Genomic DNA, 144,179 nt, shown 5'->3' with positions numbered 1-144,179 from the left:
AAAAAACACCTTTCTCAGGGAGGATTAGTGGGGTTGGGGGAGGGAGAACATGGGTGAAAATCCTGGAAATTTTGCTTTGGGAAAGACAGGGGGGTAGTGGCCCTTCAGATGGTGTCTGCTTCCTCAGAGGCGAGGAAAGGGGACCAGTGACGTGGACTGAGAGATTCCAAGATGGATTTTCCAGCCAAATGGCAGGTCCAGGAAGACGCTGTGGGAACATAAGGGCCACGAGTGGGGGGTGGCGGAGAAGGGTCCGTGGGGACCTGGCAGGCGTCCCCTGCAGCTGGGTAATGTGGCCCTGTGAATGCAAGACCTGAGAAGAGTGAACTGCTTTTTTGTGGTTGGTAAAGAGAAGCTTCTGTTCCTCTTACCCTTCCATTTCCAGCGCCCCTCGGGCTGGGAGGCCCCGGCCGCAGCAGGTGCCCGCCAAGGTGTCTGGGCCGTGAAATGGCAGGAGCGGCCCGATGTGCCAATGAGCGTTGTGCCCCCGCGTGGCCCAGTCACCGGTGGAGAAAACGGGTTTGGGGAGCGGGCGGAGGGGGGCACCTGTGAGCCGCCCCAGGTCCCTTGGCTGCGGGTGTGGGTGCCCACCGGCCTCCCCCGTCACCCCCAAATGATCCCAGAGGGCTCCTCTCGCCCAGGGCACATGGAGATTCGTCACTTTGCCCTCTCTGCGTCCCTCCTCGTCTCCAGCTGGTCCACGAGCACAGCCACCAGCCGCGGGAGGACGATCCCGACGATCCCCGATGACACCTGTCACACAGGCGATGCCTGACAAGTACAGGGGATCTGGGGCTGGCCTCGATCCGGGCCTCCTGGAGCTCGGCCACCCCAGCTCTGTGATTGCTCTTCCTCGGAGGCTGTGGCTGCTGCCCCGGGCTGGATCTTTTTGCCCTAAGATTTTCCCTTTTGATTTTTTTTTTTTTTTTTGGTTCACTTTTCATTTCTGCCCTCCAATTCCACACCGGTCTGTTCTCTTTAGCCTCCTCACTACTCCCCAAACTCCACCGCCACTTCACTTCTCCTCTTTTTCCTTTTTATTTATTTTTATTTTTAAATTTTTAAAAAGATTTTATTTATTTATTCATGAGAGATGCTGAGAGAGGCAGAGACACAGGCAGAGGGAGAAGCAGGCTCCCTGTGGGGAGCCCGATGAGGGACTCGATCCCAGGACCCCGGGATCACGCCCCTGAGTCGAAGGCAGATGCTCAACCACTGAGCCACCCAGGTGTTCCTCTCTTCTTCTCTTTGAAGGCTGAAGACCTCTTCCCCGCCTGGAATCTGTCTTTACCCTCTTTGGCTTCTGGCTGAAACCTCTGTCTTGAAACCCATGACCTCACAAGGTGGGTCTTGCGCTCTTCTAACATGACAATTCATGAATCTCATTTTTAGTAATGGGTGTTCTCACTCTTACTCATTTTCCCTGTGTTGGATCACACATTTCCAAGACCAGTTGCGGGGTGTTATCTTCCTCATTGAATTTCCTGGGTGGTCCCCAGTGACACTCTTCCAGCAACTGCTTGCTTCCCGTAGCACCTTCTCTGGATAAGATCTCTGGTTGTCTTTCCAGCTCCTGAACTCACACTTCCGCCCCCAGCTCTCTCTACCCTTCGAAACTTCTCTCGGGGCCACCAGCTTCTCTGGACTATCTGGAGGCTGCATTTTAGAATTTATATGTCTTGGAATCTCCCCCTTCCTCTCCCCCCCCCCCCGCCCAAATTCTATTTCTTTGGCTGAAAAGCCAAATGACACACAGATGACGGCACCAGAAAGTGACAATTTCAAACACAGGGTATTGAACAGTGTAGGAGAATGACTCTGGATTTGAGACCAAAGAGTCTGGTAGTTTTATTATGGAGATTAGTAACTTTCCTTTCGGGAGGTGGGGGTTCATTTCTCCAGCTACATGACTTTCTCTGTGGGGTTTCTTTCTGCCCCTCCTACCGTCCCAAGGTGGCTGGAGCGGAATGATTCAGAGTTGGTGAAGCCGTGACGTCTCTGTGGTGCTGCTGGCCTTGGGGACGTGTGGCCCTCGGTGAAAATCAGCCTGCTGGGCGGGCGAAACCACTGCCATGGAAGCCAGGTGCAGTGTTAGAGACGTAGTGTTGAAAGGTCATCCACTGCCGGCTCCCGGGCCGACTCAGAAACCACATCCCTCTCGGTATGATACATAGTGTAGATCAAGTAACCACTGTGCTCCATGGCCCCAAGTCAGACGGAGCGGGGTGGTGGCCGCTGCCAGCTGGAGGAGGCCACTGTGTGACCCCAGCCCTTCAAGTCTGCCAACACAGCCAGCCACGTCTGTATTAGTCAGCTCTGGCTGCCGTAACAAAATACTGCAGACCGGGTGGTCTGTTTATCTATAAACAGACTTTTATTTTTGGACAGTCCTGGCGACTGCAAGGCCAAGATCAAGATGCTGGCTGCTTTGGTTTCTCCAGAAGCCGATCTCCTTGACCTGCAGATGGCCCCCTTCCCACCGTGTCCTCATGTTCTCACGTGGCTTTTCCTCGGCATGCACCCATTCCTGATGTCTCTCTCCTAATGGTCACATTTAGTCATATTGGGTTGGGGCCCAGCCACATGACATCATTTAATCTTAATTACCCCTTTCAAGGTCCTCTTTCCAAATACTGTCACATTCCAAGGTGTCCTGGGGGTAGGATTTCAACCTATGAATTGTGGGGGGGCAAAGTTTAACCAGAATACCATCCTTTTTTTTTTTTTTAAGGTTTTATTTATTTATTTATTCATGAGAGACAGAGAGAGAGAGAGAGAGAGGCAGAGACACAGGCAGAGGGGGAAGCAGGCTCCAAGCAGGAGCCCGATGTGGGACTCGATCCCGGAACTCTAGGATCACGTCCTGAGCCAAAGGCAGATGCTCAACCACTGAGCCACCCGGGTGCCTCAACCAGAATGCCATCTATTAGCAGAATCAAGAAGATGGACATACGTAGCAGAGTGGCACAGTGGGGGTAAAAGGCGAACCCAGGGGTTAAGAGATTGAAACCACCCTCTGCTATGGTTCCGCTTTACCTTGAGGACTGGAAGCTGAGTGAAACAAACCAGTCATGAAAGGACAAAAACTATATGATCCCACTTATATGAGGGACCTAGAAGTGTCAGTTGCATAGAGATAGAAATTAGAACAGTGGTTGCTGGGCACAGGGAAGGTGAACAGGAAGTTATTATCTAATGGGTACAGAGTCTGGAGGTAAAATAATTCCGGGAGATGGATGGTGGTGATGGTGGTACAATAGCATGAAAGTACTTAATACCACTGAACTGTATACCCGAAAGAAGCTCAAATGGGAAATTTTACTTTATGCATATTTTATCACAATAACAAGAAAAACAGCGTGAGCCGAGGCGACCAGGATTTCAGCACCTGTAGCCTCTGCCCCACTCCTGCCCCGACCATTATTTTACTGTATCAAGCTGCAATTTATGTATTTATTTATTTTTAAAGATTTTTATTTATTTATTTATTCATGAGAGACACAGAGAGGCAGAGACACAGGCAGAGAGAAAGCAGACTCCCTGTGGGGAGCCCGATGTGGGCCTTGATCCCAGGACCCCAGGATCATGCCCATCTGTCTGAGGCAGACAGATGCTCAACCACTGAGCTGCCCAGGTGTCCCCAAGCTATAGTTTTTTGACCTACAAAAGCAGGATAATATTTCCTACTGTCTGATAAGGGAGATAAGGTAAGGGGTTAGTAAAGCCTTTGTCACATAATGAGCAGTCAGCAGGTGACAGCTAATAATAGTTACAATAATAGAAGAATAGAAAATTCGATGTTCCAGGGTATGGCGGCATTTCCTTTTGAGTGATTTGCTTCAAGATGGGGTCAGTGAGCAAGCACCACGTGGGCTCAGAGACTAAAGCCTCTAGGCCTGGAAGGCCCTCCAGAGAGTTTCAAGGGAGTCATATTTTCAGCATTCTCGATATTTCTTCATGCGTGCAGTCAAGTTAAGCAGATGCAGGAAGAACATGCTAGAATCACAAAAACACTGTCAGTCCTTGTCTTGTTTCTCAGCTTCTGGCTACTATCACAGCTTGGGGTAGATCCTTGAAAGCCCTGGCCCTGCTGCTGGCTGCTAGGCCAGTCTGGAGGCTGGTCATACATGGAACCTCGGCCTCAGGCCGGGCATCCTGCCAGCAAACGGGGCCTTTGGAGCACCTCATCAGCCCAGACCTGGGCCTGGCTCTCCTGCTCCCCCACCCTGGGGTAGCGCACAACTTGAACCCTGAGCTGTTTTGTTATCCCAGGCCTAAGCTGATGCCTGTTACTGTCACCTCATCCAGAGTTCCCTAAAAGCTGGCCCAGGGCCTGGACACAATTCCCTCTTAGACATTTATTGGGATATAATAATATTTAATTGCTCATAGTAAGAATGCAGCCCAGAGCTTCCCCTTGGTGCTAGAGGAGTGATTTCTAAACACGAGTTTAGAAATCTGTAGATTTCTGTACCAAAGAGCATCTGTACCAAAGCTTGAGGATTTAAATTCTTTTGGCCACCCATATGTTTAAATTTTAAAAGGGGGGGGGGGAAGGAAAATAGAAAAAGAGCAATAAGACGTTTAAAAGTGAAAAATAAAGTTTGAGGATTGTTATTCCAGAGGCCGACCATCCTGGGGGAAGACGAATGGGGGCCGGGTTGCAGAGTCAGGCTTTTCTGAGATCTGTCTCACTGTTTGTCTTCATAAGAGTTGGCACCGCTGTGGGGAACCTAGGTAAGCACTGGCCGCTGGTTCCTCCCTGCAGTGCTCGGGTCCATCCAAATTTCCAGCTTCCATTCAGGGCATGCTGAGCCCAGCTCTGCTCACTGGTCGCAGATTGGCTGGTCCAGGGGAATCTCCAGGTTTCTCGGCCCTGCTTACCCTGCCTTCTCTCATCTGTCCACTGCTTTAGGCTTGTTGATGCCTCTGGCTTCACACTTCATTCACATTTTCCTTATTAACGTTTTTGGACCAGGTAACCTGGCTGGGACTATAAGGACAATTGCTTTAGTAGAGACTCTAGGAGGCTGCATTTGGGACTGAACCCCAAATACCACACCTAACAGAGACCCTGACAGCATCTGCACAGCATGACTGGGCAGGTCTTGCAGGCCTTCCAGCCTCCTGTCCTCCTTGGGTCAGGAGTGGCTTCAGTACCTCAGGGTAAGAGGCCTTTCCCAGGTCCATTGACTTCCACTGCCAGGGATGAGGAGGGGACCCATGTGTTTGGAGTAAGACCATCTCTTCCCCTGCCTCCACGCCTCTTGGCCTGGCTCCCAGCTTTCCCATCTCCCTAGTTCAAGGCCTCACCTCCATCCACTGCCTTGAGACCCCAAGTCTCAGCCTCTCACGCTTTCACCCCGACCTGAGTCAGTTGCTGGAATACCACATACCCCAGATCTCCCTGTTTCCCACAGTCTGTTACCCATGCTTCCCCAAACCCCATGAATCTTCAATTCTGTTGCTTTCTCTTGCCCCTCCTTAACCCTTGAAGACCTTTCCTGGTTTCTCTGGAACTCATCTTCATCTCTGTTAAAGAAAAAAATGATTGAATGTCACTTGTTCAAGATGGTAAGGCAGACTTAATTCAGGACCGTCTGCAGTGGGGGAGTAGATGGCGTTCAGCCTCTAACACAGCAAGGGTAAGTGGGGCCTTAGAGCCAGGGAGTAGGGTAGAGGTCAGTGGGTGGAAAATTATTAAGAGGAAATTTCAGGATCCAGGGGGGTTCTGGCTAATCTTGTTGAAGGCAGGCCTAAGGGGGCTCAGTCAGCATTCTGGGAAGAGTGCAGGGTGGCCAACCTGGATAGATTTTGAGGTGGTCAGATATTGAAGGCAGGGGGTTTCTTGTTAAATTGAGAAAGCTGGGTTCTTGCTAAAACTGGATTTCACAGGGCAGTGTACACACGGGCCCAGGAGAAGATTCTGTGACTAGAGTTGGATGCAGCAAAGAGACTTTCTCATGCTCAATGATGTACCCTGGCTCAGAAGCTCCTCTGTGATCTCACTAACCAGCCAGAAGATGCAAATCAAAACCATGTTGAGCTATCACCTCACTCCTACTGTGATGACCACTACCCAAAACAACAACAACAAAAAAATGATGTGTGTTGGCATAAATTGGAACCCCATGCCTATTGGTGGGAATGTGAGATGGTATAAGGCCACTGTGGAAAATGGAATGAAAGTTCCAGAATTAAAAATAGTTTCAAGCCTTAGGTCAAGTCAATAGGCTGATAAACTCCTCTAAATTTATATTTCTGGCCTGGACTTCTCCCCTGAGATCCAAACTGTCTACTCAACATTGCCACTTGGATATTTATTTATTTTTAAAGATTTTATTTATTTATTCATGACAGACATACAGAGAGAGGCAGAGATATAGGCAAAGGGCAAAGCAGGCTCCTTGTGGGGAGCCCAAAGTGTGAGCCTGGGATCACACCCTGAGCCAAAGGCAGATGCTCAACCACTGAGCCACCCAGGTGTCTCACCACTTGATATTTAATTAATACTTCAGACTTAACATATTTAGAACAGCCCCTCTCCAAATCTCCCCTCCCTACAGCCCTTCTTACCTCCTTGGAGGCTGTTCCATCTTTTCAAGTGCTCAGGCTAAGAGTGTAGGGTCTCCCTTCCCTTCTTTCTTGCCCTCACACTCAGACCCAATCCAATGGCATATCTTGTTGGTTTACTTTCACGTTCTATCTGGAATGGAACCACTTCTTGTGATCCCCACCACATCACCCAGATCCCAGTCTGCCATCTAGATGACTACAGTCCCCGCTGCTGGTCCTGCTTCCACTCTTGACCCCTCCCTAAGCTATGAGCCAAAGTAGCAATTTTAATACCTGGTTGAGATGTTATTTATTTATTTATTTATTTATTTATTTATTTATTTATTTGCTGGTTGAGATTTTAGATAACACTCCTCAAGCCTCTAAAGGCTTGCCGTCCCAACCGTAAAAGCTAAATGAAGTCCTTAGGGTAGCCAGCAAGACCTCCCATTGTGCTTCGGTCAGCTTGTGATACACTTCCTGCTTTTCTCTTCCTCCCTGCCCCCCTTCCTTTCTGCTCCAGCCTCACTGGACTCCTCCCTGTGGCTTGAACATTCTGAGTCCCTTAGCATCAAGGCTTTTGCATATGCTGTTCCTCCTGCCTGGAGTGCTATTCACCCCGTTATCCTTGTGGTTTACTTCCTTATTTTCTCTGGTCTCCCTCAAATGTCATCTTCTCAGTGGGGTCTCCTCTGGCTCTTGTATCTAAAATGAATCATCTTCCCCTAGGTTCAACACACACACACACACACACACACACACACACACACACTCCCTATTTCTTTTTCACTGCTTTTTTTTAAATTTATTTTTTATTGGTGTTCAATTTACTAACATACAGAATAACCCCCAGTGCCCGTCACCCATTCACTCCCACCCCCCGCCCTCCTCCCCTTCTACCACCCCTAGTTCGTTTCCCAGAGTTAGCAGTCTTTACGTTCTGTCTCCCTTTCTGATATTTCCCACACATTTCTTCTCCCTTCCCTTATATTCCCTTTCACTATTATTTATATTCCCCAAATGAATGAGAACATATAATGTTTGTCCTTCTCCGACTGACTTACTTCACTCAGCATAATACCCTCCAGTTCCATCCACGTTGAAGCAAATGGTGGGTATTTGTCATTTCTAATAGCTGAGTAATATTCCATTGTATACATAAACCACATCTTCTTTATCCATTCATCTTTCGTTGGACACCGAGGCTCCTTTCACAGTTTGGCTATCGTGGCCATTGCTGCTATAAACATTGGGGTGCAGGTGTCCCGGCATTTCACTGCATCTGTATCTTTGGGGTAAATCCCCAACAGTGCAATTGCTGGGTCGTAGGGTAGGTATATTTTTAACTCTTTGAGGAACCTCCACACAGTTTTCCAGAGTGGCTGCACCAGTTCACATTCCCACCAACAGTGTAAGAGGGTTCCCTTTTCTCCGCATCCCCTCCAACATTTGTTGTTTCCTGCCTTTTTAATTTGCCCCATTCTCACCGGTGTGAGGTGGTATCTCATTGTGGTTTTGATTTGTATTTCCCTGATGGCAAGTGATGCAGAGCATTTTCTCATATGCATGTTGGCCATGTCTATGTCTTCCTCTGTGAGATTTCTCTTCATATCTTTTGCCCATTTCATGATTGGATTGTTTGTTTCTTTGGTGTTGAGTTTAAGAAGTTCTTTATAGATCTTGGAAACTAGCCCTTTATCTGATATGTCATTTGCAAATATCTTCTCCCATTCTGTAGGTTGTCTTTGAGTTTTGTTGACTGTATCCTTTGCTGTGCAAAAGCTTCTTATCTTGATGAAGTCCCAATAGTTCATTTTTGCTTTTGTTTCTTTTGCCTTCGTGGATGTATCTTGCAAGAAGTTACTGTGGCCGAGTTCAAAAAGGGTGTTGCCTGTGTTCTTCTCTAGGATTTTGATGGAATCTTGTCTCACATTTAGATCTTTCATCCATTTTGAGTTTATCTTTGTGTATGGTGAAAGAGAGTGGTCTAGTTTCATTCTTCTGCATGTGGATGTCCAATTTTCCCAGCACCATTTATTGAAGAGACTGTCTTTCTTCCAATGGATAGTCTTTCCTCCTTTATCGAATATTAGTTGACCATAAAGTTGAGGGTCCACTTCTGGGTTCTCTATTCTGTTCCATTGATCTATGTGTCTGTTTTTGTGCCAGTACCACATTGTCTTGATGACCACAGCTTTGTAGTACAACCTGAAATCTGGCATTGTGATGCCCCCAGATATGGTTTTCTTTTTTAAAATTCCCCTGGCTATTTGGGGTCTTTTCTGATTTCACACAAATCTTAAAATAATTTGTTCTAACTCTCTGAAGAAAGTCCATGGTATTTTGATAGGGATTGCATTAAACGTGTATATTGCCCTGGGTAACATTGACATTTTCACAATATTAATTCTGCCAATCCATGAGCATGGAATGAGAATGAAGATACAACCGTTCAAAATCTTTGGGATGCAGCAAAAGCAGTCCTAAGGGGGAAATACATCGCAATACAAGCATCCATTCAAAAACTGGAAAGAACTCAAATACAAAAGCTAACCTTACACATAAAGGAGCTAGAGAAAAAACAGCAAATAGATCCTACACCCAAGAGAAGAAGGGAGTTAATAAAGATTCGAGCAGAACTCAACGAAATCGAGACCAGAAGAATTGTGGAACAGATCAACAGAACCAGGAGTTGGTTCTTTGAAAGAATTAATAAGATAGATAAACCATTAGCCAGCCTTATTAAAAAGAAGAGAGAGAAGACTCAAATTAATAAAATCATGAATGAGAAAGGAGAGATCATTACCAACACCAAGGAAATACAAACGATTTTAAAAACATATTATGAACAGCTATACGCCAATAAATTAGGCAATCTAGAAGAAGTGGACGCATTCCTGGAAAGCCACAAACTACCAAAACTGGAACAGGAAGAAATAGAAAACCTGAACAGACCAATAGCCAGAGAGGAAATTGAAGCAGTCATCAAAAACCTCCCAAGACACAAGAGTCCAGGGCCAGATGGCTTCCCAGGGGAATTTTATCAAACGTTTAAAGAAGAAACCATACCTATTCTCCTAAAGCTGTTTGGAAAGATAGAAAGAGATGGAGTACTTCCAAATTCGTTCTATGAGGCCAGCATCACCTTAATTCCAAAACCAGACAAAGACCCCACCAAAAAGGAGAATTACAGACCAATATCCCTGATGAACATGGATGCAAAAATTCTCAACAAGATACTGGCCAATAGGATCCAACAGTACATTAAGAAAATTATTCACCATGACCAAGTAGGATTTATCCCTGGGACACAAGGCTGGTTCAACACCCGTAAAACAATCAATGTGATTCATCATATCAGCAAGAGAAAAACCAAGAACCATATGATCCTCTCATTGGATGCAGAGAAAGCATTTGACAAAATACAGCATCCATTTCTGATCAAAACTCTTCAGAGTGTAGGGATAGAGGGAACATTCCTCGACATCTTAAAAGCCATCTATGAAAAGCCCACAGCAAATATCATTCTCAATGGGGAAGCACTGGGAGCCTTTCCCCTAAGATCAGGAACAAAACAGGGATGTCCACTCTCACCACTGCTATTCAACATAGTACTGGAAGTCCTAGCCTCAGCAATCCTACAACAAAAAGACATTAAAGGCATTCAAATTGGCAAAGAAGAAGTCAAACTCTCCCTCTTCGCCGATGACATGATACTCTACATAGAAAACCCAAAAGTCTCCACCCCAAGATTGCTAGAACTCATACAGCAATTCGGTAGCGTGGCAGGATACAAAATCAATGCCCAGAAATCAGTGGCATTTCTATACACTAACAATGAGACTGAAGAAAGATAAATTAAGGAGTCAATCCCATTTACAATTGCACCCAAAAGCATAAGATACCTAGGAATAAACCTAACGAAAGATGTAAAGGATCTATACCCTCAAAACTATAGAACACTTCTGAAAGAAATTGAGGAAGACACAAAGAGATGGAAAAATATTCTTTTTCACTGCTTAATTCTCATTTCACTCCTTAGTACTCATCACTTTCCAAAATCCAATTATCTTATTTATTCATGGTTTCCACTAATCTGTGAGGGTGGAGGGGTTTGTGTCTTATTCACTAGACACACCCTAGAATGGTGCCTGGCCTTCAGTAAGTTTTGATGAATGAATAGGTAGAAAGATGGATGGATAGATGGATGGATGGATGGATGGTCATTAACTTGCTACCCATGCACCAGATCTGAACTTCATCACCAGCTTTTTGTTTGGACACTTGAACAAAGGTTAAGGATGCTACCTGCACCATGATTAGTGGAATGCTACTAATTAAGTATCAAAACAGAAATTTCTTTAGGCTGGAATCACAGGCAGAGTCCTGAAAATAGTTATTGCCTCTTTGCCCCTCATCCAAGTCCTTCACAAACCAAGATTCACATACCTCTGAGTCACCTGCTACTTCCTTATTTTACCTCCCTGCTCACTTTTTCTCCCACTGCTACCCCCTTCCCCAGGCCAGCCCTTTTCACTGTGAGCTCTGGATCTCTGTCCAGAGAATGACTCATTCATTCATTCATCCCACACATTATCTATTGAGCTCCTATTGTGTGGGGTTACAATAATGAAGATATGACATACAGTTCCTAGCCTCTTGGAGCTCTCAGTCTAGAAAAAACAGATTTTGAACAAATTACGCATTTGAAGGGTGATGGAATAGGGAAAATATCCCAAGCTATACAGAAAAGGAAATAGTCTGAGTCTTGATTCCTCTGGAAATCATTTAAGCTGAATGCTAAGGATCCGAGGAAGGACCTAGTTGTGAGGTGCTGGAGGAATGGGAGAGAGGACAGAAAGAGTGGTTACTGTTCCACTGTTGATACACTGCCTTCACCCCTGAATTCTTCAGAGAACATTATTTATAGTTCTTGGACTTAGCTTATACCTTATAGCTTATACCTATACTTATTTCCTCTGAATACACCCTGTCTCTTGTGGGGGCTTCTTCATCTTCCCCTTTTCATGTCTCTAAGAGGAGAAGATGGTGGTCTTTTGTATTCAAATGGCAATTGCTGTTTGCAAGCAACCAACCACAAGTCAAACTGAGCATTCTCACTTCTCCTAGCATTTCTTTCCAGCCCGCAGTGTGCTGCCCATGCCATCCTCAACACCTCTGAAATCACTTTCAATAATGTCATTAGTGACTACAGTGGTGGCTGATGGAAACCTCCCCATCCTTCTCCATCTTTCCCTCCCTGTGTAAGTGCCATTCCCCCTCTTGCCCACCAGGAAGGAGTTCAAGCTCCCCAGGGCTCTGTCTTTGCCTTTGCATTCTTGCTCTGTGCTCTCTTCCTGAGTGACCCCAATCATCCCCATGACTTGACTACAATTTGTATTTCAAGAAAATCCAAGTTCAGAGATCTAGCCCATAATTTCACTGATTTATATTTCTAACATCTCCATGTCAAGACAGCACCTCAAAATTAGCACGTCCAAAGGTGAAACTACCATTCCTTTCCACTAACTGGTCTTCTTCCAATATTTGGTATCTCTGTGAATAGTTCTCCACCATTCCACCTTGCTTGAGGGGTATCCCCCAAACTCCTCCCCTCTTTTCCTTCCAATGCAAAATAAATAAATAAACCTAATTGATTCTGCTCTTAAACGTTCTCCTCCTTCTTACTCCATTCTAAAACTCATTTTATACATTTGAGCCTTTTCTACTACTTGGTGGGAGTGATTGTAGGAGCCTTCTAACTGGTATCTCTCCTTCTCATTGGTCACCTCTGATCCTTTATGCTGTTAACCATAAAAAATTAGAACCTAAACTGACACTTGTATTTAATTACAATGAAGATTGGTTTCTTAGCACTATGGATGAAGTGAGAACTCTTCCCTATTTCTCTTTTCTTTATCTACATTTATTCCCTCTGCACACTTCTTTCTTTCTTTTTATTTCTTAAATAAAAGAGACGGGAAGAGAGAGACGGGAAATGAGAGATGGGAAGAGAGAGAGAGAGAGAGGCAGAGACACAGGCAGAGGGAGAAGCAGGCTCCATTCAGGGAGCCCACCCAATGAGGGACTTGATCCCAGGACTCCAGGATCACACCCTGAGCCAAGGACAGACATTCAACTGTCCCTGCACACCTCTTTCTCTTCAACTATAATCCCTTGGGTCACTGTTATTCCTTGAATATTCTACTGAGTAGAATAAACACAGAAATAAATAATGCAATAGATATGTACCCTCTGTAAAACATTTAAAATCAAATTAAAAGGAAAAAGCTTAAATTCTGTTTATGTATTTCTCTTAGAAAACCTATGTTTAGGGCACCTGGGTGGCTCAGTCAGTTAAGTATCTGCCTTCAGCTTAGGTCATGATCCCAGGATCCTGAGATTGAGTCCTGTGTCAGGATCCCCACTAAGTGGGGAGTCTGCTTCTCCCTCAACCCCTCTCCCCTGCTCATTCTCTCTCTGTCTCATGTTCACCATCTTTCTTTTAAATAAAATTTTAAAAATCTTTAAAAAAATTAGTCTTTAGATAACCTACTTTTAAAGAATTGGGAGCCATTCCTGAACATGCTAGAATTTTATCTGAGGATGCTATCAGGTAAGAGCGCTTAAATTGCTACCTGCCTCATTCCCAATATACTATTTTCTTCTTGTATCTTTTTATGTTGTATTCTTTGTCACATACTTTCTATATTTAGTTGTGATGTTTTGTTATTTTAACAAAAGATGACAATTCAACTAAGTTTTAAATTTTGTTTTAAAAAACAGTAAATTAATTTTTCAACATTTCTTTCAGTAATTAATTCATCTGTAACATCTTCTTTGCTTTGTACTTTATTCTAAGCATGTAAAATATCTCCTTACAGCATTGGGTCAATGTATTATTATTTTCAAGCATTTTGTGTTGAAGAAAATTCAGAAAATGCTGACCTACAGAACTCTGAGACCCTCTGTCATTTCCAGAAACATGTTAACTTTTTGCTTCCAAAAGCATTTCTTGAATAGTCTATTCTGTGGGGTACATATTTATACTTCTCTAAGCATAGGTGTTTTTCTTCAGACATCTTATCTGTCTCTGCAAATGCTGTCAATACATCTGTCTTGGCACAGAAAGTTCTAGAGAGCAGGAAACTTGCATGTGGTGTATTTTCATAACATGTCTAGATCGGTGATCTACTCAGGGTTACTGGGCATCAGTTACAAACATAAGGCCAACATGGTGCAGATAATGTTACTGATTAGACAATCAATACCCTATTTCCTTATTCTATAACCAAAGGCACTTACTTAAAAGACAGGTGAGAAGTAGACAGTAAACACAAAGATTTGGGAGACAGTGTCAATCACAAGAGCAGAATTTGGAGTCCAGATGATTGAGCTTTGGCTCAATCCTTGCTTTTCTACTTAATGATGTGACTGCTACCTCTAAGTGCCTCAGTTTCCTACACCAGAATGGTGTTAATCTCTGTTTCTTAATCTCAGAATTGTCTTTAGCATACAAATGTGCTAATATATTATAAAGACTTAGCTCAGGGCCTGGAACATAGAAAGTTTTCAAAAAAATGGCAGCCACTCTCAGGCAACTGTTAACATCCTCTTTCTCCATTGATTTCTTTTGTAAGAAGCTGCAGAATTCTCTTTGTGTTTAACTAGCATATGTAGAAATATCAAGTGCATTGATTTCAACAGCTACGGTGTGATCACAGTGAAAATGTTAATTCCTCCCTTGGGGCTCTGTTGAATACTCAGGTGTAGCTTAAGAGCCAACATATCTGGTTCTATAGGAGATGCTCCCAATGGCTGTGGATCTTCTCAACTTTCCCTGGAAGGCACATGTCATGGTGATCAATGTGCTGATGGCACCGCATATCAGCTAAACTCTTGTCTTCATATCATAGGCTTTCTGACTCTAAAGAAGGTAGCAGGAAGTCACTCGTTCAATTCCCTAGTTCTTGGAAAGACTACTTCCATAGGTGTGGAGATTGGAAAGTAGACATGAGAGACATCTATACTCCTCAGACTTCTCTTCTTTGCAAGTTCTCAGATAAGATGGAATCCGTTGAAAGATTGACCTAGTAGTAAATCTCTAAAACTGACTCCTCTAGTTGAACATGAGGTGCTCTGTTGGAAATTAAGAAATGAGGGCAGCCTTTTTGTCCATTTAAATCTTTTTTAAAAGTTTCAATCATATTATTCTGTGAAGACAGTGACTGCCAACTCATCTAGGTTTCATACCTCAGAGTACACTCAAGTGACCTCACTCAAGAAAAAAAAAAGTCTGTTCCAAGATAACTACTCATTTTCTGGAGGAAGTGGGGCTGGAAACATCTTGGGAATTAAAAAAGTAAGAAAGAAAGAAAGAAAGAAAGAAGAAAGAAAGAAAGAAAGAAAGAAAGAAAGAAAGAAAGAAAGAAAGAAAGAGAAAGAAAGCCATATACTATTACATATAAAAGAGTAGTTACTATTTGTGGTACTTTTATTATGGGCCAAGCATTTTATATTTATATTTTCTCATGCAATATTACAATAACCTTAGGAAATTGTAATAGTTACCTCCATCTTACAGATAAGGAAACTGAGGTTTTGAGATGTTAAATATCTGAGGTTTGGAGATGCTAAATAACTTGCCCAAGATTATATTGCTGGTAAGCAGTAGGGGAGTTTCATGTACGGGTTGTCTGGCCTCAAAAGTCTGTTCCTAACCGCTGTGCTTATCTGGTTTCTGGGTCCTTATGTGGTCATCTGAGGCCTTGAGTTCCTTAAGACATTTCCTGTTAGATTTTGCAGGGTATGCTCTCCCTCGAGGTAACAAATCGGTTGGGCAGTTTGCTGATATGATGTGATCAGGGGATGTGATATAATGTAATTTGCATAGATGGTGGGGACATTTAAAAAAATCCGAAAAGGGAAAAAAAAAGCCAAAAAAAAATAAGCTCTAAAAGAAGTTTTAACTGTATTAGTAAAACAGCTTGGAATTGTCTTGGAATTTCTTGTTTGGTAAACATAACAGAAGCATCATTACCAGCTCACATAGCTGGCACTACATCTAGTGCCTTGGCCTTGCAAGAGGACACATTCGTGTAAGAGGGCTTTGTGTCCATTCTTAAGTTCAGTGACAGAGTTTAAATCACTATTAGATGAGATCAATTCCTAAAAGCCCTCTTCTTTACTAGGAAAGGAAAGATATAGATATCCATATATCTATCTATCTATCTATCTATCTATCTATCTATCTATATTTATTTATTTACACATACAGAAAGAGAGAGAGAGAGAGAGAGTCAAATAGCCCCAGTGGGGTTTAAAGTTCTTGTTTTGGAGCACCTGGGTGGCTCCGTGGTCAAGCATCTGCCTTTGGCTCAGGGTGTAATCCCAGGGTCCTGGGATTGAGTCCTGCATCGGGGTCCCTGCGGGGAGCCTGCTTCTCCCTCTGCCTACATCTCTGCCTCTCTCTCTGTCTCTCATGAATAAAGAAATAAAATCCTAAAAAAAAACACCTCTATAAATTCTTGTTTTATTTTTGGAGTGCATGCATCATGGAATTCTTGTATTTGAAGGGGCTGATGGTGTAATCTAGGGAGTTTCTTCTTCTTCACGCAAGTACATATTGTGCTAAAACAGACTAACCTTCCTGGAGTTACTTTGTAGATGGACGCTCTCCAGGGCAGCAGTATCATCTGTGTGGCGTGCTGGGACCTCTTGGGGATTCATTTCCTCATCCCTGGATCTTTCTTTGAAGACGTCATCCCACTATCCTCTTGGCATGCTTACCAGGAGGACATTCCACGACTGTTTCTGTGTTCTCTGGTACCATGAAACCCTTCAAAAAAATTTAAAATATTCTCTGACCCCCAGATCTGTCTACATGTGTGTAAACCATGTTGTCTGTATCTAGGTGAGGATTTCCCAGATGTGACGTGGTCCCCATCTTGAGTTTAAGAGAGCACTTCCTGGCAGTTCTGAACTCTGGGATCCCTCCCAGGTGGCCATCCTAGTCTACTCCTGGATCCTGCATTTCTCCCCTTCATAGTTGTCTCTGGGTCAAGGGCATGTCCTGGTCTTCAGGAATAGTTAGATCCAGTGCATCTCCCTTCCCTTTTATAAAGGTCTATCCTCTCCTTTAAGGTCATTACTTCCTAGCAAAATTCCTCTCTTCTCCAGCTTGATATTCATATGTCCTCCTTCATCTAAAAAAAAAACGTTTGAACACTACCCTTATGACTTACAGAACCAACACTTGTTTTTTTTGTTTGTTTGTTTTGTTTGTTTATTTCAAGACAAACAAATGGTGTTTGTTCAAGAAACAAACACCATTCTTCTTCAGTGCCACGTCAACAGCAAATCTTTTGAGATGTCCTTTAGGTTCTTGTGAAAGTTTTGTTTGTCTGTTTGTTTTAATCTCAATTCAAAAAGGTGGCTGACTTACTATGTGATAAGATCACCCATCCTTTTTATGAAAATTTTCTGATAAAAACCAGCCACCGCTAGTGGTTGAGCCTATGGCCTGGGTCCCACAAACTTCATCAGACTCTGTGCAACTGTGGATCCAGAATGAACATAAAGCTTTGAAGCAGAGGGTCTTTATGCTTCAGGGCTCGTGCGCAGGCCTCTCGAACCTGAAGGTAGCCCGGTCATCAGAAAGTTCTGCATGTATTTTATAAAAAGGAACAGAACGTGGGTAGCAAATCTAGTACTCCCACTGCCCACCCCCTGCCCTGTCCTAGTAATGATCCCAGAACAAAAAGTCTCAGGCACATGTGCCCTGGAACGTTTTCAATTTATACTTCTAGATTTGAAACAGAATGAAGGGGAGGAAAATAGATGGGTTTCTGCCTAAAGTCCCACACACTTGAGATCTCCTAGTCATGGCCTTCCAGTCTCTAGGGGCCCTAGTCTTTAAGGCACCCATCCATCACACTGTTTTTGGAGCCTGCAGATTCACCTGAAGTTGAGAGGTGAGGTCTTGCTAAAGGATCAGATTTCCAGGAATCCACCTATCCAGAGCACCCGGAATCCACTCAGCTGAATGCTGAAGCCAAGTGGCTGCCGCCAGAAGTCTGGGGGTTTGGTTTCTTGGTGTTGGACTTTGCCTCTCAGATGTCACTACTGCTGCTAGCCTGGTAGTTTCCTGAAAAACACAGTATGTGCTGGACATTTGGGAATGTTATCCCACAGGCCTCCTCCTAGGTAGGTTCTATGTGGTGGATAACAAGACGCCAACGACCCAAAGCTCTCTCGGCGAGAAGGCTGGGTTCAGAGGAGGGTATCTTTTCCTCCAGGACATGGTGAGCACAGTGCCAGTTACCATTTAGAGGAAAGCTTCCAATCACATGTGAGGACCGAGGATGCTGAGAAAGAGTCACAGACTAGTAGGCCTCTTGGTGAGGCTAACAAAAGATTTTCTCCTTTTCTTCGCATTTCCTTATCTATGTTTCTTCCTCCAGGCCAATTAGCTATCTTCTGGGGTCTTTGCAAGGTGACGTGACATTGGTCTATAATGTACCATGAGAGCTGAGCTCTGAGAACATGCACTTCATCCTCCTTATTCACTGATCCTGGATTTGTGTTTTTTCCCTATTCGCTAAACTTTATTTGCAACCCTGAACCCAATACTCCTGGTGCTGTAGCAGAATTCGTGGACATGCACAGAGCAGCACAAATCTGATTCATCCAATGTGCATGTTCCCACTTGACGTGGAACAAGGCAATGCTCTGCCTTCTTTCAACTCTTATTGCACACAAGGGTCCTTTTGGCGGTCTAGGGTAGTGCCAAGATTTTTTACATTTTTGTGCTTTTTGTTGGTGATTTCATGGCTTAAATTGACCTCTAAGCCTGATGTTGAAGTTGTCTAGTGTCCTGGCACAAGAAGTGTTTGCAAACCAGTGCTTGCAGTGACTTGATAGAACATAATTACTGGGAATAATGAAAATCATTTGTATTTGATTGGGATATGAGTTGTAGTGGCTGAGATTTGTTTTTTAAATTTTATGAGTATCAGTGGGGTTGGTGATGTAAAAATGCTATATGGCCTAAGTGCATTTTGGGAAAATAGAATGCATAAAGGATACCACTGGATGAAATAAATTGTGTGTATGTGTATGTGTGTGTGTGTGTGTGTGGGAGTATCAGATAGGAAAGAACCAAATGCATACTATAGGAATCCAGGGCTCCCTGGCTAAGTATCAGGATAAAAAAAAAGTAAGTAAAAAATGATTTGGATTTTTGGTCTTTAATTCAGGGTAAATTGACCTGAAGGTCAATTTCTTCTTGAGATCGTAATAATGGAAACCAGTATAAATTGGGAACTTTTTTGGTTGTTGGAGTTAGGATATTGTTGTATTATCATTCTGACTTACTGAGTATTTCTTCTGATCTATATGGATCTTGTATTTGGCCTAACATAAGGCTAGAAGGAGATTAAGTTACGCCATGAGTTTTTGTCCTCGGTTGAGAAATGTATTTGATGTATTGTGCCGACCCCTATCCTATTTGAGTGCCCAAACCGATCTTCTTTCTCCTAAGAACAGAGTGTACTGAACAGTCTCAAAACAGGAAGCAACACTTCCCTGATCAACCACATATCTCTTCTTCCCAAGAAGATATCAAAAGTGTAAGTCACGTGCTTGCTTGCTAAGTCTGAGGAGTTAAGAGAAACTCATAACCAGGGAAGGTTGGAAATTCTCTATCCTCCCTTCTTCATGTTCCCCTTAAGGGGCTTCTGTTACTGATGAGACTGGAGTCTGACTTTCACGCAGCCCCTTACTGAGAGGATGGACCTGTGGCCCTGAAATTCTATCAGGTGGGATTACTCTTTATCTCCCATCTGTTCCCTCCTTCTTATCCTTAATTCTTTCCATCTTTTTAGATAGCAGACACAGGCTTTCCTTGCTCACAGAGTCAGGAGGGTAAATCAGAGTCTTATGGTTCCAAGACTTGTGTTAAGGAAGGAGGTAAGAGGTTCTATTTTTTTTCTCTAATCCAGATTTACTGTTAAGGATGGCTATATATCGTGGTCCATAGCAGATGTCTTGTATGTATTCATCAATGACTAGAACCCAGAGAGGATTAGTATCCTGGAAACCTCATCAAGAAGGAGCATAGGGTTGAGTCCGAACTGTGATGTCAGGCAATGACTCCAAAGGTGGTCTGAGGGAGTTCCTGGGTGGCTCAGTTGGTTAAGCATCAGACTCTTGGTTTTGGCTCTGGTCATGATCTGGGGGGCATGAGACCGAGCCTCAAGTTGGGCTCCACACTCAGTGGGGAGTCTGCTTGAGATTCTCTCTCTCCCTCTGCCCTTCCCCCCTGCTCATGTGTATACACACACACACACTCTCTCTCAAATAAATAAGCACATCTTAAAAACAAAAATCCAAAAATGGTCTGAGGAGTCTAATATCACTGGTCAAAGGTGTAGAGGGCATTCAAGTTCAATCTGTATGTGATTTAATTCACAAAGAATCTGACCAGCAGAAGAGGTGGATCAGTTTCAGAACTCGTACTGCTGCTTTGTTTTCTCCAAGTGGGCATCTGGTTTAGTGATTCATAGACATCTGACAACTAAGAAACAACATAGAAGAAGGGGCTCGACAACAAAGTGAGGCTCAGACTCCTTGGCCATTGGTGCAGTTGAGGATACATCTGAAGAGGAGATCTGAGGAGGTGAGGTTTCCCTCCATCCTGCCGGTGCGGTGAGGGGTGTGATCCTGCAGGAGTTCAAACTCACATGTGCAAAGATGTGCAAAGAGCTGCTCCCCTTGGCAGACTCACTGTACACAGGGACAGAGGAGATTTTCAGATCCTCCTTGTTAGGGAAGAGAAATAGAAAAAACAATAGTAATTGAATTAAAAATGGCCAGAGGAGCAGAACAGATTTTTTTTTCCTAAAGAAGACATATGAATGGTCAATAGTACATGAAAACATGCTCAATATCACTAATCATCAAGGAAATGCAAATCAAAACCACCTCACACCTGGAAGAGTAACTATTATTAAAGAGACAAGAGAGAACAAGTGTTGCTGAGGATGTGGAGAAGAGGGAGCCCTCAAGCACTGTTGGTGGGAGTGTAAATTGGTGCATCCACTGTGGAAAATAGTATGGAGCTTCTTCAAAAAGTTAAAAATGGAATAACCATATGATCCCACAATCCCACATCTGGGTAGATATTTAAAGGAAATGAAATCACTACCTTTAAAAGATTCCTGCACCCTCATCTTCATTGCAGCATTATTTACAATAGCCAAGGTGTGGAAACAACCTAAGCATCCATGTATCTGGATGAACAGATAAAAAAAATATGTGGTATATGTATCACACATACAGCCACAGAAAGAAGGTGATGCTGCCATTTGTAACAACATGGTTGGACCTTGAGGCATTTTGCTTAGTGAAACAAGTCAAACAGAGAAAAATAAATACTGTACGATATCATTCGTATGTAGAATCTAAAAATGTTGAATTCATAGAAATGGATTAGAATGGTAGTTTCCAGAGCCTGAGGGAAATGAGGAGACATTGGTCAGAGTACAAACTTCCAGATATAAAATTAAGAAATTCTGGGGGTCTAATAATATACCACATGGTGACTATAGTTAAAAATACCACATTGTAGGGGCTCAATCCACTGAGTGTCCAACTCTTGGTTTCGGCTCAGGTCATGATCTCAGGGTTGTGGGATCAAGCCCCACACTGGGCTCTGTGCTCAATGTAGAGTCTGCTGGAGATTCTTTCTCCTTCTGCCCCTCCCTCTTCTCATTCTCTCTCTCTCTTTCTCATAAATATATATATATATATATATATATATATATATAACCTTTTATATATATAACCTTTTTAAAAATACTGTAGTGTATAATTGAAAGTGGGCAAGAAAGTAAATTTCAATTGTTCTCACTATATACACACAAAAGAAGAAGGTAATTATGTGAGGTGATGGATGTGCTCTTGTAGTAACCTTGTGGTAATCACTGAGCAGTAGATATGTGTACAAATCAGCATGTTGTACACCCTAAATGTACATAATATTACATGTTAATTATATCTCAGTAAGCCTGGAAAAAATCTTCTAGAACATTCTGGAAGCCTCTTGTTCACTACTATCCATAAGCTATCCCTTTGTTCCTGTCATGTCTGGCTATGGCTGCTTTTTACATACATTTCAGCCCTTTTCAATCAAAGGGAATGCAATTCTGAAGGTGTCTCTTTACTTTCTTACCTAAGCATCTGCCTCTACTGTGTCATCCTCACCCTTTGGTTTCAGTCTGATTCTACTCACCATCAGCACTTAACTGAGACAATCTGTGCAAGTCATTGGATACATGTGACTGTTTTGAAGTGGTGCATTTAAATGAAGCTTGGGAGCAGGCTGCCCGGGATCATGTCCCAGCTCTAGTTTTTACTAGCCTGCTAGAGATTCTTTCCTTTTTCTTTCTGTGACTTTGGGGAAATTCTTTAACTTCTGTTTCAGATTCCTCATCCTATGAAGTGCTTGTAGTGCCTACCTCCTACGGCTGCTTTGAAAAGAAATGTATAATAGCTATAAAGTGCTCAGCAAAGTGTCTGCCCCATAGCAACTGCTCCTACGTGTAGCTCTTATTAGTATGTTTAAGCAGAACAGGTAACTCTTCTTGACATCTTCTCATCAGAGGAAAGCAACTGATGAATGGTTCTATCTTCAGTAAATGACAAAGGTTTTTTTTTTTGAAAAAGCATGCTTGTTTTTTGCACAACTATTTTGGGCATCTACTATGTGCCAGACAATATGTGCTTGATATAGTCTTCATATAATACTTTGGAAAATCTGTTGAAAGTTTCCATAGGTAAATTATTCCAATAACTCCAATGGCTGGTGGGTCAAACCAAGAGGTCAATATATGGTTTCATTAATGGCACATGTTTTTTTCCCCCCAAAGTAGCCATTGCTTCACTGGCAATGGCAGTTGAGTTAATCCTTATACAATGAGCAAATGCACAGTAGGACCATTCACCTTAATTTTAAATCTTTAAAAATTTATGTGGAATGTTTTTATAGCCAAATTTGAGTTTATAATATCACCATGCAGTAGCGTCCGTGTTGCATTCACAATGATACTGCAAATATGACAATCACCAGAAACAACTTTCTCAGAATGTCTAATGGTGGTACATCCTGGTCTTGCCCATTTTGTGCATGAACATGATCACCTCTGAAAGTGTTAGGAGCTATATAAAGCTATATAGAGAAAACAAGGTTGTGTTTTCCCAAGGTGGGCCTTCTTTTGACAGATGCTACATCTCCATATTGTTTAATGCACAGGCAAAGTGGCAGGGCTATGTGTCACAACCTGAGGAGGTGTTGGTGGGTCTTAATTGATCCATACATTAAAATGTTCTGGGTCAGGCATTCCTTTTGAGAGCTCTTTGTAACAAATAGGTCTCTAAGAGATAACTACCTACATGAAACTAATAATGTAAAAGATGCAAAGGAGCAAAAGTTGGACCATATCACCTTCTAACATACATTATTAGTAAGTCATATTTTGTAGAAATTTTGGAATTTGTATGGAATATCCTAATGATTTCACTGAGATTAAATTATAGGCCTACTTACATTTCATCCAATGTTCTTACCAAGATTCGACCTGCAATTAGGGCTGCTAATTCTATCCTGTAACAAAGAGCAAAACAAATGACAAAATAGCAAATAGCACCAATCAACCTCTGAATTCCTGCAAGAATCCGGATGGAGATTCAGAATTCTTCTTAACACAGCAGTCTAGGGAACCACCAAAGGATCAGATTTGATAACAAGTTGGAATCTATTAGTCATTCTTAATTTTCTAGAGTCTTCCCCTTTCTATTTTAATCAGCCTATCACATTGCAGGATAGTAACACATCAAGAAGATGACTTCGGGGAACTATTATCAGGGAGCCTGATGTGTGGGTCCTAGATCCACACAGGTGTATCCTTGGATCTGGGTTATTGCTGTGAAAATGGAGATTCATGCTATCCAGGTGAATGCAGGAGACTGCCTTGGAAGCGTGTGCCCATGAGAAGCAAAAAGGCAGAGATAAGTGCAGGAAGCCAGAAGATAGCAAAAAAGCAGAAGGTGACGTCAGAATTTGAGATATAGGGAACTAGAAATAGAGAAGAGCCGGTGGCAAGAAGAGTATATAGGACAAATTTAATTTAACTTTGGGTATGGGACATTGTTTGCTTCAGCAACAAGCTCATCTGCATTTGGCCTTGGAAACAGCCAGAAATCCTTGGGCACAGGAAGAAACACCTGGGATGGAGATGTGCATGTAGGCCGCCATCCTACGGGCAGGTGTGCAATCTCGAGGTAAGCGAGGCTGTGAGGGAGACAGAGGGCCCAGACTGAGTCAGGAGGATGCCCGCAGGTGGGTGGTGGGTGGAGGAAGACCGTTAAATTAAGCACAGAAGAGGGTTTTCTGAGAGGTATATGTTTGCTGAGAAACATAAAATGTAAACAAAGAGGTGCCTCTCTTTAGTAAGAGAAATTATAGAGGCAGAGTGATTAAAAGTGCCAGTAGTGGCACTCACTCACTGGCTTTGAACACACTGAGGTCATCGGTGACTGCAGAATGAAAGTCTCGGGTCTCTTTCCACCTCCATTTCAGACAGGCTTTTTCCCACAATGCACCCATGACTATGGAAAAAAAGATCTCATGATCGACAATAATCACCTCCCTGCACTAGATCCTCAGACCTCTTCTCATCTAGTCTGTCATCAGCATCTGACACTGTTGACCACTCACCTTTCCTAACTCCTCTCTTTTCTGCGATTTTGCTGTGCAAGCTACTCTTTGTTTTCTATTAACTCCGGAACTGCTCTCCTGTCTCCTCTTCACGCTGCTAACGCTAAAGTTGCTCAAAGATTTATGCTTGTCGCTCTTTCCTTTTCACTGGATAGTCCCTCTCTGATCCCACCTGCATCTATGATTTCAGTGACCACTGAAATGGTAACAACTCGCATAGCCAGTCCCAGTATCTCTGTTGAGTCCATGCATTTAGCTGCTTACTTGACTTTCATATGAATGTCTCAAAGTCCCTCCCAACCCAGCATTTCCAAAACCAGATTCAAGTTCTCTACCCCACAAACCAGATTATGGATGTCCCAGTCCTTTTCCTGTGTTCCACAGCTTAGTAAGTGGCACCACCATCTGTTCTGCTGCACAATCTAGAAGCCTCTACTTTTTCTTCATATCCATTCAATCACCAGGTTCTGCTAATGTAACCTCTTTAGTACTTTTCTCTACCTCAGCTACCACCACATCAGTTTAAGCTACCCTCATCTGCCACTATCTCTACTGAAATGGTGTTATTTTTGATTTCACTATTTTAAACATTTCCTCTACCTGAAGCTCTTCGATATATCTCCTATTGACAAGTGAAGTCTATGTTCTGTGCCGTTGAAATTGGCTGCACTAGGGACTGCCCTGACCAATAAAGTCTCATTAAAATAGCACTGTGTTACATCAGAGTCGAGTCCTAAAAGGCAGTGCAACTTTATCTTGCTTGCTAGAATGCTCATGTTAGAGCCGTGAGATGCTCAGATCCCCATGCTTTTAGGAAATCAAGCCATATGTAGGCATTTTGGTTGGCAGTTCTAATTTCTGTGCTATCTCAGCTAAAGCCTAGACAAGTGAGCAATCAAGTCATTTAGATGGTTCTAGACCCTGGCCATCAATTCACTCCCAGTTTTCAGTCTTTCCAGCAAAAATCCTAGGCCACATAGAATAGTGGCAAGTCATGCCTGTCCTTCCTTTGCCTTCTACCCTCTCCACCTTCCACCTCACCCCTATCTGTCCAAGTTGTAGAAGCACTAAGTCAATCAGCATAATAAAAAGATTGTTCTAAGGCATGAAAGGGACAACATAGGGAATATAGTCAATGGCATCATAATCACATTATTGGTAAGAGATGTCGGGAGTGTAGCCTCATGTACAGACTTATCAAATCACCATGTTGTTCACCTAAAACTAATGTTATGTGTCAATTATATTTTGATTAAAAAAAGCTGAGAAATTTGGGGGTACTTTGTTGAGCAGCAATAGTAACTGAAACACTGAGATATCCCATCTGTGCCTGCACTTTGCTACTTTGCTCTTGGCATTGCAGAACCACACTGGTCTCCTTACTTAAAACTGCTGTGTCTCACTGCTCTTAGGCTAAAGATGGAAATTCTTCTTTGGCTTTTAAGATTTATTTATTTATTTTAGAGAAAGAGAGGAGCAAGAGTGTGTGAACCAGTGATGGGGAGGGAGAGGGAGGGAGAGAGTCTGCAGGTAGTCTCCCTGCTAAGCACAACGCCTGATGTGGGGCTCGATCCCAGGACTCTGAGATCATGACCTGAACCAGAATCAGGAGTCACCTGGTTCACTGGTGGAATCACCTGGCCACTCCTAAAGATGGAAACTCTTAATGTGACCTCAAGGACGGAACCCGGCATCTCCACCCTCATCTTGTGGCGCACACACAGCCTCTGTCTTCTGTTTTCGGTTCTCTATGTTCCCCACCCTCCTTCCTGCCATGGTGCCTCTGTTCAGTTTCCTTTGCCTGCTCTATTCTTCCTCCCTCTCTTCACCAGAAAAGGGCAATTCATGCTGTCTGTCACATAGCAGTCATGCTTCCTCAAGGAGACCTCCCTTGGCTGCACAACTCTAGGTCACATTTCCTCATTGCATGCTTTCACTGATCCCACGCACCTCTCGGCAGGACAGTTACCACTGTCAGAGAGTTTGCACTTTCTTTGGAAGGCAGTAGGAAGCCACTGAATGATTTTAAGCAATTGGCAATGAGATGTAAAATATATTTAAGTGAAGCATGGATACATTTTTCATATTTTGTTGTGGTTGTTTGTTTTTGTTTTTGGTAAATATTTCATTGGTGTCTGTTTCTTGCATTAGACTGTCAGCTTGACTGGGGCAGAGACCATGTCTGTTTTTGCTTGCAGTGGTATTCTTGCTGCTTTGTATGGATCTTTGGTCTTTAATTTATATAGCACTGAGTAGATGCTTGCAAAATGAATGAATAAACCTTGGGGGTTTAGTTACAAGGTCAATGTTTTTAACCATTATGGTTTATGGCACAGCTTTAAGTTATGGGAAGAGTAAAGAGATGAAGTAGTTATAAGTCTGTTCTTCAGGAAGTTACAGTTTACTTGGGGAGAGATGCATTACAAGGATATGTACATCAACACCTCTGATGGTTGAGCTTTTATTATAAGACAGACACTATGCTGGTTACTTTATATAAATCCTGGTATTTATTCTTCACCACTCCTATGGGGTACATATGGTTCTTATCCTTATTTTACAGATCAGAGAACCAAAGCTCAGGCAGGATTTGAACCAAAGGCTCTGATCCTAAAAACTAGGTTGAAAGTATGAGATTTTTCTTGGTAGAAAATATTTTAAGAACAGAGGTGGGAAATAAAGTAAATTGAATCAGATTTTCAGGCTAAGGCATTTTGAGTTTATTCTGTAAATAGTGGTGATCTACCAAAAGATGTGCAGGAGACTGCTGTAATCAAAATTGGTTTTTCAGTATCATGACAGAGTGGTGTTGGACTAGCTTTCTTACCACAAATAATTAGAGAACTAGACAATACCTATGAAAAAAAATCATCCAAACTTTGGACAGCAGGCACTGTATAACTTTAAAGAAGGAAAGCTATTTAGGGAATTCTCTTATTATCTGAGATTTCTGCTTGCAGGCACTTTCTGAACTATGGTGCAAGGTAGAGAACACAAGCATTACTGTGGTCATACTTAGTGATCTGAGTTTGGAGATGTCTAGATGGGAAAAGAATACAAAAGGAAAGGAAACTATATAGAGAAGCATCAGGAATCTGCAAGGGAGTCCTTTGGGGATTTGGCTAAATACTAAGCTACATAAATACAGAACGAGCAAAGAACATCTACTAGGAAGCTATGAGCTAAAAATGAGGTCCAAATCTCTCTAAGAGGTAGGAGATATTTTACTCCTACTTGGAGATACTTTATTGTATCTCCAAGTCAAAGTGGAGAGATCTTGTTGAAACTCTGAGAAGTAGGTAGAGCTAATCCACCAAGAGTAAAGGCTATGCTAGACAACCCCCATCCCCCAAGTAAAGCTTTATAATCAAGCAGATCCACAAGTAAATTACTTCTTCCTAGAATGAGATTCACATTGTTTGAAATAATCTAAGGAAAATAATAAAATACAGACACACAACAGCATAGCATCCCAAATATCCAACATACAATAAAAAAATTACAAGACATGCAGAAAAGCAGGAAAATGTGACCCCCAGATCAAGAGAAATAGAAACAGATATGAGAGAGATGATTGAATTAGATGACAAAGGGCTTTTAAATAGCTATTTTAATTCCTTTCAAAACTTTAAAGAAAATAGGACCACAGTAAAGGACCAAATAGGACATCTAAATAAGGAAATGGCAATAAAAAAGAAAAAAATGGAAATCCTATAACTAAAAAACATACAATATCTGCATTGGCAAAGTCTCTCGGTAGGCTTAACAATAGATTTAACTGTGCAGAAGAAAAAAATAAAGGGACTTGAAAACAGGGTAATAGAAACAGACTATAGCATAGAAAGAGGGAGAAAAGGTGGAAAAAAGAAAGAAAAGAGATTCAGAGACTTGTAGGATAAGAGTCTTAGAAGGAAGAAATAAATTTGTATACAAAAAATATTTAATGAAATAATCATGAGAAAATTTCAAAATTTGATGAAAAAAATAAATACACAATTCTAAGAAGCTCAACGACCACAAATAGAATAAATACAAAGCAATGGCATGCATAATCAAATTGTTGAAAACCAGCAATAAATAGGTCAAATATTTTCGACCTGAAAGCCAGGTCAAAAATAATGAAACAACATCTGTAAAATGCTGACAGAAAAAAAAAAACCCCAGTTAACCTAGAGTTTTATATTCATGGATACCTTTTATACAGGAAAGTGAAATAAAAAAATTTGTATGCAAAGCAAAGCTGAGAAAATGTATTACCAGCAGACTTCCATGAAAAAGGCAAGTTAAAGGCAGTTCTTCAGGGTAAATAAATGTGATGCCAGGTAGAAACAAACTTAATGAAGGAATGAGGAGTGTAGAAAAATGGTAATTATGTGGGGAAATACAAAATAATTTCTTTGTTTGATAGTGGGTTTAAGACATAATTTACTGGTTAAAGTAAAAAATGACTAACCATGTATTTAAGGCTTTAATTCATGTACAAGTAATATGTATCACAGCAATAGCCTAAAGGAAGAGAAAATATATTGCTTTAATGTTCTTTCATTTTATTGATATGGTATAAACTACTGGAAGGTAGACTATGAAAAGTTAAAAGGCATATTGTAAACCCTAGAAACCAGTAGCAACAATAAAAATAAAACAAAGACTTTGAGGTAAGGAGCCAAAAGGGAAAAAGATGCAGTATTGGGACACCTGGGTAGCTCAGTGGTTGAGCATCTGCCTTCAGCTCAGATTGTGATCCTGGGGTCTTAGGATTGAATCCTGCATTGGGCTTCTCACAGGGAGCCTGCTTCTCCCTCTGCCTGTGTCTCTGCCTTTCTCTGTGTGTCTCTCATGAATAAATAAATAACATCTTTAAAAAATGCAACATTAAAATAATCCAAAAGATGCCAGAAAATGATGGATTAAGAGTAATAAATAAATAGCAAACAAGTAGCAAGATGGTAGACACAAAACCAATATTAGTATTTACATTAAAATATTTAATTCTCTAAAGACAGAAATTGTTAGACTGGGTAATAAATAATAAATAATACCAATACCAATAATATCAATTTCTGGTGTCATTCAGATAATATTTGGCTACTTACCAAGTAAGTCAAATCATGGTGGCACTTATCATCTTGTACAGTGCTTCTCTTGAATAAGAAAATCTCTGTGCTAATAATGCTTTTGATTTCTTCTACTGCAAATAGGAACTTGCAAATTCAAAACCAATCTTGTGTAATTCAATTCTGCAAATATTTGAAAAAAATTAGAAATGTCTATAATTCCATGTAGCTATCACATCTGTTTTGAAATAATGTTTCAGAGTAATGAGAATATATAAAACAAAGCATTTGGCTATAGAAACATTGGGAAAACAAACAAATTTAAGAGATGTAAATTATAGATCTTTATCTGATAAAGGTAATCATTTTGAGTACAACCTGAATAAACATTCTTAGTTGACTCAATAATGTGGAGCTAGTTTCTGGAAAAAGAAAAGCTTATGGTAATGGGAGGAAACTAATGGGAATTCAGTTCACTGTGTGCATGAAGCAAATACAACATCGACTTGTGAGAGTCTAAGATATTCTTAACATTACCAATGAGTGGGATCCAGATCTACTCAAGATAAAGTAAATTATACTACAGAATCATAGAATTTTAGAGCAGTTAAAAAAAAAGAAAGTAAATGGACTAAATGCCCCAATTTAAGACAGAAAGCATCAGTCGGGATTATTAAAGCAAAGCCCAAGTATATGCTGTTTACAAGGCACACATTCAGTGAAAAGACACAAGTATATCATGTACTCTATCAGAATGCTGAAGTGGCTCTATTAATATCAGGCAACGTAGGTTTTAAGACCAGGAGTACTGCCAAGAAAGACATTTCATAATAGTTTTTAAAAAAGGCAATTCATCAAAGAAAGTAATTATAAAAGTATATGCACCCAACAACTGAGTTTCAGAACACAGTAAATAAAAATTGCCAGAGCTGAAGTGAGAAATCACCAAATCCACACACATAGTTGGAAATTGCTTTGATTTTCTTTTAGTAATGTACTCTTAGCTGTAAAACAGACCCAAAACACCCCAGCCTCTTTATGATATAAAAAGCTTGATAAACACAAGTGATTCACTCAAACTACCTGTCATTAACAAACATTTCACCCAATAACCACAGAATCAATATTCTTTTCAAGTACATATGGACCATTCACCATGATAGACTATATTTTACATCCTAAAGCAAATCTCAATGGTTTAAAAGTATTAAAATCATACAGAGTGAATTATCTGACCAAGAGAGGATTAAATTGGAATTCAATAACAAAAAGTAATATGAAAAATTCCTAAATTGTATGGATATTAAATAATGCATTTTTATATGATCAATGGATCAAAGAAAAAGTTACATGAGAAATTAGACCATACAGGGAATAGAATGTGTTCAGGTGTGTGTGTTTATTTTTTTTATTTTTTATTTTTTTAATTTTTATTTATTTATGATAGTCACAGAGAGAGAGAGAGGCAGAGACACAGGCAGAGGGAGAAGCAGGCTCCATGCACCGGGAGCCCTATGTGGGATTCGATTCCGGGTCTCCAGGATCGCACCCTGGGCCAAAGGTAGGCGCCAAACCGCTGCGCCACCCAGGGATCCCTGTGTTTATATGTATATATTTGTGTGACAAAATTAAAGCGCCCTTAAGAGATATACATAGCTCTGATTTATAGTACTCATGAGTTATAGTAGAAGATAAGGAAGGATTAAAATCACTGAATGAACATCTATCTTAAGGAAGATAGAAAAAGAACAATACAAATTTGAACTGCCTGGGTTCATTTATACATGCTTTCTTGTAATAAAAACATAGAACTCTAAATATATTGTCTCTAACTCCTGCATTGTTCAAAGGTCAACTGTAATCAAACACAAACTTTAAACCTAAAGGCAAAAAGCTGAATATTTTCTCCTTAAGAACAACCAAGATATCTGCTTTTCCCATTCCTATTCAATATTATACTAGAGGCCTTAGCCTGTATAATAAGATAAGAGATAAAAGACATAAATATTGGAAAGGAAAAATAAAATTATCTCTGTTTCTCAAAGAAATAAGTCTGTATGCAAAAAATCACTCAAAGGAATCTAAAACATAAAAGCTTCTAGCACTAATAAGTGAATTCATAAGGTTGTAAGATATAAGATCAATATATGGAAATCATTGTTCTCCTATACTATCATATATGAATAGTTAGAAAATAAAAAATTATGGTATGTGTAAAACCTTTCTTTACATTTCAAACTACAAAACACTGCTGAGAGAAATTAAAGTAGGTATAAATAAAAGAAGAGATATAGAACATGTTTGAGTTGAAAGTCTAAATAATTATAAAATGTTAATTCCCTTCAAACTGATCTACTGATTCAATGTAATTCCAATCAAAATTCTGGAAGATGTTTTTCCTTTGCAGAAATTGCCAACCTGATTCTATAACTTATATAAAACATAAAGAACATAGAATAAGCCAAAATAATTTTGAAGAAGGAAAAGTTGGGAGACTCATAAACACCTGATTTTAGTACTCGCTATAAAGCTATGGTAATCAAGACTGTGTAATACCAACATAAAGATAGGCAAACAAATGAATGATGAAATAGAGTCCAGAAATAAACCCACATGTATATAGTTTTGATTAAGACACCAAAATACTTTATTGAGAAAAAGATTGTTTTAAGAAATAGGAATATAAGAGCTACAAGTCTCTATAAAAAAACTACCTACATTCATATATTACATTGCATAAAAACTTTACAATGGATTAGAGATTAAAGGTAAAAATTAAAAATACAATACTTCTGTAAGAAAACAGGAAAAAAATTCACTCTACAATCTTGGAGTAAGCAAAGATTTCTTTAAAAGGACCCCAAAAGCATTAACTTAGAGAGAAAAAAATATGTTAGACTTCTTCAAAATGAAAAACTTCTGCCCATGAATATTCACTCAGCATCATTGTTTATAATAGCCCAAAGTGGAAACAACCCAAAGGCCCATCACCTGGTGAATGGTAACAAAATGTGGTCTAACCCTAAAATGGAATACCACTCAGCAGTAAGAAAAGGTGAGGTTCTGATACACAGTAAACATGAAAAAGCTTCCCAAACATCCTACTGAGTGAAAGAAGTCAGGCACAAAGACCACAGAGTGCTTCCAGTTGCATGAAATATTATAGCAGACAAATCTACAGAGACAGAAAGCAGATGTGGTTGCTGGCACCAAGAGTGGGAAGAGTGGTTCACTCTGTAAATGGGCCTCAACTGTCTTGTTGGAGTGATGAGAATATCCTAAAACTGGATTATGATGAGGGTGGCACAACTTGCTAACTTCACTGAAAATCATTTGATTATACACTTAAAATAAGTGAATTTTGTGGAATTAAATTATTCCTCAATGCAATTGTTAAAAATCCTTCAAAACTGTATAAACAGTGAGTTAGAAGAAAGAAATGAAAAGATAGAACAAAAGATATAAATGGAAGCACTCCTTAAAATGTTTACAGTTGGCATTGTATAACCTATTTAAAAATTAAACATATTTTTTAAAAAAAAACAATGACTTTGGGGGTAAACAAAAAAGATGTTATTGATAACAATGAAATATAAATACACATCGAATGCTTGAACAAGAGGTCTGAGAGACTTCTGTGATTAAAATCTCTAAATCTATAAAACCTTTCTTAAAAAGCACAAAAGAGGACAATGCGTGGAATGGCATGTCAAGTATTTGGAAAAGGACTCTCATCATTGTAAAGATAGCCCTTCTCACTAAGTCAATCCATAAACCACATCAAAATACTAAAGACTTTATTTATTTTATTTTTAAATACTAAAGACTTTAAAAAATGAAACCTAGGGACTTGACTCTAAAATTTATCTTTCCTATTAAATACACCTATGTATTAAACAGAAAGTTACTGCTGTAGTAACGGACAAATACAATGGGACAAAAACACCACTTTCCATAAGAGGATTCAAGTCTGGAAACAGGTTCAAATATTGGAACAAATGAGGAAAAGGGCTCCTCACTGAATTTGATTTTACTGCCAACTCAATAAAAGCAAATTTAAAGTATAGACTCAAGGTTAAGTATACAGGGAAGAGGATTTGGTGTACTCCTCATCCTCATCACTGTTTTCATGTCACATTGGGGTGACCCTGAGTATGGCGACATCTCTGTCAGCCTTGTCCAGGTGTCCCGCATGAGGTATCCATGCTAAGGGCTCAAATGTGAGCTGGGGAGCACCTGGGGTGAAATGGGTGGGCTGTGTTGAGAGCCTTTACCTGCCTGCAAAGTCTCTAGGAGGTATTTGGATCTCTGGGTCTTTCTCAGGAATGGTAGAGCCCTAGCCAAATGAGCCTGGGATTAGGAAGGTGCTGCCAAAATACCTTCATCCCTTATTGGGGCAGCCGACTTGGCCTCTCCTGTACCCTTTAAGATCCAGTTCATAGATCTGGACCCACAGACCTATCTAGCTTAGTTGTGCCCATTCTTAGAGAACCATTTGGATCCAGCAGATAATAGACAAACAAACAAACAAACAAACAAACTTCTGCTCAAACAGGAAGACAGCATTAAGAAAATGGATAGGCAGGGTGCCTGGGTGGCTCCATCAGTTAAGCAACTGCCTTCGGCTCAGGTCATGATCTTGGGGTCCTGGGATCAAGCCCCGCATCTCGCTCCCTGCTCAGCAGGGAGTCTGCTTCTCCCTCTCCCTCCCTCTCCCTTCCTCTGCTGTTCCCCTCTGCTTGTGCACTCACTTACTTTCTCTCTTTTTGTCAAATAAATAAATTTAAAAATATATTTTTTAAAAAGAAAGTGGATAGGCAAACTACAGAACAGGAAAAATATTCACCAAAATTTATATTTGACAAAGTTCTTTTATCCAGAAAAAAATGTATATCCAAAATACATATGTTCCCTATGACCCCATAGTTCCATTTCTAGGTGTGTACTCAAATGAGAGCATATATTCACAAATAAACTTGTACAAGAATATTTTTAGGTGCCTTTTTCATAGTGGCCCTAAATTAGAAACAATTCAAACTTTATCAACAGGGGAACAAAGGAACAAACTGATGGAAATCCATAAAATGAACTATTACTCAGCAATAAATATGAATGAACTACTTGAAATCCATAACAACATGGAGACACCTCAGGAAGGTTATGCTAAGTAAAAGAAAGCATGCAAAAAAGAGTACTGGATATTTGTTTTTTGTTTATATGAAGTCCTAGAATAGGCAAGTTGAATCTATGGTGAAAGAAATCTGAGCCATGATTTCCATCTTAGGGCGAGGGGGTGAGAGTGGTGGAGATTGACTGAGGTGGTATGGTAACCAGCCTCCAAGATGGCACTGGATGATTTCTTCCCCTGATGTTCGCAATGTTGTATAATTCCCTCCCTCATCATACCAGGCTTGGCCTGGGTGACCAATAGAATAAGGCAAAAGTGAAGGCATGGTACGCTTCTTCTGAGATTAGGTTACAGACATTGTAGCTTCAGCCTTATGTTCATTCTCTCTCTCTCTCTCTCTCTCTCTCTCTCTCTCTCTCTTTCTCCCTCCATCTCCCTCTCTCTCGTTCTCTCCACTACTCTGGATCATGTCATGAACATCCCTAAGGAGAGGCCCACATGGTAAGAAACTAACTTCTTGCCAATAACTAAGTGAGCTTGGAAGTGAATCCTTCAGCACCAGTCAAGTTCCCCAGAGCCTGTGGTCCTGTCCCCAGCTTGACTGAAGCTTCACGATAAAGCTGAGTCAGAACCACCCAGCCAAGCCACACCCAGACTCCTGACCCTCAGCAACCATGTGAGACAATAAAACAGAAAGCTTGTTGTTTTACATTGCTAAGTTTTAGGGGGTAGCTTGTTATTGAGCAAGACGAGACGTGACTAGTACAGGTGGGCATAGGGGAGCTTTTAGGGGGAACGGACATGTTCTATACCTTCACTGAGGCATTGGTTATACAGGTTAATATATATGTGGAAAAAACTCATAGCATCATATGATTAACATCTGTGAATGTATATAAATTGTGACTCAATACAATATATTCTGTATATAAAAATATTTAGGCTTAGGAAGTTTCTTTCAGTCAAAGAGTACACGAAGAGGTGAAATTGGCTTCTTAGAGATGAATTTGTATAAAGTCTGGTGTATTTGAGAAATGTTCCAGAATAGTATGTGAATGATTTCTCAAAATATGTAGTTGAGGTGTTTTTATGTAAGTATCCAACACTCGGGCAGGGTCCTGGGGAGATGAGGACTGTTTGGCAGACACCAGGGACACTTGAGTAGTAGATCCTGTTGTTTCTCATGGCTTCTGTCGTACTTTGTAATATCTGAACAGACTTTTTAGTTCTCTTCCATGGCTGGCAGTTTGGGTGGTGAGAATGCTTTTGAAAGTAGGTGCCCAATATGAAAGTGTAATTGTCAGATTGCAAAAGTCTTAATTCTTGTATAAGTAGGTATATCTGTCAAATTTTAATTAACGGGGGAAACAACAGAACATCGGGATTAATTCCTTGAGGTTATGAGAAGCTGGAATGTTGAGATAATATTGGTGAGCTGGATACAAAATTGCTTAAATTTTTTTATTACGTTATCTTACATACCAGATAGGAACAAACACTCATCCTACTTATCATTTTTCTGCAAAGTAATCTCTTACTTTAGAGAGTTGCAAAATAGCTGGGCTCTAACCAATTTGAAGTCAAAATTACATTTTTTGAAAGAATATGATGATTTCCAGACTGGCTTGTTAGAAAATGTCCTACTATTTTTTTTTTACATTATTTTCAATATATCTTAAACATCAGTCAACCTTATGTTGATTTCAGATTGGGGATCTCCAACTCAGCTTTGTCTTTTGTCTTTGGTGCTCCCTAGAATGATTGTGTTGGGGAAACTAGTCAGCTGAGCAGAGGGTATACAGGAAACAAGAGAAGGCCCCAGAGATGGCCCAGGTGATGGACGACCAGTGCCTGAGGAGATGTTGGTGGTGGAAAGTGAAAGGACATATGAGAAAGATACTGTGTTGTTAGAATCGATAAGGTTTGGCACCTGGTTGAACATGGAGAGTGAGGGAGAGAGTTCCAACGTGCTGAGCCAGTGGGCCCATTAATGAAAACAGAAACCTTCTGCACGTACGGGCAGGGAAAGAGAGTGAGACCAGGAAGGAGGGATCAGTGGAGGGAGTAAGAGAGCCAGGAAAAGGCAGCAACTTGACTTGGGGTGCCCTTGTCTGATGGTCTGGAGCATAGCACTGGACTCCTATAGGTTAGGGTTTACCTTTTGGCTCCCTGTGTATGCCTTGACAAGTCACATCATCTCTCCATGCCTGTTCCCTCTCTAATAAGATGGGGAAGTAATAGCTCCTGCCCTGGATCATCATGAGGATTAAAAAAGACTGTAAATGTTCAGGGCAGTGCCTGCCACATAATAGCAATACAGGGGTCACTCAGCAGCCGACATTATTCTCGAAGAGTCATGGGCGCCTCTACATGCAAGGGAAGCTCCAAAGGATGACGTGGCAAGGACAGATTCAGGAGCATGGAGACTGGGAAGAGTCCCCTGGATTTTGTACTTAGGGCGTTGCAACCTTCAATGAGAACAGTCTTAAGAGACAAGCAGGTGGGGGTAATCTATTTCAGGGTTAAACAGCGAGTGGGGTCTTGAAAAGTTCAAGGGATCAGGGAGTGGCAAGGCTGGGGAACATTCTTCTTCGTGCTGGCTTTTCTAGAGCAGGGAAGACTGAGATAAGCTTGTAGACCGAGAGGAAGAGCCTAATAGAGGCAAGAGGGGGTGAGAGCTGGCATAAGATTTCAAAGAGATGAAAACATAGTGGGTGGAGGGAAACTTCTTTTCCACAGCAGAAGGAGGGAAGAAGGAGACAAATGGAAGAAGATAAAGGGAGTTTGAGTTGAAGAAAAGTGCAGTGAACTATATATCTCTGTCTATCAGAGTCACGGGGGTGATAAGCTGGTCTGCAGAGACTGTGGGAGTGGGGTGTGCCCTCTAGGGAGCTGGGAGCTGCATGGTGTGGATGCAAGTGGGGAGAATCTGATAAGGAGACCATGCAAGAGCTGGGAAGCGGGTGTAGGGCTGAGTGGGAAGGAAGGAGAGGTGACATGGCCTGTGTAACCAGGAACCGGGCTGAGGAAGGGAAGGGCCAAGGTCAGGTCAATGGCAGCTTTGGGAAGAGTAAGGCATGTGGCAGATTGGCAGGGGTCTAAAATCAAGGGTTTTTTTTTTTTTTAACAATTTTATTTATTCATGAGAGACACAGAGAGAGAAGCAGAGACACAGGCAGAGGGAGAAGCAGGCTCCCTGCAGGGATCCTGATGCAGGACTCTATCCTGGGACCCCAGGATCACACTCTGAGCCAAAGGCAGATGCTCAACCACTGAGCCCCACCGGCATCCCTAAGATCAAGTTTTAAGTCCAAGGATGATCAGTCAAGATCAGTTCCAAGGTATGTCTCTGCCTCAGCCACATTGGAGGTGAACTTGGGTCAATCTGTAGGAACTTCCAGGTGGGAAGTAAAGGCAGAGAAACAGAAGCAAGAGAAGTGAGTCAGCAAGTCCCTGGGCCCAGTACTCACCCATAGCATGGGGGTGTCCAGACCGGAGTCACCTTGTGAGAGTCCTGTCAAGGGTCAAGGTGGGCATCACTAACAAACGGCGGTTCTGCAGCCAGTTCCTGAAACCCAGAGCATCTGAAGGCCTGTTGGGGACAGGGAACCTTTGGCTGGAGTCAGGGAAGGAGCCTCCATTCTCTTGTGATTCAGCTTCTCTCAGGGAGAACTCTCTGGGCAGTGGTTGGGGCAGGGGGAGTGTCTGGGATATAAAGTTGCTTTTCCAGCTGACATTTACCAGAAATAGAAGTCTGTTGTGTCTACAGCACCCATAAACCCCAAACCCCACATAACCCCCATACTCCAGTGGGGGAAAATGACTGTGCTTCCCAATTAAGCAGCATGGGCAGAAAGGCTGGAAATTTCTGAAGAGAGGAAGTTGATTTGGCCTCAGAGCTTCTTGTTTGTTTATTCAAATTAATGTTTCATTTGGAAAGTCTTAAACCTCCTAGGGTTATGATTTCTATTTGTTTCTGATGGGACTGTTTTCACCCTGGAAATAGAAGTATGGGACTGGCTTGAGGCAAGGTTGCAAAGCAGAAGTTTTCCAGGAATCTCTTTTTTACAGATAGTCCAGGAAATTCTAGTTAATTATATGTGGGAATCACAATTGAGAAATACTGCTGTAAGCACACATTCCAGCTAAAACCCCTCTCACCTATGTATCAGGCAGGGAAAGGAAACTGTACTGATTCATACTAGAATGTGAGTGGCTAATAAGAAATTATTGTGTTCAGCCTCCTGTATCTCAGGATGCAGTTACGTCTTAGCAGGGACACACATTTAACTCACAGGAATGGCAGTGGTGACGGGGTGTCTTCCCACGTTCTGTGAATTCACATCATATGGCAGAGGACTATAAGGAAACATGTCCTCATAACGAATGGAATGTGTTCTATAAATGATGAATGAGTAAATGTTCTCTTGACTCTAAAGAGTTTATCTGTGTGAAGGCTTTTCTACTACACATTCCTTAAAAAAGAAAAAGCAACATTCTTTGTGGATTTACAAGTCTTTTAATGAGCATCGAGCCACATAATAGATCCCTGAGACAGAAACCACATTTTAGGACTGCATAGCTCTGTAATTTCAAAGTGTTCACACTAAATCCTCCAACAATTCTATTAGTACCATGATTATTCGCAAGACCGTTTGCTCTAAGTGGTAAAGTTAGAACCCAAACTCCTGTCTTCTCATTTTAGCCTCAAATCTGTCTGGTGTCTCACAGTGACCCCTGACATCACAGCTGACCCCCGCAAAGCCTTCTTCAGACCAGTCCTCCATCAGAGTGCTCCCCAGGCCACCACTTAACCTGTCAGATATCTTCTGTTCCACAGGAGAGCGTCATATTCCCAGGGTTTGTAAACATCTAGCTAAATTTGTTGCAGTTGTCTGGGTTCATGTTGAGAAAGAACACGTTTGTTTCTATTAGGAAAATATGCCCGTGGTTTTCCTCATTAAAGAGGGTGAGACTTGAACTTGAATGAGAGGAGCCAAGTAGCACAGCTGGCAGGTCTGGGAGTGGAGAGAAGGAGTTCTAAAGATGTCAGAGGGAGGAAAAGATCACAGTAGGAGGAGTGTGGGAAGGAGGAGAAAGAAAAAGAAGGGAGGGAGCCAGGAAAGAGGAGTGATTTCTTCCAGGAGGGGGCCAGGAGGTGTACCTGCCCGATGGCAGGTGGAGGGTTTCTAAGTGGATGACCCTAACGGTTTAACTGCCTCTTGGGACAAGTAGTTACATGAGGGTGGGGTGTGATATGGGAAATGTGAGGTGCTGCGCCTTTGCAGCTGTGATGGATGCCATCAGCAGGAGGCACTTCTCGTCCAAAAAGACTTCAGGACCCTCTTTGTAGTATTCCTTGCAGAATGTGTCATCAAAGCAGGTCCCTGCAGTCTGAACAGAAATAGTATCTACTTAGAAGTACGGTGTACACAGACTTCCACCAGAGTCAACAGTGAAAGATTCCTCACTGAGACTAGTAGCAATGCTTTATTTTTATTTTTTAAGTTTTATTTAAATTCCACTAGTTAACACGCAGTGCAATATTAGTCTCGACTGTACAATTTGAGTGGCTCCACACTGCTGTACAATGCTGTGGTGGACTCATCGCAAGTGCCCTCCTTAATCCTCATCACCCATTTGCCCCTTCTCCTTCCCCCCCACTAGCCTCCTCTCTGGGAACCATCCATTTGTTCTCTATGGTTAAGAAGGAACAAAGGGGCATTGCTGAGTTGTCAGCACTGGCAAAGCAGCCCCACTGGTAAATACTGGTGACTTAGGTTGATCTTCGTATTCTTAGTGATGGGAAGTGCGTCCTTTACAACTCTGTCAGATGTGCTTTTCCAAGTGCCTTTGAGGGCAGGTGGTTTTGGGCATAAAGTCTATTGGGAAGTTGCTTTTGGTTTTAAAACTAATATTCAATTTGTCAAAGTTAGAAATTTTTTAAAAATCTACTTTATTATGGGTGGAGTTCAGCTTAAAAATCACATAATGCCATTTATGAGCCTAGCACATTTTAATAAACATTAACACCAGGTTAATCCATTTACAAATTTAGTAAACTAAATATCTTCAAATATTTTCAAACTGCATTTATAAATTTAATGTATTTGATTTTCTTGCTTTCTTTTCTCTGACTAAAATCTTTCTAAATATTTCTTTTATTTATTTATTTATTTATTTATTTATTTTTTTAGAGTGATATGGAAATTTTTATTTTTTTATAAATTTATTTTTTATTGGTGTTCAATTTGCCAACATATAGAATAACACCCAGTGCTCATCCCATCAAGTGCCCCCCTCAGTGCCCGTCACCCAATCACCCCCATCCCCCGCCCACCTCCCCTTCCACTACCCCTAGTTCGTTTCCCAGAGTTAGGAGTCTTGCAATTTTAAGTAGAATCCTTACTAAACTTATTTATACATAACATTTAAGTTTATATATAGTATTGGAAGCCGTGAGAGAGAAATTAAGAAATATTTCTTAATTAAGAGAATAGAATCCTTACTAAACTTATTTATACATAACATTTAAGTTTATATGTAGTATTAGAAGCCGTGAGAGAGAAATTAAGAAATATTTCTTAATTAATTCTTCTATGTTTAAGTTCTCTCAGGGCTTCCAGTACTACATATAAACTTAAATGTTATGTATAAATAAGTTTAGTAAGGATTCTACCTAAAATTGCTAGTCTAAATCATTGCTCAATTATGCCTTTTTCTCTTCTCTCCTTTTCTTGTCTTTTCTCTTCTTTTTCTTTTTTCTTCAGTAAACTCTATGCCCAACATGAAATTTAAATCAGGACCCAGAGATCAAGAGGTATGAGCTCTGCCAACTGAGCCAGCCAGGTGCCCCTCAATTATATCTTTTAAAATGGAGTTATAGGGTCATCATTCCAATAGGTTGATTTTTTAGGATTAAAAGTACATAATCTCAAGCATGCGGATTCCTTACCACACAAACTATATATGTATGATTCTTATTACATAGACATTGTGCGAATCTTCCTCCCCAGGTCTAAATACCGATGAACCCAACACAGAGGTGTGTTTCTAGTGCCTCAAAACTTTAATGATTATTAAAAAGCAACCTAGTTATTTACGCTACGCTTTATGGATGTGCCTTGATACATGGTCCCACATTCTATTGACAAATTGTATAAAAAATACACAAAATATATGGCATATACTTGTCATTTCTGCATGTGTGTTCAGATTTTGTTAATGAATCTATTTGAATTCTATGCAAGGTCTTGACCTAGAGAAGCCATGATGGCTACATAGTGACACTTAGTACTGCCACAATGGTATTCACATCTTAAGGTCACCATGCTCAATGCCCAGAGCAAGCAAAATGAGGCAAGCAGTCTCCCTTGCAAAGTGATGTCTAGAGTGTTACAAGCTCCCCTCTCTAATAAAAAAGAATTCAGATTTTTATGGTAAGGTTTAAATGAAATAATCTCTAAAGGCATCTGAGATTCTGGTAAGTAACAGGTGTTCAAAAAGCTTGTTGCAAAAGAACAGACTGAACAGGAATTGAACTAGAAAAGGAGAAAAAATGAGTGGGAAATATCAGAAAGGGAGACAGAACATGAGAAACTCCTAACTCTGGGAAACGAACAAGGAGTGGTAGAAAGGGAGGTGGGTGGGGGATGGGGGTGACTGGGTGACAGGCACTGAGGGGGGGCACTTGATGGGATGAGCACTGGGTGTTATGCTATATGTTGGCAAATTGAACACCAATAAAAAATAAATTAAAAAAAAAAAGAAAATTAGAGATTTTAAAAGTAGTTTTAATTCTCTGTTGTGATCATCTCCTTTATCTCTCTCCTTATCTTTAGTCTGGGGGAAGAGACTGTAAACATTGCCAAGCAAGCTATGCTGCATATTGTTAGTCACAATCAACATGACTTACTCACTTTGTGTACATGATTTATTTGCATTAGTCAGAATGGAAAAATGAGCTCCCAAAATAGAGTGACTCAAACAAAACGCACATTTATTCTTATCTCACATAACTGAGTATGGGTAGCGAAGTGATCTGGGGCTTGAAGATGGATCTGCTTCAGGAAGTCGTTCAGAATCCTGGATTCTATCTAGCTGACAGCCTCGTCACTCCAGAGGGTCTAGTCCTCATCCCCATGGAGGAAACTGATTTGCCCCTGATTCTGTAGCGCATCTAAAGGAGAATATATACTGTTTCTGTTCAACTTGTGATATGGATAACAGATGTTTGTCATACAGAAGTTAGCCAAGAACCTTGGTATTTACTTTATAGATAATATGACCTGTCTTTCTATAGAAATATCTCACTTAAAATTTTATTCTGCTACTGTTTAAGCATCAGGATGGAAGCTTAGCTTGTAGAAACAGGAATTATCCTATATTGAGGCAAAGCATGTATCTATCTGTGTGTCATAATTGGAGAGGACACCAAGAAGTGGTTTCTTCCTTAAAATAGCCCCTCCATATGAATTTCCACCATTAACTGTGTGTTCAATTCTCTCCATTATCACTCCAATGGTGTGAGTGCATGTAATTACTAACGTATAATCTCTGCTCCAAAGTGGTTAGTCTACAGTCACTTGGGAATAAAGTCTTTAGGGTTGGAAAGGAAACTTACAGTTAAGTTTCTACTATTGCCAGACACTGCTAGCTTTTTCCACGTTATCTTATTTACACCATCCAACAACTTGGTACCATATTCTTTTTATAGATGCGCATTTGTGACTTATATTGGAATTTAGATGACTTCCTCCAGAATAGATGGTTAGAAGCTTCCTGGGTGGAGCAGTGGTCCTAAGGAGAAAGGGAAAGTCAAAGACATGTGTCAACTACTTTGAGTAAAGAGCTCAGGCTCAGTGGCATTGTTGGGTCTGTCTTTGAACTGGCCACAAAGTAGTTGTATATGGTCTTGGACACATCCTATCACATCATCAGGCTTCATTATAAAAGAGAGAGTTGGGTGTAGATATTCTTTGAATTATCTTCTGTTCAAGATTTCTACTCCATTTTCTCACCTTTGACTTCTACTGAGTATTTTGAGCAAATGCTAACTGATACAATCCATTTTACCAAGAAGGTTATCTGATGACACTTTAGCTGAGTTTCTGAAAGTGCAATGTTTTCTTTTTGGCAGCTTTTTTTGAACAGTGTTCAGAACCTCCTGTTTCGTTTTTACAGTTGTCCTTTCGATGTGAAGTGTAAAAGGAGGCTGTTGAAAAACTCAGAAGGTCTCTTCCCTAATGTCACTTGGCTGATGGGGGCTTTGGTGAAGGAAATACTGGGCTTCCTCTCTGATTTGGCCCTCTAACCAACTTATGGGTCCTGGAGAGCTAAGGACTTTACTCTTAAGCCGAACATTTAAAAAAATGTCTGACCTTTATCAATTTGGTAGTAAAATGTTCTGGTAGTGATCAAGATTCTGTATCCAATACCACTATATGTGTGTGTAGGGGGGTGGGGGGGTAGTTCCCACACCAACAAAAAATTCTTAGATAGTGGCAGATCACACAGCCCAGTCCCACAAGGCTGCCCTCACCCCTACCCACCAGCCCCTCAAGCACCAGTTGCAAATCCAGGTAGGTGTCCCTTGTGCTTCTGACCAACTGGCTATAGATTAGAGGTTCTAATGATCCCCTCTTTGGGTTTGATTAATTAGCTAGAGTGGCTCACAGAAGCATTTTACTTACTAGGTTATAGGTTCATCACAAAAAGATATACAAGGACAGTCAGATGGAAGCGATGCATGGGGACAGGGCTAGGAGCTTCTATGCTCTCTGAGTGCACCACTGACCCTGAAACTCCATGTAGTCACCAACCTAGAAGCTCTCTGAACCACCTATTAGTAGGATTTTATGGAGGCTCCATTTCCAGCCCCTGTCCCTTCTCTAAAGGATGTGGGGAGAGGGTGAGACTGAAGATTCGAAACTTCTGATCATGGCTTGATCTTTCTGATGACCAGTCCCCGTCCTGGAGCCCACTCAGAGCCACCTCAACAGAACAGAAGATGCTCCTACTGTTCTTTTCACTTAGGAAATTATGAGGGTTTTAGGAACTCTGTGCCAGAAACCAGGGGCAGAGACCAAAATATATATTTTCTGTTATCTCACAGGTAGATAAAAAAATGCAGTAATTATTTAAATTATATTTTTCATATGATGCCTCAAGACATTTATATGCACTTATTGGTCATGGTAACATCTCTTACTAAGGACAGTAAAGACTGACATAGAAAATTAATCTTTTTTGGAGCACCTGGGTGGCTCAGTCGGTTAAGCATCTGCCTTCAGCTCAAGTCATGATCCCAGGGTCCTGGGATTTAGCCCAACATCAGGAGCCTGACTCCCTCTGCCCCTACTACCAGCCTCACTGCTGGTGTTCTCTCTCTCACTCACTCTCTCCCTCAAATAAATAAATAAAATATTTTAAAAAGGGAAAATGAATCTTTTTATCTTCCAGTTTTTCATTTGCCTTTTATGTGTTTCAAGATTAATGTATTTATTTAAATTGCAGATGACAAAGAGTTAACATTTTCATCCCAGAAAGCCTGAAATTTGGGGAGATATCACTATTCCTAAGGTTTTATTGACATATACAATTTAAAAATTTTATGATTATAGCTATATCTGTTCCCTGATGCTTTCTTGTGCATTTTATATGGTTACTAGTCTAGATATGTCTCCATGAAGATAGCAAATGCCTGTTATACCATCTTATTCTTTTCATACCTAATAATGACCTAAAATATATAGAACACGCATAGTAAAAGTTGGTCTAGTAAATAAATAGAAGGTGCATGAGAAACAATTGTCCTATTTGCATATGGTCTCCTGAGTCACTTTAGCAGTGATTGAATAATTAGGATCCATGTTCATCCTTGTATTGACCAAAGTGGGCTTGGACCACCAGGAATAGAGGTGGTTGACCACTGGCCATCAGGTTTAAATTATACGTGCAGACTGGAGAACAGAGTTTGTAAACTGATTTAAAATGATGACAGAAGGTTACCGGAGGAATTTCCCAGAGACAGATAATAAACCCCATCTGCCATTACTGAGGTATCTGTTATGCCATAATTTCCTCATCTTGAGTCTTTATAATAAGGAGATTTGTTGTCTGAATTTAGTCTAGGTATCATTTTGCCTGGATTTAGAAGAAGGATTGAATATCCTCTTATGTTTATCTGGAACATGCCCTCCTGTGGACCTTCCACATCTCGGAGCCAAAATTCAGAAATTTGCCAATGCCCCTTCATTGAGAATATCATAAAAATGTGTGTGTGTATGTGAAACAGGAGCCCCCTGATGTAAATAGGGATATCTAGGGTTATCTTTTGCTTTAGAGTATATGATCTTGAATCACCTTTTAACTCATGTAATATCCTTGATCCACAGCTATATCTTTGACTTTTGAACAGCACAAACTTTTGGATTTGTGTATACGCTAGGGTCTGCTTTTGCAGGCATCGAAGTGTATTTTCCTAGAGTGGAGACTACAGTTCTTCGTCATCACTCTTATGTAGACATAATATATAGAAATGTAATTTAAAAATTCACAAGTTAAAGTCAGAAACACATTTGCTATAATATAGTTCACAAATAATACATTTCACTGTAGGAAAGTAGAAATTCAGAGAGGAAGAGAGGAAAACAAAAATCATTTACCCTCCTACTCATGCAGATAATCATTGCCAAGAGTGTAAGTTATTGTCTCATGGAGCTTTGTCTCTCTGTGTGTGTGTGTGTGTGTGTGTGCGCGCTTATATACGTGCATGTACGTGTGCATCTGTACTTGCAAATGCGCATGTTATTAAAAATTGAGGTCATAACTTACATTCCGTTTGAAACCTTTTTTAGAGCTTTATTGAGATATAATCAACATATAGTAAATTTCTCATATTGAAATTGTACAATCTGATAAGTTTTGACGTATGGATAAACCTTTGAAACCATTACTGCAATCAGAAGAATTAACATATTCTCTACCTCTAGAAGTTTCCACATGCCCTTTGAAGTCCCTTTCTGCTGCCTCTCTCACTTCATCCCCAGGTATCCACTGATTGTTCGGTCCCCATCAATTAGTTCGCATTTTCTAGAATATTATATGAATTGAATCATCTTGGCTTCTTTCATTCAGCATAATGATTCTGAAATTCATCTATGTTGTTGCATGTATCAATCTGTCATTTATTATTCCTTTAAAAAGTTATTTTATTAAAAATTTTAAATTATTTTAATTGTTCATAGTGATGTCAATGCTCTCAATAATCCTGATATTGCAATTTGTGTCTTCTTTCTTTCATTTTTTTTTTTTCACCCAGGCGGTGTGGCTAGAGATTTAGCGACTTTATTCATTTTCTCAACAAACCAGCTTTTGGTTTCATTGATTTTTGTCTTTTGTTTTTCTGTGTTCTATTTCCTTGTTTTTTTGCATTGATTTATGTTATTTCCTATTTCCTTTCTTCTGCTTAATTTGTGTTTCTTTGCTCTTTTTCGTTCCCCCCCCCACCCTCCCGCGGGGGTGTGGTAGTAGCCACGACTATTGATTGGTGGACTTTATTCTTTACTCTTTTCTGATTTAGTGCTGTAAAATTTGCCATCAGTGCCACTGAGCTCCATTTTCCCAATTTTAATATGTTGTGTTTTTGCTTCCACTCGGTCAAAATACTTTTGAATTTTCCTTTTGATTTATTTGACCCATGGGTTATTTAGAAGTGTATTATTTAGTTTTCAAATATTTGAGGATTTTCTAGATACCTCTGTTGTAGATTTCTAATTAAATTCCATTGTTGTCGGATAACATACTTTCCTTTTATGCCTTGAACCTTTGCAGATTTATTAAAACTTGTCTTTAGAGACTGGAATATGGACTTTCCTAGTGAATGACCTGTGTGACTTTGAGAAGAATAAATATTTTTCTGCTGTTGGGTGGAGAGTTCTATAGATGTCAATTAGGTCCAATCTATTGACAATATTTTTCAAGTTTCCTATATGCTCACTGATGTTCTATTTATTGTAAAAATTATTAAAATAGGGATGTTAAAATCTTGGACTCTAATTCAGGATTTCTGTATTTCTCCTTGCAAGATTATGAGTTTTTCTTTCATGTATTTTGAAGCTCTATCATTAAAAACATAAATATCTGGGGCTGTTCCTCTATTTTCTTGATGAACGGACTTTAATATCCTTATGAAGTAACCTTCCTTATTCCTGGTAATATATATATTTTTTTGCCTTAAAATTGACTTTGCCAGATATTAAGCTTACCACCCCAGTTTTGTTTTCGTGGCAATAATATGGTACAGTATTGTATATCTTTTTTCTGCCTTTTATTTTTTTGCCGATTTGTGCTGTTTTTAAAATTGGATTTGTACAGGTATTTTTTGCTGGGCTTTCATTTTTTAATCCAATCTAATAGTTGGTGTGTTTAAGATCATTTTCATTTAAGGTGGATATTGAGGTGGTTGGGTTTAAAACTCTCCTCTGGGGGTGTCTGGGTGGCTCGGTAGGTTGCGTCTGACTCTTGGTTTTGACTCAGATCATGGTCTCAGGGTCATGAGATTGAGCCCCACACTGAGCCCTGCACTGGGTTCCTTGATCAGCACCGAGTCTGCTTGAGATTTTCCCCACTCTCCCTCCACCCTGTGCTCCTTCCCTTGCTCACACATGTTCCCTCTTTCTCTCAAATAAGTAAATACATATCTTTAAAAAATAAAGCTGTCATCTTGCTACTTGTTTTCTATTTGAGCCAACTGTTTTTTTGTTCTTTTCTCCTTTCTCTTTTTTTGATAGTTGCATACTTTTTTATGAAAGCAATTTTCCTCCCCTTAAAGCTCTTCACTGTTATTCTGTTGTTATTCAAGTGGCTTTTTGAGGGTTTGTAGTATACATCTTTATTTTATTTTTTATTTTATTTATTTTTTTGAGAGAGTGCACATGTGTGCTTGAGCAGATGGAGGGAATGCAGAGGGAGAGGGAGAGAGATTTTCAAGCAGGGTCCACACCCAGCACAGAGCCCAATGAGGGGCTCCATCTCATGACCCTAAGATCATGACCAGAACTGAAATTAAAAGTCAGGCGCTTAAAGGACTGAGCACCCAGATGCCCCGTACACTACACGTCTTTAAATAGGAGTCACCTCCAGGTGATATGTTACCAGTTTACTTACAGTATGAGAGATTTACAGCAGGACACTTCCATTTCTCTAGATCTCCTGACTTTTGCGCTATTGTTTTCATATATTTCACTTCTGCATGTATTATAAACCCCACACTACATTATAGTTCTTTTTTATTTAAACAACACATTACGTTTTAGGTGATTCCAGTAGTAAGAAATAAGCTTTATATTTACCCACATGGTTAAGTTTTCTTGTCTGCATTCCTGTATATAGACTCAGATTTCTATCTGGTATCATTTCTTTCTGTGTGAAGGACTTTCTACAAAAATGTCTCATAGAACTATTCTGTTATTGATGAATTTTTTTCAGCTGTTATATGTCTGAAAAAATCTTTATTTCACATTCATTTTTGAACAATGTTTTCATAGGGTAAAGGTTTCTAAGGTGATTTTTTTCTTACAGTACTTTAAAGACTGTTCTACTGTGTTCTTTCTTGCAGGAAATCTGATATAATCTTTAGCTTTGTTACTTTGTAGTAACATATGCTTTATTTCCCCTATGACTTTTATGAGTTTTTCTTTATCATTGGTTTTGAGTGATTTGATTCTGATGTGCCTTGGGCTAGTTTTAATTGTTTTTCATGTTTGAGTTCTACTGAGTTTCTTAGACTTAGGGTTTTCTATACCTTTCATCAAATTTGGAATATCTGGGGACCATTATATCTTCAAATTGCTTCTGCTCCATCCCCTTTCTACCTCCTTTCCTTCAGAGATTCAAATTATACTTATAATACATGAGTTGAAATTTTCCCACAACTCACTGATGCTCTATTGTTTCCTGGCCTTTTTTCTTTCTGCGTTTTATTTTGTATAATCTGTATTCACATATGATGTATTTTTTTCCAAAGTATTTTCATTTTTATCTGCAGGAGTCATTTTTTAAAAATATCTATTATATCTCTTCTAAACACAATCTTTCATGTGGTTTTTGGAAACACATGGAATTCAGATACACTAGCAGTTTCCATGTCCTTTTCTACCAATTTTTACCATGTGGGTCAGTCCTGGGTAGGTTTCAACAGACTCTCTTTTCTTTTCATCAGGGATAGTATTTTCCAGCTTATTCATGTCTTGATACTTTTTGATTGGATGTCAGACCACATTAATTTTACCTTGCTGGGTACTAGATATTTTTGTGTTTCTGTAGCTGTCCATTGGTTATGCTCTGGCTCACTGTTAAATTGCACAGAAACAATTTGATCCTCTTGGGTCTTCAAGTTTTCTCATGTGTAAGCAGGGAAATATTTAGTCTAAGGTTAATTCGCGTTACTGCTGAGACAGAACTCTCTAGTAAGTTATTTGATGACTCATGAATTATCTCATTTTCCATCCTGGATAGTAGGAAAAGTTGCTATTTCTGGTTCTGTATGAGCTGTGATGATTATTCTCTCTAATTTCCTCACAAATGTGAGCTGTTTAGTACCTTGCTGAGTAATGGAAGGGCCCCTCTGTAGATGTCTCAATGCAGTGCTCCCTGAACTCATTACCTTGGTCCTCCCAAACCCCCAGCTCCGATACTTCACCTTAGAGTCACTGCTGGGCCCCATCTCTTTCCCAGTCCCATGCCACAGCCCAGAAACTGTCCAGATGATCAGCTGGGGGGTGACCGTAGGCTCCTCTGTGTGCTTCTCATCTCTCAGAGTTTTTCGCTACTTGTTGCCTGATAAGGGTATCTTGAGAGTTGTTGGCTCCTACACTTTGTCCAGTTTTGAGTTGTTTTAGGAAGAAGGATAAATCTAGTCCCTGTTATTCCATCTTGTCTGGAAGTGGAAATCACAAGACTTGTTCTTTAAATACACACACACAAACTATATAAGCTATATATAAATATATACAGTTTGAAGATTTCCCCAGGCTTTTGCTTGCCATTGTGGTATATTCAGATGTAATGAAATCAATTTGACCTTTGCCACTATGATTTCTGTCTTTATCATTGTGCCTCAGAAAGCCAAATATTACTTCTACCTCAGAACCAAGTTAATATTTCATTCTATGTGTTCAAAGCCTAAAATATCTTTTTTTCTTCCTTTCTTTTCTTTCTTTCTTTCTTTCTTTCTTTCTTTCTTTCTTTCTTTCTTTCTTTTCAACCTTTAATTCATTTGGAACTTAATTGTTTCATCAATTGAACTTTATTTTTCTACTGCTTGTATTTTATAATGCTTATATTAAAACATTTACCTTACTTAGGTAAATTTAAATGCCTTTAACACTATTTATTTAAAATCTATTCTTGTCTTCACATTTGTTAGGCTGTTTTTGGTCATGTCATGATAAGTTCTGAATGTTTAGAGCTGCTTCTAGATTTTTTATTCTATTCCATCAAGCAATTTGTCTCCTCCTATAGTTATTCCATATTATTTTAATTACTGAGACTTTATTGGACAACAGTAGGCCCATGAAAAAATATTTGAAAAGATAAATCACTCATTCTCTCAACCTTTTATTATTATTTTATTATTTTTAACATTTTCCTAGAGAATGCTATTCGTTTTCTCAAGTATTCCTGAAAAGTTGAGAAGCAGCACAGATATTGGGTAGAGTATAGGCTTCACTTTCCTGGGTTCAAATCAGCTCCCCAACTGACCCAACAAATTAATCACTTCTTCATGGCCCAGGTTCCTTATCTACAAAGTAGGGGTACTAATAGTCCTTACTCGATAAGTTTATTATGACAATGATTGGTCATATGGTGACCATAGGTATGGTGGCTGGAACCAATACCTAGTAAACATGAGAACTTCATAAAACATTAGTTTTGCTATTTTTATTTATTTTCCAATTTAATTTTAGAATTATTTTGCCAAAGTCCAACAAAATTCATTGTGATTTTTATTGTGATTTACATTGTTATTTTTTTTGGTTTTTTAAAAATTTATTTTTTAAAAGTTAATATGTGCATAAAAGGAAACTGACAAACACAAGAAGCAAAGAACAAAATCATCCATAATCACAAGCAGTTTACAGTTTGACTTCTAGGTCTCGTGTGTAAATCTATCTACAGAAGTAAGCATTTTAATGTAAGATTGTACAGTTATATATCATGCTTTTACACACCATGAATATTTATCATGTCAAAGTCCCCAAACTATGAGTATTTTGATAACCAAGAATACACTACACCAACTCCATCTGAAAAAAAAATTTTTAATCCTGCCTTTCTTGGTGACAAAAATGGCAACAGGCCTCTAGATAAAGATATTGGCAGAGTTACAATTAAAATACTGCATTCCCTTAATGTTCAATTAAAACTGAGACATAAAGTAACAGAGTACACAACATATAATGCTTCTAAAAGAATTCATCATCCAATCTATAATATTCAATTAGCAAGGAGGTTTGTTTCCATTGAATCACTTAATGTATTCCTGTAGCCAGAGACTAATACACGTTAACAGTTATCATTAAAATGTAAATATGAAAACATCTGCATACAACTCTCCCTCTATACTTCCTTCTGCCCCTCTGCTGCCAACCTAGTAAGTTCTGACATTTCTCAGAGACAGCTTAACAATCTCATGTCCAAGATGCTTCTTTCCTATCAATGATAACAAAAAGAAACCTATAAATTGGTTAATTCATGTTTTTAAAAATATATATATTTGCCAACGTACTTGCATAACACAGAACTCATAACATCTAACAGGTACTGTGGTTATGTCTAAAGCCCAAAACAACAGAGTATTAAAATCATGTATTTCTATGTTAAATGATGTTCAGAGAAGACATTTTGAGTATTTCTGAGTGTTATCCCTAATACTCAGAAAATAATTTCCAACATGTTCATATATTTCTAAGCCCTACTTCTAAGAGTGTGTATGAATATAATTGTGCAAGATATACATAATTATGTATAAATATTATGTATATATATATACATGACCAAAAGACATGAAAGAGACAAAAAAAAGGGAAAAGAGAAGTTGTTGTATTTTTAGAAGAGATAATAATAAATCATAATAACATAACAATATATATATATATTTTAAAACATGTAATCAATGAAGAAAGTTAATTTTGGGAGAATCTTTACCCACTTACCAGGAGGCAAAGGACAGGATCCTGCAGAGAAACTTTCTTGAGTGGATAAGTAAAGTGACTTCCTAAAAATGCATGTGGGTGGTCTCTGTTGAAATCCCCTTCTTTCCTTTCTTAATCTTTCAAACCTAAATTCTCTTGGGATGCTTCAAATTACCTGGACTTGTTATGAATATCGACAGGAGTGAAGAATTTCAGCAAATAAAGTCCATGCTTAAGCTTTCACGAGTCCTAGATAGAAGTTTGCTTCTGGATTTCTAGGTTTAGGACACCTAGGATCATGAAGGAAAATATTGACATTTATTTAGATGAGAGGAAAGAATGAGAAGATGACTATAGGTTGGCCTTCCTCTTATGCTCTTACAACATGAAAAGATATGAGAAGTGACTGAGACATCAAAGAGCAAGGGCCTCCACACAAGGGAAAGATGGAGGACATGACCTATAGATTGGGTTTTCCTCTTACACAATCACTGTGTGAGAAGCCAAGGCATTTGCTTGAGATTCCAGGGAGCAAAGGCTACTATAAGAGGAAGGCATCACATCATGGTAAGAACATTTCTGATCAAGACAAAGACTGTCCACGATCACAGAACCCCTTTGCAAGACCTGGCTGCGGCTCCCACCCACTGCTCTTGCCAACCCCTGCCTTTCCTATTGCAACTTATGCTGCCCCTGGCTGTGCTCTTGGTAGCCCTCATGGGTCATCTCACTTTCCTTAGAGACCTGTCCCCTGAGGCCTCTCAGATGTCTTTGCTGACCTGTACAGACATGGTATAGACCCTAGAGTTTGAGGAAATCACCATGCAATATTGCTTTCTATGATAAAACAAATTTGTTTCCTTCATGGGGCACCTGTGCAGTTGCTTAAGTGCCTGACTATTGCTTTTGGCTCAGGTCCTGGTCTCAGGGTGGTGAGATAGAGCCCCATGAGTGCCATGCTCAGCGTGGAGTCGGCTTCAGATTCTCTGTCCCTCTTTCTCTGCCTCTCCCCCACTCACATGCACTTTCTCTCTAAAATAAATACATAAAGCTTAAAAAAAGAATTTGTTTCCTTCTGGTAAGTGGGCAAAGATCTGTTTAATACATAGATGATGATGTAGTTGATCTGATAAGACTAGGAGAGAAGTGCATTCAAGAACTGTGGCACAATCTCTCAGACAGGAAGTCTGATAATGCAGAGAGCAGAAAGTCTTTAAGTAGGAGTAGGAGTTGAATTTTTGATACTTTTTAAGGGAAATACAATGCAAAAATCTATGAAGATCAAGTCATTTCATTCTAGCAGGACCCCGACTTCTATCTTCTCATTGATAGAACCAGAAGGAAAATAGTTGTAGACATGTTATTGTCAACAAATAGTTATCTACTATTGTATAATAAATTATTCTAAAATTTGGTAGCTTACACCATAAACTATTGTCATCTCGCACGTTTCCTGAGGATCCAGAATCTGAGAGTGCCTTAGCTGGGTGGTTTTACTTTAGGGTCTTTCATAAAGTTGAGGTCAACCCACCAACCAGAAGTTGTCATTTCTCTCAAGACTTGACTGGGCCTGAAAGATTTCCCTCAAACTCACTCTTGTGACTTGTTGGCAGGAGGCTTTGTGATCTTTCCATATACACCACTCCCTGGGCTGTTCACTGCACAGTTTCTCATAGAGTGAGAGATTGGACAGAGATCCCTAACCTAATCTTGAAAGTGGCAAGTGCTCACTTGTCCCATATTTTATTGGCCATGTAGACCTACCTGGTACAGTGTGGGCAAGGACTACACAAGGGAGGTAGACCTCTTCAGGGACCATCTTGGATGCTGGCTGCCACACCCACTGAGGATGCATTTTCTTGGACCCTCACAATTTCTAGCTACCTAACTTCTCATCCTTTTGTTTAAACTACTCAAGTCCAACAGGGAACACATGAACCTTGTTAAAGTGTGGAGCAATCTAAATGTATTTTATAGAAGTCATTGACTAAACATCTTTCATTTTTTTCTTTTGGAGAAGTAGGGGATGTGTGTGTGTGTGTGTGTGTGTGTGTGTGTGTAACAGAGAGAGAGAGAGAGAGAGAGAGAGAAACAGAGGCAAAGAGACAGAGAGAGAATATAAAAATCGAATCTTTCAGCTCAAGATTGTTTTTTCTTCCAGTCGAACATACGGCTTCATCATAACTCCCATTGCTCAATTCCCAAGTGAAGTACCTCTGTTAACTCAGCCAAACAGGACTTTTTAAAAACATTGGAATAGGAGTAAGGCGATAGTGGGGGCACTTGCATGCTTGGTTTTACTTTTTTAATGTGAAAGAAAGAGATAAAGAGTACTGTGACCCAAAGCTTCTGACCTACATAGATTATATAAGGATAAGTGGGAGCCAATTATTAAGGGTAATTGCTTCAATAAAATCATGAATAGCCAATTAAAGTCCTGAAGATAAGAAAATTTTTACCTACATACAAAATCATAAAAGATCTGAAAGAGGGATCCCTGGGTGGCACAGCGGTTTGGCGCCTGCCTTTGGCCCAGGGCACGATCCTGGAGACCCGGGATCGAATCCCACATCGGGCTCCCGGTGCATGGAGCCTGCTTCTCCCTCTGCCTCTTTCTCTCTCTCTGTGTGTGTGTGTGTGTGTGTGTGTGTGTGTGTGTGACTATCATTAAAAAAATAAATAAATAAAAGATCTGAAAGAACTTAGTATAGTGTTACTATGAATTAAGGTTGAGTTTTTATTTCCTCTTAAATAGGAGGAGGAGAACAGGGATACAGGGTGAATGAAGGGTGAGATAGAGACACCCAGGCTAGTTTGATCAGGAAGTAAAGTTTCAGATTATATATTTAATTTGATTTGAGTTTTCTGAGTTAAAATACTACTCCTACAGTTTTCTGGGTTTTTTTTCCCATAGATTCTGAGATTACTTTATAAGTTAGTTGGATTTTGCATTTATAAGATTTTCCTACTTTTCAAGTAATTCTCTACTCCTTGGGAGAATAAAGCAGCAAGGCTCACCAGTCAATATATTCAGTGGGTTGTAGCAAGCAGGTAAGAGGTGAGAAGGTGCGAGAAGGAAGGAAAGGGTATTCATGAGGAGGGAAAGGTAAACCAAAGGGGGATGTGACAGAGAAAATGAATTGGCAATCTATAGCTAGCTTCCGTTTCTTTCTAAAAGGGAATGCAGCCTTTTTAGCTGCCTAGCACCTTGGTGGATTTGGGGTGTGCAGAAGGGAAAGGCTTCTGAGCTCCTCTGGGAGGGAAGAGGTGGTGATGAACAGACGTGAGAGAGGAGGATGAAAAGAACCCCAGCATGGGAGGAAGCCATGGTATCTTCTTAGCTTGGTGTGCCACATTTTAGAATTGTTTGGTATAAATGGATTTCTTGGGTCCATACTGGAAAAGGAACTAGTTCTAGGCTGCTGAGCAGAACAGAGATGGGACCCATGTTAGGGACAGGGGGAACCTTGACATAATGAGCCCAGGAATTAGTGGACATCACAGGGAGGACTTGGGTTGTCATTTGGTTATGGAATTGGCAGTGGGTCTGAGCCAATTATTCCTTGGACTCCAAGGTGCAAGGAAGACCAGCTAACCTCTGGGTTTGGGCCCTTTGGTGAGATTTTGACATCTGAAAACTCATTTTGGTTTGGGTGTAGAGCAAAGATGTCCCCTCCATGTGGACAAAACCCACCCACAAACACACAAACAAGCACTGGCACACCTGTGTGCACATGCACATGTGCGCACACATGCACACCCACAAGCAACGAACACATTGCTGCTCTTCCGGCAGTGCCAATCTGTTCTGCTTTCAGAGAATGAGTTTGGCCAATTTTTATCTTTCCTTTCATGTCCTAGAGTGGCGAGTTGCCACAGATGTTGCTCTGCTTTCTCTTAGAGAAGCACTGCCTTCTGTTGGTTCTGGGGTGCTTCTGTTTAGGGCAGTTACCTCCAAGGAGTCCAGTCAGTTTTAGTGAGTGTGGCCTGTGGGAAAACCATACTTGGAGTGCACCATCTTCAGGCCGGGGAAGAGAGTCTAAAGGGGATTGGGCTCTTGCCTTTCCCAGTCTCCTAGTCTTTCCCTGTCAGTTGAGGGCATCAACAGGAATCTCCGAATGCCTCATTTTTCTGAGCCCTTGCAGCTAGATGGATGGTTAAAGAGAAGTTTTATGAAGCTGCCATGGCTGTGAGACCCCTCTATCTTCCTTCACATAAACGTGTTGCATCTTGAGAGACATTGGTCTCCTTGAACTTCAAATTGCTTAAACTGTTGATAGAAACATTGAAAATGCCATCAATCATCTTGATAATATTAAAATATGTAAGCAATGCTGAGAGATCTTTGAAAGATAAATTCCACAGCAGAGTTGGCCCAAGTTTCTTAACAAAGCTGTTTCAACACTCATGTGATGGTAAAGGATATCAAGAGATCTAGAGTTAGGGGAAGCCAGTAGCTCAACCATGCCAGAAGGATTTTTAGAATTCCACTCCTAAGGTGGCTTGCTAGTCTCTCAATAACCTACCCTATTTTTAAAATATATCCAGATTGTTGCAAATTTGTGTCCAATTTAAGCTCAGAATTTTCAGATTTGTAAAATGCTACGTTCCCCCCACCACACCTTATTTTTTCTTTCGAGAGTTTACTTCCTTAGGGTCATGAGTGAGTCTTACAGTTCTCTTACATCTTTCACAGTGCCCAACACCATGTTGAGTGTGTCAGTAAGGACTGTTTGGTTTCTTGTTTGAGCATATTTTCCCCAGGTCTCAAGCAGGGGCCAAGAAATAATAGATGACCTCATGTAAAAAGCATGTTCCATATAAAGATTATGTGGTGTGAAATTAAGTGCTGCTGTCAGTTTTCATTTTTTATGTATAGTAACCATAGGTAAGGATAAGAGGTACTCTGACTCCCTTGTTGAGACTGGGTTCTTGAAGCAAGGATGAAAAAAAGTAAACAAATTTTGAAGTGTGTGTGTGCACGAGTGCGTGTGCACACATGTGCTTAGTATACTTGTGGTGGGAATAGGTTGAGTCCATGATAGGGCAGGAAGCCATTGGTATCCATTAATATCACTGACCCTTTTTACAGATTTTTCACTTCATATTGATAACAATACCCTTTGCACAAAAGTTTTAGAGAGAGTAAGGAATTTACCCAAAATCTTACTGTTGGTAAGAGGAAACCCAGTACGTATCTAAAGCTCATGCTCTCTCTGCCATAGCAGAGAATTCCTTAGTAGATGATACATCCTGATTATCCTGATTCCCTGGTGGCACAGGGAAGAAGTTCAATGGTGGAGGCTTTGGATTCTGGGTTTTCCTTGTAGAGCCTGTTGCCTTGGGTAAAGTAATCCTCAGCCTTTCTGGCCTCTAATAACGCTGTGAGAAATGCATGGGATTGCATGTGTAAAGTGCCTGCACACAGAAACAGGCGCACACTTAAGTACCTGATATACATTAAGTTTTCTTTTTTTTTAAAGATTTTATTTATTTATTTGAGAGAGAGAGAGAGAGCATGAGCGGGGGGTGGGGGAAGGGGCAGAGGCAGAGGGAGAAGCAGATTCCTCACTGAGCAGGGAGCCCAATGTGAGGCTGGATCCCAGGATGCTGCGGTCATGACCTGAGCTGAAGGCAGACACTTAACTGGCTGAGCCATCCAGGGCTCCTGTTTTAGAGTTTTCAAGCCATTCACACCGAGGCACCAGCAGCAAAACTTGCTACAGGAACATGCACAGTTGCTTTTGGACCTGCAGCTTTCAGGAAGTTACAGCTGCCAACTCACTTTCAAGGCACTGAATGACCTGCCACCTACTTGGAGATAGGAGGTTTTGCTGAGAAAGTCACGCACAAGGGAAGCAAAGTCTACTTAAGGTGAAATGTAACCATCAACAGAGATAGTGTTAACATCAAGAGGGGAGCATCGTCAGAGATCTTTGAAAAACAGAGATGTGGTGAAAACTGTAGTGCATTTGTTAACAGCACTATTCATGAATTTTAGCTTATCAAGAACCTGGTTCCTATGTCTTCAATGATAAAGAAAATGGAGATTTTTAAAGAAAAGTGGCTATTGTGTTAAACAGAGGTCTATTAGACAAATTGTTCAGAGTTAAAGTCTGTTGGGAGAGAGTTGGGGAAAGAAAGACCTTGAGTACGACTCGTTGATGGTAAGTGCCCTTGGGTTGTTTTTTAAATACTTTCATCTCAAAGGGAATGACATTTTAAAGCAAAAATTTACGTTAAAAATAATAATTGCTATCCATTTTTTTTGTTTATAATAAAAATAGTGTTAACAATGAGGAAAACCAAGCTAGAGATCGACAGAGTCTTTGGTAGTCTTGTTTGTATAATATGGAACTTTGGCCTCATTTGTTGGAAAGTTCTGGTGGAGGGTGGGAGAGCAAAGGGAGCCTTGCAGTGTACACACAGAGTGTGCATATATCAGCTATTCTTTCTGGAGTACATGAAAATCCAGTTGTGGAATCTTGTCTGATGGTGACAGGGGAAAGAACTCAGGGAGGAAGGAGCTCTAGGGCCGTGGGGGTAAGGGAGAGACACACGGTGTGGGAGGTGAAGTCAGCCATCAGGGTGAAGGAAACACAACCTGGAAAACAAGTGGTGGTGGATACAAAGAGGAGGGCAGGGGTGAATAACTGATTTCAGTTCACGATTATCAGTGGTGCCTGTTTGGAGGACTTGCTTGGTGGCTCCATTGTCTTTCTCACTGAAGGCTGCCCAACCAAGTGTGTAGATCCAAAAATGGCAGAGCTGGCCTTTAAAGTTTTACCCACCGAGTGTCAGCTTTTCCTAATAATTTCCTCCAGGAGCAGAGAAGTGGGAGGTGGGCTTCCCCATGGCAGCGCCGGTTCTTTTACCAGCTTCGGAGGTCAAACTGTCTGTGTGTCATTGTCCCCCAAATATCAGTATGAACATTGTTATTCCATTTTTGCTATTCTATGTAGAGTATCTGAGACATAAAGCTCTGGGGTTGCACAGAATTGGATTTAATCCCTGTTCTTACACTTAATGTGATGCATGACTCTAAGCAAATCATCCAACTTGTTTTCATTTTTATAGTCCTTACCTATGAAACAATCATATTAGTACTATTGTCAGACTCTGAGGGTAGTTTCTAAAGATTAAATGGATGCAGAGTACTTAAGTTCAGTACCTAGCTGACAGTAAAAACTGGGTAAATGTCAACCCCCATCATCATCATTATTTGTTTTCCTTTTCCACTCTGGGATCTCTTATGTCTATGTCCTACAGACCAGCTGCCAGGGATGCTGATTTGGGCTTTACAGAATCCCCAGCAAGTCATCAGGTTCTTTCTGTTCTTAATAACTGGTTGTTTAGATGCGGTGATTGGTCCCAAAGTATCTTCCTAACTGCTGCCTCTATTTTGGAGACATGGGCCAATAGCTCAAGGGGACCTGGGTGTCTGGTTTTCAGACACATGCTTCTCTGGGAAAGGAGCTCTTCATCTACATCCTCCAAAATACTCATCCTATGATTGGGAGGGTCTGTCTTTTTCTGCTCACCCCTCCACCCTTCCCAGTTTTTTGTGAATGCAGAGATGGACAGCTTCAAAAGAGAGAGTCTCCAAAGTTCTAGGTGACATTGATATATAAACACAAATGCACTGCGGTGGGTAGGCAACAAGGCAGGAGTCTCCCAGCAGGGGAAAGCTGAAACTGTGTGAGTGTAGCCCGTGTGTGTATGTGTGTGCAGGTAGTCAGGTGCTTGTTCAGGGTGAAGGGGAAAAAGGCCCTCTTGTCTGGATCAAAACTCTGACAGCCACCAAGTCCAGGTTTCAGAAAGAAGAAGGGAAAGGGCCAGCTGGGCTGTCTGGATTCTAAACAGGGGCCTTTAATTCTTTTTTTTTTTTCTAATTTTATGTAGTAAAAATCTTTAATGTGAGACCCACCATTTTAATGAAGTTTTAAGTGTGCAATCCGATATTGTTGACTAAAAGCACAATATTGTTCAGTAGATCTCTAGACACTATTCATCTAGTTTAACTGAAAACTTATGCCTATTGAGTACTAACTCCGATCTTTTCCCCCTCTCCTGAGCTCCAGGAAACACCATTCCACTCTTCGAGTCTATGTATCTGACTATATACATCACTGGAATCATGTAATATCTGTTCTTCTGTGACTGGTTCATTTCACTTCTCATAAGGTTCGGGCTGAGTATTATTCCATTATTCCATTGTATGTACACACCACACTTTGATTACCCGTTCATCCCCCTATGAACTTACATTGTTTCCATACACTGGCTCTTGTGAGTAGTGCTGCAATGAACATGGGAGGGCTAATATCTCTTTGACATCCTGATAAATAATAAATACCCAGAAATGGGATTGCTGGATCACTAGTTCTGTTTTCTGTTTTTAACTTGTTCAGGAACCTTCATGTTATCCTTAGCAACCGTACCGTTTTGCCTTCCCACCAGCAGGGTACAAGGATTCCAATTTCTCCACATGCTTTCCAATCCTTATCTTTTGTTTCTTTGATAATAACCATACTGACAGGTGGGAGGTGCTATCTCATCGTAGTTTGGGTTTACACTTCCTTGATGGTTAGCGATGTTGGGCATCTTTTCATGTACCTGTTAGCCATCTGTAGGTCTTTGGATAGATGTCTATTCAAGTCATTAGCCTATGTTTTAATTGGGTTAGTCTTTCTTACTATTGAATTGGAAGAGCTCCTTATATATTTTGGGAATCAATTCCAACATTTGCAAATCAAACATATGATTTGCAAATGTTTTCCTCCATCCCATAGGTTGCCATTTCATTCTGTTGATCATTTCCTTTGCTATGCAGAAGTTTTTTTTTTTTAATTTTTTTTTAAAATTTTTATTTATTTATGATAGTCACAGAGAGAGAGAGAGAGAGAGAGAGAGAGAGAGAGAGGCAGAGACATAGTCAGAGGGAGAAGCAGGCTCCATGCACCGGGAGCCCAATGTGGGATTCGATCCCGGGTCTCCAGGATCGCGCCCTGGGCCAAAGGCAGGCGCCAAACCGCTGCGCCACCCAGGGATCCCTCTGCAGAAATTTTTAGTTCAGTGTAGTCCCTCTGTTTTTCTCTCGATTTTTGTCTATATTACTATGCTTTTGGTGTCTTATCCATGGAATCATTAGCCAAGACCAATGTCATAAAGCTTTCCCCTTGCATTTTCTTTTAGGAGCTTTCCCGAAAACTGAGTGCAGACTCTGGGGGTGGGGATTGGAGATGTGAGGTGATGAAAGGGAGCTGGGTCAGGGGGTGGGGAAGCTCCAGCTTGTCTGGGACATAGTTGTGTTTAGCACACTTGTAATAGCATAGCAGAAGCAGCAACAATAATAATATATTGAGTATTTGCTCTGTGCCAGGGCCTGAGCCAAGTGCTCTTCATGTACCATATCCTGTTGTCCTTATAATTGTTCTGTGAAGTAGGGGAGAAACCTAGCTCTGGCTGATTCAGATCCTGTGTGTTCAACTCCCATGCCCTGTGAATGATGGTGAGAGCTTGGGCTCACTGCAGCAAGACTGAATATGAGCACAAAAAGGGTTGGGTTGAGTCTGTGGGATTGGCTCTGGAGTCATGTGTGGCCCAGCCCCGGGTGAAACGGGTCAGTGCCCTGATGGAAAAACTACATAAAGTTGGTTGGTGTGCACCACAATGTAACTGAGATATAAACAAGACCTTATACCTTATTTTCTGGATGGATGGATAACTTTGAATTTCAATAACTGCAGACCCTACCCAAGACTACTTATGACAACTTCCTTAAAGTGATTCCAGTGTGGATATTAGGTGCCAGTGTGAGCCCACTGTAAGCTGGCAATCCAGACTTCCTCCCATGTTCCTCTCAGAAGCCCTGTGGTCAAGGTGTTAAAGGGACTGGACTCCTCTGTGCACTGGAGCCTCCACACTCTCAGCCCTACTCACGCAACTGAGGATCTCAGGGTGGAGGCTTATCCCCAAGGAAAGGAAATGAGGTGATGTGAATGCATCTGAGGTTGCTGGTCCCTCTCTGTGCTCCTCATGCTCTCGGCGCACTCCGGACCAACCAGCACTTTCTAAAGTCCTCTTCACACCCTGGGTCCTTAGTTGGCCAGAAGATATCAGACACTCTCTGCTGGAAGCAGAAGTCTTCAATTCACCATCAGAGCGGTAAGCTTCAATGCTAAAAAATACCAGTCTCTTGAACCCTGAGTTCAAGAGAGACAAGTTTCCTTGGATTTTACTACTCTGTAGGAATGGTAAGCAGAGAAGTAAAGACAAAGTGTTCAGTTGTGAATTCCCTCATCTTTTTTTCTCCCTTTGTGCAGGGCTCTGAGAGTTTCTGGGCTGGAATGTTCAAAAGTGCCTTATCTTTTTGCATTTTGATTTTTTTTGAGGTGGGGGGTGGGTGGCAGGAGGTAGGCATTGTTTCCTGGAAATTTAAGCATGTTACGATCAACAAGTCTCTGTTAGGTCATTGCTAACATAAATATCAACTTTTAAAGGACATCGGAGAAATTACTTTTCTAAAGATAAAACAAAAGATTAACGTTTTCCAAATGTGATCAACATTAAGCTTTATAAAACAAAGACGTTTTAAAATAAATCATGGTGGCCAAACAAATGACCTTAGAATGACTTTGCCTCCTGCCATCATTAAGGACTATTTTGAACCAATCAGAGGTTGAATTCAAACATGAATCTCTTGGCTTTTCTTTTTGCTCTGTCCTTTGGTATATGTGTGTTCCCACTTTAATTCTCCCTTCCTTCAATTTCTTAGGGTTTGTGCCATCCCTGGCCTCTGAGCCAAATGCAGAGCTAATTCACATACCTCCTATTTTTAAAAAAATATTTTATTTATTTGTTCATGAGAGACACAGAGAGAGGCAGAGACATAAGCAGAGGGAGAAGCAGGCTCCCTTTGGGGAGCCTGATACAGAACTCGATCCCAGGACCGCGGGATCACGATCTGAGCCAAAGGCAGATGTTCAACCACTGAGCCACCCAGGCATCCCCCCACTCCCTATTTCTACTTCCACCTCTATAATGAAAACATCCTTAAATATGACATCTTTACAAATAAAAGGGTTTAATTTAGTATCAATCTATTTGGAGAGGAAATTAATCTTCATGCTTACCTAACTATGTCTGTTCATTTGTTCAATCAAAAGCTATTTATTGAGTAACTACTCTGGGATATGTAAGGGAACAAAACAGAAAAAAAATATATATGTGATGTATAAGTCAAGGATATTGTGTGTGAGAAGGTCATAAAAGCCATGGAAAAAATAGAACAGAATAAGGAGACTGGGAATGTAGGATTAATGGAAGCAGAAGGTAGACCTCATTAAGGAGAAAGTGAGGGAATGAGTGGATAGATGCCTGGTTTAAGGGAATCGAAAATAGAGGAATCAGGTGGTACAAATGCTCGGAGGTGGTGGCAAGTGTGGGGTGTTCAAGGAAGAGGGAGGAGAAAGTTGTGCACGGAGTGGAATGAGGGTAGGGAACATGGAAGAACCCAAATCAGAGAAGTGTAAAGGGTGGTATACCACGGAGGGCCATTTATCCATTACAAAGAACTTGGCTTTCATTGAATGAAAGAGAAGTTTTGAGAAGTGGAGTTTTGAGAAGTGTCCATGATGGTTTCTGCTCCAAAAATAGATTTTAAGAGCCAAGGGAAGGACCAAAGAGATAAATTTGGAGGCAACTGCAAAACTGCAAGCAAGAATTGGGGATGGCCTGCACTACTGGCGAGGGCCATGACCCCCTTGTCATGGGGTCACATGCTTGGGCCCTGAAGATACCTGTAAAGTAGATTCATCAGGACTTGCTGATGGATTAGAAGGAATGTGTTGGGGAAAATAATAAAGCCCTGCCCATTCCCCACCAAATTATGCCAAGCAGAAGAAATGAAACACAGAAGAGTACATATTACACATTACACTTCTATGAAGCTCAATAGTTGGCTAAGTAACTTATGCTGGGAATCATAAACCATGTGTTTGAGACTGTAGGAATTTGATGGGAAAAGTGTGGGTAGGAACTTTCTGGGAAGAAATGCTTTCTTAAAAAAAAAAAAAAAGAAATGCTTTCTTATGGTATTGGGATGGTAATTACATGAGTGAGAATAATCATTAAATCAAATTCAACATTTAGACCTGTGGTTTTAATGGAGTGTTAGTTATTTCACAGTAAAAAAAAAAAAAGTAAAATAAAATAAAGTCATATTCTCCCACATATGTAATCCACTGGAGGCTTTGCCAGTGCTTCGTCATCAAACTTCCTAAAATAAATGATCTGTAGGGAAAATTGTTAATTTTGGGGTGGGGGGGTGGTGGAGAATGATTACCAGCATATCATCAGTGTATAGGTGATGTTTGAAAGTAGGACACTGTTCGGGAGGTCATGGAGAGAATGTGACTGCTGCTTGACAATCAAGCTGTAAGTCAAAGGCTCCTCACCTCTTCCCCTTTCCTTGGAATGTGGGTTCTGTTTGCTTTCTCTAAGGCTGCTCCAAGGGCATACACTGGAGAGAGCAAGTAGTGTTGAGACCATCTGGCTTCAGCAAGGACATGGGGGTATTCACTGACAATGACAATAGCATAATGCCTTTACCATCTCACCTATTTATTAACAAATTGAAATTTAAAGGAACAAGTAATGCAGTGTTCCCAAAATGGGTTCAGATTCTATCGAGTTGTTTACAAAACAACCAAGCAAACTAACCAAACAAGAAAAAGAAACAAAGAAATAATTCTAAGTTAAGAACTTATTAAACTTATGCTGAATTCTCAACACTTCCCCAGTGTTTTACACAGAAAGATCCAAATTTATCTTTTAGGGAAAGGTGAATAACTCTCCGCAGGGAAATCCATGGTGAAAATAAGTTGCTCTTTTTGTTCACTTATGGTTTATCTACTTGTGCTCTTGAAGATCTCCGTCTCACAGGCTTAATTTCATCTATATGCTGACAACTCCCAAATTTATATCCTTAGCCTGAAAGTGTTTCCTGAACTTCAGGAGCAAGTAACCCAGTATTGACTTGCCATCTTCAGTCGTATATCTAATAGTTGTATGTCAAGCTGAATATGTCCTATACCGAGCTAATCTTATTCCAAAATCTGTTCCACCTGCAGTCTCCCCGTCTCAATGAATAGTAACCCCTTTGTCCAGTTGCTCAGGCCACACCTTGGAGTCACCTTTGGCTGCTCTCTTTCTCTCACATCCCAGATCCTATCCATCAAGAAATCCTGTCTGCAATGGGTCAACATATATCCAAAATCCAATCTTTTCTCACCACCTACACTCCCATCTGCCTCGCATCTGGATGATCATAGAGCCTCCTGACTTGTTCTCCTCCCTCATCCCTTGTCCTCCTTAAGGGTATTTTCAGCACCCATGCCATTCCTTGACTTAAAACCCTCTAACAATTTCCCTCTCACTGAGTAAAAGTTCGAGTACTCAAGATGACTCATGGAGCTTTGCAGGATTTGGTTGCCAGACCTCTATCATTTCTTACTCCACTCAAGCCACATGGCTCCCTGCTGCCCCTCTGACACACCAGGCCTGCTGTGCTGGGGCCTCCACATTGCCTGCCCCTTCTGCCTATATATCACATGTCCCCTTTCCTGTTGTCCTTCCCAGGCCCTCTACTTAAAATTCCATTTCTCCAACTCTCTTTCCTTCCCTCCTCTGCTTTCCTTTTCTAATGGTAACACCATCTAAAATCTTTTATAATTTTTTTTTTACTATTTATATTGTCTGTCATCTTTCTTCTCTGCCAGGATGTAAATTCCATGTGGGCAGTTATTTTTGCATGTCTTTGTCTGCTGCATTTGGTATACTAGATACCCCTAGTATCTGAAGCAGTTGACAGACATCTAAGAGGCCCTCACTGGGAGGTCTGGGTTCAGCATTCTGCTCTTCCAAGCCCTGTTGATGCAGAATCGGTATACAGGACCATGCTAATTATTAAAACACTGAAATATTTTCTTACTGATGAGTCAGTAGCCCCTACCTCAGCATCCCAGTCCCCATAACACCCTCTGCTGTACTCCCTGGGGCCTCCCCATAATCTAGAAACCACAGGGTTAAGTCCAGTTCCTTTGCAGTGGCGGGTGTCCTTGCAGCTGGTCAGTGCCTATGTGATGTTGCTTCTGTCAAATATTTCAAGCATCACCTTTGCTCTCACCTAAGACATGACCAATAAGCCTAGCTGGTTGGTTAAAATCTTAGATAGAAAAATTAAAATAAATTCAGAGAGAAAATTTACCTAAAAGTGTTTTTTTTTTTTTTTTTTTTTTTTTTTTTTGAGAAAAAGACCACAGAATTTGTTCTGGACAACTTGTTCCTGGAATCATTCTCCCTCGCTCCCCTGCCCCCAAATTAACAATTTTCCGTACAGATCATTTATTTTGGGAAGTTTGATGATAAACCACTGGCATGGTATCATAGTATCCCAGAAATGAATCTCGGTCTCTTGACTTCAGTACAATGCTGCTTTTATTACTTACGTGGGAGAATATGACTTTATTATTATTATTATTTTTACTGGGAAATAACTAACGCTCAATTAAAACCACAGGGCTTAAATGTTGAATGAGATTTAATGATTATACTCACTCATGTAATCACCATCCCAAACACCCTAAGAAAGCATTTCTTCCCAGAAAGTTCCTACCCACCCTTTCCCCATCAAATTCCCACAGTCTCAAACATATCATTTATGATTCCCAGCTAAGTTACTTAGCCAACCATTGAGCTTCATAGAAGTGTAATGAATAATATGTACTCTTCTGTGTTTCATTTCTTCTTCTTGGCATAATTTGGCAGGGAATGGGCAGGGCTTTATTATTTTTTATTTTGCAGTGAACTCAAATTCACTGGATGTGACCTTGTCGAGATTCATCATGATCATGGTATAATATCAGTGATTCCTTTTTTAAATTGCTTTTTTTTAATCCATTCTCCTGCTAAGAGACATTTGAATTGTTTTCTGTTTCTGATGTATGAACACGGCATTCATAAATATTCTTTTGTAAGCTTTTAATGGACATGTGCTTTTACTTTTCTTGGGGGAAATACTAAAAGTGAAAATGTGAAGGCACAGAATAGATGTTCCTTAACTTTTGGTTTTGTTTATCAACTCACTGAGATGTACATGCAATAAAAAGAACACATTTTAAGTATAAAATTCCAGAAGGTGTGACAAATGTACACTGTAAAATACTATCATCTCAATTCAGATATCATCTCATAAATTTCTCTTATTCTCCCGTACAGTTAATTGACTCCCACAGCTGCCCTCCCATTAACTTTGCAGTTTTAGAACATTATAGAAATGGAATTGTACAGTGTATATTCTTTTACACCTGCCTTTATCACATAGCCAGTTTCTGAAATCCATTCATAGTGTGTCCTTGTGTTCTTCCTTTTTTTTTTTTTTTTTTTCCCGAGTAGCACTCTATCATGAGAGAAAAGTAGTTTATCTATTTGTGTGTTTCTGGTCATCAAGATTCTATGAACATTTTGTAGGCATAAATTTTGGTTTCCTTTGGGTAAATCCTTAGGAGAAGAATTTCTGAGTCAATGGTAAGCAGTTACCGAATGGTTTTTCAATCATTTATCATTTTGCCCTCCCACTAGGGATGTGTGGGGGTTCTAGTTGTACCACATCTTTGCCAACACTTGGTATTGTTGGTCTTTGTAAAGTCATGAAATAGAATCTCGTTGTAGTTTTGATTATTTACATTTCTCAGATAACTCATAATTTTGAGCATCTTTTTTATGTGTTTGTTGGCTATCGGTATATTTTGTGAAATTGCAGTTTGTCTTTTTCTTATTTTTTTTTCTTATTTTTAAAATCAGGCTATTTGTTTTCTCCATATTGATCTAGATGAGTCAATTATAAATTATAGATATAAGTCTTACATCAGATGTATAAATTGTATTTTGTCTGCATGCAGTTTGGCCTATTCAAATTTTAATGCTGTCCTTCATTTTGATACAGTCTACATTATTAATTTTTCTTTCATGTTTACTGATTTTTATATTTAGTCTAAGAAATATTTGTCCTAGTCCAGTAGGAAAATTATGAAGATGTAATTTTTTACAAATATGATCCATTTTATTTTTATTTCTGTGTATAATGTGAGGTAAAGATATGTCTTCCGTCCATATAGATAGCCTGTCTTTCTATCATTATTTCTTGGAAACTATGTTTTCCTTATAGACTTATGTTGATGCTTTTATCAAAAATCAATTTTCTGTATGTTTGAATCTATTTCTGGACTCTTTTTCCTGATCCTTTGATCTGTATGTTCATCCTTATGCCAATACCACACCATTTCCATTATTATAGCATTATATTAAGTCTCCAAGTCAGGTAATGTAATTTCTCCAACTCTATTCTTATTTTTAAACAACATTTTGGCTATTCTATGCACTCAGACTCTCAGGTAAAGTTTAGATTTCTCACAGAAATTATAGATGCTGATTCTAATGCTGGGAAAATAAAGGATACCCTGGCCCCAGGAGAAAGAAAGAGGTACATGAAGTAAATGAAGGATGACACTTGCAGGCTGTAGGTTATAAAACAGTCATAAAGTGTTAGTCTTGGGGGGATTTTGGTTATAATTTAGTCATTACACATATGTAAACACTTAAGACTGCTGGCTAGTTTTCATATGGCCAGCATCTCTGTTTCTCCCTTCTCTCTGTTCTCAGTCCTTCTGGCTTGAAGGAGACTCTCTCCTTGGCCTCTGAGGTTCCCATGGGATGTTCCAAGAGTGCCTGGGGCCTCACCTCACTGTGAAATAGTGAGGAACAGAAAAGCCAGAGTTTCAAGGGAGAGATGTACAAGCCCAGCACAAAGTACATTGCTCCTGTTGAGATTCATATACAAGCCTTTCCTTTCCAGATCAAACATTCATATACAAGCCTTTCCTTTCCAGATCAAACATTTCAACACCTAGTCGGTTGTACCAGGTCATTTAACAAACATTTTTAAGCATCTACTTTGTGCTGGGCACTATTCCTGGCCATGAGCTGTATCAGTGGACAAAACTCACAAAAAATACCTCCCTTTCTGGAGCTAATAATCTAATGGTGGAGAACATAATACAAGCAAGAAACATAGTTCATAAGTAGAAAATTAAAAGTTGACGGATACCCTAGTAAAAGGCCAGAGCTGGATAAGAAGATAAGGGATGGAGGAGGAAATATTGCCATTTACAGTCGATTGGTCAGATACTCAAATGAATGCTTTGACACCAATGTTCATAACTGCACTATTCACAATAGTTGAAGGTAGAAGCAATCCAAATGTTCGTGAATGAATGGATCGATAAACAAATTGTTGTATATTCATACAATGGAATATTATTCAACCACTAAAAGGGATGAAGTACTGATACATTCTTTAAGATAGATGAACACTTTGAATACACTATGCTAAATGAAGGTACTTACCTGATGATTCCATTTATGTGGAATATTCAGAAGAAGCACATTCATAGAGGCAGAAAGCAGATTGGTGGTTGCTAGGAGCTGGGAAATGAAAGGAAGGGGAAGTAATTACTAATGGGAGTGGGATCTTATTTGGAGTGATGAAAATATTTGGGAACTAGACAGAAGTGGTGGATCCACAGCATTGTGAGTATACTAACTGCTACTGAATTGTCACTTTAAACTGATTCATTTTATGTATTGTGAATTTAAGCTCAATAAGAAAAAAATTATTCAGAAGAGAAGGAAAGAAAGAAAGAAAGAAAGAAAGAAAGAAAGAAAGAAAGAAAGAGAAAGAAAGAAAAGAAAGAAAGAAAGAAAGAAAGAAAGAAAGAAAGAAAGAAAGAAAGAAAGAAAGAAGAAAGAAAATTAAGCAGTCAGGGTAAGTCTTTTTGAGAAGGCACCACAAGAACATTGACTTTGGGGAGGTGAGAGAATTAGCTTGGTAGGACACTGGAAGAAGCTGTCTAGACAGAAGGAAGAGCAAGCGTACAAACTGCACTGTTGTGTTCACAGTTGGAAAGGAGTTGGGAAAGTGATGAATAGCCTCAGATTGCATGGGCCCTCATGGGCTGTAAGAGGGTTTGCTCTTCCTCTGGATAAATTGGGAAGGTATTGGAGGCCTATACGATCTGATTGAGGTTTTAATAAAATTTCTGGAGCCTCTTTATTAGGAACAGCCTGAAGAGGAGAACTGGTGGAAGAATGGGTAACTATTATAAGCTATTGTGGAAGTCTAGGTGAGAGATTATGGTGGCTAGGGAGAGGAAGGTGGCAGGGGAAGTGGGGAAAAGTGGTTACAAATAGGATGTGTTTGAAGGCTAAACCTATAGGGTGTCCTGATAGGTTGGAGATCAGATGTGTGAGAAAACGAAGAGTCTACCACACATGGTGGGTTTTGGCTCAAGCAACTGGAGGGTTGGAGTTGCCATCACTGATATTGAGGAAGACTGTGGGAGAAGTTGCTTTTCTTAGGGGTAGGCAGGGAAAGAGCATTGAGAGCTCCTAAAGTTTGAAGTGTGGCAAAGAAGAATCAAAAGATAAATACTTTGCCCATGGTGATGCAGTGGATGGTGCTGCCCACAAAAGCCTTCTCCCAAGACCGCCTATCACCACACAGGACCTGTCCCCCCATCTGTTACAGGTTCTACAAACACCCATCAGGAGAAATGGGAAGAAAGTGACATCCAAAATACTCTCTAATGAAACGGGGCAAAGATTTACTCTGCTTATTCTTGTGTTACTGAGTTAGAACCTAACCCAATTGGATTCATGTACGTGTAACATAACAAAAATGCCCTCACTTTTGACTTGGTTTATAGTTAAGAACAGCCCATACATAGCCAGGTCTGGAGTATGATACTTACATCATGATTTAGTTATGACACCAGGCAAGACAAATGGAGAAGTCTTGCACCATATCTTGTCAGTTATGAAATATTTGAGTGCCACAGGCCAAATGCAAGTTACTAGCTGTTACTCTGAAAAATAAGGGCTTTGGGATTTTGTTTATTTTTTTAGCAGAAATGTCAGAGAATTAGATCATAAATAGGGACACACTAGATTTCAAAATTATAACCCAAAATCAGAGGACAGAACAAAATTGGGGCCAAATTAGGTGAGATTAATTTTTAAAATGAAAAGTAGTTCTGAGAAATCTTAAAAAGAAGGTACCTGCTAGAGAAACAAGCAGACACTGAAAGCTTTCTGCTTGATAGAAGTCAATGAGTGCTCAAAATCTCTGTTTTATTTATTAGTTAGAAGCCATTGCCTTTCACATTTTGTCTGACTGAGCTATTATGACTTACCATATGTTTATGTTGGATGGTGTCATAGTAGTGAGCAGCCAAAGTGGTTTTAGTTATTTATTAAAAAGAAGCTTTGGGGAAATTAGACTAGCTTATTTTGTTTAATAACCCAGCCCACAATTATAAGAAAGAAAGCTTTACGGCTCTATTTTTTTCTTTTTTAGTTGCTTTCAAGAAAAAAAAAAGAGAAAGCCTTGGCTTTGAGGTTCAATAAGTTTGGTTTCAACCCTAGCCGCAAGTGAATGAGTTTGGTGTGATGATTTAACCAGTCTCATCCATGGCTTTTATTTTAGTCTATAAAATTTGAATGGTATTGATAAAAAACACTTCAGTACTTTGAGTGGAAGGACTTAATCATTGAGTGAATTACTAGATTATTTTACAATAATCATTAGATTTTACTAAATGCTTCTGTAAGGTTTTATGATCATGTCAAAATTCTAATTGAAACCTTATTTTTAACTAAGAAATCTTATTTGAAACTAGGAAACCCATGGAAGTGTGGTCTAGTCTCACGAAGAAATGCCTACATTTAATCAAAATTTTTGAAAGATATTTTAGTATGCGAAACAAAAGTTCATCTTCAAGTATAAGAACATTTAGGTTCATATTATTTTATTTAACAAAATGCTATCTAGAGTTTAACCATGCCCTAGGCACTGTTCCAAGGTCACCTGCTCCTGATTCTGTTATCTCAGCGTGAAACTCATACGATCTTAATAATGAGAGCTTGGACAACTAAATTGAGAATAGAAATAAGCAGACCCAATCCCTCAAATTGACACCAAACGTCACATGATAAATCTCCTAACCATGACAAGACTTTGCATTTCTTCCTCTCAGAGCCTGTGACTGATGTCCAAATTATGACTGAATCCCCATGCAGATGGAGATGCCTGCTCAAGAACATTGTCAGCCACAATGCTGGGGGGAGAGAAAATCTATTAGAATCCTTTGTTAGCAGCACCTCCTCTCGCCACCTTGCTCACTCAGTGGCAGTGTGACCTCGTGGTTAGGTGTCTAGCCTTTGGAGACAGCCTGCTTGGGTTCTGTCTCTTAGCAGTATGTGACTTGCCCAAGGTACTCAACTTTTCTGGGCCTAAGTGTTCTTATCTAGAAAACGGGCATTATAACAATAGCACCTGCCTCCCTGGGTGTTGTGACAATGAAGGAGTTAACACATGTAAGTCACTTAGAACAGAATCTTGGCACAGAGTGAGTTCTAGATAAAGCTTAACTATTATCATTATATTATTGTGTGGGTCTGCAATTAGTCCCTGAATCCTTTGGGGATGTGATAAGTTTTAAAAATGAGTTGCATTTACTCATAATAGAGTCACTCCATCTATGCATAGCTGAAATCTAATTTTGCAATTAACATATGTTTTGTATGGAGTCGAAGAGTTGAAGGTATGGTCTTCCTTATAGGGCCTCCCGTGGTAACCTTCTTACTCATAGTTTCCCTCTATGCTCTCGAACTCGTTAGAAAAATTTCCCTTCTCCATCCAAACTGAAATGAGTCCCTACAGGGACTTAGAACTGAGGAGCTGAGATGCCGGGGAATCTGGCTTTGGACAAGACGATGTCACATTCTGAACCACAGAGAGCATTTACAAACTTCCGGAAAGTCCAGCTTCCTTCTTGTTGCTTGTCTCCTCCTTTGTTTTTGGAACTGTCTCCATCAAAGCTGCCAAAACTAGATGAGCTTGCTTGGCTAATGTCTGCCAAATGAAGTGTTGAGGGATATCTGGAAAGGCCAACCCAAAGCGCCAGGATTTCAGTATCATTGAGAACCCGATGAGTAATAATATTAGGACAATAAACAGCCAGTGTTATTTAGTTTGAGAAACTGATGCTAAAATAAGAGGAGGTAGTTTAATTATTTCCTCTTAAGGCATTACTCAGTGTTGTCCTTATGTTTAAATATTTATGTACCAAGGTCAAGAATTCTTGGTACATGATGCACCAGGATTTTTGAACAGTCATAAATCGTGGCTAAAAATCTAACTTCAGTGTGGGTGGAGTGATGAATTTCAGGACGTCTTTGAGTGTCTCCTCTTCAAAATATAAGAGAGAGGCCATACACCTGAGGAGTCTTCAGGGCAAGAGACTCGGGAGCTGGAAACTATTCCTTGCTCAGTCACAGACTTGGATTTTATTCCCTTCTGCCTTTCAGTTTGGGTAAGCCTCAATTACTTATCTAAAGTTTATAATAAAAACTTGTCCATATAAATAATAGGAAAAGTGCCAACAATTGATGTTTAGAGGAAATGTGCTTTCTTGAACTATATATATTAAGGTTGTTGTATCTGTCATTCTGTTTGCCAATTTCTGTATTAGTTCAATCCCTTCCATGCCTTTTTAAGAAAAAAAATCTAGTTAAATTTTTCTTTTGGTGAAAGGAAAAAGAAAAGCATGTAATATTTTTCACAGACCTTCGACAATTCTTAGAAAAACTTTGGTGAGTCTTGGGGACACGCTGAGGCAGGGACACATTTTGTGTAGTGTCTAGGGCAATCACTTGATTAACACTTTACCAATCACTTTCCTATATTTTTAGTTGCTTTGTGATGACTATTTGTATATGTGTCTGCATGTGGGTCACACATGTGTGCAGGCAAGTCCCCAGCCTATGTGCATATCTGTGGATTTATGTTAGCATTTATAACATTGTATTTTCTAGGGTCTGTTGAAATATAGTTTTAATTTGTTTCAAAAATGACAACTACTTTTCTTTCCTCCTAATTCAGCTTCTTCCAGTCCATTCTCATGATACTATGAAATAGTACAACTATTGCAAGGCCTCTGTTGTCCAAAGGTTCAGTAGGAATAAATGCAATGTTTCATATCTGAAACCCTGCTGTTATACATATTTCTACCTAATGAATACCTGTTGATTGATGAATTCTCCTAGGGGGTATTGGACAAGTAAAAATCATGGCAATTTTGCTTGTGATTCTGTGTGATTTATGTTTCAGTGGAGACACTAAAACTCTTTCTAACTGTAAATCTCAGGAGGCACCATCAACCTCCTAGGGGAGACCTTCACCATCATATGTCACGGATTCACCTTGAATAATCTCAACAAGCAAGTTGCTCAAGTAACTAACACTTGTTCTGGATTGATAAACTGACAATGAGACTTTGGGTCTTGGCACTTCTGACAATTCTTGAACATTACACAGCAGCTAAGTTTAGTAAGTACCGCTTTTCTTTCTTTCTTTCTTTCTTTCTTTCTTTCTTTCTTTCTTTCTTTCTTTCTTTCTTTCTTTTTCTTTCTTTCTTTCTTTCTTTCTTTCTTTCTTTCTTTCTTCTTTCTTTCTTTCTTTCTTCTTTCTTCTTTCTTTCTTTCTTTCTTTCTTTTAAAATTTATCTATTCATGAGAGACACACACACACACAGAGAGAGAGAGAGAGAGAGAAAGAGGCAGAGACATAGGCAGAGAAAGAAGCAGGCTCCCTGTAGGGAGCCTGATGTAGGACTCAATCCCAGGACCCTGGGATCACACCCTGAGCCAAAGGCAGACACTCTTCCACTGAGCCACCCAGATGCCCCTAAGTACTGCTTTTCAACTAAAATTGTAAAATTAATTTCAAAAACATTTCCCTTTTTTTAAAAAAAAAGATTTTATTTGAGAGAGAGCATACATAAGCTGTGGCAAAGAGCAGAGTCAGGGGGAGAAGCAGACTCCCCCTTGAGCAGGGAGCCCGATGTGGGACTCCATCCCAGGATCCTGGGATCATGATCTGAGGGGAAGGCAGACGCTTAACCAAATGAGCCACCCAGGCACCCCATCATTTACCCTATTTAAAACTGCTTGCTTCTGGTTGTTCCAGTTGAATTGAAATCTGGAAAATTCATTTATGCTCTACAGACATTCAGTACTACAAATCTATAAGGAAAAATTCTTCACAACAAATACATCATAATTTTAGCTTTACATAATTTTAAAACATCAAAATTTAACGTGCTGCCTGTGCGTAGGAGGCGCTGTAAGCATTTGTTGCCCTGCAGCATACTTCCTAGAGACGGATGTGGCTGCTTTCCCACTGGAGCAGTGTGAAGGAGGGTTAGCTCCAAGTTAACTCTATCTGTGGTACCCATCAGAACAGTTCATAAAAGACCTTCATCATTTACTATTCTTTCTCAGTGACATGTCACAAAGAGTGGTTGATTTCTAGACCTAATCGTAGAAGGATAGAATATAGCAATTATAATGTCCTTCTAGATCATTTCAGGATCAGATTTATGTGTTGTTTGTTTCTTGTATTTGCAGGCAAATCATCTTGGGGGCTGGAAAATGAGGCTTTAATTGTGAGATGTCCTAGGCAAGGAAAGTCTCGGTATCCTGTGGATTGGTATGACTCAAAAACCAACAAAAGTATAACCACCCAGAAAAGAAATCGTGTATTCGCCTCCGGGGAACGTCTTAAGTTTCTCCCAGCCAAAGTCAAGGATTCTGGAATTTACACTTGCATTATCAGAAGGTATTAACCAGGCAGCCACCATGATCTTTGCAATTGTTCCCCTTCCTTTGATAGTTGATGGCATGAGCTCTCCTCCCTTTCTTTCCCTTTCTAGACCTTTGTGGGACTGTTGATTTTATAAAGTGGTTTGAATAGAAGAGTACTTCTAGAAACACCATCAGGTTGGGGTTTGGGTGATTATGAACTATTTAGAGGGAGAACTGCAAAAATTAACTTGTAGCCAATTAGGAAATGACTTAGCTTTCCTAGTGACCAAGAGAATTGAGAGCAATATCTCACTTTGGCTGGAAGTAAGAACAAACTAGCAAAAAAGACCCAGCAATCTGGATGTCAGGCACCAAGGAGGCCTAGGGTGGGTGCCAAAGGACAGTTACCAATGCCTTAAACCTGAGAGGTAAGCTGAGGGGGGTTATGTACAATCGTGTGCCTGATTACTTACCATACATATACATCTTTAAATGTTTTGATCTTGTGCTTGGATTTGGTACGTACACTATATCAGATGAACTACATCAAAATGCAGTTAGGCACCTGGGTTCTGAGGTCAGACCAGTTTTAGTTTCAAATTTGAATTCTGTTGGCTGTGTGAAGCCAACAAGTGACTTTTCTGTCCCTCTGTTTCCTTATCTACAGAATACATATGATAATATAGCCTACTTCAAAGCATCCCTATGAGAATAAAATGATGTCATGTTAGTACCATGAATGGTCCATAGTGAACTGTCAATAAATACCAATTATCTTTATAATAGTCTGTTCTTGGCATGACAGCAGATACAGTGTATAAAGAAATGTCAAGGGAGTCATTTTCAGGGCTACCAGAGGGGTTATGTTTTATCTCAAATGCAACACAAAAAAAGTATTTAGAACTCTAGATTTTAATAACTGTTTTTAAATAAGAAAAGAACCCCAGTACATCAATTATTTGAAGAAAAAAAAAAGCAGTGTTACATAAAAGCTAGAATTGGATAAAGTCATTTCATAATGCTGAGTAACTTTTTAAATCATTTGACTTATTTTAGTAGTCCTACCACCAATAAGACTGGATATGTGAACGTCACCATATATAAAAAACAACCAGATTGCCGTATTCCAGATCATCTGATATATTCAACAACATATGGATCAGAAAAAAATTCCAAAATATATTGTCCTACAATTGACTTCTACAATTGGACAGCACCTGTTGAGTGGTTTAAGGTAACAGGAAATTTGGGGGGAAATGGATGAGAATTATACAAAACAGGTGCAAGTAAAGAGTTGGCAAAAATGGAATGGAATTTTTCATTTCAGAATTGCAAAGTTCTTCAAGGACCAAGGTTTCACATACACAGGACCTTTTTGCTGATTGACAATGCAACTAGCAAGGACACGGGTGATTATACATGCAGATTTATGCACAATGAAAATGGAATCAATTACAGCGTGACAGCAACCAGATCATTCGTTGTGCAAAGTAAGCTACTGAATTTAACAAAATAGAATATTTGAAAAAAAAAAATAATGTAAGAGGAATTGTGCCCTTCTTGTTGATTTTCCTATAGACTCCTAGGGGACACATTCCAAACACCCTACTGGATGCCTGAAACAGGGGATAGTACTGACCTTATATATACTACGTGTTTTCCCATCCATGCATACCTATGATAAGGTTTGATTGATAAATTAAGCATGGTAAGAGATTAGCAATAATAACTAATAATGAAATAGAATGATTACAATATACTATGACAAAAGTTACCATAGATTTTAGCAAACTCAGTGTATGATTATTTTTTTCCTTATTATGTCGAGAACTTTCATCTTTTCACTTAAAGCCTCTCTTTGGCTTTTCCGCGTTGCCAGCATCATGATTCTTGTGCTTTGGGGGCATACTTGAGTAAAATAAAGGTCACCTGAACACAAGCCATGTGATACCATCAGTCTGCTCATAACCAAGATAGCTACTAAGTGACTAATGGGCATGTGACAGACACAGTGTGGATGGCTGGACCAAGGTCCTATTCACGTCCTGGGTGGGACAGAGTGGCACACTGTGAGATTTTATCATTTTCTTTAGAACAGTGAGCAATTTAAAATTTATGAGTCATTTCTTTCTGGAATTTTCAATTTCATCTTTTTGGGCCAAGATTGACTGTGAAAAGTAAAACTGGGAATCGGGAGCACTACTATACTTCATGATCCTCCCTAAGATGTCCTCCAGCTTCAGCTTATCTTGCACATTCTCTACAATAGAGCAAAGAGCTTTTCTGAATGCACAATCAAGGGACATCTGGGTGGCTCAGTGAAAGAGCATCTGCCTTTGGCTCATGGCGTGATCCCAGGGTCCTGGGATCAAGTTCCACATCGGGCTCGCTGCAGGGAGTCTGCTTCTCCCTCTGCCTATGTCTCTGCCTCTCTGTGTCTCTCTCATGGGTAAATGAATAAAATCTTAAAAAAAAATGCACTATCAAGATTTAAGAAATTTTAGAGGGAGATTATGCTACTAATCTAAAGCCAGATCTGTTCTTTCCTCTATGACTTAACTTTTCAAAGATGGCATGATCTGAATGTCAACTTAATAAACTTTTTTGGATGGCAATACAAGTATTTGCAGAGCCAGATTAACTTTTCTTTTCCCAATTTGTTGTCAGAAGTTATATAGATAGAAAAAAGTCCATTTAATCTCAAATATAATTAACTGGATTAGAAATTTAGTGACAAGTTCTATAAAGGGATAGAAACATATTGTGTGGTTTTTAACTGTCAGCCTGAAGCTGTCAGGAGGCAATAAATAAGCAAATTTGAAATCAAAGAATTGCAACAAATTTGGGTAGCAACCCAAATAGTGTCCCACTAGGGAGCAAAAGTCAGGGGTTTTTAAAGCAAAAAGGGAATGCCTGTATACTTTGTTTACTAAGAATTCTGTTGGGTATTGGCAGTGAAAAGCTAATCTTTACTAATATAATTGGTGACTAAGGCTATCACTAAGTGAGTCCCTTATTGTACCAAGTTGCAGATGTTTGAGCTCAGTCTTGGAATATTTGTGGTCTGACTAGTTCAAAAATTCATAGTTCCACCAGTGAGGACATGGGACCTATCTCCTTAATGGCTTCTTGGCTCCATTCCAAAACCTTTTGGCCCAAGTGGCACCATTCTATTTCACCTTTCGCACAATCCTGGTTTGCAATAATTTCTATATTATCAAGGACCTCAAGTAGATAATTTGATTCTAAAAAGTGTTTTTTGAATATTAAAGTCCATAAGACCCTATTCAGAGGAAACACCTCACAACCACACCTATCAAATCTACAAGGAATCAGGGTTTCCTTAGCATCACTTAATCCATGGATACAGATGAAGTAGCACCAGTGAGTGTGGCAGATTTCTCAGGGTAAAGTGACCCTGGAGACAGGTTTTTGTTTGGAAGGTTTACAGAACCTACTGAAACTGCTCTACCACTGTAGAGCACTGGACCACATTTCTTTTGATGTCTCTTATTGTTTAACATTGAAACCTGCTGGGATCTTTAATCACACTGTCCTGAAATAAATGGGAATCAAGTGGTGTAGGAATCAGCAGTGCTCCAGAAGAGCTCTTTCACTGTCTCTAGGCATCGGTGCCACAGCCAATTAGAATTTCCTTACGGGATGGGCCACAATGGGGGAAATCCGTGAGTGGAAGTTATGGGCTTACGTGTTTGTCATATTCATAGGGCTTTTTTTTTTTTTCACTCAACAAGCATTTAAGTACATGCTAATGTTCCATGGGACTTTTGAAATCTTCTTTACTGTAATGCTGTGCTTATTCTGTGGAATTATGGTTTTCTAGCAATTGCCAGGTCATGCAATTTATTTGATGTGTTGGTCTAACATTTGTTTTATTTTTTTATTTTTTATTTTTTATTTTTTTAGATTTTTATTTTTATTTATTCATTCGAGACACAGAGAGAGAGAGAGACAGGCAGAGGGAGAAGCAGGCTCCATGCAGGGAGCCCGACGTGGGACTCGATCCCAGGTCTCCAGGATCAGGCCCCGGGCTGAAGGCGGCGCTAAACCGCTGAGCCACCGGGGCTGTCCTAACATTTGTTTTAATGATATAAAATAGATTAGGAAATATCAAAGAGTATCATAGGTAGTAAGATAAAGTATTACATGAATGTTTTCTTTTTCATTTGTGTGTGTATCTATTGCTGTGGGTCATTGTCAGAAAAATTTGAGGAGCATTGCCATGAAATAGGATAGAAATATGAAAATGCAAGCTTCAAACTGATGACCATCCAATGCTATCTTAATATTAATATTCTCTTTGTCTTTGATTTAAGATAAGGAAAGCCTTTCTTGGTTTCCAGTAATTCTAGCGCCTCCACAAAATGAAACAAAAGAAGTGGAAATTGGTAAGAAGACTTTAAGAATGCTATAAATGTTACCTGGAGAATCCTTCCATATGACCCTTGGTCTGAATTCCCCAGGCATGGGTCAGGCAGTTAACAGAATGGACCTTGGGGATTCAATGAAATGTCATGTAAAGAAGCATCCACCGGGGCACTTGCTAATATTAGGAATTCCCAGCATTTACATTTGTATTGTACTTGTAACTCGTGGTGCTTTCACAGTATTATCTTATTTCATTTTTACTTCTCTCCAGGAGGCAGACATTGTTCTCAATTTATACTTGTGGATACTTTGGCTCCAGTAGGATCAATAACATGCCCAAGGTTGTGGATAATCAATGATAGAAGGATAAGAACTCAAGCTTTCCGACTCCACCTATCTCTGCCTTCTCTGGTTCCCCACCAGAAATGAGATACAACTCAAAGTTCTTGGCCTAAAGACAAGTCCCTTCAAGAACTGGTTCCCACCATATCCTGGACCATCTGCAACTATTAACCCCACGTGCCCCGTGTCCCCACCACACTGGCCTCCTCACAGTTGTTACACTGATGGGCAGCATTTCCACATTCTTTCTTGCCTTTTGTCCATGTTGTTCCTCCTTCTCATCTCTCAACACTGAGCTCAAATACCATTCCTCATGCCACCTTCCTTACCTCCCTCTGGGAGCCCCATCCAGAGCCTCCATCTGATCAGGTCCAAGGAAACCATTTCCATGTAGAGCATGGCAGATCTGCTCCCTGAAATGACATCTCCCTCTGTATTCCCCTCTTCTCCCTCCTCTTCCTTCAATTCCCATTTGTCATTTGTCAATCTTTCCATAGAAGACTAGAATACCCTGTGTTTTAATAATTTGTGTGAACGGTTATCACCTTCTGAGACACTCTGCATTCCTCATCCCTCTTCAGATGCATTATTTCTTGACCCAGGAACCAAGGGCTCAGTGAGGGATGGCTGAATGCATGTTCCCAGGCAGGAGGGCAGTCCTCAAGCTTTCAGTTCAGGGTGGAGGAAGCCTCAAGCAAAAGTTGTAATGGAGAATTCTCTTTTTTTTTTTTTAATTTTTATTTGTTTTTATGATAGTCACAGAGAGAGAGAGAGAGAGGCAGAGACACAGGAGGAGGGAGAAGCAGGCTCCATGCACCAGGAGCCCGATGTGGGATTCGATCCCGGGTCTCCAGGATCGCGCCCTGGGCCAAAGGCAGGCGCCAAACCGCTGCGCCACCCAGGGATCCCCTGGAGAATTCTCTTGAACAATTAAATACTGGGATTGGAGCTCGGTCAAGTTAAACACAGTTTTACCAACATAGTGGCTTCCAGAGAGATGAAGATAATTCAATAAAAGGAGAAAGATGTGGAAGAGAGAAGTTACAAAGAAATTCTAATTTAGAGTAAAAAGAAGCCCCATCTTCTAATGTGGAATTGATGAAACCAGAGTTATTTCCCTCTTAGTTAATGCAGTAGGTGAGAGGGGAGTGGGAACAGAGCTTCCTTCAAACCGTGACCAAAGGGGATAGAGGTGAGGTGAGGGCCCAGGATATGGAGGTGCTGATGATAAGGAAGGGGAATGGGATCAGTTCCCAGCACACACAGGGGGTTCTACTATTTTTTTTTCACCCTGAATGCAATACTATTGACAGAACTGAATGTTATTGGTGAACTTCTTCACTTCTCATCTAGGAAAACCAGCAAACATCCTCTGCTCTGCTTGCTTTGGGAAAGGCTCTCAGATGATGTCTGGCGTCCGGTGGTTGGTGAACAGAACTACAGCTCAGAACTTTGGTGAAGCAAGAATTCAAGAGGAACGGGAGCCAAATCAAAGGTATTTTTATACAAAAGTGAAAATATCCCCACACAGTTTGCAGCAGCCAAGTAAGCACTAAAAGTAACACATTGCCCTTTCAGTTTTAGCAATGAGATGACGTGTCAGAGCACCATTTTAAGAATAAATGACGTGAGAGAAGAGGATTTATCACTGCGGTATGACTGTCTGGCTCAGAATTTGCATGGCAAGATACGGCACACCATAAGACTAAAGTGGAAAAGTCCAAGTAAGGAGTGCTCCCGAGACTTGGGTCACCCGAGTCAACTGCATCAACTGAGATCATTTTCTTAGGGAACAGTGTGCTGGAGTGTGGCTCCAGGGTGGGTGTTCCCCGACAATGGAAGTGTCCCATCTCATAAAATGTGCTCCTCCTCTTAAGGACACTGACCATTTGTAGCATGGGTCCCCTAGTTGCCTCTACATCTTTACTTCCCCCTACCCACCTGCCCCCCTCTGTTCTCCCTTCTGTCATCCCGCTCCTCTCCCTCCACTGCTCCCCTCTTCTCCCTCCTCTTCCTTCTATTCCTCTTCTCCTTCTTCCTCCCAACCTCTCCTCTCTCTGATCCCTCCTCCTTCTTCTCACTCCTCCCACCCTTTGCCTCCACCCCTTCTTCCTCTCCTCCCCTTCCTCCTCCTCTGCCTTCTCTCCCTCCTCCACCACTCCCTCCCTGTCCCCTCCCACCTTACCTTCTCTCATCTTAGTTCCTCTTTAACACTCAACTGCCTCCTTGGCCATCCTTCTGGTTTCATCAGCTCTCTCTGCCTCATTATATATGAAAGACAACACACTAACTGTAAACCATTGAACATGCTGTTACCTTTCATGACTTTTATGACATGTTATAAACATGTCCCCTTTTATCATTTTTTTTTTGGTCATAAAGCTTGCACATTTTGTTAGTGAGGCTGGCAAAGTGGATGAAAAGGGTAAGTACTTAACTACTGCCCATCCCAGTGCGAACTTCTTAGACACTACTTTGTAATAAGACATCATGTGCTATCGTTGCTAAATTTCAGAAAATAGCAAATTTATTTATTTATTTGTTTGTTTTTTTCTACTTGCAAGCCTAACATATTTACTGTCTGGGCCTTTCCAGAAATAGTGAGTTTCCCCCTGTAAAAAAAATTATTTGTGTGCTAACACTATATTGTCTTATTTACTGTAACTTTACAATCAACCTTAAATTTGGGTAGCATGAGTCTTCTTATTTTGCTCTTCATCAAGATTGTCTTGACTATTCTTCAGTCTTCATATTGCCACATAAAAATTATCTTCAGATGTATTTTGATTATAAACATGTTTTTCTACGAGTTACATAGAAAGTTTTGCAACTTATTTTATAATTATTTAATTTATAGTAGAAATATTTCCATGATATTAAATGTTCTACACCAGCCTTTGTAAAGGCTTCATAGTATTCAGTTATACAGATAACTGAATTTATTTCAACAAATACATTGTTTGACTACATGTCTTTCTTTTTCTGTCTTTTTAAAAATTCAATTTATTTAAGCTCAAAAAAGGAAAAAGAAAATAGTTCACTTATTTCTCCCACCTCCTCACCCCTTTCTCTGGAACTACAATCTAGATACGGGTAAAATTCACAGGAAATCTAGTAGCTCAGCTAATTTCTTTACTGTATCTGTTATTCAACATGCAATATAGGTATCTTTTATGAAGAGCCTTCCTTGGCCATTAGTTTGGAGTATATTTGTTTCTTTCAGGTGTTCCCATAGGGCCCTGTCCTATCTCTACACTCATCACACTTACAAAAATCTGTTTGGGAGTCTGCTGAACGTGACTATAAGCTCCAAGAGGGCAGGAATGACGTCTCATTCGTCTTTGTGTCCTTGGTCTATAGTGCAATGCCTGGTACCTAGCATGCACTCAACAAACATTTGTTGAATGAATAAATGAACAAACACCAAAGTTATCAAGAAAAACCATTTTTTGTACATCTCCATGGCTCTAGCTTATAAGGCTTAATTATTCAACAAAATAACAATTTACATTTATGTTTGTTAAGCTGGATAACCTTCCCAGTGACTTCAAAAGGCCAAATTACTTATAATTTCCCTGTAGGTTTATCTGAATCTAGCATGCCTTTAATGACTTCATTGTAATTTGATGCAATAAAAGATAATTATGAAAAATAGGAAGCTGATTATTCTTCAATAGATCACATTCAGACACTATATATAATCTTTTAAAATGTAACATTCTCTTTCACAAATAATCAGCAGCATATGGAAGCAAGGTGCGGAGAATGATCTGTCTTGGGTATAGGTAACGAGAGGACACATTGTCTGTAAGGATCCAAAACAGTAATAAGACCATCTGAGAGTTTTTGTGCTTTTATTTTTTTAAAGATTTTTATTTATTTATATGAGAGAGAGAGAGCACAAAAGGGGGGAGCAGCAGCAAGAGAGAGAGGAGAAGCAGACTCCTCTGCTGAGCAGAGCTCGACTCGAGGATTGATGTGGGACTCAACCCCAGGACCCAGGGTTTATGATCTGAGTCAAAGGCAGATCTTAACTAACTGAGCTATCCAGGCAGCCCAGAGTCATTGCACTTTTAATCTCACCTTTCCCATTGCTAACCAACGTCAGTAATGACACATTCCTCCTCTGGGGGGCAGAGTGCTTCTTCCTCCCACGCCTTGGTATGTCACTGCTTTGCAGTGATGTCAGCAAAAATAGTTTTACAAGCATTTCCTTCCTGAGCACCTGTCAACTTCCTCCCTTGTTTGCATTTCCAAGCAAAGACATCCTGTTTGTTAGATGAAGCACTTAATCCAGTATAAAAGGGCGAGGGGGAGAAAAATATATTTTTACACTTGTTATTCCATGCACAACTATGTGGAAATTACTTAATGTGTTTGTCACTTAGCCAAGGGAGATTAAACCCTCAGTTGATACCCCTAAGTGGAATTATAGGCTGGATTAACTTGGATAAACATACAGAGGCACAACCTGATGAAAAAAAAATGGAGATGATGGAAAAGGAGACCACCAATTTGATGAGTTTGTGATTAAGTCTCTACTTGAAGTGGTGCTTGGGATTTTTGCTTTAATTCAGACTTAAACCATCAATTTGTAAGTTTTTTTAAAAACAAAGAGAATCATGATATTGAGTGCTATCAAGTTCCATGGGTCGCCAGGTTTCACCCCAGGACATATGGACCATGTCACAATGTTCTATCTGGGCAGTCTGGTGGTGGGAGCTGGCACAGTGGATCCTTGAGGAGAGGGGAAGCCGTGCCCCCAACCCAGCACTGTTATTGCCTCAACATCCCTACAATGTAAGCCTTGCTTATGTTGTCACGTTGTGAATGTTCTCTGATTATCTGTGTATTGGAATTGTTTTCATGTTACGTGTACTTTTTTTCCTTCTAGTTTCTTTGTATGTATTACCGTCCCCCTGTTTTTCTTCAAATTAACATGGTTATGCTGTTTCGACAACTCTGGACATTAAACAAAAACTGTTGTTATGGCAGTTTGTCACAATGAATTCCTTTATTTCTCATCACAAAATAAAAGAAATCACAACATTGTCTCAAATTTCAAAAACAAAAACTTTAAAAGCTTATGTTCCCATATTATTTGACATGATTAAATAAATATTTGATACTCATAATGATAGTAGTACACATTTATTCATTGTTTCCTTTGGACTTGTCTAATTATTTTCCACTTAATTTCTTATGTATTGGAATAATATTCCATGAGGAAGAGACTGTTACTATCATCCAGTTTTGCAGATAACGAAACTGAACCCAAGGAGGTTGAATATCTTACCAAGTATTATAGTTAGAGCCAGATTCAAACTTAAGTGGTGTTTTCCTGTTTATAAACACTTTCAGAAAGTATTTAGTGTTTAGCTACCACACAGGGAATTATTTATACATGTATAAAGTCATTAACAAAAAGATATTGAACTCGAACTTTCATTCCTGTCTTGGATTAACTTCTTTCCTCCAGTGGAAGTGGCCAGCCACATGCACAGTTACTTCACCAGGATCCTCCCAAGATATGTAGGTTCCCAGAGGGCATCCAGATGGGACTTTTAGAGAGAGAGAATGAGAGAGAGAGACCTGGAGGGGAAGCCTGTTGAAATGCTTAACTTTGGGAGTATTTATCATTTAAATTGATGACTGTGCAGATAGTAAGCTCTGCCAATTTGCAACCTCCACCCCCCGCCCCTGGTTTTGAATCTCTTCACTTGGCCATTCTTGATTTCATGATGCTGGATACTCAGGATGCTGATGAGCTATGAGAGGAATCTGTGAATATGGATGAATGATTTTCTATGACAAAGCTGGGAACCCATGCTCTGAGACTTCAGATAAAAATACGGGGGGAATACTAGAATAGCCAAATCTTTGAGCTTCTTGTCACATTCATCCTTAAGTGGGACTACTTGTAAGTGGATACTTAATTTTAAAGAGAAGTAAACTTAAAACAGCCAAAAATACCATTAATGAGTACAATTCTTGTATTCAATTTGTATGTATCTGTTGCAAGTCCTTGAAATCGGAAACCATCTTGTGCATGCATTTTGTGGGGCAGTGAGTACAAGACACAGTTCCATGATGAGAAAAGGAAGAGGTGTGTTTAGAACCTAGAGCCCCAGAAATTTGACTTCCTCATCAATTATGCTTTAGAGACTTACATGACCCTGGTTTCTTCCCTACTTTTCTATGCAGTAAGACCCCAGGACCGTTTGATTCGTTCTCCTTAATGCCCTAACACCAGACATATCCGTTCCTCTGTCATTATTACACAAATCTGAACTCTCCTTATCTCTCACAAGTGTTACAAAAACTTCCCATTCATTTTTCTCTTCCCACAGAAACAAATCTTCTGCTACCTTTAGATTAATCTTGCTTGTCAACCACTTTCATTGTTAACACCCCACCCAACACTCTTCAGTGGCTCCTGGGACCTTTCCAAATAAAGGCAAAATGCCTTAATAGGAGCCCCAAGTCTGGCCAGAACCTAGCCCTGACCCACATTTCTTATTGCGTCTTCCACTAATTCCCCAAACTGGAATATCCCAGTTCCTCAGAGAACATACCCCGTCTCTGCCCTTGGGCTTACAGCAGGAGTACATTTGAGAGGAGTGCATTTTTCTTATCTTGCAGTTCTATAAATTTTAACTATTCTTCAGGGACCTCATCCTGCAAGAAGCCTTCATGGCCCAGTCTAGCATGGAGTGAGCACTCCTAAGAACCTCTACCAACTCAAATTACACTGTTACCTCCTATCTTAGTTAAGTTTACATTTGCCTCGGCACCTTTTATGCTTTGAGCATCCCCTAGGATGCCTAGCTCACTGCCTTGCACAGAGTAGGCGCTCAATAAATGTTCACTTACTGATTCTTAAAGCAGCCATGGAAATTCCAGGTAGGCATGTCTTGTATGAATCTGTTGTACTCCCAATAGACGTCAGCATCCATATATTTGTTTATTTTGCCTTGTTCTAGTAATAATAGTGATCTTTTTTGTTCTGCCTTTATCTTTTGAATAGTTGACAAGCAAAGCACCTACTACATACTTGCGGGATTTAGCGTCTTGTTAATGCTAATCAATGTCATGGTGATAATATTAAAAGTGTTCTGGATTGAGGTTATTCTGCTCTGGAGAGACATAGCTAGACCTTACAAAACTAAGAATGGTAAGTGGCAAGTTTCACATTTTTTTTTTTCAAAAGAAAAAGATCCAACAAAAAGAAAGAAAAAGAAAGAAAGAAAGAAAGAAAGAAAGAAAGAAAGAAAGAAAGAAAGAAAAGAAAAAAGAAAGAAAGAAAGAAAGAAAGAAAGAAAGAAAGAAAGAAAGAAAGAAAGAAAGAAAGAAAGAAAAAGAAAAAGATTCATAATGGTTGTGGGTTACTTGTCTGTTGATCTTTTAATAGCTATGCTACTAAACTTAGATTTTGCTCACCAACATTGTCAGCAGGCCATTCTCTATCCTCTTTTGTTGCTCCTTATGGTTCTGAGATTCATTTCAACAGTTCAAATTTCCTTCCTCTCTAAATTAATAACAGAATTGGCCCAAGCCCAGAAAAGTTTAAACAGTTTGGAAAATGTGTTATTGGTAAAACTTTATGGAACTGCAAACATTAACAGAAGTGTTGTTGTTTTCCAGATGTGAATAGCTTAGAAAGAGCCATCAGAATGTAGGTGTAGTTTACCAGAAAGCCCACTCCATAAAGAGTCCTATTTATGCACATAAATGAAAGAATACATTTATGCCTGCTAAATCAGAACACCATTCTTTCCTTTGGAGGCAGGTGTACTTTACACTTTCCATATGGTCCACTCAACTAGGACTAATTATTTGATTTCTGGGACATGCAGATCATTTAAAAATTTTTTTCCTTTCGCATTTTCACTTCCTAGGGTAAGCAACAACAGCTAAATTGAGCTCAACTCCAAACAACAGAAGATTCCTTACCAATGAAAATAAATTTTTATCAGTAAATTATTAATTAAGTTTGACCATGTGGTGTGTGCAAAACTGGACTGACTCTTGTCTACTCTCTATCATCCAGTCTGAGACAGGAAAGAAGCCAACTTTGGGATTAAGATTGATGTCCTGATGACATTTTATGGCAGTAGATTGTTGTCACCATCTCTGGATTCTAGAATATTTGGGGGGACAGGTGGGATTCATGCACCTCCAACAATAAATTCAGTGAAGAATATGTAGCAATAATCAAATGGGAATTTTACTAGCTAACTACTAAAGTTGTATTTCTTGTTCTCATTTTCAGATGGAAAGATCTACGATGCTTATGTTATCTATCCACGGAACTATAAAAATAGTCCAGAGAGGGCCAGTGCTGTAGAGTACTTTGTCCACCAGATTTTGCCTGATGTTCTTGAAAATAAATGTGGCTATAACTTATGCATTTATGGGAGAGATCTGCTACCTGGAGAAGGTAAAGCTACCAACATACTTCAAGGACAGAAATTCACATTCATCAGAAGGCCAAGAGATAGGTGAACTTATCCCTCTGTTGGAAAGGAATTACAATAACTACTCCAGGCCTAAGACCAGAGCTTTTAAATATTTCTGTAGAAGAAGGAGATACTTACTCTTTGCTCCTCCTGCCCCCATGGCCAACCTGATCATGAGGTTTTCACAAGAGTGTCAGTGCTGTGAAGCCTTGGTAAGGTGTCCTGCCTAGGTGGATTTAGCAAGGCACTGCCCCTACTTGACTTCCCATGTCCACTGCTAGGATACCTGACATATCTTAATTCTCTCTAGAAAAGCTGAAAGAAGACCCAAAAATCAAAGAATTTTGTTCTAATATCCAGAAGCATTGGCTAAAATATTTGCAAGGATTCAGGGGTCTTTATGACTTTCCTTGTATTGGAGAAACATTTGAAATGTATATTCTCGCAACAACTAGAACTGTCTTCGGTTTTGCAATATTTCTGACTTGGAATATTTCTAGTAATTCCATGCATCTTTGACAGTTTGTTACAATTCTGGCCTTTCAGTAGCTGTTCTCTGCTTCTCTCTATATTTATGTCAAGTACCCATGAGCCCTCCTTACAACCCTTCTTGAATTCCTCAGAGACCAGGAAGTATTTGGAATGTGAATGAGGCAGGAGCCTCATGAAAGTAGGCCCAGTAAAGTTAATGCTTAGTAGACTGTGAATTTAAACTGGCATTTCCACTGCAAAGAGGGATTCAAGCATCTGTAGATTTAGAGGAACACATAGCAGCTGAATCTGATTTGTCCTGGAATATTCAGGCAAAGTTAATCACCCCATAAGGCTGTGAGAGACTCATAAAATGAACAACTCAGGAAAATGTAACCCAAGTTTTCTCTAGAGCCTCTCTCCCCTTGGCTACTCATGCTGGTAGAGAGGAATGAGTCATGGTGCTCAAATGCTCTTTTCGTGTTCCACATCTGCTCAGGAAGCTGCCAGGACACCAACTGTTTGTGGTGTCACACTACATGCTATGTCTGGCTGTAAACCCTTCATCTCTTTTTTTCTCTGATCCATTGACCTCATTTCTAGTTCTGCCTCTCTCCAGCCCAACGTGAATGTCAGCTCACAGATGCTCCAGCTTGTATGGCCTGCATTGTGTTGTTTTTCACCTGGGAAATTTCCCATGACCCTTCCTCCAACTGTGTCCTCTGACTTTACTTTATTTTTTTATTTTTTATTTTTAGAGAGAGAGAGAGGCACAGATACAGGCAGAGAGAGAAGCAGGCTCCATTCCACACAGGGAGCCTGACATGGGACTTGATCCTGGGTCTCCAGGACCACACCCTGGGCTGAAGACAGCGCTAAACTGCTGAGCCACCCGGGCTGCCCCTCTGACCCCACTTCAATCAAAGTAAAATCCAATCTAGCAAAACAACTTCACTCGCCCCTTAGAAAAAGTTAGTGACTGGCTGCATTGGTGCATTTCTTGCCATGCTAGTGACCTTCCGTTTGCTCCTTCAAATCCACTCTGCACCCTGACCATCCAATGGCCCAGGGTAGTGAGTCATTATGGAATCCATGTCACCCCTGCCCTCTGTTCAATGCCAGGTTTGGCCAATGGAAGCACTGGCAGGAGTGCAGAGGCAGGCATCCTGGGAGGTTGCCAGGGTAGCTGGGCTCTTCTCTCCCAAGACATGGGCTCCCATTCGCTGCCTTTAGACTCATTAGGTTCCATGACTGCTTCCTCCCCTTCACACCTGGAGGGTGGTAATGTCTCCCTGGTTATTTCTAGTGCTGGGGTTCCAAGGCACCTCTCGTTGATTTCTCTTGGTTCTGTCCACATCTTTTATAAATTGTCCTTTTATTAAACTCTCTTAAGTTAGTCCTTTTGAGTCTGCTGAGCTTCCAGTTAGGATCCTGGTTGACACAAGGTCTCTACCTGGCACCATTCAACGTTTATTTCCCTAGGTCACGCAACTACATGATTTAGTCTTTCAGCTGCCACCCTCTGAGAATATCTTGAGTGATTTTGTCCACAGTTGTATTTCTTTGATCATGCTATTGCCTTCTTGCAGTGAGATCTGAGTATTTTACACTTAAAAACACAGCAACAAGAAATCTGACCCGTGTCCTTTATTCCTAGATGCAGCCACCGCAGTGGAAACCAACATACGAAAGAGTAGGCGCCACATTTTTATCCTGACTCCTGAGATCACACACAGCAGGGAGTTTGCCTACGAGCAGGAGATCGCCCTGCACAGTGCCCTCATCCAGAACGACGCCAAGGTGATTCTTATAGAATTGGAGGCTCTGAGCAAGCCAGGTGGACTACAGTTTGGGGAGCTTCAAGATTCCCTCAAGCACCTTGTGGAAGTGCAAGGTACCATCAAGTGGAGGGAAGACCATGTGGCCAACAAACAGTCGCTGAATTCCAAATTCTGGAAGCATGTGAGGTACCACATGCCTGTGCCCAACAGACTGCCAGGGAAGACATCCAGTTTGGCTTCCCTGAGTGCCCAGGGGCAGTAGTGCTTGCTTTGATGTGCTAATGCACCAGATTTCCGTTGACCTGAACTCTTCCTGGCTGGATTACGCCATTGGACCAGACACTAGAGCAGAGGCATGAGGAGTGGGAATGTCAAGATTGTGCAGGCTTCAGGTTTCATCCATCAACTCTACTTTCATTTTCCTGATTCTGGGTGGTTGCAAAAAGCCCAGAAATTTTTATCCTTGCTCCCCCTCTCTTCAGCTCACTTTTCCTTCCTTTTCTCCCTTTGCTGATCTTTCTCCAGGTGGCCTAGGATTTCTTCATTATGCTTTTTCCACTTTCTCTCTCTTTCCTGTTTTCCTGCTCCTTATTCCTTGTCAATATTCAGCACATTGAACTTCAAACTAGATGTGTTAGAGCTAAATTTTCATGTAACCTTGAAGAACACTTAGATTCCCACAAGCAGAACTTTAGCAGTACATCTCATTCCTCACATACCAGAATATTTTACTTTTTATTTGACCAGATGCTGAGTTTTATCATCTCAATGTTGCCAATGTTACTGGAGTGCCATCCCCAGTTGCCATTATAATCAAGTTTTTGCAGTTCTAAAATTTCTTTCGTAGATTTTTATTCTCTTTAGAAATATTTTTATCTCATTTTAAAAGTTACAGAAGAACAGAAAAACATGAAAGAAGAAAATAGCAAAAATTATCCATAAATCCATCATCCTAAGATAATGACTTTTAAACATTAAGGTAAATTTGAATTTGTACTGAAACATATCATTTATATAGCTGAGCTCACATGGTGTGTGGTTTTTTATATTTTGTTCTATTTTACTTCATGAAAAAAAATTGGACATGTCACTTAAATTTTAACGTTTTATTTATTTATTTTTTAAAGATTGTATTTATTTATTCATGAGAGACACAGACAGAGGCAGAGACATAGGCAGAGGAAGATGCAGGTTCCTTGTGGGGAGCCCGATATGGGACTCGATCCCAGGACCCCAGGATCATGACCTGAGCCAAAGGCAGATGCTCAACCACTGAACCACCCAGGTGCCCCAAATTTTAACATTTTAAATATTCACAGAGTTCTATTTCATGGCTGTGCACACCTGACATACCTCATTAGTTATTGTTGTATATTTGAGTTGTGCTGAATTTAAATGGCCATCATTATACGTAATTCAGGAATGATCATGTCAGTGTATCTTACATTTCTCAATTATGATTTTCTTTTTTAAATTTGAGAAATTGGTTTGTTGTAACATTTCCATGAAATCAGTAGGGCTTTTGGCAGAAACATTTGGCAAAAGTGAAGTTAAGGTGCACAGTCAAGGCCACTCCCATTAATTCCCTAAAGGAGTTCACCCTTTGCTGAGATGCTTTTAAAAGTATACAATTTTGCATTTAACTGCAAAAGAAAACTGCACTCCAGATCCTTGACAGGGAGTAAAATCTTGAACTGTCACTCAATGCTTTACAGAGGCTTGCTTGAAAAGAACTTGTTTATTTCTGTAAGGTTGCCTAAAGGATCTGTGGTTACCTATCCCTCTACATACCCTATAATCTGAATCTATACTCCCTGGATTAAGGTTGTCAGATAAAATACAAGACATCAGTTAAAGCTGAATTCAAAGAATGAAATATCATCTGAAATTAAAATTTCACTGGGAATTTTTATTTGCTAAATCTGCTTTTTTGTGGTGACATCTGATTTTATTGAACAACTAAAAAAATCAGCCTGTGAGAAGGATGCCCTCTAGTTGATTAGTTAACACCACATAATTTGGAATCAACAAGATATCCTCTGTTCTCCGCCAGCTGTGTGACCATAAGTAATACTGTCAGGAGTACATGTACCTTTAATCCAGCTTCCCTACCCACCTAGACTTACAGACAGGTGTTTGATTTATGGACATGGAGAATTTTGGAAATGATTTTATTTTCCTCTTTATATTAGCTACTTGAATGCCTCGAGCCAAATTTGGGCTCTTTCTATAGGATATAACAAGGAAGTTATAATATCTTTATTTTTATTTTTATTTTATTTTATTTTAAAGATTTTATTTATTTATTCATGATACACATAGAGAGAGAGGCAGAGACACAGGCAGAGGGAGAAGCAGGCTCCATGCAGGGAGCCGGACGCGGGACTCGATCCCGGGACTCCAGGATCATGCCCTGGGCCAAAGGCAGGCGCTGAACTGCTGAGCTACCCAGGGATCTCCAATCTCTTTATTTTTAAATATATTTTAACTGCCCAAATTGTAAGCTACTTTGCAAATATCCAACATTTACATTTTTCTGAACATGTGCTAAATATCTCTTTGAAAGGGGCAGAGAGAGAGGAAAGGCTGTGGAAGGATACATAGGGGAATTAGGCACATTACTTTCTTTATGAGTTTCAAAGCCACAGCAGACACCAGGAGGGGTTTCGTGAATAGAATGAATTCAGTCCAACCCAGTGAGGTGTCTATTGTATGATCCTGTTACAAAATTCTGGTGAATTATAAAAACACAAGGAATTGCCCTTACTTGAGTCAAATTTGCATACAATACAATGCAGATTTTAAGTTTGATGAGTCTTGACAATTACGCATACCTGTGTAGTTACCATCCCGAACAAGAGAGATATATTTCCATCAGGGGTGCCTGGGTGACTCAGTCAGTTAAGCATCTGACTCTTGATTTTGGTTCAGGGCATGATCTCTTGGGTCATGAGATCGAGCCCCACATTGGGTTCCCCAGTCAGTGGGAAGTCTGCTTGAGATGCTCCCCCTCTCCGCCTCCCTTAACTCGTGTGCTCTCTGTCTCTCTGTCTCTCTCTCAAAAAGAGTGATAGATTATAAATCTTAAAAAAAAAAAAAAAAGAAATATTTCCATCACCTTCCCTACTGGAGAAGTTCCATCCTGATATTTCCCAGCCAATCTCTCTCCTTCCTCAGAGGCCAATAATGTTCTGATTTCTATCTCCATTAGTTTTGATCAGATCATGAAATTTCCATCAATAAAGTCAGACAGACAGTGCTGTGACTCTGTACTTTCACACAACATAACGTTTTGGAGATGCATCCATGTTTTGTATGTGTCCATACTTTGTTTCTCTGTATTCCTGACTTGGATTCCATTGCATGGCTGTACTCAGTTTAACCTCCCCCTGGTGATGGACATATGGGTTGTTTCACATGGTACCTATAGTGAATATGGAGATTGTGAATATTCTTGTGGACATGTGTTCTTATTTCTTTTGGCTCAATACCTAAGTGTGGTCCTTTTTAGGAAACTGGCAAACTGGCAAACTAATTGTACCATTTTCATTTCCTCCGGTTATGTACAAGACTGCTCTTATTCCACCTCCTCACCAATGATTGGTATTGTTAGGTTTCTTTGAATTTTAATTATTTCAGTGGGTATTCAATGAATCTCATTATGGTTTTAATTTCCAGTTGTCTGACGATTAATGATATTGAACATTTATGTCTTATTCACCAGTAAGATTCATGTGTCTATCACTCAGTGAAAGTAAAATCTTCTACACGTTTTTAAATTGTGTTGCTTCTCTTCATGTTGTTGATGTGTGGAAATTTTTTAGATATTCTGGATACTAATTCCTTTTCAGATAGATGTTAAGGTGACAATTTTTCCAGGCTTGCCTCCTTGCCTCTTTCTTTTTTTCAACGGTATCATTGATTAGCAGATGTTTTTAATTTAGGTAACATTCAATTGGTCAGTTTTTCTTATATGGTTAGTGTTGTCTGTGTCTTTTCTAAGTTTTTTTTTTAATTATTTTTTATTTTTTTATCTCAAGGTCTGGAGATATTTTCCCATGTATCTTTATGAAATATTCATGGTTCCAACTTTTATATTTAGGTCTATGGTCCACTGTGAATTAATATTTGCATATAGAATGAGGTAAGGGTCAACCCCATTTATTTTTTTCCCATAGATATGCCCAATTGTTCCTGCAACACTTGTGAAAGGCTTATCTTTTCCTATTGAATTGACATGATGCCCTGGTAAAGATCAATAGGCTATATATGTGTGGATCTATTACTCTATATTATTTTCTATTTCTATGCTCATGCAAATATCACACTATCATGATTAGTATTGCCTTATTGTATGCCTTCAGGTCAGCATAAGTCCTCTAATTTTGTTCTTCTTTCCCAAGATTGGTCTGACTATTCTAGGTGATTTGCATTTTCATATAAATTTTAAAACCAGTTTCTCAATTTCTTTGAAAATTCCTCCTGGGATTTGGATTGTAGGAAATATTTAGACTCTATAATATATAGAGTCTAAAAATGTATGGACTCGGAATCCCTGGGTGGCCCAGCAGTTTGGCGCCTGCCTTTGGCCCAGGGCACGATCCTGGAGACCCCGGATCGAATCCCATGTCAGGCTCCCGGTGCATGGAGCCTGCTTCTCCCTCTGCCTGTGTCTCTGCCTCTCTCTCTCTCTATGTGTGTGACTATCATAAATAAATAAAAATTAAAAAAAAATAAAAATAAAAATAAAAATGTATGGACTCTATAAACTCCACAGTTTGTACAGAATAGATATCTTAACAATGCATCTTCCAATCCATAAATATGGTATATCCGTCCATTTTTTCTTTTATTTCTCTTTGCAGTATTTTGTAGATCTCATGGTAAACATCTTGTATATGTTCCAAGGGATCTATATTTTGGTATTTGATTTTTTTTATGGTATTGTAAATGGTATTTTAAACAAATTTAATTTTTCAAATTTCCATTAGAGAATATAGAATTCCGATTTATTTTTGCATATTGGCTTATTATTCCATGATTCTGCCAAACTCATTTAGGACTTCAGCAGCTCTTTTGTAAACTTCGAAGGGCGATTTACACAAAATTATGCCTTCCATCAGAACCAATAGTTTTTATCTCTTCCTTCCCAATCTATTTGCTTTCTATTTTTATTTCTTTACTTATTACAGAAGGATTGTCCCAGGTGAGAGATGACATCCTTATCTTGTTTCCCATCTTAGGAAAAAAGCAAAGTGTTTCAATATTAATGATGAAATTACCTGCAGGCTTCTTACAAATGTTCTTTATCAGATTAAGAACGTTCCTATTTTTAGTATTCCTAGTGTTATTCATGAAGAAAGCCTGTTGCATTTTGTCAGATGCTTGTTCTTATTGCCTTTATCGAGATCATTGTTTTACTTTTCTCATTTATTACACGATGAATTCTTTTGACTGAACAAAAAGAATGAAAATGACTCATTAAACCCTCTCCCTATCAGCCGTGGGTTTCATTCTTCTCTTTTGTTGGAAAGATCCTGCTACAGATCACTCTCAAAATGTACCCCGCATTCTTCCACGGGGTGAAAACTTTGAAACACACGTTCTCCTTTGGCTTCCTTTTCTTAACAGTGTAAAATCTCAGTTCAACACCTCCGCCCCCTCTCTACTATTTTCCAGGAGAGAACCCTTCGCCCACGCAGAAGGCCTCAGCACAGATCTGAGGCTTGAGGGCTTCAGCCGACGGCCTCGTCCTCACTTTAGATGACCTGGGGGAGCCGTCCTGTGTGCTCGATGCCCTTCCCGGGCCTCCGTCCCGTCTGGGGCCGCCCGGGCTCCTCCCCCTTAACCGCAGGTGGTGCCCCTCGGCGGCGGGCGCGCTCCCTCTCCCCGTGACCCCGGTGCAAACCCGTCGGCGGCCTGCAGGGCGCGCAACGAGCAGCCCCGCGCGCCCCGGCGCTCCGGGTCCCCCGCCACCGCCCAGCCCCCGGGAGCTCCCGAAACTCGCCGCGCGAGCCTGGGGCACCGGTGGCCTCGGCGCAAGGGCGACGCGCCGGACTTTCCTCGGCGCCCAGGTGGAGAGTCCGTATCCCCCGCGCGAGGGGGGGCGCCCCAGACCAGGAGCACCCCGGAGGAAAGCCGTGTGTACCCCGGGTCCACGGACACCGCAGCCTGGGAGGATTCCCGCCCCCCAGGCCCCCCCACGGGGAGAAACCCCCGACGACGAGCGTCTCTGATTGGAGCATCCCAGGCCGGGACACGCCCCCTGGCCCCGCGGCGCCCCACTTGGAGCCGCGTCCCACCCACAGCCTCCGCGCGCCGCTGCCAGGCGCCCTTTCTTCCTTCTGAGCCTCCTCTGTTCCTTCTGTTTGTTGTTTCCCTTTCCCCAGCCTTCTCGAGTTGCCTTACATCTTTGATCACACGTGGGGCGCCTCTCTTTGCGTCGGGGGCGCACAGGGCTGGGGAGACGGCGGGTCGCAGTTTCTCACCCGCCTTTGGAACGCCTGTCTCCGCTGTCGCGACCCGAGTGAGTGCAGGAGGGACGGCCGCCCCCGCCCCCGCCCCCGCCCCGACCCCGGCCGCGGGGGACTCCCCTCTGAAGGTAAGGAGCGCCCCGGCTGCCAGCCGCACCCCTCCGCGCCCCCTGCGCCGCCAGCCCCGCCGGCCGGCCCAGCCCAGCCAGGGCACGGGGGTTCTGGAAACAAGATCGTTAAGGGTGTGTGCCACTATGTGTAACAGGTCTTCCTCCGCTGATGGGGGGCGGGGGTGCCCCTGGAAAACCCAGACTAGGTTGAAAATATGCGAAGTCACTGGGAGATGCGGTTAATACGTCTAACCTCCTGAACATCAGGGCTCAGCCTACCTGAAGGTGCGCAGAACCCTTACGTTAGCCTACAGTTGGGTGAAATCCTCCAGCACGACGCCTAATTCATAATAAGCGGTCGAATATCTCATTTATTTGATGGAATAGTATACGGAAAAGGAGAAACAGCGGTCGCATGGGGGTACAGAATGGCTCTAAGTGTATCTGTTGTTCACCCTCATGATCCCCAGGCCGACTGGGAGTTGCAGCTAGTGAGGATCATAGGGCATATCACTAGGATGCGAAAGATTCAAATTCAAAGTGCAAAGTATGGTTTCCACTGAATGTGTAACTCTTTTGCACCATCATACAATCAAAAAAGCATAAATGGAGCTGTCATAAGTAGGGATTTTGTGTACATATATATGTATACATGCAGATATGCATATACATCTATATATATACTTTAAAATATTATTTATATAAGTAGATGTCCAGGTGTCTGCATATATACGCACATATATGTGCACCCGTGCACACATGAATAATTGGTGAGACAGCATCCATTTTTCCAGCTAGTATAATTTCAGACCTTAAAACTTGCCCTATAATTCTTTTTTTTTTTTTTTTCTAAAAAAGTGAGAAGAGCTAAAATAATCGGTAGCTTTTACAAATTAAGCACTTATCTGGCATGGTATAGAAAACTTTTAGATGCATTATTTTCTCTCAATCCTCCTGTAGGCTGACTGAAGTAGGCACTATCATTATGCTTAATGAAAGGAGGAGAACCAAAGCAGAGAGATGTTTAGTCATTTATCCAAAGGCATCCAGCTTACTAAGTAATAGATCACAGATTCACACCAAAATTTCCCTGATTCCAAAATCTCTACTTTTAATTTGAGGTGCTTCCAGGAGTTAGAACCCCAAGCAAGTTGCTTTGCAGGTTAGGAGACAAACTAATGACTGGGTGATCCCTGTCAGGTATAGACACCTGAGGTTATTGTATTAATTCCACCCTCTTCCCTTGTTCTATTCTTGGGAACCTCAGCAAACACTCCTTTTGGTGCTGTGCAGTGCTGGGATCTCGGGCGCACTTCTCATCCTGAGGACCTTGAGTGGCTTGGGAGGGTGTACATTTGGGAGAAACTGGGTTTATTCAGGTTCTGGGATAATGCGACTGCTAACCAACCCTTCCCCTCCCTGCCAGCACAAAAACACATACAAAGGCTGTGAGCAAGAGGTCTGGGAACAAAAAAAAAAAAAAAAAAAGAGGTCTGGGAACACGGAAAGACAGGGTCCCAGGGAGTGGGGATGAATCCAGGAGTAATGGGAATGCCGCGTGGTGCAGGTGTGTGGACAAAGGCTGTTTGGGGCACTGGCAGTTGGAGAGCTTCCCTGAGAAGGTGATCAGAGTCAGGTTGTAAGAATTGCAAGGACCCTGCAGTTAGAAGTGGGAAGGGTTCGGGTAGCAGGACTAGCACAGGCGCAGGTGGAGTGGAGGAGGCCTAGGGACGCCACAGAGATCTGTGTGACAAGGACTATGAAATGGGAATGATTCTCCTGGCCTTGCAGATGAAAAGCCTAATTCAACATAAATTCTACTTTCCTTAGAGTGAAAGCATGTGGAAGCATGTGTGTGCGCATGTGCACCTGTGTGTGTTTTATGTCGAAGATCATTTTTTTCCTCTTTGCGTTGGTTGTTTTATCATCTCAATGGCTGAGTTAAACACTTAGGCACCGAACACTGCAGAAGAAGAGTTATTTTACAAATCACTGGTGTTAAGGTTTTCCTCAAGGCAGTTTATCTTAGGAGGTGCTCAATTTTGATTTTCTGGGTAGAGTGATTTCAGTCGAGGAGATCTACATCTATTCCTGTGTGAGTCAGTGTAACGCTCTATAATCTGGGCCAGTTCACTGGTCAAGTCTCAGCTTCCTTCGCAGAAAGAACTCAGCCTCACAACTAAGGAGGCTACCAAGAAGTAGCCTTACAACTATGGGTTTCTGAGAATTAGGTTTTTTTAGAAAATGGTCACTTTTCTCAGGGTAGGGTATATGAACAGGGCAAGTGGGCAAAACCTTCCAGGATGAGATTCAGACACTCTGCAGGACCCTGGACTATAGTCAGAACGGTTGGCTTGCCCTTCGTCACACGATTTTTAGAAGAGAACTTTATCATTTAGGGAAAACTTCATGCCATTCAGTGATTTAGGGGAAGTTTGTGAATGTTCTTTGTGTGTGTGCACATACATATCTATATACATATACATCTGTGTATGTGCACATATACTTAATATGTCTTAAATGGTGAATTATTATTAAATGTGTATTTATGATATATTAAATGTACTTTTAGGTACACAAACAAGTCCGCTAGATTAGTGTCTTCCTACCGTGGTTGCATATTAGAATCGCCAGGAGGATTTTCAGGTGTCTGGGTGAGGACCTAGGTATTGTGATTATTATTTAAGATCCAGGGTAGAATGAGTACCCTAGACTTCACATCAGTTGTTAAAACGTATTTTCCAAGATATCATGCTTTAAGGAGCATTTCAAAGGTAAGATTATGCAGATGTAACAGTGGATCGGATGATCACCTAAGACACCAAACTTTATATGTTTAATGAATTTAATGAATTCATCAATTCAGCAAATAATAAACATAAAATAAAGTATGTCAGTTAGTGATGAGTACTATGAATGAAAAAACAAAGCACAGTGGAAGAGGAAAGAGTGGTGTGTGTGTACATGTGTGCAAGCACATACACACACATGCTTGCATACATACACACGCTTGCATGTATTTGCACCTGAGCAATCATGCTGCTAGATTTCCATAGAATGCTTGCAGAGAGCCCTTACATTATAACTATGCTTTCAGCACACTGTAAAGGGAAGATGGGACTTTTTAATTAATTATAGAGAAATAATTAGTAGCTCTTTGAGAAAAAAAATTATTTAGACCTATCTTCATACCAAACAAGAAGATTAATTGTTAATGAATAAAACATTTTAATGTTAAAAAAAGCCCCTAAGCCATAAAAAGGAAGAAAGCATACCTTGAATATACATACACCAGACCACTGAGGGGAAAGGAATGGCCTACATGCAAAAGTAATGGAAAAATCACCAAGAAAAAGCATAGTGGAGTTGACTGCATAAATATGAAGTCTCCCATATGTGAAACAGCAAAAGAGGAATTTGAAGGGTAAATTCAATAAATTGAAAAAAAAAAAAAAAAACCCCGCTAAGACATCTAAGAATTGGACCAAGGTGTAAAAAAATAGTTCATACACAAGGGAATATAATAGCTAAAAACATATATGCTTAATATTATTTTTTAAAAGATTTTATATATATTTCACAGAGAGAGAGAGAGCATGAGCAGGAGAGGGGCAGAGGGAGAGGGAGATGCAGACTTCCCGCTGAGCGGGGAGCTGGAGGTGGGGCTTCATCCCAGGATCCTGGGATTGTTATTCCAGGATCATGACCTGGCGGAAGGCAGATCCTTAACTGACTGAGCCCCCCAGGCACCCTTATGTTCTGATTTATAGCAATAGAAACGCAGGTTAAAAAACAAACAAACAAACAAAAGACATGAAACACCATTAACCAATTTAAAGAGAGAATTAAAGAATGAGAATGCAGGATGCTTATGTGGGTGTGATAGATGGATATTATCTTGCACAGCTGAGGAGTATGAATTATTACATTTCTAGAATGCAGTTTGGTAGTATGTGTTTATCTCATTTAAAATGTATTCTTTAAAAAAAATAAAAATAAAATGTATTCTTTGATCATAGATTGTATTGCCATTGTCATAACACCAAGAAAGGTAGATAAATAACTAACATTTAAGTGATACTTCTTATGCACCAGATACTTTGCAAAGGTAACTCATGAAACCTTCACATCAGTTCTGGGATGTAGTATTGTTATTCTCTTTCCTAAATAAAGAAACTAAAGAGCAGGGAGGATAAGTGACTTGCCCAGGGTATTCAGCTGGTAAACAATAGGATGAGGATCCAAATTCAACCAGTTTGGTGCCAGAGGTCATGCCCCCAAAACTGATCCATACCCTTTGACACAAGAAGATAGTCATGAGGTTATTTTGTAATAAAAATATCTTATAAATTATAATAGTCCCGTATCGGGGGATATATGTAGCAATTAAGGTGATGTTAACGGAGATTTTTGTGACACAGGGGAGTGTTCATTTATTACGTGGAAAATGCAGGATATGAACATTTTGAATATCTGAATTATTTGAAAGTCATATAGAAAAAGTACAAGGCAACATGTTAAAGTATTATGCATATTGAGATCATTTTCTTCTTTTCAATCTTTATTTTATAATGGCATCATATATTGGGCACATAATACTTTGGAAATAAAAAAAATTGGAAGAAAGAAAGGAAGAAAGAGAGAAGGAAGGAAGGAGGAAAGAGAAAAATTGAAAAATTATGGACTGGCAAAAAAATCAATAACAAACATAATACTAAAAAAACCCCAAATGTCCTTCATGCAAGAAATTTAATATTTATATTCTCCTATGTATATCTTATTAATACTTACTAGGATATCTGTGACATTTCCCAGAATAGCTTTTCTTTCGAAAATGAGTTCCATTATTTAATAACTTAATCTTTTAAATCCACAATAAGTACATTATAATTTATATACATACACACAGAGCAGCCCAAATATCAGCTACTTTGTATACTGGGATCTTAACATGTTTCATATTGAAATTCAGAGTTAACTCATCAGAATGCTGGATTATTTCATAGTAAATTTATTTCTCAGTAGACCTTGAAAATTAACAAAAGCCAAAACCAAGAAAAAACAGCAGTGCCCTTTATGAGGCTGTGTCAGTCTTAACCAGAGGAAACACTTTTCATTCTATTTGAGGTAAGAGAATAGATAGTTAATAATAAATGTATGTAATATGTGTGGGTGGGGGATTGATTTCAAGCCACATAACCATAGAAATATTCTAATTTGAATAGTTGGTACTTTCCATACATTCTTAACTCTTTTGTCTTTACGTTATTATTATCTATTGGAAATTACAGCAGATGCTTTGTGATGTTATTCATAAAGATTGATGTAAGTGGTTTGATGGTTTTGCTGTTAAACTTCATCCAGGATTTGAACATTAACAGCCATTTTTTTTAAGTATGGGAGGTGAGTGGCAATTGGTAAGAGAATTATTTGGGACGGAGAAACTACCATGCATCCAGAAAGCCTTCATTGCTTTGGCTGATCTAATTACTCAACAATTTTGGTGATAAGCCTTCTTACTAATTTCCATTTTGGTAATGAGCAGATAGGATCTGACACTTTTAAGTAACTTGCCTAAGGTTGCAGAGCTAGTCAGGGCTCCAGATGGAATGCCAGCCCAGGGTTGTGTGCCCCAGAAAGCGAGCTCTTTCATCACGCTGTGCTTCCTCCACCCAGTGGAGCTCAGTGTGTGTTATGCAGGGAGCATGGGATTGCTTCTGAAATATTCATACTCAGTGTAAGAGTCCCACTGCCCCCTTCCCTTGTTCTACTCTCTAAATTTGTAATTCACGGGACAAATGATGGGTTGGAGTAAGGACTTAAATTCAATACAGATCTGAGTTGACGGCGTCCATGTAGATTAGACATTTGGAGTGTAGGGAATTTCTGCTTCGTCTCTCTGTTTCCTAAAATAAACACATGTGGGTGTATGTGTGTAAATACACACACACACACACACACATCCATACATCTATTCCCCTGTAACAAGTGTTAGTGCTTACTATGTGCTAGGCATTGGTCTGGACTCTTATGATACAGTAATGAACAAAGTAGATAGTTTCTAGCTCATGAAGAACTTTGTTCTGAAGAAGGAAGATGGATATTTATTTATTTAAGACTTCATTTATTTATTTGAGAGACTGAGAGAGAGAGAGACAGAGTGAGAGAGAGGGAGCACAAGCTGGGGGAGGGGCAGATTCCTTGCTGAGCAGGGAGCCTGATGTAGGGCTCTGATCCCAGGCCCCTGGGATCATGACCTGAGCTATAAAGGCAGATACTTAACTGACTGAGCCACATAGGCACCTGAAGGTGGGTCTTTAAAAAGTCAAGTGATAAATGAAGATCATGATGAGCATTCTGGTGTGATGAGAGAAAAAGGAGCACACACAGACACAAACACACCCCTATTTGGGCACACCTGCCATACATGTCTTGGTAAATTACAGACTGTCTATTGATAGACCAGTAGGTTCTCTGGAAATACTTTTGTCTTCAACTTTGATCTTTGAGGTAAGATTTAGTAGACCAGGCTCGAAATACAGCAGACTCTCTTGTATCAGAAAATTGCGCTAGTTGGAAATTTTCTGGATGCTGAAATTCATTACCTTGAAGTTTTATGAATTCTGTGTAGCTGAAAGTTCTGAGAATACTTGATGACTATATTAAAGGATGTGAAAACTTCCTGCACTGATTTCTTTTTAAAGTCTGTGTGCCAGAAGATTTTTAAAAATTCTCCTTCATGACACAGGTGTGCTTTTGTTTGCAAGTTTGGGCTGAACCTGTCTTATTCCATTTTCCAGAGAAAACATTGGAGGCAGAATCCTAAATATGCATCATATAGAACTACTCTTGACACTTTTGGCGCTTATGTTTACAAGAACCTTAGGTAAGTAATTATAGTCATTCACAAGCATACTTAATTGGTAGTCTAGAGGGAATATGAAGGTTTCACTTTTTTTATGTGGAGGTGTCTACTGAAGATGCTGAATTTATTAAAATTAGTGGTTTTGAATTTTATTTTGAAAGTTACCACCCATTTGGTGTCCCTGGCATAGAGAAAAAAAAGTTCATAGAAATGATATCAAATAAGAATTATATGGAACTACTGAAAAAGAAAACATTTAGCCCTCTGAGTTTATGTAGAGAGAGCAGGATTGTATCTGGAAACAAATTACATTTGTCAGAGATGAAAATCTGCTTTATGTTATTTAAAACTGAAGAGTTCACAGCCATCGTTATTATTGATTTTTAGAAAGTTTTACACGCATTATTTTTCTCCAAACATGAAGGCCAAGAGTGATCTCATTATTTAGGTAGTGAAGACAGTGAGTGGGAATACCTTGCAGGGCTGGGGGGAAATATTCAAGTTAGAAGGACTACATAAGAAAGACTGCATAGACCGGAGAAAACACGTAGGCTTCATATCAGGTGGCAAGTACTAGTTTTAACTGAGCGGTGATGGCTTGGAGACTTTTATCAAGAAGGATTCTGTGGCTTTATAGGATCCTTTGGAGAAGAGATGCATGACTGAATAGCAAGGTTCTCTTTATGCTTTGGAGGAGCAGGTGGGAACAGAAATATTAATTTGCCTTGATCTGTTATCTAGGAAAGGGTAACACATGAGCCCATATCTCTACTTTGAAAATTACTGCTGAAGAGATAGGGAATTTAAGTGAGTGATACTTTCAAATAATTCCAGTCCAATATTTACTGAAGTGGGTCCATGTTTGTTGGAATGCAGACAATGCAATACTACCCAGATGTTAAAGGAAGGAGATAGATCTGCTGCTTTTGATATGGAATAATCTGTTAGAAACTGCTGGGTGAAAAGCAAGGTGCAGGAAAGGGTGCATCATGGGTGCCTTGCTCTATAGACATACACTAATAACCTTGCTCCCAAGTTACAATGAACTATGTTTCAGGCTGGAAAATAGCCATGCAATCCATTCTAAAGGGTTACTAAGGTCCCAGCAATTTGTCCTTTCAGGAATCGGAAGAGTACCTTTTATAAAGGGTTCGCTCTAGGCAAATATGACAATATTCTACATGAGGATTCATTTAACCTAGTAGAAGCTGAAAGACAATATCCTATTTATTGTCCAAACTCAAGGCAATTTCAGAGACAGACATCATTTCAAAGGGTCTAGGTTGTTGACCTTGCTGGATTCTTACTCTCTGTTCCTGTAAGAATGGGAGTACCTGTTCTGGGCAGCCCGTATACCTTGAATTCCACTCTTTTTTTTTTTTTTTCAATCAAAACTCATTTCCTTTTTTTTTAAAGATTTTATTTATTTATTCATGAGAGACAGAGAGAGAGAGAGAGAGAGAGGGAGAGAAAAGCAGAGACACAGGCAGAGGGAGAAGCAAGCTCCATGTGGGGAGCCCGACACAGAACTCGACCCCAGGTCTCCAGGATCAGGCCCGGGGCTGAGGGCGACGCTAAACCGCTGAGCCACCCAGGCTGCCCTCAAAACTCATTTCTTTTTCTTGTTTTTTTTTCTCAAAACTCATTTCTAATCAACAACACCTGTAGTGTTAAGCATAAGATTAGGTAGCTGATGAAACCACTAACGGCCAGGGAGGTGTGAACGGAGTATGGTCAGTAATATTGTAATAACATGTGGTGACTACATTTATCATGGTGAGCACTGAGTAATGTATAGAATTGTTGATCTCCAACCATCTACCCCTGGCGAGTATGTAATCCAGGTTAGGTTTCAGCAAATGATAAGTACTCCCCAAAAGAAATGGTGAATGTGTCTATCACAACAAAGACACAGATATTTATGGAAGTGTTTTTTTTAAAGGTAGGCTGAAACATAGAAAGAACACATATATTCAACAACAGAATGGATAAATTGTCAAATATGACAACTATAAAAACTATGAGAAAAAGAACAAATCACTGCTTCTTGCAGCAACATGGATGCCTATCCAAGACATGATGGAGTAGGAAAGAATCCAGACACAGAAGAGCACATACTGTAGGATTTGTGTACTTTGTCTTATGTATAGTATATCTCTGAAACAGGAAAATAAATTGTTGTTGACATACCATCCTTTCGGATGTCAATTAAAACTGACACCAACACTTACACATGTATCACAACTTCTGTGTTAAAGTACTGAAATGTAAAATGGAGTTTCTATAACAACCAGCAAACACAAGGCTGATATTCATTAACACTTGTACTTTGAGGTAGATTTGACATCCCATGTATTCAAAGAATTCTTCTATCATTTGAGCCACTTCCTTTTTACATTGTGGTTAACAGCATTGGTTTAAACTAGACAGTTGTTTTGAGAAATAGACCCTAACTATAAAGAAGGCATTTTCTTCATGCCCTCAGAGAAATACTCTACTTAATTTAAGATTCTCATTCTCAAAATTCAGTTAAAGGGTACTGTTTGTGGGGATGCAAATTAGTGCAGCCACTGCGAAAAACAGTGTGGAGGTTCCTCAAAAAATAACGAATAGAAACACCATGCAATTCAGTGATTTCACTATTGGGTATTTATACAAAGAAAACAAAAACACTGATTTGAAAACGTACATGCACCCCTAGGTTTATTGCAGCATTGTTTACAATGGTCAAGATAGGGAAGCAACCCAAGTGTCCACCGATAGATGAATGGATAAAGAAGATGTGGTGTATATACATACATGCAATAAAATATTCCTCAACCACAAAAAAGAATGAGATCTTGCCATTCGTGACAACGTGGATGTACCTAAAGGGTCTTATGCTGAATAAAATAAGTGAGAAATACAAATATCATATAATTTTGCTTATACATGGAATCTTAAAAACAAAACAAATGAATAAACAAACAAACGCAGACTCTTAAATACAGAGAACAAATAGGTTGCTGCCAGAGGGAAGGTGGGTGGGGGGCATGAATGAAGTATATAAAGAGGAGTAAGAGTGTAAACTTCCAGTTATAAATAAGTCACAGGGATGAGAAATACGCATAGGTCAAAATATGGTCAAAGTATGGTCAAAAATATTGTAATAACATTATATGGTGAGCACTGAGTAATGTATAGAACTGTTGATCAATATGTTGTGTACCTGAAACTAATATACCATTGTGTGTTAATTATACTTCAATAAAAGGCCAAGCTGAAGCCACCAAAGAATAGGATATGGAAAGGGTCCATGAGTGCTGATGTTGAACTATCAGATATTCAGAGGGAGGGGAATGATGATCCTGTTAGCTGAAAGGAGCAGATAAATTTCCAAAGTCAGAGCATCTGGGTTGATGGAGAAAGAGGGAAGGAGTGAGGGAGGGAGAGAGCGAGCCTGCAAGAGCACTCAAGGAGGGAAGGAACAGATACCCAGGTTTGGAGTGATATTGTATTAATCAATTCTTGATGATCCACATGGTAACCCAGAGAGATCATGAACTCACACACACTCTAAGCTACATGGGAGTACCTTAACCAACCCCCTGCCTGCCCAGGGAATGGTCAGGTAAACTGACTGAGAGCAGGAGAAGTGACACTTCCGGTGAGACAGATGAGGAACCCTGAGGCCTCTAGATTTCTTGTTTTCATTTCCACGGAGATTTCCCCAGCTAGAGATGTTTTGGGGTAGGTGTGGCACCACAGTGACGTCTGTGGCCTTCCTTAAGAGGAAGTTGTAATGTATAACATTTTCTTTGAAAAGATTTCACTACATTTCTCTGTCTTCTAGCTATGGTAGGTTAAGTTTTGGTACTGTCTGTTTGGGAAAAGCTGTTGGAAATTTTGTCTACATTTATGTCCTGAGAGTGTCCTCATGTTGGTAAAAGTATTGACCCTGAAATAAGAGAACTCACAGGATTGGGACACTGAGATTGCTCAGGACTTTCTTACCAAGCTGGCTTATTCACCTAATGCATTAGGAAAGAAAAAGTTTACACTTGTCATTCTGCTTTTTTTTTTTAATTTTATTTTATTTTACTCTGCTAATTTTATGAAGAAACTTGTACTTCACGTTTTAACATCACTGCGGTCAGAGGCGAACCTTTCTATCTGAAATATTGCCCATCAGCATCTGAGCACAAGAATGAAGCAACCGCCATAAAATGGTACAAGAGCAATGAATCACATGGGCGCATTGAGCTAAATTCAAGGAATTCACCCAGAATTACTCTGCACGATTATATTTTGGAGTTTTGGCCAGCTGAGTTGGAGGACAGTGGATCTTACTTTTTCCAAATGGGGTGAGTATAGCTTCTCTTGTGTTAGTATATTTCATAGAACTCTTGGAATGAGTTCAGCAAATCAGATATACAACAATCTGAAAGGATAATCCATGTATTTACTCTCCCCTACCCTTCCTCCAACATGCATAAAGCCTTCATCATTGACAAATTAAATTAAATAGTTGCCCTTGTGTTTATCTTCTTAGTGATCTTAACAAAGGATTACCTTAATTTCTTTTAGGGGATCCTTACCAAAGATAAGTGGGTACCAAATGAAAGTCATTTTACAATTCAGCTGCTCCCATTGTATAGAGTTGCTGGGCAAATGGAATAGGTGAAGGCTCCATAGTGAAGCCTTCAGGGTGTGGTGAAAGGGGGCAACCTCAGCTTCCCCGGGTGGTATCCTCAGGCTGGGGAGAGAGGTCAGAATTGGTACTGACACATCCTAGTCCAGTTTTCCAGGGTTTGTAGAGTATCAGGGGGTAGTGTGAGTGAAGGGTGCGTGGGTTTAACAGCCAGTCACAGACCTACAGACAGGGCCAGCAAGAGAGGGGAACACAGAAAGAGCTTTGCACCGCCTTCCCAGGACATACCCCTATAGCCTCTGCCAAGACACTCATAATCAAGAGTCATAAGTTCTATGAAATGAGAGAAACTAACTGAATGTTTCAGTGATTGTCACTGAACTAAGTTCTCTTTATACTTTATTTGGTAAGCTGGGAAGGAGTAACTGGGACAGGCGATGTTCTATGTAATGGCTTATTAGGCTTGATGACATGGTGTTGATCTGGCACATTTGTGGCATTGTGTAGTACTTGCATATATATATGAGTATGTGTGTATTTTTATAGAGATCTGAGACTGGCTGACCTGTGGAAGATAGCTCAGGGCCAGGTGAGTGAGTGATGGTGGTGTGCTATCAGATGTAGTAGATTTCTGGGGTGGGTCCTGATCATTATCAATAGTGCTATTGAAAGCAGAGGGAGATAGCGCAGTGAAACCTTGTTATCACTCCTGTGGTTTTGCACAAAATGAGGTCATTTTGGTTTGTTTTTATACATAGGAACTCCTAGGAGTCAGAAAGAAATTCAAGAACTCTTTTTCATTGTTTGTTTTGACCAGTGAATTTTATGTGTTCATTTAAGAGAGATAATTCTAGAAATGGGTCACAGCTAGGTCTTTCCACACTAATGTAGAATGAATACTCACCAATGGGGTAAAAAAAAAAATCTCCGCAATCTGGATTGAATAAAGGCACAATTTAAATGAAGAAAGCAGGGGCGCTTAGGTGGCTCAGTGGTTGAGCATCTGCCTTTGACTCAGGTTGTGATCCTCGGGTCCTGGAATTGAGTCCCACATTGAGTTCCCCGGGGGAGCCTGCTTCTCCCTCTGCCTATATCTCTGCCTCTTCCTGTGTCTCTCATGAATAAAAAAATACAATCTTTAAAAAGAAAGAAAAAGAAAGGAAAGAAAGAAAGAAAGAAAGAAAGAAAGAAAGAAAGAGAAAGAAAGAAAAGGAAAAGAAAGAACCCTAGACGGGGCAGGAAGAGCACACTGAGAGGAAGAGCCAGCTATCCAAAAATGTCACTTGGAGACAGGTAGGGACTGTCTAATGTCTAAGGCATTAACTGTCTCCCTGTTATGGAAGGTGGAGAACACAGCCTGGATTAGGAAGGAAAAGTGGAAGCATCAAATAGAGACAGGCTGTCAGAGAGGTATGGAGAATCAGGAAGAGGAGCCCAGAGGGCAGGAGAAACAAGGTGGCTCAGTGGCTATGGTGATGAACTTTGAAGGGTCTTGGAGGCTGATGAATAACGAATAACACGAGACTAAAGTGATGTAATGAGAAGCGGCCTTGAGGTGGTTTTGAAAATTAATGGGTGGGGTATTAGGGGGTGGGAGTACAGTGCCTGGGTGGCTCAGTTGGTGAAGTGTCTGCCTTTGGCTCAGATCATAATCCTCCCTGCTCAGTGGGGTGTCTGCTTCTTCCTCTCCCTCTGCTCCTTCCTCTGCTCATGCTATTTCTCTTGTTCACTCTGTCTCAAATAAATAAATAAAATCTTTTAAAAGATAAAAAAGAAAAATCAATGGGAACCTATACAGGTTGTTTTGGACACCTAGGGGTGCTAAAGATGGGGATTTTTTTTTTTCAAATTCGGTGCACTGGTGAAGAGTATCCTGTTTCCCTCAGAGGAGTGTGTATGTGTGTGTGTACATGTGTGCATGTGTGCACAGATTTAGGTGAGTGAGCCTCTGTAATTTCATGTGGAATCCATTGAAGACCAGACTCCACTCCTGTAATCCCTCCATTAGAACGATAATCCTTTCATTTTTCAGGACTCCTCTGCTAATAATCAAAGGCCTCTGGAGACATGCTTGTATCCTGAAGTCAGATCAAATTTAAGAAGGAAATCCACCAAGAAGGGAGGAGATGCAGGAGAGAGGGGGTTTTCTATGATAGATGGGAGGGGAGGGCATGGAGATAGAGAGAAAAGTGCATGCAGAACTCTCAGGATCATGTACCAACTTGACAAGCAGCAGGATTGACTTGGTAAGGGGTCTCCCAAGAATGAGCTAGAGCTTTTCAAATCCCTTCTTGTGTGGCAGGAGTGGCTTGTGTAACCAGGAATGGATGGCCTTGTAGGAGAGGAGGCACGGTCACTGCTTTGGGTCAGTTGCCTCAGCTTCACACTGGCCTTCCAGCTCCTTGAGCAAGGACAGTGCCCACCTGTTTATCAGCATTCCCAGTGCGGTGGCAGGGACACAGAGGCATTCTGCTACGGTGCTCACCGAGTGTTAGGAACTGGGGATTGCAGATGTAGACAACAGTATGGCCTGATAGGATGGAAATATGCATGTGCTCTCTCCCTCATAAGTGATAGGACAGAAGGATCTAGAAATATATCTCTGTCCAGCCCAGAGGGGCTGAAGTCGGGAAAACATTAGATACACATGAGAAGAGGATGATGCCAATGGGATTCTGAATCCCTTCCAAAGGGCCGGTAGCTGTATTATGTTCCACGGCCATTGACTTACCTACCTTTCATCTTTAGGACAAGCTTGTCAAGGCACCCACCACTTCCTGCCCAGCCCTGACCAGTCTTGTATGAATACACCCCCGAGGGAGGGGCCAGACTCACATCGACCCTGAAAGCATAGTATTGGGCAGTACAGTATGGGAACTTGGGCGAGGTACTTAGCTTTATGTGACGATTATCTTAATTACCTCACATAAGAGAAATCGCCATCCCCATTGCACACACACGTGCAATTCCTGGAGCTCAGTAAATGCTAGTCTTCCTTCCACACTGTAGACCTGGAGGGGGACTGCAAGAGCCTGGGGTGGGTGGGTACAAATGTGTCGGACACAAAGGACAACCTAACACATGGCTGTTGTATTTAGTATATGGATCCATATATTGCATGTGCTGCTTAAACAAACATCAGGTTGCAAACATTTCCTTGCTTAGAAGTTCCTTTTTAAAAACTGTGTTAAAGTTGTTTCGTCTTGCAGACTACTAATTTATAATCAGAAGGAACAACATCAAGACCTATTCAAACTAATGTTAGCTCAGTAAGGCACGTAAAGTGCTAATATAGCTATGCAGCCACTCCACACTTGGCTTTACTCAACAGTAATAGAAGAGAAGAGGATTGGAAGAAACTGCTTAGAGAAATATAAAAACCCAATGCATATATACAAACTTCCAGAAAACAAGTTCAGGAGTTTGTGGACTTCAAAAACCTGCTGCTGCTGTCCCATCCTGGGTTAAGAATCTTTGAACTTGTCTATCTCCAAAGATCATTGAAGTTTTCAATGATCCAGACAATGTCCAGACACCCATAATATATGGTCAGCAGTGGGTTTTGTGTGTGTGTGCGCGCGCGCGTGTGCGCGCACGTAGAACTGCTCAGGTTTTTCTCTTTCACTGCCCCTTACCATTGTCCCATGACAATTGTTAAATACTTGCTGCAACTGAAGCAAAACGGGGCAGAGCAGGGTCTGGGCATCAGTGAATGAGTCTCTTATTTATAGACAAATAAGGAAAGATTTTCACTGGATTGGTTACTAAAAGGTGGTATTTGCAAAGTCTGTACTAATTATAAAATATCTTTAAATCTTTATTTCATAGAAATGATACCCGTGAATGGAAATTAAATGTCATTGCAAGAAGGAAATACAGCTGTTTTGCTGAAAAACAACTAATTAGTAAAATTGTGGAAGTTCAAAAATCTTTGCATATAAACTGTGAACATACATACTATCAAAAACTGTCCAATAGAACATCACTGTATAAGGTAATGCTTTTAAAATATTTTAATGGGCACCTGAGTGGCTCAGTTGGTTAAGTGTCTGACTCTTGATTTCAGCTTAGACCATGATCCCAGGGTCCAGGGATTGAGCCCCGTGTCCGGCTCTGGGCACAGCAGGGAGTTGGCTTCAGATTCTCTCTCTCCCTCTGCCCCTCCCCTCTTTCTTTCTCAAAAATAAGTAAACGAATCTTTAAGAAATACGTTAACTTAAGACTTGAGGAAAAAAAAGACAAAAATCCAAAATGAGGATCTGCTGGCGGAGGAGTATTTTTGTCTTGTCATGTGCGAGCTGCATGAGCCCCCCCCCCCCCCCCCACACACACACACAGCTCAGCTGGCCTGTCTAAGCAAAGTGCCCTGGCAGGGCAGCTGAAATGAGTTCCTGCTCCAAATTTAATGTTCAATAAAAGATAACAGCTTCCTCTTCCTTGCCCCCCCTTTATTTTCCTTCTCTTTTGATAAATTAATTTTTAGGAATGCTAGCCTAAGGATTTTCATTTTCTTCTGCCACATATATTTAAAAAATTAAATTCTATTATATATACTTTTTCCCTAATCACGCAATTCCTTTTATAAAAATGGAAGATGCAAAAATGAGCAATGAAGATAGTAGAGCTCACTCAGAATTCCACCAGCCAGAGACTTTGGGGTTTGTGTGTGTGCGTGTAAACATTTGCTTTTAAAAAGTGGTATTTAAGCTTTTTAAAAATAAAAAATGGTATTTTTAATGGCTTGTAGTTTTCCTCTATCCACTAAAAATTATATTGTGATTATTCCCCTACATCTTTAAACACTCTTACAAACGTGGGCTTCCATTGTGTATTACACTTGTGTCTAACTAATCCTCTGGTTTGGGGTATTTGTTAGTTTCCTTGTTTCCACTATTATTTATAAGGCTAAAATAAATATCATTCCCATAAGTCTTAGGGTGTATGTATGATTTTATTCTTCAATCATATCCCTACAAGTAGAATTATTGTATCAAAGGCTATGAGCAGATTTATGGCTTTTGCTCCACATTATTAAACTCCTCTCTGGAATATTACTCAGCTATTAGAAATGACAAATACCCACCATTTGCTTCAATGTGGTTGGAACTGGAGGGTATTATGCTGAGTGAAGTAAGTCAGTCGGAGAAGGACAAACATTATATGTTCTCATTCATTTGGGGAATATAAATAATAGTGAAAGGGAATAGAAGGGAAGGGAGAAGAAATGTGTGGGAAATATCAGAAAGGGAGACAGAACGTAAAGACTGCTAACTCTGGGAAACAAACTAGGGGTGGTAGAAGGGGAGAAGGGCGGGGGGTGGGAGTGAATGGGTGACGGGCACTGGGGGTTATTCTGTATGTTAGTAAATTGAACACCAATAAAAAATAAATTAAAAAAAAAAACTCCTCTCTCGGGAACTACACTAGTTCTAAACCATCTTTTCAACCACCACCACATACACTGAGAAGTCATACTGTTAGAACATTTATGAATTTGACATGCAAAATTTCTGTAATTTTTAGTAGCTTTTCCCCATTTCTTTTCTTAATAATAAATTGAACATTTTTATATATCAATTGCACCTTAGTATTACTTCTTTTGTGGATGATCTATTTTCTTCAGCTGGCATACCTTTTACTTGAATTGTTTTTTTTTAATTTTTATTTATTTATGATAGTCACACAGAGAGAGAGAGAGAGAGAGGCAGAGACACAGGCAGAGGGAGAAGCAGGCAGAGGGAGAAGCAGGCTCCATGCACCAGGAGCCCGATGTGGGATTTGATCCCGGGTCCCCAGGATCACGCCCTGGGCCAAAGGCAGGCACCAAACCACTGCGCCACCCAGGGATCCCCTTTTACTTGAATTGTAAGAGCTCTTTTAGACAACACTATAGAGATTATATATATATACACATTCACATATGTATTATATATAACCTTACAGTATACACATATATAATATATACACATGCATAGTATTCATACATGCAGATGCACAATACAAATTATATTATTTCTATAGAAGAACAAACCTGAAAAATGTGACTCTGTTACATAAATTTTAAAGATCTTTATGGGAAAGTGATCCTGACAGAAGCCTTTCAGAAAGTTGAAGCTACAGATGATTTCCTAGAAACCTTTGTTTGCATATTTTGCTTTACCACTGTTGTGATTTTTCAGGGAAAGCTCTTATCCAAATGTTTTCTAAATGTCTAAGTCAGTCTAGTTGACTTGATTCTATTTCCTGTCATGTGTAAATATTTTAGAGTAATATAAATTTGTGAGGTTCAGTGTACTAGATTTCAAGAAGTCTCAATATGAGGATACTTAAACTTAGAAAATACATCTATTGAGGATGTTTCCAGCTCTATGGTTAACCACAGGGTTCAGCATTCTCAGCCTAATTACAGATCATTGCCTGAAGGGAGGAGAGCAAGGAAGCTAAATCAACTGATTGGAAATAAAAATGAAGTCTTTGATATTTTAATGTGCCTTGGAAAAAACAGTTTGGGTTCAAAAATTTGACATATAAAGAAACAATTTACTGAGGTGAGGGATATATGTGAGTGCTTCACCAAACCATGCTAAGTACCCTCTGGGTCTAGCCCCAGTTGCTGCCAGCTTTAGCACCTTCAAGAGAAATCTGTGAGTGGTACATTCTCCTTGTTCAGTGTTTGTGGGAACAGTGTCACATAGTCAGGGTTAGCAATTTAGCTTCCATTTTCTGTATCTGGATTTTAGATTGCTTTAGAACCTCTTCTGTGGGTGACTGGAGGCTAGATTGAAGAAGGTGGCTTTTTTTGCTATTATTCATTCCTGTGACCCATATGGAAATTTGTGATGAAGAGACACGTTTGTGTGTGCCTATGGATTTGAATGTCCTGATACATTTGTGATCAGTCCATCAGTCCATTGTCTTCTGGTGGAAGACATCAAGGGGGTGGGTGGTCTGCTAGGTACTTGGGTCTCTGAATGATTCTGCTCCCACCTCCACTACCCACCCCCAGGATGGGTAGTCCTGAGTATATGAAATTAGATGCAGTGCTAAGTCACTGGGACATCACCTTGGAAATTGCTAGTTTTCATTGTTTCCCTTTTTCGATAAAAATCTTAACAATTTTTGAATCAATATAATGTGGTACTGCTTTTACTTAAAATATTTTAACTTTATTTTTTTTTGTACAAAACAGAACTGTGAAAAGATAGAGAACAATAAAAACCCAGCTTTACAGAAGAATGCAGAATTTAATGATCAGGGATATTATACCTGTGTGTTTTTCATTCATCATAATGGAAAACTATTTAATGTCACCAAAACCTTCAATGTAACAGTAGTTGGAGGTAAGAGAAATTTTAGAATCAGAAAGAAACAAATGTGTCTTTGTAAAATGGAATTTTTTTTTGTAATGTAGCACAGGAATCTAGAGGCAACTTACTTGGAGTTGTGACCACATCGCTAAGTCAAATATAAGGGTCAAGTCATTTGGGCATCATGCACCACACTGGAAGGATTTTTTTTTCCGGGAGGGGTAGTAAATGACCTTTATGAAGGTGAGCCTCCCATGAGTCAGCACTCTTATTTCATGTTTGAGTAATTTGTGGAATTTCTTGTTGCTTAGTTATACTTTCACTCAACAGATATTTGTCAAGGGTGTTTATATTCAAAGAACTGTACTAAGCATCAGGGAAATAGGAAATGAAGTAAATAATATACAATTCTCGAGGAACTTGATTATAAGGCAGGAGAAGTAATAAGCTACACAGGAATACCCTAGTATATGAAACTGGATTCATCTGTGGGGTGTGAGGGTACAGAGAGAGTCCAGGAGACTGAGCTAAGTTTAAAGGTTGAACATGACAGATGGGCAGGATGACATGCTGGGGACAGGGTCTCTGGGTTTTCAATGATGTACTGCAAGTTTTAGTAGATGGCATACTGTCTCAAAGGTGTCCTTTTACACCACCTCTTCCCAGGGCTCCCACTGACGTTCCTGAGGGGGGAAGAAGGATGGATCCAGAGAAAGATAACCAATAACGATTTTCCACAAACCACCTCTTGCCTCTTTGTCCTTGAATCCACTCATGTCACTCAGTATTCTCAAGACCTGAGAGTTCTTATTTCTCTGGGAGACATCCCAAATCCTGCTGTCCACCTATATGAATTCCAGGCTTGTGCAGAGAATCTGAATCCCAAAGGAACCAAATCTGACTTGCTGGGGGCTTCACTTTGCGAGTTTCATCTTCTAGCTCTTACCACACAATCACCACTCTGTTCTCTACCCTTCACTCTGCAGCATCACACTTGCTGAGAGGGCTTAGGTAGGTGAGGGTGCTGCAGGAGAGCTCCCCAGTCTCCCTTCCCTCCTTGTGCATACTCACTGTTTGCTGAGCACCTGTAAGCCCCAGGAATTTTCTGAGCACCTATAATGACTGTTCTGTACCTTACTTGTAAATGCCCCAGAAGCACCTGCTGTACAAGAAGGGAGAGTCTAGATCATAAAGAAAGTTGCCGGTGCTGACAGTAGGACTATCAAGAACTTGACAACATTCAACATTCACTGTATGCTCTAAGTGTTCTGCAGTTAGTAGCTGCCCTAGGTTGTTTGAAAGCATTCAGAAAGAGGCTGAGGCGGAGAGTATATGTACCTCTAGTCAGGGTCAGAAGTCACTCAGGAACAAAAGCAGAGCTAAGCCCACAGATGTGGACACCCCCGCAGGGCCAGAACTAAGGTGAGGCAAGGGAGGCATTCAGAGCATAAGACTGAAGGGGTGTTCCCCTCTGTGCCTGCACGGGAAAGGTTGACACCTGAGAGCGAGTGCCTTGCCTACCGCATGGAGTTTTGTTGTAGGTGTTTTGTATTGTACTGTTTTGTATTATTAGGTGATCAAAATATATTCTTGAATTAAATCCCGTGCCCAATAAATCTATCTTCGAGGAGTCGAGGGGGGCAGACAGAAGGAATAAAGGCACTTCCACATGACTTTGTGTCCTACAGGTGTGCTTGTCTGCCTGGATGAACATCTTCCTCTGGTTTTTAGTTACAGAAGCCACAGATTTGAGTTGAGGGAAACCAAATGCAATGCATTTTCTCCAGTTACATTAGCTCTGAGTGGACAGAAAGCAAAACATGCAATATCAGCTGCAACTGTTACTTAAATGACAATAAGGCAGAAGTAAATGTGAAGGGATGACTCTCAGAATCTGTGTTATAGGGTGTCAGTGTGTCACAAGTACCTGACTTAGAGAAGCTCAATGCAATGCTGACTCAGTTTTCTTTTCTTCTTTCACTTTTAGATCGCAGTAAAATAATTCCTGTTCTTCTTGGACCAAAGCTTAACCACGTGAAGGTGGAATTAGGTATATTTTGACATATATATATATTCTGCATTTAAGAATGGAAGGGGGTTAAGCGAGTCTTTCAAGGCTAAATCTGATTCATGATTAATCAATATTGTGTGTGCATCACACATGCTAGGTTTAGTTAAGAATATTACAAAGGGAGGAAAAGCCTGTCATTATTTGCATGTTGCCATTTTTAGGCTGATGAAAATGAAGTCTGTTGAAAACATAGAACCGCTTGTGGTTTTTAGATAGGGTTTTGGTTGCCCTGCTGTGGCTTTTTTCTAATAGTTTTTATGGTAACTTTTAAATATGAAAATTTTGTGAAAGACTCTCTAGAAGAAGGATTCAGACTTATTCTGTGGTCTGAATATTTGATTGATAGATCAATGGGCTTTGAATCAATGGACTTAATTGTACATTTAAGATTTGTCTAGATAGGTCTTGATGAATCAACACCTCCAGTTATATATAAGTAATTCCTTTCCAGAAGGAAAGGAAGTTTAGAAATTCACATATGCTAGACCATGTTTTGTACTAGGTTATTGCAATATATTCTTAAATTAAATCCTCCAAACAACTCCAAGAGCTATTATTCCTATCTTGTGGATTAGGTGACCAAAGCCCAGAATGGTTCAGTAATTTGTCTAAAGTTAAACGAGTGAAAACTGGCAAAGCTGGGGTTCAAGGCTTTGGTACGTGTTTCCTAAGCCCACAAGTTTGGCCCATGGCCTGTCACAGTCATTTGTGGGACCCCACCTACCCAATATAGCCCAAATATGTTGCCATTTGTAGTTGTAGTTTGCCTGCTTTTGATTGATTTCTGAACTTAGCTTTATTATTTCTTTCTTCTCATTTTGTGCTTAATTTGCACCTCATTTTTCATTTGTCAACATGGAGACAAGGAGAATTAATGTCAGCTATCCTCTCTTGTAGCACATGCATTTTTAAGCTCTAAAGTTCCCTCTAATCACGACTTGAGCTGTTTATTAAAAAATACGGGTATGCCAGAGTTTCATTACTATTCAGTTCAAACATTAAAAAAACTTCTCTTGTGATTTGTTCTTTCATTTATGGATCATTTGTTCTTCTTAATTTCCATATCTTTGGGGGAATTTTCTAGTTGTATTTTGTTGTTGTTGTTACTGACATCCAGTTAGGTTCCATTCTGGTCCAATATTTAACACTGTATCAGTTCAGTCTCATGAAATTTGTAGGTAACTTGCTTACAGGCCAGAATATCCTGAGTCTTGATGAGTGTTCCAATGCATTTGACACAAATGGATGTTCTGCAGGTTTGGGTTTTATCATTCCATAAAGACCAATGACGTGAAATTAACCAATGGTATTGTTCAGCCCATCTATATTTTAGCTGGTCTTTTTTTTTTAATAATAAATTTATTTTTTATTGGTGTTCAATTTGCCAACATACAGAATAACACCCAGTGCTCATCCTGTCAAGTGCCCCCGCAGTGCCTGTCACCCATTCACCCCCACCCCCCGCCCTTCTCCCCTTCCATCACCCCTAGTTCATTTCCCAGAGTTAGGAGTCTTTATGTTCTGTCTCCCTTTCTGATATTTCCTACCCATTTCTTCTTCCTTCCCTTCTATTCCCTTTCACTATTATTTATATTCCCCAAATGAATGAGAAAATATAATGTTTGTCCTTCTCCGATTGAATTATTTCACTCAGCATAATACCGGTCTTTTATGTGTTTTCTTTATCTGTTACCAGGAGCTGTTAACATCTCCAACTATGATAGTCAATTTATCTCTGTATCCTTTAGTTCTGTCAATCTTTGCTTTATATATGCTGAGGTTCTCTTATGGGCACATACAAATTGATACCTATTGAATTGATCCTTTATCATTATAAGATTTTTCTCTTTATCTGTCATACTTCTTTCCTGAGTGCCTATGTTCTCCGATAATAAATAGACATAATAGTTTTCTCTTGTTTAGGATTGGCAGGCTTTATCTTTTTTACATCCTTTTACTTTTAACATCTCTTTGTGAATCCAGTACACAAGATGCGTTTCACATAAACAGCATGTATTTGGATCTGTTTTGAAATCCAGTCTGCATAGTGCGTAGCCTATTTGCATTTAATAAATTACTGATGGAGGTGGTGTGAAGCCTTTCATCTTGCTGCCCATTTTTTAGTGGGCTTACGTGTTTTTTCTTATTCTTTCCTTCCTTTTGGGTTCATAAAGTATTTTTCTTTCCTTTATTTAATCTGCTTGGTTTTCCCTTTAGCTACACCTACCATATCCTTCATTGGTAGTTCTAGAGATTGCAATATGTATCTTCATCTTACTGCAAAGGAGAAATGTATGTCTCTGTACATTTATCACTCCACAGCTGGTGAGGACCTTGTGACAGTTCATTTATTTGTCCTCCTACCTCACTTTGTGCTGTTATTTTATGTATTTCTCTTCTGCATATGTGCTAAAACTCACAATAAATTGACCTTGTTATTGCTTTAAATAGCCCACATTCTTTTATAATTACTCAAATATTTGTGTTTTCTTGTACTCTTCATTTGTTCCTGTAGTTCCCTTGCTTTCATCTGAGATAGTTTTTCATGAGTCTGAAAACTTTCCTCTGTGATTTCTTGCAGTTTGGTTATGCTGCAGTGAGGGGAGGTACGGGGTGCACTTAGGGGCTTTAGTCAGGTGTTTGTTGCACACCTTTTACTCTAAGTGGGACTTTATCTCATAAGTACGATGAAGTACTTATGTACTTAAGTACTGTAGGCAAAACCATTCAGCCTTTGCAGCCTCTACAGCAATAATCCTGCAAGCCATGTAGCTGTCAGAATTTCCACTGGGCTCTCTTTTCTCTGTGAGATTCCCTCTACACCATGTAAACCAAAACGAATTTCTCCCAGGAATAAGATGGCTGGCTATCTCAGCTCTGATTGGAAGGGCTTTTTCCTGACTGCTTTTTCAGCTCTGCTCTCTCTCTTTGTTTTCCCTGCACTTTAAGGTCTTTAATTTTTTGCTAATTTATTTTTGTGTGTGTGATTCGTCCATTTTGTTTTTTTAGAAGTTGCCATAGGAGTGTTGGCCTGACACTCCCTACTAAACTGTATGTTGAAAAAAATTCCACTGGCTACTCCAAGTTTTAATAATTGATTTAAAGGTAAACATTTGAAGAGAAGCCGATTCATAATCTGATGATGACTTATAATTGCTTACCTAATGGCTCTGCCTTATACATTTTTTTAAAATTAAAAAAAAAGGTACATATCTGTTTTATTGCTGGGATGTAGCACTTTATATATTAGGTTCACACATATTGATTGTATTCATTTTAAACCTTTGGGAAATCTGAGTTTCCAATATCAGAACATTGGCTGTCAACTTTTACATAGGAAAAGATGTAGAACTCAACTGCTCTGCTTTGGCGAATGAAAAGGATGCAGTTTATTGGAACGTGTGGGAGGAAAATGGGAAGGAACCTAACGTACATGAAGAGGACATAACAAGAATTAGGTATGTATATCTGATGTGTTATATATCACGATATATGCAAATCACATTGTATTGTAGATACATGATATAGAAAACACTAGAGTTGTGGGCATCTGGGCTCTTTCCATAGTTTGGCTATTGTGGACATTGCTGCTATGAACATTGGAGTGCATGTACGCTTTGGAATCAGTATGTCTGCATCCTTTGGATAGATACCTAGTAGTGCATTTGCAAAAGAAGAACAACAACCCCCCCCAAAAAAAAACACCAGAGTCCTGAAAGGCTGATTGGATGTTTAAATTTTAATTATAATTTACATATTTTATAATTATAATTACCATGCTCTAAGTTGATGAATTATGCAGAAGTCTTTTGCCAAGATCTAAACTAGAAAAAGAAGGTCAGTGAAGATTTTCCTCATCACCTTACAAAAGGAGCGTTTGATCAGTCAGGTTCTGACGGGGATGGGGATTTTATTTAGACATCTTTAAAAAAGATTAGCTAGGCCACAGCCCACAGTTTTTTGGATTTTGAAAATTTAAAAATTATTTTTAGTAATGTGCCAGAGAAAAGACCAGGTCAGGAGACTGGGATTTGTGTAGGTTAATTTGCACACCTTGTGTGCAGGAGGCATGCCTTGCTGTGACGCCCACACATCACTGCAAGATCATGAGGGAGTCTGTAGATTGCAGAGTATCTTTCCCTGCATGGCCCTGGGTGCCCCCCCGCAGGCCATCTACTGCTACCTCTCCAGATCCACATCCTGTACTTTACTTTCACACGCATACCTTCTTTTTTTTTTTTTTTTTCCGATTGTTCAAAAAAAATTCATCATCGGAAACTTGAGAAATACAGAAAATCCCAAAGAAGGAAATAGTCATTTGAAGACAGTTTTATATGTGTGGGGAATTCTTTGATAGGCATGAGATCCACTGACATAGATTTTGCCTCCTGTGCTTTAGAGGTAGTCTGTAGCTTCTTTTTAGAATGTTTATTGCAATGATTATCTTTCTTAAAAGTAAGCATGAAGGTATTTTATCAAGTATGGAAGAGTCTCCAAAGCTTGTCAGTTGTAAGTTTTCAAGGAAGCACTAATGGGCCCATCACCTACCCTGTGACATTCATTGTTGGCAGATTGACATGGAACATAGTTATTATGGCCGCATTTTGCTGTCAAGAGTCCATTAATGGAAATCAGAAACACCATAAGAACAGGTAAAAAAAGAAAAAAAGAAAAAGAGCATTGGTCAGATATAAATATCTAGGAGGCAACTTTAGTGCAAGAAGTTTCAAATCACATGTGTATTAATACTTGCATAGCAAAAAAAAAAAAAATACTTGCACAGCCTATGTTCTTCCAGTAACACAATAAAACAAAACATGCTACGCCTGTAGTCAGTGAAGTGTTTCTAAATGACTCTGGGACATTCCCTTAATTAGTAATGTACTGATACACTCAGGTTTAGTGAGTAGTGATCCCAGGGTGTCTGTCACTTTGGCTGCACATTTGAGGGTTTTGGTCCCTGCTTTTTACACTTCAAAACCTTCTTTGTCATCATGCCAGCAGCTCTCCATTCTTGCTGACAGTTGCCCCACAAGCTCCTAACAGCGTGTGTGGCGGGGGTCTGTCGCCTTGGCCTGTAGCAGACATGTGAATGTTGGTCCAGGGGAGCTGTGTGGCTGTCCTCCTCAGCATCAGACCTTCACTGGAGCTCTGCAGGTCCCGCTTCTAGTGACCTATTGCTAATCTTTGGAGGGATAGAAGACCAACTCACCAAACTTTGAAATAGAGCTTCAGTTCAGCTAGGAGAAGCAGGATGGTCTTTCTTTAGAGTTAGGTGCAGGAGCTTTTTCTGTCATCTGTTTTGGCTTCTCACTGGCCTTTGGTGCCTTACTTTGGGGTCTTTCCCTGAAGTCAGATAGTTGATATTTCTGGATTGGTGACTTCTATACCGAATTATGTTCTGAAATGTATTTGAGACCGTTCAAGGCTGTGGTGGGTGCCATGTCCCAAGTTCTAGAGACACCTGCTGCTGGGGGTGTGGCAGGTGAGTGACCCCACCTGCCGAGTGCTTTCAAAGTTGTTCCTGGCAGGGAAGCAGATGTCATGAGTAGTTGCCTGGCATCAACGACAGAGCAACTTGAATCTTTTAGGAAAAAGACAGCTTGCTGCTACTGGTCATCTAAGTTATTTTCTGATACTCTCTGAATAGCTTAACTGGTATTACTCATGTGCCTGTGGGTACGTCTGAGAATAGTATTCCTTTTTTTTTAAAGATTCCTTTTCCTTTTTTTAAAACTTTTTTTTTTATTTTAGAGAGAGGGAGAGCATGTGAGCAGGGGAAGGGGCAGAGGGGGAAGGAGAGGATCTCGAGCAGACTCCACACTGAGCTCAGAGCCCAATGCGAGGCTCAGTCCCAGGGCCCTGAGATCATGATTTGAGCCAAAATCGAGAGTCAGACACCCAACCAACTGAGTCACCCAGGGGTCCCGAATAGTGTCATTCTTAAGTTTATTTTCAATGCTGAATAAAATAAAAGCAATCTTTAGGATTGCATGGATAAGCCTCATAAAAGTCTGTATCCGTGCCGAACCATTTGCAGCCTTGTCACTATTGGTGAAGACCTCCGTTAGGAGGAACACTAAGTAATTAGGAGAAGAGAAATAGGGACAAATCATTGAGAGAATGTTTTCTTGTGTTTTTAACTCAGCATTATTACCTTCCAGCATTTTCATTCTGGGCAGTTCCCCAGGTGGCCTGAGGAGGGCTGTTTGTGTTTGCCCTAATGCTCCCTGGAGGAGCAGAGGTTTGTGGTGGCCCACACTCTGAGCGCCCATCAGAAAGGGAAGGTTCCATGGAGCAAACAGATCCACTGCTTTTGAGTATTTGCACATATGAATTCCTCTCTCGTGGGCAATGTTGCTGGCAATAACCAAAGCCTATTGATGAATTATTTCCTCTTTTACAGGACCCTGGAAGGCAAATTGTATGCATCAAGAATATTGAGAATTGAGAATATTAATGAAAAAAATCTACTTTTTTCATATAATTGCTCTGTGGCCAGCGAGGGAGGCACAGACACCATCCACTTTGTCTTGCTGAAAAAAGGTATGTGAAAGTTTTATTTTGATAAGCTTGTGGAAGCTTAGAATGTTGCTGCTGTGAGACCCCTCCAAGATCACCACTCCCTCCTTTCACACCCCAGGAAACAAGCTCTGGGAAGTGAAGTGGTCCACTTTGTGTCACAGGCCTTCGGGCTCACCGGGGCTCAGTTGGAGTTCACTGCATGTTGATTCCATGTAGAGAATGAAAACACAAACTCTGTTCCTTCCCGCTCAGTCATACCACAGACCTAGGTAGAAACCGGGAGACAGAGATGTGTGGCTGAGCGTCGTGTGGGAGGCAGACAGGGCAGGTCTGGCACATTCACAATGATGGGAGGCAAGCTTGCAGCTCCATGGAGGATGAGGCCAATGACACTGGGTGTCCTGCCACCTCCAGCCTACCTTAGCTGGTCCCTGGGCACAGGGGGCCCTTGGGTACAGTCATTCATTCAACAAAGATGAACCGAGGCTTCCCTTCCTTGGGCCAGTCCCTGGACCTGGCAGGTAGACAGCTGATGGCTCACATCAGTGGACTCCTAAAGTTTTTCACTGCCTACCTGATGGAGCATTCCAGAGTCATCCCTCTTCGTCCTCCACCAATACAGTACAACCCAGGGCCATTGGTCCAAGACCTACTCAGAAGTGGCTTCATTTTATGGATGAAGACATGAGAGTTAAGGGCATCAGTGACTTTCCCTGGGACACAAACTGCGTGACGGAGCCAGGCGGGGAGCCTAGACGATCTTTCTCTTTCAAGACTACACAGGTCCATTTATGTTCTCAGTGTATGAGCTGAGATTAGGTTTGGGTCCCTCTGCATTTCACTCTAGTATCTTATCCTCCTAGAGACTTGCCTTCCTCAAGTAGGGATAGGCCATATAACAAGGCTTTCAGTTCAGGTCTCTGAATATCCTTGTACACATTTTTATTCTTTAAAAATTGAGGTAGAAAGAGCAGTATTCCAGACTAAAAGCAGGAGTGTAGACTAAGGGGAGGGATATGTAGGGTAGACAACTAGATGAGTGTTCAGTGTAAAAACTGACAGCTGGGCTGCGGTGGTGGAAGACACTGGTAAACTGTCTTTCATTTATTATTCCCATTTTTCTTTTTCTTTCTAGAAGATATGGCTGATATATCAGGCTACGTCTTCACCAGAGGAATGATTATAGCTGTTTTGATCTCAGTGGGAGTTGTGTGCCTAGTGATTATAGGTGTCATTTATAGAGTTGACTTGGCCCTATTTTATAGACATTGCATGGGAAAAGATGAAACATTGACAGGTAACGAATATTGGAATCCTGGGATTTCTTATCTCATGGCTTCATTAAGAAACCAAATAAAGAAACATTAATCTTCATTTCGTTTTGATTATATTGTTGTCTTAGTGTGGGGTAGAGGTTTTCCATAGGAAAAATTGATTTGAACGTATCATTGTGAACGTTGTCTAGTATCATCTTTTTTTGTGTGCTTACTTATATGTTGCCAAAAGTTGTTCTTTAATTGTTCTTTTTTCTTTAATTGTTTTATACATGTATGTCATGTTCTCCTAAATGCCCTGTGAGAGGTTGTCATTATTCACACACAATCTGGGCATCTTATGCAATGTGCACATTCAATAAACTTCATGTAAATGGAATTGCGTTGTTTTAACCTGACAAAGGAGGCTGCCTGCATCATGTGCTTGCAAGAACCCTGTACTAGAAGCAGTATGATCTGGGTTCTAGCTTTCTAGATCTGTGTTTTTATCTATGGCTGTTTCTACTCGGTGATTCTGTGTCTCAGTTTCTCTATTTCTAAAGGTGCTTTAAAGAAGTTCTCTTGATACTTGATACTTCTTTAAAGAAGTATCAAGGCCCATTACTGAATTATGTCAACTATACTTTAATAAAAAAAAGAAAATTACTGAATTAGAAATATCAATCTAATCCATTGCACTTGTGTGTGTGACTCACATAGTTCAAAAAGCAAAAAGTCTAAGAAATGATACAGTAGAAAATTTCCCTGTCAGCCTGATATTGATTGATATTGTCAGTCTGTTATTGATAGTATATCCAAAACATATGAACATAGGATCAAATTTCACTCCCATTTTAGAAACAAATCTTGGGGGTGCCTGAGTGGCTCAGTTGATTAAGCATCTGCCATCTGCTCAGGTCATGATCCCAAGGTCCTGGGGTCAAACCCCACAAGCCTTAGTGGGGAGCCTGATTCTCCCTCTCTTCCTCACTTGTGCTCTCTATTGCTTTCTCTATCTCTATCTGTCTCTCACAAATAAAGAAAATCTTAAAAAAATAAAAATAAAATAAAACAAGTTTTGGCATATTATGTACACTCTCCTGAACTTTGCTTCGCTATGCCTTGGATGCACTTCTCTATGAGTTCATAAAGTCTCTTATTTGTTAGAGTTGTACAGTGTTTTATTTTTGCAGATGTATCACTGCTTACTTGATCACCTTTTGAGTTTTTCACAACATTTTGTTACTATGGAAGTGGTATGACGGATAGTTTTGTAGAGTCATCGTTTCATCTGTGTACAATATAACTAAAGGAAAAAGCCCCTAAATTGGAATTGCTGTCATTATTAAAGGGCGGATACAGTTGTTAATTTGACAGACATTGCCAATTTGCCTTCCATACTACTATACTACTACCATCTTTAAAGAATGGGGGTAACTTTTTTCCCATGGCCTTACCCACAACCTTTTGGCTACATGCCAATCTGATAGGTAAAGTTGTATCTCAGTTTATTTGCATTGCACTTACTATGCAAGAGTGTGAGTAATTTTTCATCTGTTTAAGGCTCATTTGCATTTACTTTCTCAAAGTACTCATTCATATCCTTTGCCATTTTTCTATTGGGTTGTTGGCTTTTTTTCTTGTTTATTTTTAGGAACTATTTATATTTTAAGGAGGTTCACCTTTTGTCTATAATAGAGATAAAAATATTGTTCCCAGATTGTAATTTGTTTTTTGACTTTGTTTATAGTAGTGTGATATGTGGAAGATTTTTTTTACTATTCTTAAAGTATAATTGACATAGTGTTAGTAGTTTTAGGTATACTTTTTTTAACATTATGGGAGACTTTTTTTTAATGAACTCAAGTTTATCCTTTTATGGTTTCTAGATTTGTGGTCACAAGTAGAAATACCCTCCTAGCTTTAAGTTATGAAAAAAGTCTCATGTTGTCCCTGTGAGATTTTTCTAGATTCATTATTCATATTTACAGCTTTTAGTTAATAATATAAAATTAACAGAGCTAATTAATTCAGCTTTGAGCCTGCATGTATATGCAGTTTTGGAGATGGAGAGAAATGCTACAACCAGCTGAGAGGTTTATTTTTGGTACCTGTTGAACAGGTCTCTACTTGCAGTGCCATATCTCAAAATGGGCATTCACTAATAGCTCTCTTTCTGATCTTCAACTAAGGTTTTTTTTCCTCTCTGTGGTGTTTGACCCAACTCACAGATAATTTGTTCAGTTCACACTTCCTACCTCCCAGTGTGGTGTGCATAGAAACATTTATAGAAAAAAAAAAAAGAAACATTTATAGATGTGATCTCCATCAGCTCCACTTAAAATGTGACCCATGACAGAGATCATTTGTGAAAAAGGCAGAAAGAGAGATATAAGTACAAAAATTAAAAATTTTGTAGCAATTTGATATTGCTGCAATATCTAAGAATGTTTTCAGTATTGGCGTATGAAGGATTGGAAATGAAAGAAACCAATCAACCCAAACCAGTCAAATTAAATGAAAACACGGTCATTCACCAAACACAGTTTGAGAAGCACTAGCCTGACTCCTTAAAGTCCCAAATAGCCATTCACATGAGGGTTTTGTTTATACAGGACCCAAAATAATTATTATTAGCTTTCAAATACCTTATCTTGAACACTTCACTTTGTCAGTTATCAAAGCCAGCAAACTCTTCAATTACCTGGGTTTAAAATAAATTTTAATATAAATTACAAGATTTGTTAAACCAGGAGGAAAATTGTTTGAAATTAGGCATTTGAAAGTTAATCAGTAGTTGAAAAACCATTTTTTCCATTTTTCATGGTAAGAGGAAAACTGTATCACTTATATATCACAACACAAATTTGACTGAATTGTCTTACTGGTTTATTACAATTAGTATAACATCATGACTCCAAAAAATGTACCTTTTCAAAAAGTGTATTTATTTATTTCTTACATCTTGATGTCTGATCTAATTACTCACATAATGGCTACTAATGGAGGCACAAGCTCTGACGCTATTAAATACTGTATTTCACAGCAATCTAGCAGAAGTACTTGGGGGACCTACTTACTGATTAAACTAGGAACTGGCTCTATTTTTTTTTTTACCAACTTTTCCTACCTTCGATATGCATGTTAATTCTCTAGTTTTTACTAAAATGTCCTTTCTTTTATATGCACGCAATCTGCCAAGCAGTTGTCTTCACTCAACGATAGGTTCTGACTTGAAGTGCTGAACCTCAATGTTGTAGGTAGAATTTAAGATTTACCCGAAATGGAAAGTGTTTTGTGACGCTGGACAGCACTAAAAATACTGGGCTGAATTGTGGACCATACGTGATGGGGCACCACAAGGAAAATGGCCCTAAAATGGTTTTGTCCTATTAGGTTTTGATAAAGGATCCAATAATATTTAGCTTTCAACTCAGCAGCAAATTCATAATTCAATAATACAATAATATAAGCATAAATCCAACCTTTCAACTCAGCAGCAAATTCATATTCTCAGTAATACAATAATACAAGCATAAATCCAACCCCTGTACCATCTAACCAATTATCACAAGACAGGGATAGACCATTCCCCTCCCGCTTCCCCTTCTTCCTCTACCAGTCTCAAGGTAGCATCCATTGTATCATTTAGGACCTGACTCAGAATTTCCTTTTCTCAGAAAGCGTGCCCCTGGTGATCACTCCTTCCTCTATGACCACATTGATTCTGTTTGTTTTGCTTATTGTGCTACACTGTCTTGCATCTGCTCATGTGTTATTTGTAAATGTTTCCAGGTCGTTGTATTTGGCTGATTTGTCTTCTCAGATAGATTGGATGAAGGTAGAAGAGAGAGGTATATATAATTTTGTGGTTACCCAGTAAGTACAATGGTTTTTGTTATTTAGGTAACACTTTGGTCTTGACTTTGTCCCATTAGCCTCCTGAATACTCCTTCATTATCAGGAATTAAAGAGGAGCAGGTGTTATTACCAATGAAAACCTTTCAACAGACCAGAAGTTTTCATATTGGCATCGAGGGCCATATAATATTTTTAAATATCACAGCATGTGTTGCTGTAGAGTAGTGTTTAAATCACCTCTCTTGTTTCTTCCTGCTCACCAGTGTAAATGCTCGGCTTTGCTTCTTTTTTTTTTAATAATAAATTTATTTTTTATTGGTGTTCAATTTGCCAACATACAGAATAACACCCAGTGCTCATCCCGTCAAGTGCCCCCTCAGTGCCTGTCACCCATTCACCCCCACCCCCCGCCCTCCTCCCCTTCCACCACCCCTAGTTCGTTTCCCAGAGTTAGGAGTCTTTATGTTCTGTCTCCCTTTCTGATATTTCCTACCCATTTCTTCTCCCTTCCCTTCTATTCCCTTTCACTATTATTTATATTCCCCAAATGAATGAGAACATATAATGTTTGTCCTCCAATTGACTTATTTCACTCAGCACATGCAGAAGAATGAAACTAGACCACTCTCTTTCAACATACACAAAGATAAACTCAAAATGGCTGAGAGATCTAAATGTCAGCTTTGTTTCTGTCTTTGCATTTCCCAGGGGTCATTTTGAGGGTAGACATATTGGGATGCTGGTAGAATTAGGTGATATGAGAAAGCCAAGGTGAGATTTGTTTTCTACTCCTGGAACAAGGACATATTTGGGCTCCTTGGCCTTTTATTGCCCTTAAATTCCTTTACTTCCTGGATCTATGTCTTTTATTTCTCACCATCACTCTATGGTGTCAAACAGTGAGAGTCTTACGGTCCATGCTTAGAAAACACTTTGCTAATTGGTTGCTTGATTAGTATTTGACATTTGCGCATACTATTTTTTGTTTGTCTTTAATAATAATTGAATTTATTTCTTGGTTTTGATCATTTAAAAAAAATCAGAGATAAAGAATAATGCCTGAAAAGAATCAGAGCCAAAAAATACTTGATAGACCCTATGAATTACCTAGTTTAAATATTCTTGTTCTATTTTTCATTGGTCTTCTAGCAAAAATATTTTCTGTGTTCTTTTTTGAATGCTTCATTGAACTCTAATCGATATACAAGGAACTCCACATATTTAATGAGTATAATTTGATGAGTTTGGACAAGAGGAGGCTCTATTTAATTTTTCCTTTTCAATGGTTCCACTTCCATTTTTCGTGACTTTCATTCAAATTTGTACTTAAACTTTTATTTACGCTGCAATATTTAAAAGATTAAAACTTATTTATCCTAGATGGGAAAACATACGATGCTTTTGTGTCTTACCTAAGAGAATGTGGACCCGAGAATGGAGAGGAGTACACCTTCGCTGTGAAGATCTTGCCCGAGGTGTTGGAGAAACACTTTGGGTATAAATTATGCATATTTGAAAGGGATGTAGTGCCTGGAGGAGGTAAGAAAGGGAATACCAGATAGAAAACTAGTGGAGAGATTTTCTTTTTAAAAGATGAATAGAAAAAAAATAATAAAAAAAATAAAAAATAAAAAAATAAAAAAAAATAAAAGATGAATAGTTGCCTTACAAAAGGCAATCCTGGTTTGTTTAAAAACAAAGGAATGAACATGATTCTCTAAACCAGAGATAACCAGCTAAATCAATATAATCAATAGTGAGAAAACAAGCTAACTACATTGCTTCTGAGAGTGGCATCTCTGGGGCTTGGCCCTTTTACTGGGCTTCCCAGTTCTCAACCTTTGGGGAAAGGGCATTCCTTATTTATTTGTTTGTTTGTTTAAAATATTTTATTTATTTTCTCATGAGAGACACAGAGGGAGAGGCAGAGACATAGGAAGAGGGAGAAGCAGGCTCCCTGTGGGGAGCCCGATGCAGGATTCAATCCCAGGACCCCAGGGATCATGACCTGAGCCAAAGGGAGATGCTTAACCACTGAGCCACCTAGGTGCCCCCTAGGGCATTCCACTTTTACAACCAGGCCTAGAATTGGCATCTCCTGAGGCATTTATCTAGAAATGTCCCACAGTAAGAATACCTCTCTTGGTAATAGTTTGTAAAGCAGGACCAGTTCCTAATTTAATATATGATCCTTGGGACTATATGCAGTTCATTATTACCAGAAAATAATTGTTCTTAATTGGATTGACACTGGTGTGAAAATTACAGCAGATCATAGGAGAGTCAGAAGAGGATAAATAAGGGAGATTGGTGATTTGTGTCAGATTTTAGTTATGAAATTCAGCTTTTTATTAGTATCTGAATACAAATGACCATAAAACATATGTTGAAGCAAATTCCATTTCAAAGCCAAGAAATTTGATAACATTTCCATATTTGCTCTGAGGTCTTTTAGAGAAAATATTTGAAACCCAGTGTCAGAATATTTTGGGTGCTAATGCATTACCAAGGATGCAATGTAAGTGTTTCTACTGCCACCATCATTCACTCACCTGACATATACTGACTGAATGCCTTCCTCATACAAAATTCTGAGATGGGCATTGAAGATATAGCAGCAAATGAGAAATAACTGTTTTTTCCCCTCCTAGATTACAAATAAGGGAAAATACTACCAGTTAGAAGGAGAGAATATACTACTTTTAAAGAAATAAAGATTTCTTTTTAGTTCTTAAATAAAAATAAAGAATGTTTGTATGTTTAATGATAATTAGTCTGGATTAAAATTTCTATTTGAGAAGGAGTAAAGGTCTAGATCCAAAATTGGCAGTTGACCAGCCATGGGTTAAATCCAGATTTTCAGCCTTGTTGAAACACAGCAACTCGCCATATGTTTGCATGTTGTCTGTAGTTGCCTTTGAGCTAAATAGCAGAGATGAGTAGGGTGACCCGCAGGGTCTGAAATATTCACTATCTGGCCCTTTACAGAAAGTTTGTCAGCTTCTGGTCTGGAATAATGGGATATATAAATATATATATTATAATTATGATTTATATTATATATATATAATTATGATTTCAGTGTGCTCCTTCCTGCCTTTGGAGAGGCAAGGTAGCATCACGATTAGAACAGGTTCTCCAGAAGCAGACCACCTGGGTTCTGATTCTGATTCTGCCTTATACTAGCTGTGTGACTCTGGCTGAGTTACTTAACGACTCTGTACTTCAGCTTCCTTATCTGTAAAATGGTGGTAATAACAATACTTTCTTCAAAGGCTTATTGTGATGCTTTAATGAGTTGACTGATATAAAATAAAACATTTAGAAGAGAGTGTGGCACAGAGTAAGTGCCAAGTGTTCAATATTGCTGTTACCTAGATGGTTATTTCTAATAGGTATACAAAATTGAGAATAAGTGGTTTGTCTTGAAAAACTTATTAGTGAAGTAAAGTTAAGTAATACAAAATTAGACCATGCAAAATGATTTTCATTTCCCATATGCCCTTTGTGTTCTCCTTAATTACTATGCTAAATCTTGCATTTTCAGCTGTTGTTGATGAAATCCACTCGTTGATAGAAAAAAGTCGAAGACTAATCATTGTCCTAAGTAAAAGCTACATGTCTAATGAAGTCAGGTATGAACTTGAAAGTGGACTCCACGAAGCACTGGTAGAAAGGAAAATTAAAATCATCTTAATTGAATTTACACCTGTCAGTGACTTCACGTTCTTCCCCCAATCACTAAAGCTTTTGAAATCTCACAGAGTTCTGAAGTGGAATGCTGATAAACCTCCATCGTATAATTCAAGGTTCTGGAAAAATCTTCTTTATCTGATGCCTGCAAAAATGGTCAAGCCATGTAGAGCTGAATCTGAAGACTTGACTGTTCTTTCAAAGTTCTGATCTTTAGGAAACCTGAATATAAGAAAGAACTCTTGATGCTCTGGGCCCAGAGTCGATGAACCTGTTTTTACCAAAGGGTACTATTAAAAATATTGACCTCTCTGAAAATCCTACTTACAGTTTGAAGATGAAAGCTGTCATTAGGTTGCTAGGAATAAGACTTGCTCCCAGGGAAACATGGAATTCAAAAGCAATGGATCTCCCGTTTCTCCCTCCTCTATAACTGGCTACAGGTGCTCATTCTCAATCCATATTCAGTAACTGTGAGGCTGGACACGGAGCAAAATACCTTGTGCCTTATTAAAAGGGCATATCTTTATATTTTTAATATCAGTGATTGAACTAAAGGATTTTAAGTTCATGAAGAGCATTTTCTATGATCCAGTAGGTGACATAATAACGAGAATGGGGCCTTCACTGTAGCACAGGGCAGCCTACCTCTAAGCACCATGGACAGTGCCTGGGAAGTGGCAAAGGGCTGCTGGGGCTGTGTACATTAGGGGACCAAGGCGTGGCAGGACCTCAGCCTCAGGACACATTTAATGTGTTCCAGCTGTAGCTGCAAGCCAATGGGTTATTGGAAACCCCTAAAGCACTGAAAAGGGCTTGCTTAATTGGGCCTGTTTGGAGGGAACTTCCCCAAATTGTTTTATTATTCATGAAAGACACACATTTTAATGAAGGTAATTCTGTTGGGTTTTTCAAAACTGGCCTAAAACATTTATTTATTTAACAGGTATGTTTACAGGCAGGGTAGATGCCAAATCATATTTTCCATATTAGCCATTAGTCACTATTATCTGTTAGCCACAGTAAATTATGGTAGGTACTTGCTTGATTTTTTTTAAATGACATATTTAACATGCCTTTAAAGTGGAGGTGGCATGGCATGATGGTTGAGCATGAGCCATGCACTCAAGTCACTCGAGCTCAAATCCTGGGCTTGCTATTTACTTCTGTGAACCCCTAGAACCTTTTTTTTAATATAATTCATGAGAGACACAGAGAGAAAGAGAGGCAGAGAGAGAAGCAAAGAAGCAGACTCCATGCAGGGAGCCCGATGTGGGACTCAATCCCAGGACTCCAGGATCACTCCCTTGGGCCAAAGGCAGGTGCCCAACCACTGAGCCACCCAGGCGTCCCCCATAGAACCTTTTGAACCAATCTATGCCTCTATTTCCTTATCTGTAAATTATAATTTATAGTAATTTTACTTACTTCACAGGGGAACTAAATGAATAAATCTAAAGTACTTACAAGAGTTCTTGGCACAGACTTAGAAGTGTATGTGTGGCTAATTCTATTATTATTATTAATTGTCACTATTAATTGTTATTATTGTTAGATGAGTTATTTAGCAGTGAATGAAAATGGAAGGCAGAGATCTGGAAAGAAAAAGAGATCTGGAAGGAAGGCAGTTTTGACTTGAGGACATTTGTATATATAGAGAAGCGTATCAGTAGGGCAAAAGATATTTCTCCATTAGACACATGAAACTTTTGACACTGGAAGACATGTGTCTTATCTCCCTAAGGTGAGCCCAGCACTGTGGGTGGGCCTTCTTGGTGGCCTTGGCTGTCATGGCTGTCTGTGGAAATCACTGAGTGAGGGACAAATATCCGCCTTACACAGAAAGTAAAGAGTTGGGTAAATCTGGAAGCCTGGTTAAAATACATGGTTGCAGCATGAATGTCCCAGAAAAGTTTAAAGCAGACTGTTTAAAACAGCTGTGGTGGAGGGGCATCTGGGTGGCTCAGTGGTTGAGCATTTGCCTTAGTCTCAGGGCGTGATCTCGGAGTCCCGGGATCGAGTCCCACATCGGGTTCCCTTCAAGGAACCTGCTTCTCCTTCTGCTTATGTCTCTGCCTCTCTCTGTGTGTCTCTCATGAATAAATAAGTAAAATCTTTTTTTTTTTTTAAAAAAAAAAGCTGTAGTAGATATTGCTGAAAATTTTTAAAAACCTGAGATTAGATTTTCAGTGTGAGAAAGAGATTTACTTTTTATAGAACTTAAAATTTTGTGGGCTAGTTGGGTGGCTAAAGTAAAAATTTTAACTACTAGCTTAATGTTTTATGTGTAAAAACATACAGTTTAGGGAAATTTTATTGCTATCATCAGAGTCTCTAATACATAGACTGATTTTGCTTTTATATTATGTATGCTATAAAATGTATTGAGTGTATTTTGTATTAGATGTGTTAAATATATACATTAAATATATGCTTTAAAAGACATTTAAACCATTCGTCTAGTGCCCTTAATTTTGAGATGTTTCTTGATGCCTTTGTCACTTACGTGAAGATTCCACTTTCTCATTCTCAACATAGATTCCCACCTGTTTTAATAAGGTATGAGTCATTCAAAACAGACTCCTATATCTATCTTCTTCTGCTTTTTTTAAAATGTCAGATTCTTTGTATCTACCTTCTTTGTTGTACCTTCCAACCAGGAGCACAAGGAGATTTTCCTTCTACAAAGCCATGAAACCACTCAATACCCAGCACAGGTACTAGTTCTTCACAAGCCAGTTAATTCATATGGATATTTTTAAGTTTAAGAACAAACAGTTCCAACCAGGACCAACAAATAACTGTTACTGATAGAATAACAGCATTCTCTTCTGTCGATTCAGATGTCCTTAAACTGTGGGGTCCCTTTCAGAGAATCAGTAAACAGCCAGCTCTGTGAGATGTATAAAATATTCCATGTATATTTATTATGTACTGAAAAGGTTTATTAAAATAAAGTTATATTCTCTTAAAGCAAAGAGAGAGCTTATTACCCACATAGTCCAAAGCCTGAAATGTGCTAAGTCCAGGGACTTGACCCAGGTCACACAACTAGCTAGTCAGATGGGGGCAGAGAGATGTATCGTCTCTTCTCTTGGGAGTTGCCTGTTGGACAGTGAGTCTTGAGAGAAGTTTTTGGAGGGTGCAGGCACTTTCCTGGGACGGCCCCTTATACTAGAGGTGTCTAGAGCAGAGCCTGCCAAGAAGGATGGCTGCTTAGGACTAGCTCAGAGGAGGAAAAGGAGTATCAAGGATCTTCAGCCTTTCTTCTAGGCTACTAAGGTAAGGATGGAGGGTGGGTATGGGAAATAGCACTCAAGACCTCCACAGGATGAAAACGTACACTTGACTGGAGCATGTCCACTATGGCATCTGCCAAGATACAGGGAATCTGCCAAGATACAGGGAGTTAGACCTCTCATGGGTACTAGGAGCTCACACTATATTGATGCCAATGGTTGGCCAGGATGGTCAGTGAGGTGCAGAGAGGATGAGCTTCCCTGCAGCTATCAACATACTTGTCTGAAGCAAGGACAATGACAAAACCAGTGCCCAAGATCAAGTCCATTTGTAACTTTAAATACTAGGAGGAAATAACTGAAGTGCAGCTCTGAGGAAGGAGACTCAGCCTCTGGGGGAAGCCATCTTTCTGAGCAGAGGCTACTCTGTGAGGGGAGCTCAGGAGCAATGGAAGGCTCTTCAAAGAGTAAGGAAGCCACAGATCTAACAGGAAGCAGTGTGTATGAGCTGTGGGCAGGCTACAGGGTCCTTCCTGCATGCTACACCGGTAATGATCACAGTCAGGGCAGGGGACTCTGAGACCAACATCTGTATTTCTGTGTCAGGTTTGTGATGATAAGCTTTTCTCTCTTTACAGCCTATCTTGCAGTTGCTCATATACACCCAAGGGTATACACCCAACTCAATAAATAGTTAAGTTTCTTTGATTCTGATTTTTAGGAATTGCTTCTTAAAATTTTGTTTTGTTTTATTATAATGTAATAATGGCCTTGAAGAGCAAATCTGTAAAATAAAAGCAAAGTCAATATGCCCTTCCATTTTTATTGTAAATGAAGATACATTATATTCAAATCCTCTCACTTCTTACAGATAAACAGTAGTATATTACATACAATTTTTCTACCTTGCTTTCCCATTTCATAATACATTCAGAGATCATTTCCCATTTGCATGTGGTGCTGCTTCTCATTCTTTCTTACAGATACATGACACATGATTTGTGTGACTGTACAAGTTTATTCAACCAGTCTCAAATGTTTCCAGTCTTTTGCAATTTTACATTATGTTATAAAGAATAGTCTTATGCATACATTTTCTCAAATTTTGGCTAGAATATTTTGGGGATAGATTTCTAGAAGTAGCATCTCTGAGTCAGAGAGTAATGCATATGTACTTTGGCTTAGTATTGCCTTTTCATAGGGATTGTCCTTTTGCATTCCCATTAGCAATGTAAGGAATACCTACCCTTAGCTTTTGCCAGTTTTTCTGTAAAGATATTGATCTTTTTCATCTCTGTTGTTAGAAGACTTTTACATATAAGCTATTAAGACACTGCAATGTAAGTTGCAATGTAAGTTGCAAATGTTTTGTTTTCCTGATCTATCACTTATATTTCTGCTTTGCATTGGTATTTATCCATTTCCTGATTATAGAGGAATTTACCCATTCTTCCAATACTTGTGTATATTCACTCTTTAACATTTAAATCTTAATCCAAGTCACAAAATCAACAGGGATTCAAGGACAGGGAAAATAGACCCTATTTCTGGACATGTGAGGCAGAATACACATGAGGGGAACAGAGGAATTGATGGCCGCCATTTTGGGAGGCTATCCCCACAAAGCCTACATTGGGATAGCCCATGTCCTGAAAACCTATCCAAATCCTATTAAAGTGATTAAATTCAGTATCCAGGTCTGTATTAGGAACTCTACACTTCAGGACTGTTCCCACACTCCAATTCACTTGAATCCAGTTCAACAGTTACTGAATACCTGTCATAAACAACACCTTACATTTAACCTTCTCCTTCTGTCTACCCATATCTCCTCCCGCCCCAGGTCTGCTGCCTTTCTTCCTGTTGCTCCCACAGGACACTATGAGGCTGGAGCTTCACACACCTGGAATATCCTTTTAGCTGCTTCCTATTTTGGAATAGGTCTGAGAAAAGCAGTCACACTGTCTTGGAATCCCAGGCAGATTTATGATCAGTGGCAGATCCTTTTGGGGGTCCATTTCTGGCTATAGTTGCTGATTCTCTACCGTCCTACCCTCACCTCAGGTCAACACTTATTTTGCCTTCATCCGTCCTACCCTCACCTCAGGTCAACACTTATTTTGCCTTCATCCCAAAGTGAATTTAGTCTTCACTTGTGTTTTATGTTCTCCTCTAGTTAGAGGTAGTTGTGGAGCTCTGATGTGCTCAGATGAATCAACCTTATCTTTATCAGAATGTAAGACTCTTGAGGGAAGGTGATCTTGAAGCTTAATCAATATGCTTTCTCAGCAGAACTCTTTTTTTTTTAAAAAAGATTATTTATTCACGAGAGACACGGAGAGAGAGAGGCAGAGACACAGGCAGAGGGAGAAGCAGGTTCCATGCAGGAAGCCCGATGTGGACTCAATCCTGGTACTCTGGGATCACGCCCTGAGCCAAAGGCTGATGCTCAACCACTGAGCCATGCAGGCATCCCTCAGCAGAGATCTTTTGAATGAGTGTGATCTCAGGGTCCTTACTAAGTTATTTTAGTTGTTCTATCAAAGGAACAGTAGTGCTCTTAATTATATGTTATATTTTGAAGCTTTCTCTATTAATAAATAGTACCAAGAAACCTTGGTGAAATTAGACTTTAAGTTTATTTCCCTCTTTGTCAATAAATTGTTGCCTTAGATAAACAGTGTGGGAGAGTGATTTCTTTCCTCTTCCAGAGTTAAAAGTAGTCTTAAGAGAGGCTTAAGCCTATATCATAGGGGTTACACTTTCAAAGGTTAGTTTTATAAGATGAAAGAGAAAAAAAAAGTTGAGAAATTGAGTGCTAATATTCTTTACAGGAAATTCCTGTAAAGGAAACAGGCTTACTCATTCTTTCAACTAAGCCTAACCACAAAACCTTATCTAGTTGAGGTGGTTGGTCAGAGAAGAGTTTTAGATGCTTCATCTTCAGGACATTTACTTCTACTGATACAGATAATTAATTTGATTTTTCTCTGTATAACCATAGATTTGGCAATGATAATGGTCATTTGCAAAATAACAAATGTTTTCTTTTTTTCTCAAGGCATAACTCATTATTCCCAAATATGTGTGAGTTAAATGGTTGTTGTGTCTTCTCTAGGGATTTCTCTGGCTAGGAAGAGAAATATAGTAGAACTCTTTGAAAATTAATATTCTCCTGTGTTCTTTGGATATAGAAGCTGACAGTTACTGAAATAAGGAGCCAAAGTTCCTTCCTCTTTTTTTATGTCTTAAGAACAGGAAATAAATGTAAGAATTAGTACATTGTTTTCACTAGATTTCCTAACCAGAAAATATAAGTTGAGAAAAGAGCTTAAATAATTTTCAAAGTGAATTTCTCACATAATTCCTTTTCATGAAATCTTTATCAAGAAAATTTACATATCTCTATTTATGGAGTCTTCACTTTATAAAAACATCATTGTTATCAGATAAAACTATAGTGACTTGAGCATTTTGTGGAATTGGCTAAGAGTAGCAGGAATCTAGATATTTGCCAAATTCTGTTTGCCTTCACTTGACCATAAGATCAAGTGAGTGAGGGATCCCTGGGTGGCACAGCGGTTTAGCGCCTGCCTTTGGCCCAGGGCGCGATCCTAGAGACCCGGGATCGAATCCCACGTCGGGCTCCCGGTGCATGGAGCCTGCTTCTCCCTCTGCCTGTGTCTCTGCCTGTATCTATCTCTCTCTCTCTCACTGTGACTATCATAAAAAAAAAAAAAAAAAATTTAAAAAAAAAAAAAAAGAAGATCAAGTGAGTGAGAATAGGCACACACACTGGATTTTCTGTAGTTCCCAGACAATGAGGTATAAAGCTAACATAGAACATGTGAAAATAAAAATAAAAATAAAAATAAAAATATAAAATAAGTAACAAGAGATGGTTGCTGGCTGGTGCAGTGGTGAGGAGGGAAGGATGGAATTCATTATGCCAATAGCCAGACAAGGTCTCTCTGGAGACAAAATGCAAAATAATACATGAGAGAGCCAAATCAAGTCCCACAGGGTTTTGCAAACCGTGGTTGGAATGGATTCCTTTTTTTTTTTTTATTTATTTTAGAGAAAGCGCGAGAGTGTGCGATGAACAGGGGGAGGGGCAGAGGGAGAGAGAGAAAAATCCTCCAACAGACACCCCACTGAGCTTACAGCCTGATGCAGGGCTTGATCCCAAGACCCTGAGATCATGACGTGAGCTGAAATCAAGAGTCCAGCGTTTAACCGACTGAGCCACCCAGGTGTCCCTGGAATGGATTCGTTTTCTCAAGTGCGGCTGATGATGATTGCAGCATGGAAATGGCATTCTCAGGTTCACTTTTTGGGAAAATGCCTAGAGGCATCTAGAGGCTGGAGATGGGGAGATTTAATTCTTTGAGTTAAAGGAAAGAAAGGTGAAGAGGAGACCACATCTTGAAAGGCAATTGCTGATTCTGCCTTGTTCCTTGACCACAGTTCTTCTAAGAAGAGCCACCAGTTGTCACCAATGGGGATAAACAATACAGTGACTCTAGTCTCCGTGCCTGGCTCTCTTCAAGATGCTCCACCATCCCATGAAGCCTCTCCTCCCCTGCGCACGCTGTCCTCTCAACAGGTCAGCAGCCAGTACTCTGGTCCCCACCTGGGCAAACTGGTCTGGATGGATCCTCCACCCTGCACGGCTCTGAAGCCTCCTGTCCAAGGGATTCCATCTCTTCCTACTTCCTTCCTCTCGCTTGTACCTGGCCCGCTCGCCTGCACACTCATTCCGCTCATAGCCAAATGGTGTCCAAGCTCTGTCATTGTCAACAAATGCTCAGACACCACGTCTGGCTTCCCTGCACAGTGTAAACTGTGGACCACACAGCTTGTCCTCACCTCTCACATTCCTTCTGCTACTACCTTTTCTTGTGCTTCTCTCCATCAGCTCACCCCCGGCCTCCCTGCACAAACTGATTGATCTATTGGAGCCATATATAGAGGACACTTCTTAGTCCTTATCATGCCAACTCTGTAGCTCCTGACACTGACATCCCATTTTTCCTCCAGACTTTCTCTGTGCTTAGGATCAAGATGGTCTCCATGCTCTGTTTCTTTTCTTCCTTTTGGGTTTATCCTTTTTCATTTCAGCCTTGGCTCTGACCCACCCTCTCCAGGCTGGTGTTCTTCAGGGAAATCTGTCTGCCCTCTCCTTGCAGCTTACAGAGGCTCCTGGCTTGAACTCTTCCCCCGCTGCAGTGCCCCCAGAAGCATTTCTTAGTTCCTCCCAGCTGCCTTTGTGGTGCTCCAGCTGGATCTCCAAAGGCACTTTAAGTTCAATGTTTCTGTTAGATAAACATTAATTATTAATAAAAATTATAGATATTAAAATTTCTTCCTCCTGCATCTGAAGATGTTGGAGACATGGGGTGTGTGTGTGTGTGTGTGTGTGTGTGTGTGTGTGTGTGTATTGGAAACTGGTCAGAAATGAAGAATTTCATAAGATGAGGAAAGCCCAGTATTTTATTTCTTTTTTTTTTCCAGTATTTTATTTCTAAGAAAAGATAGAGGAACCTGGAAAGTAAGGACCTAGGAAAGTTGAAGGTGGAGGCAGTAGTCACAGGAATATCCAGCGAAGACAGGGAGGGGTGAGGGGAGGAGATTGGCTGGTTAGATGTGGAAAGAGAGGGAGATTGATTTTGTCAGCTTCCTAAAGAACACGGGTATTGTGTGAATGTTTCTAAAGGGCCAGTGGACATTTCGTGTAACTTTTTTCCTTTCCCTCCCTTCCTCCCTCTTTCTTTTCTTTGCCTTTCTTTCTTTCTTTCTTTCTTTCTTTCTTTCTTTCTTTCTTTCTTTCTTTCTTTCTTTCTCTTTCTTTCTTTCTTTCTTCTTTCTTTCTTTCTTCTCTTTCTTTCTTTTCTTCCCTCCTTCCCTCTTTATTTTTTCTTTTCTGTCACCACCATATTGGTTTCTGTCTTGCATTCTCCTATAATTGTTTATTTGCATGTTTGTGTTGACAAAGACTCTTTTCATGACCAAATTTTGGTCAGGCTCTCTGAGACCTCTCCTCCACTAGGCCTTGAACACAGCCTCAGTCATATGTCTGGTCTGCCCAGTCCATTCTTAGGAAAAGTGTCCTGCTAAGCCATCCTCCCACCTTTGATGTCTAAGCCCCTAACACACCTTGCACAAGAACTCTGTTGGGTCAATTTCGTAAGAATACCTCTACACTCGATGCCTCCTTAGTTAATTTTCTAGCTCCTG

At 40.0% G+C, this 144,179-nt stretch overlaps 2 protein-coding genes and 1 long non-coding RNA gene across 6 annotated transcripts; 2 read left to right on the top strand and 1 right to left on the bottom strand.

The window, feature by feature from the left end:
• Positions 1-19,882: 19,882 nt before the first annotated feature.
• LOC111097702 lies at positions 19,883-38,152 on the bottom strand. Of its 2 annotated transcripts, none has more exons than XR_005365215.1 (4): positions 37,984-38,152; positions 29,425-29,568; positions 23,162-23,218; positions 19,883-20,375 (listed from the first exon to the last, which is right to left on the bottom strand). It is a non-coding gene; the product is annotated as an uncharacterized LOC111097702 (long non-coding RNA). The 2 variants fall into 2 exon arrangements; XR_005365214.1 differs by lacking the exon at positions 37,984-38,152 and adding an exon at positions 29,923-30,077.
• Positions 38,153-73,895: 35,743 nt separating this feature from the next.
• On the top strand, positions 73,896-93,078 carry IL1RL1 (interleukin 1 receptor like 1). Its single transcript, XM_038550919.1, has 11 exons — positions 73,896-74,201; positions 75,036-75,217; positions 76,297-76,507; positions 77,530-77,707; positions 77,801-77,963; positions 80,811-80,882; positions 82,558-82,699; positions 82,783-82,928; positions 88,232-88,378; positions 89,477-89,644; positions 91,792-93,078. The coding sequence occupies exons 2-11, from the start codon at positions 75,157-75,159 to the stop codon at positions 92,175-92,177; spliced, it is 1,674 nt and encodes a 557-aa protein (XP_038406847.1). The 5' UTR covers positions 73,896-74,201; positions 75,036-75,156; the 3' UTR covers positions 92,178-93,078.
• A 4,830-nt stretch (positions 93,079-97,908) lies between these two features.
• Positions 97,909-137,154, top strand: IL18R1 (interleukin 18 receptor 1). 3 transcript variants are annotated; one of them, XM_038550918.1, is made up of 11 exons: positions 97,909-98,516; positions 105,299-105,384; positions 109,463-109,706; positions 113,822-113,987; positions 117,183-117,333; positions 119,288-119,350; positions 122,709-122,829; positions 125,778-125,917; positions 127,035-127,193; positions 132,391-132,549; positions 134,558-137,154. In XM_038550918.1, exons 2-11 carry the CDS (start codon positions 105,327-105,329, stop codon positions 134,911-134,913), a joined length of 1,617 nt encoding a protein of 538 aa, XP_038406846.1. In that variant the 5' UTR covers positions 97,909-98,516; positions 105,299-105,326; the 3' UTR covers positions 134,914-137,154. The 3 variants fall into 3 exon arrangements, with proteins under 3 accessions (XP_038406846.1, XP_038406844.1, XP_038406845.1); XM_038550916.1 differs by having other exon boundaries at positions 97,911-98,516; positions 127,032-127,193; XM_038550917.1 differs by lacking the exon at positions 97,909-98,516 and adding an exon at positions 103,591-103,625 and having other exon boundaries at positions 127,032-127,193.
• The last annotated feature ends 7,025 nt before the right edge of the window (positions 137,155-144,179 follow it).

This window comes from Canis lupus, chromosome 10 (assembly GCF_011100685.1).
Source record: "Canis lupus familiaris isolate Mischka breed German Shepherd chromosome 10, alternate assembly UU_Cfam_GSD_1.0, whole genome shotgun sequence".
NCBI classification, from domain to species: domain Eukaryota; kingdom Metazoa; phylum Chordata; class Mammalia; order Carnivora; family Canidae; genus Canis; species Canis lupus.
Note: the sequence above shows the minus strand (reverse complement) of the source record. Positions and strands in the feature narration are given on the sequence as shown.

Coding starts and splice junctions, on each gene's coding strand:
- IL1RL1 (XM_038550919.1), top strand. CDS start 75,157: ATGAGACTTTGGGTCTTGGCACTTCTGACAATTCTTGAACATTACACA. Junction 76,508..77,529: donor TACACTTGCATTATCAGAAG/GTATTAACCAGG, acceptor GACTTATTTTAG/TAGTCCTACCACCAATAAGA. Junction 77,708..77,800: donor CACCTGTTGAGTGGTTTAAG/GTAACAGGAAAT, acceptor TTTTCATTTCAG/AATTGCAAAGTTCTTCAAGG.
- IL18R1 (XM_038550916.1), top strand. CDS start 105,327: ATGCATCATATAGAACTACTCTTGACACTTTTGGCGCTTATGTTTACA. Junction 122,830..125,777: donor GAGGACATAACAAGAATTAG/GTATGTATATCT, acceptor CCTCTTTTACAG/GACCCTGGAAGGCAAATTGT. Junction 132,550..134,557: donor GGATGTAGTGCCTGGAGGAG/GTAAGAAAGGGA, acceptor TTGCATTTTCAG/CTGTTGTTGATGAAATCCAC.